This window comes from Anomaloglossus baeobatrachus, chromosome 1, assembly GCF_048569485.1.
Source record: "Anomaloglossus baeobatrachus isolate aAnoBae1 chromosome 1, aAnoBae1.hap1, whole genome shotgun sequence".
Classification (NCBI taxonomy): domain Eukaryota; kingdom Metazoa; phylum Chordata; class Amphibia; order Anura; family Aromobatidae; genus Anomaloglossus; species Anomaloglossus baeobatrachus.
In genome coordinates this window covers 946,352,320-946,496,498 of record NC_134353.1, presented here as the reverse complement: position 1 = coordinate 946,496,498, position 144,179 = coordinate 946,352,320, and the positions used below count along the sequence as shown (strand labels likewise).

At 48.3% G+C, this 144,179-nt stretch overlaps 1 protein-coding gene across 1 annotated transcript; it reads right to left on the bottom strand.

Moving 5' to 3' along the window:
- Positions 1–30,254: 30,254 nt before the first annotated feature.
- Positions 30,255–132,001, bottom strand: ANKRD55 (ankyrin repeat domain 55). The gene is made up of 11 exons (XM_075328856.1): positions 131,756–132,001; positions 79,153–79,275; positions 69,934–70,064; positions 69,558–69,667; positions 66,724–66,784; positions 65,848–65,976; positions 62,744–62,928; positions 60,629–60,796; positions 56,345–57,000; positions 35,485–35,586; positions 30,255–30,801 (listed from the first exon to the last, which is right to left on the bottom strand). Exons 1-11 carry the CDS (start codon positions 131,793–131,795, stop codon positions 30,539–30,541), a joined length of 1,968 nt encoding a protein of 655 aa, XP_075184971.1. The 5' UTR covers positions 131,796–132,001; the 3' UTR covers positions 30,255–30,538.
- Between the last annotated feature and the right edge of the window lie 12,178 nt (positions 132,002–144,179).

The window sequence follows — 144,179 nt, the reverse complement described above, 5'->3', positions numbered from 1 at the left end:
TGTAGGAAACATCTGTGGGAAGGATCCTAGAAACCTGGGTACAGCGCCCCCCTGTGGCCAGACGCAACAAGGTAACTGCTGGAACTGTGTATGCCTGTTTGTAACCCATGCTTTGATTGTAACTGTACTCTGACATATGTATATTCTGTAGATTCCCTATTGTATATATTGTAGTTTCTAGTGTGCTTTAGGCTGATTAAATTATATAATTAATCTTGGGCTGTTCTGTTATCTCGATCTTGAATCCCACGTCTGTGTGTTCGGCTAATAGTTACCGTAAATCGGTTGGTGGCAGCGAATTGTGCCAAGGATTATTGTGGGGAGGCCAGTGAGATTCAGGGAGGTTTTATATATTCCGCCCGCGGAGGTCGGGGGAATATATACCTTACTCTCACCGGGGACCCTTCAATAATCGGCATAAGTAGTATAGCGGCCTCCTTGCTTATGGTCGGGCAATTCCATAATTGGCCTGACTATAAGAGGGGCGCTAGAGAGCGCGTCACGTGCTCTGTCTGTCGGTCGGGAGGTATAAAGGAGGGGTGACCCCCACTGGTTACCCCCCGATTGTGACGTACTGGTAGCCAGCGCGGGGGATTTCTGAGTGACCCCCCCGGTGGTTTGTGACATATTGGTGGCATAGCGGTGGGATCGAGATAATAGTGTGTGTGAGTGTGAGACCCATACTCCCAGACACTAAAGACTGCCTGCAGCAGCTGTGGCTGCTGGGGTCTTCAGACTAGCTCAACACTAGAGTGTCAGAGTGCAGATACTGTAAGGTGTGTGGAGGCATCAGGTGTCAGTTCTGTGTCAGTGACCAAAAGTCTGCAAGAATGGCTGATGGCACCAGGAGCAGAGCTATGCAACTGGCCAATGCTAAGGCAGGAGCCGAAGAGAGGGAGGACGGTGCTGTGGACAGCAATGAGGAGGTTGCCCACGAGTCCTCCAGGAGCTCGACGCCAGAAAACCGTTCTGCCGAGGACATTGCGCAACCTGGCACTGCTGGACAAGATGAGGAGGAGCTCACCCAAGGTTCCTCAACGAGCCAGATGCCAGCCCTCCGCTCTGAAAGGGACAGTGAATCGCCTAGCTCTGCAGCGTGCCGCAGATCACCACGTGCCATTCCACCAAGCCTGGGAGGCTCGGATAGCCTTCTTCAAATGGCTATGGCCCTTCTCCAGGCTGGAGACCAGAAGGGCTACAAGGAACTCCTGGCAGAGCGCAGGGCAGAGCGGCAGGCAGCGCGTGACGCTGAGGCTGCGGAGCGGCACGCAGAGCGTGAGGCTGCGGAGCGAGAGCGGCAGGCAGCGCGTGAAGAGCGAGAGCGACAGGCAGACCGTGACTACCAGCTGCAGCTAGCTCAGCTCCGGCCCTCATCAGCCACATGTGACCTTCGAGACACCAAACTTCCAAAGGTCCGTGTTGAGGACTTCCCAGTGCTGGAGAAGGATGGAGACTTGGACTCTTTCTTGACTGCTTTTGAACGGACTTGCTTGCAGCACCATCTGGACAAGGACCAGTGGGCCAAATACCTGACCCCCCGTTTAAGGGGTAAGGCCCTGGATATCCTTGGGGACTTGCCTGCTGAGGCAGATCAGGGCTACGACACCATCAAGCGGGCCCTGATCCAACAGTACAACCTCACTCCAGAGTCCTACCTCAAGAAGTTCCGGAGCCTACAGAAGGGACCAAAGGACTCCTGGGCTGACCACCGGCGGGCACTTGCCCGAGCTGCCGACCACTGGACCCAAGGCCTGCAGCTTTCCACCGGACCGGAGATCCTGGACTTGTTCATCACGGAGCAACTCTTGTGGAACTGCCCTGAGGATCTCCGCCAGTTCATCCGAGACCAGAAGCCAAAGGGGTCCACGGCTACAGCTGCCCTTGCCGATGACTACACCAACAACCGGGCCCCTGAGGCCAGGAGAGCGGCCACCAGCAGCACCTGGAGAGGGGGTAAGATGAATTCTGCGACTGCCCCACCTGCCCCTAGACTGCAGGGGGTGTCCCCCTCAACTCCCCTCTCCAGGCCCGTGGCGGAACCAAGACGGTGCCACCAGTGCAACCTACCTGGACACTTCAAGGCCATGTGCCCTCAGCGTCCCAAGGCCCCGGCTCCGTCCCCGTCCCAAGGGCCGCCCAAGGTGTATTGTGTGGGTGGGGGTGGTGGTAGGTCCCTGGACAGCTTCCAACCTGTCACCGTCGGCCGGTCTGTGACCATAGGACTGCGAGACAGCGCCTCGGAGGTGACTCTGGTGCGGCCTGAGATGGTGTCCCCCCAAGACTTGATCCCTGGAAAAACCCTCGCTGTCTCCGGGATTGGAGGCACTGACCCGGCGCTGCCTGTTGCTGACATTTATGTGGACTGGGGCGCAGGGCGGGGGGTGAGGGAGGTGGGGGTAACTGATCGGATCCCTGCAAACGTGCTACTTGGGACAGATTTGGGGCAGATAACCTCCCAGTTTGGGCCCCCCCCAAGGGCTGAACCTTCAGCCCGTACTGACATGACTCCTAACAATGTTAATGTGTTATCTATGAATGATGTAAGGGAGGAGGGAGTGAACTCTGATATTTCTGCTTGCATAGACACCATAGACACACACTCAGCTGCAGCTGTGACAGGGGAGGGGGTCAGAGAAAGGTGTGACAATGCCTCTACAAGTAACCAGCCTGTGAGCTGGGATCTGTTGCCCTCTGCAGGGATAAGCAGAGAGCAGGGTGCTGCAGGGGGAGGACCAGTGTGTGGGGTGGGGGCTACCACAGCAAATGTGGGGTCCCCAGAGATTTCACAGCGGGGTTCTGTTGCTGCAGGAGGGGAACAGGCAGGTGAGATTGGGGCCGGTCCAGGAGCGGAAGTGCTCCCAGGTAAGATCTCGGTGCATGGTTCCCCCACAACCGGGGTGTCAGGAAGCCAGGTAGGTCTGCCTGAACCGGCGACTTGGTCAGGAACGGAGGAGGAGCAGGCACGACCCACGGTCGCAGCGGCTGTGGCCGCTGTCACCCGCAGTGGGAGTGCTGGAAGCCAAGGGGCCTCCCGGAGGTCCGATAGCTCTTCCCCTTCTGACCAAGTGGCAGCCGAGTCAGGTGGAGGCCAGGACACAGGTCCCGGGGTACTGACTGAAGATGTGACAGTCTCGTCGATTCTGGCCACATCTAGTCAGGGGTTTCAGGCAGCGTTAGAAGCTGACGACAGCCTGAAAGCTCTTAAGGAGCAGGCGGCACAGCCTCCCTCGGACTCGGACCCGGAGCGAGTGGTCTGGGACCAAGGACGGCTGTACCGGGCCACGGTCCAGCAGGGTTCACCGGAGGCGTGGCCCAGGGACCGACAGTTGGTGGTACCCTATCCGTTCCGGACGGAGTTGTTGCGGATCGCACATGAGATTCCGATGGCCGGACACCTAGGGATCGCTAAGACCAAGGCCAGGTTAAACCAGCATTTCTACTGGCCAAAAATGGGGGCCGATGTGGCTGCCTACTGCCGTTCGTGTGAAACCTGTCAGAGAGTGGGGAAGGCGGGGCCACGCCCCAAAGCCCCACTGGTATCTCTGCCAATCATCGATGAGCCTTTCAGGAGGGTGGCTGTGGATCTGGTCGGCCCGCTGGCCATCCCCAGCAGCTCCGGGAAACGCTTCATACTGACGGTAGTGGACTATGCCACCCGGTACCCAGAAGCAGTGGCCTTGTCGTCCATTCGGGCTGACAAGGTGGCCACCGCATTGCTGGAGATTTTCTCCCGAGTGGGTTTTCCCCAGGAAATGCTCACTGACCGGGGGACCCAATTCATGTCCCAGCTGATGGAGGCCCTCTGTAAGCAAGTCCAGGTGCGACATCTGGTGGCCAGCCCGTACCATCCACAGACTAATGGCCTGTGCGAGCGGTTCAATGGCACCTTAAAGCAGATGCTTAAGATGTTGGTCGACTCCCATGGGCGTGACTGGGAGCGGTATCTCCCACACCTGTTATTTGCTTACCGGGAGGTTCCACAGGCCTCAACGGGATTCTCACCGTTTGAGCTCCTGTACGGGCGACGTGTGCGGGGCCCCCTGGCTCTGGTGAAAGAGGCTTGGGAAGGGGATTTGGCCACCCCTGGAGTGTCGGTTATCGAGTATGTCATGCGCTTCCGGGACAAAATGCAGGCCTTGACGCAACTGGTACACGACAATATGGCTCAAGCCCAGGCCGATCAGAAGCGTTGGTACGACCAGAACGCTTGTGAGAGGACCTACCAAGTGGGTCAAAAGGTGTGGGTACTGGTCCCCGTACCACAGGACAAGCTTCAGGCAGCCTGGGAAGGCCCATACCTCGTGTACCAGCAGCTCAACCCTGTAACGTACCTGGTCACCCTGGACCCTGCCCGTGGAAGGCGGAAGCCCTTCCATGTGAACATGATGAAGGCACATCATGAGCGGGAGGCATGTGCGCTCCCCGTGTGCAACCTGCCCGAGGAGGGAGAAGCGGAAACCCTCTTGGATATGCTAGCCCAGGTTAGGGCAGGCGGATCCATTGAGGATGTGGAGGTTGGCCACCAGCTCTTGGAAGACCAACGGTCCCAGCTGTGGGCCACCCTCCTCCCCTTCCGGGGGTTGTTTACCAACCAGCCCGGAAGGACTGACTTGGCTGTCCATCACGTGGACACTGGGGATCATCCCCCGATCCGGCGTTCAGCATATCGGGTCTCCCTGGAGGTGCAGCAACACATGCGCCAGGAGATTGACGAGATGCTGAAGCTGGGGGTGATCCAGGCATCCAACAGCGCTTGGGCCTCGCCTGTAGTCTTCGTCCCTAAGAAGGACCGAACCACTCGGTTCTGCGTGGACTACAGGGGGCTCAATGCGGTCACGGTCGCCGATGCGTACCCAATGCCACGCATCGATGACCTGCTCGATCAGTTGGCCGGGGCTCAGTACCTGACCATCATGGATCTGAGCCGGGGATATTGGCAGATCCCCCTGACTCGCAAGGCCAGGGAACGCTCTGCCTTTATTACCCCATTTGGACTGTACGAGTCCACGGTGATGCCATTCGGGATGAGGAATGCCCCTGCCACTTTCCAGCGGATGGTCAACACCCTGCTCAAGGGACTTGAAGGGTACGCGGCCGCGTACCTGGATGACATTGCCGTCTTCAGTCCCACCTGGGAGGACCACCTAGAGCATCTAGCACAGGTGCTCAGGCGGATCCACCGGGCAGGTTTGACCATCAAGCCGGGAAAGTGTCAGCTGGCCATGAGCGAGGTCCAGTACCTCGGTCACCGGGTAGGTGGGAGAACACTGAAGCCCGAGCCTGAGAAAGTGGAAGCCATCGCATCCTGGCCCACCCCCAGGACCAAGAAGCAGGTGATGTCCTTCTTGGGGACCGCTGGGTACTATAGGAGGTTTGTTCCATGCTATAGTAGCCTGGCAAAGCCCTTGACGGACCTCACCAAGAAGAAGCTGCCCTCTGCAGTCGATTGGACAATGGACTGCGAGACAGCCTTCCGGGCCCTAAAGGACGCCCTGTCCAGCCCGCCCGTGCTACAGGCAGCCGACTTCACGCGGCCGTTTGTAGTACAGACCGACGCCAGTGACTTCGGCCTCGGTGCGGTGCTCAGCCAGGTGGACTCTGCGAGCCAAGAGCACCCAGTCTTGTACCTGAGCCGGAAGCTGTTACCGAGAGAAGTGGCCTATTCCACAATGGAGAAGGAGTGCCTGGCCATAGTGTGGGCCCTGCAGCGTCTGCAACCCTATCTATACGGGCGCCACTTCATCGTGGAGACGGACCACAATCCCCTCAGCTGGTTGCACACCGTCTCTGGGACGAATGGGCGATTGTTGCGATGGAGCCTTGCGCTCCAGCAATACAACTTCACCATTCGCCACAAAAGGGGCCGTGACCACGGTAACGCAGACGGGCTGTCCCGACAAGGAGAGGTCGCGGACGGGCGCACGGGGGAACACCGGAGTGTGCTGCCCCCTAGCGCCCTCAAAAGGGGGGAGGTGTGAGGTAAATCCGGAGATATGACGATAAATCATGATATTCAAGTATGTCAGGAAGCCCTCTCCTGGTGTCACCCCCCCTTTCCTTCACACAACTGGTTTAGCAACAAATCCCATGGCCATCTCCTGTGATATGGAGATGAGGTGGTGTGGGAACAATGGACACAGGATGACTCCCTGCCGTCACCCTGTAACAAGAGTTGTATCTCATTAGCAAGGCTATGGAACTAGCAGACAGAACGACTCCAGTAAAAAATGGTTCATATCTCGCAAGCCATATTTCCGATAAATATGGCAACCATAAAAATGGTGTCTCCGCATGCGGACGATGCCGGCACACCCTTTTTATGGGAGCAGGACATTGGGAAATGCCCCAGGCGTGATATCAGCCAATGGGGAACTGGCAGACAGGTCATGAGTCCCCTCGTTCTGTAGCTAAATTCATAACTGTCACAATGAGAGCATTGGCGTCCGCCTACGACCCTCCCAGGCAAAGTTATGGCCCATATTCCATGTTGTGGATTGTCCATAACTCAAGCCAGGGGTGGAGCAGGGCTCCCTGTGAGGTCACTAAGGTAGGAGGGGACCTGGATCTGCCCAGGTTGATAACCCTACTTCGGCCATTTTCCAGTGTTCTTTTCGCTGGGGGCACGTGTAGGAAACATCTGTGGGAAGGATCCTAGAAACCTGGGTACAGCGCCCCCCTGTGGCCAGACGCAACAAGGTAACTGCTGGAACTGTGTATGCCTGTTTGTAACCCATGCTTTGATTGTAACTGTACTCTGACATATGTATATTCTGTAGATTCCCTATTGTATATATTGTAGTTTCTAGTGTGCTTTAGGCTGATTAAATTATATAATTAATCTTGGGCTGTTCTGTTATCTCGATCTTGAATCCCACGTCTGTGTGTTCGGCTAATAGTTACCGTAAATCGGTTGGTGGCAGCGAATTGTGCCAAGGATTATTGTGGGGAGGCCGGTGAGATTCGGGGAGATTTTATATATTCCGCCCGCGGAGGTCGGGGGAATATATACCTTACTCTCACCGGGGACCCTTCAATAATCGGCATAAGTAGTATAGCGGCCTCCTTGCTTATGGTCGGGCAATTCCATAATTGGCCTGACTATAAGAGGGGCGCTAGAGAGCGCGTCACGTGCTCTGTCTGTCGGTCGGGAGGTATAAAGGAGGGGTGACCCCCACTGGTTACCCCCCGATTGTGACGTACTGGTAGCCAGCGCGGGGGATTTCTGAGTGACCCCCCCGGTGGTTTGTGACAGCCGCTACTATCTGAGCCATGGGGTCCCATACCCCACCCATTTTTATAACTATTCCTGTACCCCTTTCACTGTTTTCGCCTTCAGAGCTGCGCTCCCTTCTACACACTGTGCAGGAAACTGGGACCATTCCTGAGATGTGAGCCAAGAACTTTCCCAAGGATCCTAAATACTTGATGAATGTCATCCGAGGGGGGTTTCCAGTAATCGCCAGCCTCTGTAGAGATCTCGGGGGAACGCAGCCGGTGACGTCTCATTTATGGGGGACAATCACTTGTAGCAAAATTATCTGCAGCCATAAAACATAAGAATGTCAGAAAAGTTTATCAACTCCAGAATGTGCGATCAGAGACACGAAGCAGAGGAAGAGACGGGACACAGAGGAAATACCATGTTAGGCTGCTTTCACACATCAGTTTTTTGTCATCAGGCACAATCCGGCAAAAACATGAAAAAACGGATCCAGCATCCGTTGCTGCAGGATCCGTTTTTCCCCCATAGACTTTCATTAGTGCCGGATTGTGCCGGAGTGCCTTGCGTTTCATCCATTTTTTGCCGGATCCGGCAAAACTTACTTGTCCGGCGGCCGGATGAAATGGTGAGGCTGCTTTCACACATCCGGTGTTTGCAGAGCGGCCCACTCCGGCTGTAAAACCTATGCAACGGATGCGGCAATAAAACCGCATCCTTTGCATAAGTTTTACATGCGGCCCGTCCGGTTTTTGCCGGTTGCGGCTGGCTACTGAGCATGCGCAGTGCAAAAAAACAAATGCGGCGGCCGGATGCGTTTTTTGCCGCAGGACGCCGGATGCGGCGTCCATAGGCATGCATTGGAAATTGCGCCGCATCGGTCTGATGTGACGCAATGCATTTTTTTTCACCGCACAAAAAAACGTGCCAGGCAATGTTCCATCCGGCTGCCCTTTAGGGCTAAATATGCCGCATCCGGCAAAAAACGGACGGAACGCAAAGTCATGCGGCACAATGCAGCACTAATGTAAGTCTATGCGGAAAAAACGCAACCGGTGGCAAAAAAAAACGGTTGCATTTTTTCTGCAAAGCGCCGTATTGTGCCGCTCAGCAAAAAACAGATGTATGAAAGCAGCCAGAAGTGAACGTTTTTGTGTCCGGCAAAAGATGCGGATCGCGCCGGATCCGGCGCCATACAGCGTGTTTTATAATGGAAGCCTATGGACGCCAGATCCAGCGTAATGTGGCAAAAACCGGATCCGGTTTTTTTTTGCACTGAGCATGCTCAGAATCACACCGAATCTGTCAAAAAACTAAAGGAACTGATGGAAAAAACTGATGCAACTGATCCGTTTTTTCGCCAGATCCGTCGCATCAGTTTTTTCGCCGGATCGTACCTTATGCCAAAAAACTGATGTGTGAAAGCAGCCTAAAGGGTACTTTACACACTGCGACATCGCTAGCGATCTCGTTAGCGATGTGAAATTTTAGATCGCAAGTGTGATCTTTCGAGATCGCACATGAGTAAAATGACCTATGTGCGATCTCGAAAGATCGCACTTGCGATCTAGAATTTCACATCGCTAACGAGATCACTAGCGATGTCGCAGTGTGTAAAGTAGCCAGATGGAATCTGCACAGCCATTATTACATATATACAGGTCTCAGAGCCAAGCCCAATATTTACCAAAATTCAATCCTCATCTGCTGCAGAACCTCTTTGAATGGGAGGCCTGGCTGGATACAATGTGGCCACATCGCACCGACTGGATCTGAAGTTGTTTTTTTATACATTTTCCATATTTGTTACAAAAAAAACACGAAATATCCTGGAATCCCCCCTCCCCCCCATCTCCTTTCATCCCTATAGAATTTTTGAGAAATGGTCACATATCAATGCTATAAGGACAGTACTGATGGATAGTCCTTAAGAGGGATTTTCCAGAAATCGCCCCCCCTGCCCCCTCCTCTTGGTGTGAGTGCCTGGAATTGCAGACGTTGGGAAAGCAGATGGTGTAAAAACAACATCAAATTCAGAAAAAAGACCAATGTCAGGAATTCATCCCGGGCGTCCTGCAACATGTTGGCGCTGCATTAACCTCGGGGTCACACAGGATAACCGCAGACCCTAATGGGATGGATTTTCTGGGCATTGTCATCAGATGCGGCTGCTCCGCTCTGCGTTTCTACACATAGACTGAAGCATTATATGTATTGGCCCTGATCCATCTTTGATGTCTTTACACTTGTTATCTGGAGTAATAATGGTCCTAATATTGAATTTTTATTTGCGCCTTATTTGTGTGCAAAATCCCTTTAATTTGCCCCATTGGGCATGGTGTGTGGTAGTTCTCACCTCAGTATGGTGCAGTACCTCCATCCCAATCTTGCTGGGAGCTCTAGGAGAACACAGGAGGGTCTTCCTCTTCTGCCTGGGGATCGACTCGGGAGACCCCTGTCCATGCCATGTTCAGACTCACAAAAAATGAGATTAACACAGAATGACAGACATAACACCTTATGAGCAGGTGTAAGTTCCCATATCATGATGTGATATGTCCACCATGGATTTCAAGTGTCACAGTGGGAGGTGGGAAACATCACCACCTCCCTGCATGATTTTAAGAGAGTTGGTTAAGCAGAGAACACATACAGCTAACCTAACATAGTGTCTGCAAGGAAACATCGCCATCTGCTGTCTGAAGGTATTAAGAGCTAACAGGAACTAAAGAGCTCAGTGTGTGTTTCTTAGAGGGAAGAGTTTAGAAGACATGCTGAGTCAGGGACAGTTGTGTCACAGCTACTAAATATAAAAGGGCCTCACCCGACTTCCTGTTCCGGTCCTGGCTGAGGAGGCAGCATAGAGGAGAAGCTCCCGACACCCCTCTGAGAAACCGACGATAAACAGCATACCCGGGCAAGTGAGCGAGCAGAGAGCAGCACGTCTGGTAGCAGGAAGCACACAGCTATGGAGCGGTACTTACTGAGGAGTGCTGGTGGTGGTGAGGGGCCCTGCAGGAGTGGAGATCCTGACAGCCGGCGTGGAGAAGAGGAGACTGTCATGGCACCGACAAGCCTGATGGAGGAGGAGCCAGAGTCCCCAGTGCAAGATGTGGTAATGGAAGGCAGGAGAGGGAGAAGTGAAGGAGATGAGAGCGGGGGGGGGGGGGGGGGGGTCGGGGGAGGATGGAGCAGGAGAGAAATCGCTGCAGGGGATTGCAGAGGGAGAAACACAATGGATAGAGGAAGGGGACATGGAGGAACAAGAAAGAGAGGAGGAGGAGTGCAGCAAGCAAAGAGTGGCCAGAGACGCAGGAGACCGGACTGATCACTTAGACATGCAATATAAGGTGTCTAATCATGATAAATGCCAGCAGAAGCTGCATGTCAGAAACAGTAACATTCCTTCTAAAGCAAACAAGAAACTGCCGGCCACACCATTATCTAAATACTGTAAACAAATGGGGGAGGGTGGAAAATCCCCAGCTCAGAATAAGAGAACTAAGAAACCAGCACCACCTGCAGGCCAAGACAAGCATGCACAAGAGCTCAATGTTGATTATAAAAAATTGGCTGCCGAAGTGACATCATAGCTGTCAAAAGAGATTAAAGTGGCCATTGAAACAGCCATACAAACATCCCTAGCAGCTATGCAAAAGCAGATTAGTGGACATGCATCTAGACTGGCAGAAACAGAGCAGAGAATATCTGACTCAGAGGAGAAAATAATGGCTATGCAAGAGCAAATAGCAGCTCTAGTGAAATCTAACGATTATTTGAGAGATAAAGCGGAAGACTTAGAGAACCGATCGAGGCGAAATAATCTGCGCATTGTGGGGCTGCCAGAATCGGTATCTTTGGGACAGCTGGATAACATGTGTGAACACGAGTTACCTCAGGCCCTGGGCATTAAGGCTAAATTCAGAGTGGAAAGAGCGCACAGAGTGGGACCACTGAGACAACAAGAAGCGAATAGGGGAGAGGATCCAAACCCAAACAAGAAAGCCCCGCTGAGGGCTAGACAAGTGATAGTCAAATATCTTGATTATAAACATAAAGAGGAAATACTGAGGGCCTTTAGAGACAGACAGCGACCATTGCATTACCAAGGCAACAGACTGCTAATTTTCGGCGATTATTCAGCAGAAGTCTCCAGAAAGAGAAAAGAATTCAGCAAAGTATGTTCATTCCTGTATAACAAAAAAGTCAAGTGCCAACTGCTATACCCTGCCACACTGAAAGTCAGAAATCTTAATGGCTCGTTTGCATATTACAAAGACTTTAAAGAAGCAGAGCGTACTCTCATGGCAGAACAAGATAAGAATCAGGCTGATGGACAAAAAAGAGGAAACAATGGAGAAGGGACCAGCAGAGGAGGATCTCCAAGAGGCCCAGGGAAAGACTCGAGGAGCTTTGAGGAGCAATCGAGGGTGGAGAGTAGAGAGGAAAGGAGATTGAGCCCAAAACAACAAAATAATCCTCGCTCGGAACACAGAGACTAATTGTTGGAAATGGTTCATGATAACTGAACTGAACTAGATATTGCTGGTCCTGTTCTCGCACTCTCTCACTCTCTTGATTTCACTCTCTCATGTTCAGTTTTGCTTTCACGCTTGCTATCAGTTTCACTTTCAGTCTTACTCCTAACGTTCAGTCTCACACTCTCACACTCACTCTCACACTTTTTTTTTTTTTTTTTTTTCTCCCTCCCTCACATATTCAGTCTCATTTTCAGTTTCACGCTTACTTTCAGTTTCACACTCACTCTCATACTCAGTTTCATTTTCAGTCTCACGCTCACTTTCAGTACCTCACGCGCTCTGTCTCACTCTTTTTCTCTCGCATATTCAGTCTCACGCTTACTTTCAGTTCCACTTCCAGATTCACTTTCATTCTTACTTTCACTCGCCTTTGTCCAGGAACGACTTCCAGGCGTAAATGAAGTGGATCTGTCTGCTCTGAGTGCGGGGATGACCACCAGAAAATAGAGCTAAGTTGGACTTGAAGCCCTTATAGAGTTTTTGTCATACTGTACTATTTTTGCCATTATTTAAGGCTTGTTCATGTGACTCATGTGAATCCGGGGCTAGAACGTATACTCTAAGGGGGGTGACTAGGGAGCTCAACAGTTTGGCTAGGAAAAGGGGAAGTCATCAGCATGGCGAAAAGAGCCAAAAATTTCCCAGAAGGGAAAACGTGTTCTACAGTTACTTGTTTATTGTTATATTTGTTATACATACAAGGTGGGGAAAAGATATATCAAGCCTGGGGGGCAAATTCTATACCTGGTAATAATTGTCTCGTCTCTTGTGAGTTCAGGGCCCACAGGGGAGGAAGTAGTAAGAGCAAAATACAAAGGCAAATATGGTACAAATAACTACATGGAATGTGAAAGGCTTGAGATCTCCTAACAAACGAGCAATGATACTAAGACATCTGAAAAGACTAAAAACAGATATTGCATTATTACAGGAAACGCATTTGAGGAAGGAGGACTTTTTCCGCATGAAGAAATACTGGGTGGGTACTGTATATGGGGCAGAAGCACAAGGTAGGAAAGCGGGGACAATGATTCTAATACATAAACAGCTCAGCCATGAAGTAGTGACACACGAGGCAGACGATCAGGGACGGTGGCAGCATTTAACAATCATTAGTCCAGCGGGTAAATTAAGTATCTATAATGTTTACGGTCCAAACTCCCAACAGAGCATATTTCATGATGGCATAAAGGCCAACATACTAGCAGATGGGGAGACCAACATCATAGTAGGAGGTGATTTTAACACAGTTCCAGACTCAGCTGAAGACAGGAGGAGGGGGAAGGAGAGGACAGGGGATGTGGACAGAAGGCCGGACCATAGGGATGTGACATTAGAAGACGTGGGTTTGAAGGACATCTGGAGATTAGCTCACCCGCATGATAGAGAATATACACACTTCTCGCATCCTCATGATAGCTGGTCGCGTATTGATCAATTTTGGATTTCTCAAGGCCTAGTTAATCGGGCACAAGAATGTGTGATAGAAAACATGGTGATATCTGATCATAGTCCGTTGAGATTGGGTATCAAAGAGCAGTTCAAGAGAGGTACAGATATCATATGGAGATTTCCATCATTTCTTCTCAGACAAGATAATTTCCACAGGGTATTACGAGAGTGGTGGGGAGAATTCACAGAGGAAAACAAGGAACACAAAGGGAACCCAGTGCTATACTGGGAAACGGCAAAAGCGGTCTTGAGGGGTCGCCTGATTGGATATGCGGCCATGATCAAAAGGAAGACCAATGAGAATTATAATGCCCAGAGTGAAGCAGTGCGGGTAGCATACACAAAGTATTTGGCTAATAGATCTCCCACGACGAAAGACAGATGGTTGGAGGCAAAAAGGGGGTTCGACGAATGGGCAAAAAAAAAGGAACAATTATTTTGGTCGCACAGGGAAGCAGAGCTACATAGATTTGGCAACAAGGCGGGGAGGATGCTGGCAAATTTGGCAAGGGGTAGCAGGAAAATGACAGTGATTTCCAAACTAAAAAGAAAGGGGGGGGAGGTGACCACAGATCCTAAGGAAATTAATAAATTGCTGGGACATTTTTATAGAAAACTATATGGGCCAGGAAACAATGACATGACTGACGAGGCAGAGTGGTTAAGACGAGCGCACTTGCCTAGCGTAACAGAGGAAGATCTGAGTGATCTAAATGCAGATATCACAGTTGAGGAGGTGACTAGAACAATCGGGGAGCTTAACACCAACAAGGCACCAGGCCCCGACGGTTTTAACAGCGAGTTTTATAAGGCTATGAGGGATCTGATCTCGCCAGATTTAACTGCGGTATTTAATGCATTTTTGGAAGGAGAGGAAATTCCTAAAAATTCAAACGTAGCATATATCAAATTACTCCCTAAGGGAACTAAAGACCTGGATGATCCCTCTAGTTATAGACCCATATCACTTATAAACCAGGATTTAAAAATAATATCTAAGATTATGGCTAATAGATTGGCCATGATTCTTCCAAGGATCATTACAGAGCATCAGGTAGGGTTTATTAAAGGGAGAAATGCTGTCACTAATATCCGGAAGACAATACTAGTGGTGGATGCGGTGAGATTGGATCAGATAGAAAGGGGGGCAAGACCCGCTCTAGTTACACTCGACGCAGAAAAAGCGTTTGACAATGTAAATTGGAGCTGGCTGGACAAAGTACTAGAGGCCACAGGGATTGTAGGCAAAATGAGGCTTTACATTAGGAATCTTTACGCTAACTCGGGAGCTAGGGTACACACTCCAGGTTTTTTATCAGACGTGTTCCCTTTGATGAAGGGAACAAGACAAGGCTGCTCGCTATCTCCCCTCCTATTCGACTTGGCCATTGAACCATTGTCAAGAATATTGCAGGGCCCGAATAGTTTTAAAGGGATTAAGGTAAGGGGAACTGAAATAAAGACAGCACTTTTTGCCGATGATGTCATACTATATATGGGGGACCCTAGCGTGGATTTGCCACAGACTCTAGCCCTAATTGAAAAATTTGGATTAGTCTCAGGATTCAAATTGAATAAAAAAAAGTGTGAGATCCTGTTCCTAAAAGGGGGGAATGTAAGGAATGGTTGTATATGTGGCATTCCTATAGCACAGACATCACTTAAATATCTGGGAATTCATATAGGAAGAACGGTGGAATCAATTTACGAGATGAATTATGGCCCACTAATTAGGAAAATTATAGCACAACTAAAGGGATGGAAGGGTCTGCCTCTACCACTACTGGCAAGGTGCCACCTGATAAAAATGATGAGCTTTCCTAGACTGTTGTACCCATTCCAGACGATCCCGATATTGCTAAAACTGAGGGACGTAAATAGGCTCAACTCAGCTTATGCGGATTTTATATGGCGGGGAAGGAAACCTAGAATAAAGTTACGAACATTGATGAAGTCAACGGAGGAAGGAGGTCTTAGTTTCCCGGATGTTCGGGGTTATAACCTGGTGTGTATAATGAGACATGTGTTTGATTGGTTGAGAGGAACAAGCAGGCACTCAGACTATGGCATGGAAGCCAAGTATGCATCACCGTGGGATTTGGCGTCCATTTTACACTCCCCATTGTCCAGGGCGGATGGGCATATAAGGAACTCAATCTTATTCCGAGACACTATGCTAACATGGAAACTGGTAAGAAAGAAATTGGGACTGTCATGGAAAGTATCTAAGTACTTAAATCCCTGGGCATCTCCGAACTTTCCCATGGGACGGGAAAATAAGCTATTTACTAGATGGAAAGAGAAGGGCGTCGAGAGAATGAAGGATGTCATGAATGTGGAGGAGAGAAGGTGGCTGACAGGACGGGAAGTGCTTGACAAGTATGAACTTAATAGCTCACATATCATCCAGTATGAACAACTGAAGCATGGAGTATTTGTAGATTTGGGGGAGCTTGGAAAGGAATTGAATAAGAGTTTGATTGATGAGCTTATGGAAAGTGATGTAGCAAGTGTAAATGTTTCCAAAATTTACCGAACATTTCGGGGAATGCTTATATCTGGGGAGGATAGCCGTACTCTAACAGCGTGGGGGAAACAATTGAAAGGGCAGGAAGTTGTAGGGGATATATTGAAGGGATGGGCACAGATGCGGAAACATGTTACCAATGAGAGATGGAGAGACACCCAATTTAGAATTTTACACAGGGCTATTATGGGCTTCAACATTCCGGGAAGAGATATGCGGTGTCCTAAATGTCAAAGAGAAAAAACAGATATGCTACATGGACTATGGGAGTGTAAGGAAATTCACAGGTTCTGGAATCAAGTTAGATTATTTGTCCAGGCAACATGGGGAATTTCTGGAAATCTAGAGCTAATGGTGTGGATTTTCCATTCCTTTGAGGGAGGAGTAAGAGGGGGATCGGACATGCCGGGAAAGAAGAAATATACAATAGTACATGACATAGCCATGATAGCCAAACGGTCCATATTAAAGCATTGGATACAAAGGGAGGGACCATCCATAAAAGAGGTCATCGGGGAATTACATAATTTATTGAGGCTGGAGAAAGTGGAAGCGGAAACGGACAAAGACAGGTTGACACCCAAGTTCTTTGGGAAATGGAGAAATTTCATTGAAAGTCAATTTACTCAGGGAGAAATAAATAATCTGATGACACCTTTTATACAATCGGAATGGTACCTTCTGAATGATAGCCAGGACAAACTGGGTAAATTGAAAATCACGGAGGTGTGGGTTCCGGAGGAAAGGGAGACGAGACGCTAAGGTAGCCACAAGACGTGCCAGAAAATTTGGAAGCATTCGGGGTTGGCTCAGGGGCTTAATGACTCTAATTGACTTGTATCGCGTCTGTTATTTCTTAGTACTTTTGCCTTGGTTTAATAGAGACCATATCAATCAGATAATCAGTTTAAAATATCAAGTTGGGGCATCGCACCTATTATGTCACATATTGTCAGACAAATGTTTTTCCTTGCGTAACCTTGAATATCTTGTTATGTTTATAAAAAATTGGAAAATTAATAAAAAGTTTTGGAAAAAAAAAAGGGCCTCACCCAGCCAAAGAGGGAGAAGAAAAAAAGGGTCCTAGAGCGGTCCGATCCTACAGAAGGCCTGAGCTGTCAGGAAGATCCATGACCGGAACTAAGAGGAAGATCGGTGACTTGAGCTGAAAGGAAGATCCTTGGTCTAAGCTGAGAGAAAGATCTGTGACCTAAGCTGAGGGGAAGATCAGTAACCTAAGCTGAGAGGAAGATCGGTGAACTCAGCTTAGAGAAAGATGAGTGACCTGAGCTGAGAGGAAGAGAAGTGACCTGAGCTGAGAGGAAGATTGGTGCTGTAAGCTGAGTGGAAGATCAGTGACCTCAGCTGAGAGGAAGATCAGTGACCTAAGCTGAGTGGAAGATTGGTGACCTAATCTGAGAGGAAGGTCAGTGACCTGAGCTGAGAGGAAGATCAGTGACCCAAGCTGAAAGGAGAATCAGTGATCTGAGCTGAGAGGAAGATCGGTGACCTAACCTGGGAGGAAGATCTGGGACCTGACCTAAGGAAGATCTGGGACCTGAGCTAAGAGGAAGATCAGTGACCTAAGCTGAGAGGAAGATCAGTGATCTGAGCTGAGAGGAAGATCGGTGACCTAAACTGAGAGGAAGGTCAGTGACCTGAGCTGAGAATATCGGTGACCCGAGCTGAGAGGGAGATCAGTGACCCAAGCTCAGAGGAAGATCAGTGACCCGAGTTGAAAGGAGAATCAGTGATCTGAGCTGAGAGGAAGATCGGTGACCTAACCTGGGAGGAAGATCTGGGACCTGACCTAAGGAAGATCTGGGACCTGAGCTAAGAGGAAGATCAGTGACCTAAGCTGAGAGGAAGATCAGTGATCTGAGCTGAGAGGAAGATCGGTGACCTAAACTGAGAGGAAGGTCAGTGACCTGAGCTGAGAATATCGGTGACCCGAGCTGAGAGGGAGATCAGTGACCCAAGCTCAGAGGAAGATCAGTGACCCGAGTTCAGAGGAAGATCTGTGACCTAAGCTGAGAGGAAGATCGGTGACCCGAGCTGAGAGGAAGATCCGTGACCTAGGCTAAGAAAAAGATTGGTTACCTAAGCTGAGAGGAAGATCCGTGACCTGAGCTGAGAGAAAGATCAGTGACCCGAGCTGAGAGACAGATCAGTGACCTAAGCTGAGTAGAAGATCTTTGACCTGATCTGAAAAGAAGATCGTTGACCTGTGCTGAGAGCAAGATACGAGATCTGAACTGACAGGAAAATCGGTGACCTAAGCTGAGAGGAAGATCTATGACCTAAGCTAAGAGGAAGATCGGTGACCTAAGCTGAGAGGAAGATCCATGACCCGAGCTGAGAAAAAGATCAGTGACCTAAGCTGAGTGGAAGATCCATGACCCGATCAGAGAGGAAGATCGGTAACCTAAGCTAAGTAGAAGACCCTGACCTGTGAGAGTAGAAGCCTGTGATAAGTAGCAGTAGAATCCCAAGATCAGCACCAGTAGAATGCCAAGATCAGCGCCAGTAGAAGCCAACAGTGTAGGCCCATGACCTACGCCAATAGAAGTATATGAGGAAGACCAGACCACACCTGTCATGGTCCAGAACCCAGACTTTGTGGTCAAGCCACAGACTACGCCTGTCAAGATCCAGAGCTGGGCTGTTGCTTCAAGTATGTGAAGAACGTTTCGGGATGTACAGCAAATAATCTAGGCTTTATCATTAAGTATAACTCTGATATTGAAAGAGTTCTCATTGGATGAAGAAGAAAGGGATCAAGTTCATCTGTTTAGATTCTAAAGGGTGCTTTACACGCTGCGACATCGCTAATGATATATCGTCGGGGTCACGTCGTTAGTGACGCACATCCGGCGCCGTTAGCGGCATAGCAGCATGTGACACCAAGGAGCGACGATCAACGAGCGCAAAACCGTGAAAAATCTGTGTCATCGTTGACACGTCGCTCCTTTCCCATATATCGTTGCTGCTGCAGGTACGATGTTGTTTGTCGTTCCTGTGGCAGCACACATCGCTACGTGTGACACCGCAGGAGCGATGAACCGGTACCGATATCGCAGCGTGTAAAGTGCCCTTAATGTAGCGTCCCTTAAGTTGGACATAATTGAGAGTCTAACTTGTTCCTATTGGAAATAGTGGGAAGGGTATAGATGGTATTTTCCATGCAACTACTTGTTTGTTAACCACCTGGATCCCATTGGATGTATAAGATGAGAATATCAGAGCAAAGAGAGACAACAGGCCGAGGATGATCCAACAGGTTTACTAACAGGAATACAGGAACAGCACACGACAAGTCCAAATAAAACAGATTCGGGGGCACCTCCCGATAATCCAAAGTGCCAGATCACAACGTAATAGTCCTTTTCAGAGTCCCAGAAATCCCACACAATCCACTGGACGGCGAGGTCTGTCCACAGATTCAGATCTCGCTCCCTTCCTCTTCAAAAACTCAACTCCCAACTGCATTTAGAAACAGGAGTGTATTGTCTGAGCTCGTGGGCCCGCCCCTCAAGGGTAGGGGTCTATGCAATGGTTGGGCCCACTAGAAGATTCTAGAAGGTTGGCTCCGAGATGTCTACAGGTTTGTGTAGTTGGCGTTATCCACTGCTTACGAAACAATGAGAAGTTCCCCTGGCTGTGTGGACAAGAGATAATTGCATTATGGGCCCAGAGACACAGGAGATGGGGGGAAGGTATGGTTACTTACATCCCAAGACATTTCAAAGTGTTCAGTAAGTACAACCAAAGGAAAGTGACATCACATCCTGACATAGTATTACAGCAAATACAGTGAGAAGGTAAAATACATCATGACAATCCCTTTCCCTCCCAACTTGTGTACGTACTAGGGACCTCTACAGGTCGCTGGTTAAGTACACGCAGGCATGGCTGACAGGACTCAGGGCTCCTCTTGCCTGGACAGTCCATCTGCATTTTGGTGTTGGCTGCCCCTTCTATATTGTATGGTAAAGTTATAGGGCTGCAGAGCCAGGCTCCATCGCAGTAAGCGTCCATTGTCCCCAGAGACTCTGTTCAGCCAGGTGAGGGGATTGTGATCAGTAACCACAGTGAATTCCCGTCCATACAGATACGGCCGTAGTTTCTTAAGGGCCCACACTACAGCCAGACATTCCTTCTCAACAGTTGCATAGGCCACTTCTCGGTCCAGCAGTTTCCGGCTGAGATAGGCGATGGGGTGCTCGTCCCCAGCTGCATTCACCTGGCTGAGGACAGCTCCCAGTCCATAAGCAGAGGCGTCTGTTTGCACAATGAATCTCCTCTTGTAGTCTGGAGCAGCCAGGACAGGATCGCAGATCAAAGCATCCTTCAGCCGGTTAAAAGCCTCATCACAGGCTGGAGTCCAGATCACCAGCCGGGGCATTGTTTTCTTGGTCAGGTCGGTAAGAGGCTTGGCCACAGTACTGAAATGAGAAACAAATTTTCGGTAATAACTGGCAGTGCCCAGAAAAGCCATAACTTGTTTCTTAGTTTGGGGTACAGGCCAGTCTCTAATAGCCTGGATTTTGGCAGGCTCAGGTCGGAGCTTCCCTCCTCCCACTCTATGTCCTAGGTACTGGACTTCCCCCATCCCCAATTGGCATTTATCGGGTCGAATAGTTAGGCCGGCTGCAAGAATCAGGTCCAAAATAATGGCTACTTGATTCAGATGTTCCTCCCATGTGTGGCTGAAGACGGCGATATCATCCAAGTAGGCACAAGCAAAGTCATCACATCCCCGGAGGATCTGATCCACCATTCTCTGGAAGGTGGCCGGGGCATTTTTCATTACAAAAGGCATGCTTAGAAATTCATACAGACCAAAGGGGGTTATAAAAGCGGACCGTTCTCTCCCTTCATCCGTTAGAGGGATCTGCCAGTATCCCTTACTGAGATCCAAGGTAGTGACATATCGGGACCCAGCCAGTCGGTCTAGAAGTTCGTCAATACGAGGCATTGGGTAAGGATCGCTGACGGTATGGTCGTTTAGTCGCCGATAGTCCACACAAAATCGAGTACTCCCGTCCTTCTTGGGTACTAACACCACAGGGGAGGCCCAAGGGCTATGGGAGGCCTGGATTACCCCAAGCTGTAACATCTCCTCCAGTTCGTGCTGCATGGTGTTTCGAACTGATTCAGGTACCCGGTAAGGAGCCAGTTGTATGGGACGGATGCCCTGAGTGTCCACATGATGTTGGGTGACGGTGGTTCGACCTGGTTGGGATGAGAAAGCAGCCCGTCTCTGTTGAAGCACTTCCAGCATCTGGATTTTCTGTAAGGAGTCCAGGTAATCTCCCAGGGGAACCTGTTCCACAGTGGATGGGGCTCTCGCTGCTTCCACGAGATCAGGTAGAGAGTCCTCATCCTCTTGACCATCTTCTGAAGCCAACCGACAGCTTGCTATCATTGGAATGTTCCGATCATGGTACTCCTTAATCATATTCACATGGACAGTCTTTTGCCTTAGCCCCTGATCATCTAAAGCAAGAAGGTAATTGGTATCATTCAGTTTTCTGAGAACCCGGAAGGGACCCTCCCATGTGGTCTGCAGTTTATTCTGCCGATGGGGAACAATCATTAAGACTTGTTGTCCTTCTACAAACTCCCGATAGCGTGCTTTACGGTCATACCATGTCTTCTGTCTGGTTTGAGCCATACGCAAATGACTCTGCGCAAAACTAGCAAGTTGGGCCAAGGTTTCTCGCAGCTTTAGGACATAAGGGACAACAGGGGTTCCTGTATCTTCAACTTGCCCCTCCCAGTATTCCTTGAGCAGGGTTAAGGGTCCTCGGACCTTTCTTCCATAGAGTAGTTCAAAGGGGGAGAACCCAGTGGACTCCTGGGGAACTTCCCGATAGGCAAACAAGAGATGGGGTAGGTACTTCTCCCAGTCTGAATCTCGGTCCGTGAAGGCCCTCAGCATATTCTTCAGAGTGCCGTTGAATCGTTCACAAAGTCCATTTGTTTGGGGATGATACGGGGTCGTTCGGATCGCTCGTACTCCACAGGTGCGCCACAGACACTGGACCAACTCTGACATAAACTGGGAGCCTTGGTCCGACAAGATCTCACTGGGGAATCCTACTCTGGTAAAAATAATAACCAAGGCCTCGGCCACCTTGGCTGCAGAGATACTTGACAAGGCCACGGCTTCTGGCGTTACAGCATAATGTTCTAGAATAGTCTGTTTAATATCCGCATACTCACAGTTCCACCGAGGGTCCATAGCTCTATAGGCTGCAGCAGCTCCACCCTCTAAGAGCCCAACCAGATGCCGGACGCGCTCCCTTTCTGGGACTTCCATTAATCGACACTGATGCTCAAAGTCCTGGAAGAAGCCCTCAATGTCACCAGCAGCCTCATTAAACTGCTTGAAGTCTTTGCGGGACACTCTGGGAAGTTCCCTCATGATGGGTGCTGGGGTTACAGTCTGTCTGGAACCTCTCGCGGCTTCCACAGCGAGCTGCTTATCCAGCAATGCCATCTCCTCCATCCTGCGCTCCTTCTCTTCAGCTCCACGCATGGCCTCCCTCTTATCTTCTATGGTGGCCTCATCTCCAAGCAGTGCCATCTTTTCCTTGTACCACACAACCCATTGACTTTTTTGGGTATTCACCTCCGGCTCCCGTCTTTGCTCCCCTTGCTGTGGAAATTGTTCCTCGGTGCCATCTTGCAGGCAAGCGTGTTCCAATGCCTCAATTAGTTGCTCCTTAGAGAGTCCTTTGTAGCCGACACCTAATTCACGGGCCTTTGTTTGTGGACTCGCCACAGTCCAGTTCCTGTATCCTGAGGTTCTGGTTTCAGACGTCGATTGGCTGTTGTCCTCCATTTCTTCTGCTCTGATCCCGCTGCTGCCACCAGTTTGTGACGGGGTGTACATCAGAGCAAAGAGAGACAACAGGCCGAGGATGATCCAACAGGTTTACTAACAGGAATACAGGAACAGCACACGACAAGTCCAAATAAAACAGATTCGGGGGCACCTCCCGATAATCCAAAGTGCCAGATCACAACGTAATAGTCCTTTTCAGAGTCCCAGAAATCCCACACAATCCACTGGACGGCGAGGTCTGTCCGCAGATTCAGATCTCGCTCCCTTCCTCTTCAAAAACTCAACTCCCAACTGCATTTAGAAACAGGAGTGTATTGTCTGAGCTCGTGGGCCCGCCCCTCAAGGGTAGGGGTCTATGCAATGGTTGGGCCCACTAGAAGATTCTAGAAGGTTGGCTCCGAGATGTCTACAGGTTTGTGTAGTTGGCGTTATCCACTGCTTACGAAACAATGAGAAGTTCCCCTGGCTGTGTGGACAAGAGATAATTGCATTATGGGCCCAGAGACACAGGAGATGGGGGGAAGGTATGGTTACTTACATCCCAAGACATTTCAAAGTGTTCAGTAAGTACAACCAAAGGAAAGTGACATCACATCCTGACATAGTATTACAGCAAATACAGTGAGAAGGTAAAATACATCATGACAACCGGCTCCTCGCACACAGAATAGAGTTTATTCTCCACACCCTTGGGAAACTCTGGATTACACCACAAAGGAAGATGCTCTGATATTCCAAAGGAAAGGCTATATTTCTTCTGGACCGCCTTACAGGTTGCTATTGTATCTCTTAAAACTACCGAGTGCTTAATTGCAGGAGGTAGAGAGGTAAAACAAGACTGTAGAATTACCATAAAAGTTAGAGGGTAAATATGGCCTGATTCGAGAGTACAGTGTGAGTGCATACAGTTAGGTCCAGAAATATTTGGACAGTGACACAGTTTTCGCGAGTTGGGCTCTGCATGCCACCACATTGGATTTGAAATGAAACCTCTACGACAGAATTCAAGTGCAGATTGTAACGTTTAATTTGAAGGTTTGAACAGAAATATCTGATAGAAATTGTAGGAATTGTCACATTTCTTTACAAACACTCCACATTTTAGGAGGTCAAAAGTAATTGGACAAATAAACCAAACCCAAAAAAAAATTTTTATTTTCAATATTTTGTTGCGAATCCTTTGGAGGCAATCACTGCCTTAAGTCTGGAACCCATGGACATCACCAAACGCTGGGTTTCCTCCTTCTTAATGCTTTGCGAGGCCTTTACAGCCGCAGCCTTCAGGTCTTGCTTGTTTGTGGGTCTTTCCGTCTTAAGTCTGGATTTGAGCAAGTGAAATGCATGCTCAATTGGGTTAAGATCTGGTGATTGACTTGGCCATTGCAGAATGTTCCACTTTTTTGCACTCATGAACTCCTGGGTAGCTTTGGCTGTATGCTTGGGGTCATTGTCCATCTGTATTATGAAGCGCCGTCCGATCAACTTTGCGGCATTTGGCTGAATCTGGGCTGAAAGTATATCCCGGTACACTTCAGAATTCATCCGGCTACTCTTGTCCGCTGTTATGTCATCAATAAACACAAGTGACCCAGTGCCATTGAAAGCCATGCATGCCCATGCCATCACGTTGCCTCCACCATGTTTTACAGAGGATGTGGTGTGCCTTGGATCATGTGCCATTCCCTTTCTTCTCCAAACTTTTTTCTTCCCATCATTCTGGTACAGGTTGATCTTGGTCTCATCTGTCCATAGAATACTTTTCCAGAACTGAGCTGGCTTCATGAGGTGTTTTTCAGCAAATTTAACTCTGGCCTGTCTATTTTTGGAATTGATGAATGGTTTGCATCTAGATGTGAACCCTTTGTATTTACTTTCATGGAGTCTTCTCTTTACTGTTGACTTAGAGACAGATACACCTACTTCACTGAGAGTGTTCTGGACTTCAGTTGATGTTGTGAACGGGTTCTTCTTCACCAAAGAAAGTATGTGGCGATCATCCACCACTGTTGTCATCCGTGGACGCCCAGGCCTTTTTGAGTTCCCAAGCTCACCAGTCAATTCCTTTTTTCTCAGAATGTACCCGACTGTTGATTTTGCTACTCCAAGCATGTCTGCTATCTCTCTGATGGATTTTTTCTTTTTTTTCAGCCTCAGGATGTTCTGCTTCACCTCAATTGAGAGTTCCTTAGACCGCATGTTGTCTGGTCACAGCAACAGCTTCCAAATGCAAAACCACACACCTGTAATCAACCCCAGACCTTTTAACTACTTCATTGATTACAGGTTAATGAGGGAGACGCCTTCAGAGTTAACTGCAGCCCTTAGAGTCCCTTGTCCAATTACTTTTGGTCCCTTTAAAAAGAGGAGGCTATGCATTACAGAGCTATGATTCCTAAACCCTTTCTCCGATTTGGATGTGAAAACTCTCATATTGCAGCTGGGAGTGTGCACTTTCAGCCCATATTATATATATAATTGTATTTCTGAACATGTTTTTCTAAACAGCTAAAATAACAAAACTTGTGTCACTGTCCAAATATTTCTGGACCTAACTGTATGTCTAGTGTGCATCCAATCTATGATATAGCGAGTGAGATATGCCAAATTATAATTCCTAACACTGGGAAGATTAACACCCCCATCCTCCTTAGAGGATGTGAGTTTATTCAAACTATTCTGGGATGTTTCCCCCTCCAGAGGAAATGGCTAAAGGCATTAATATCGGAGTGTTTGAGTAGCATCGGGGGGGTCTGTAGTTGGGTCATCAGCTTGGCCAGACTTCAGCTCTACTCATAAATGACAACGGAAGATCCTGCCAGGATTTTAGTTGGGTAATAATTTTGCTCAATAGGGGAGGATAGTTGAGGGAATACGAGGGGTTGCTGATAAGTCTTTGGCTTTACCCAGAAAGAAACGGGATAGGATGATGAAAGTTTACATATATTCCACACACTCTCCACTGATGTCAACACACTTCTTACATCGGTATTCCAAGTTCTGTAAGCCTAGCAAAAAGAAGGATTTCGGTTGTGCCTCAAACCAGGCATCTGTAGCAGCCATTAAATGGTGTGAAATTTGGTACCCTTGAGGTGTTTCTTCAGGTTTGGAAACAGATGATAGTCGGAGGGAGCTAGATCTGGCGAATAAGGTGGGTGGTCAACCAGCTGGAAGCCCAGCTCTGCCAGTTTTGCCGTGGTCGCTTGTACAGTGTGAGCAGAGACGTTGTCTTGCAGATTCCTTTGGACAGCTTGCTGCGCCTTTTGGCCTTCAGAGCTGCCTTCACTTGGTCCAAAAGTTCAATGTATTACCTTGCATTAATTGTGGAACCCTTTTGAAGGTAGTCCACTAGCAGCACGCCCTCCTTATCGCAGAACGCAGACGCCATAACCTCAGTGACTGATTTTTGCACCTGAACGTCTTTGGACGAGGAGAACCACTGCGCCTCCACTATTTTGACTGCTCCTTGTTTTCAGGGACATACAAATAAATCCAGGTCTCATGAATAGTGAGCAGTTCATCCAGGAAGTTCTTATCAGTCTGGAAACGTTGACAAATGGAGCGGGAAGTTTTCCCTCGCTGCTTCTCTGATCTGTTGTCACACATTTGGGGACCCACTTTGCAGGTCGCTTCCTCATGTCCAAATGTTCCTGGATAATGACACAAACACGTTCACAGGAAATCCCCATGATGTCTGCTATTGCTTTAGCTGAAATTCGTGGATTCTCCAGTATGAGGTTGTGCGCAGCATCGACGATCTCCGGAAGAACAACCACTCTCTGGCGTCCAGGACATTCCTCATCATTGGTGCGGAAGTGTGATGTAACATTCATTACCAAAGAAACAAAAAAAGATCACAAAGCCAAAGACATATCAGCAGACCCTCGTATAGCGACGATAGTGTCCGTCCTATTTTAATCCCCAAGTATGTTATGAGCGACAATGCCACCTCTGTACCTCCTAGAGGGGTATTTTAGAGGATAGTCTTCTCTCTTCAAGTTTAGGGGAGTAATTTGCACTTGTCAATATTAATTTTAAACCCCGAATAAGAGTAAAATAGATTAGGAAGGTCGATAATCCCTGGTAATTGGGCTTGTGGGCTAGATAGAAACAAAATTATATCATCCGCATAAAAAGCGGTTTACTTATATTGATACCTGCAGAAGTGCTTGGGTTTGATAAGATATGACCAGTGGTTCTATGGATAAATTAAAAAGAAGGGTCGATAATGGGGCTGTTGCTTCCTGCGCAGAGATACAGTATTGGGTGGGGACTTTGGCCACGCTTCTGAGAGCGGAGACGGACAGACTGCCACAACATTTTTTTTCTCCTTTGAAGCCCGGCCACAGGCTGGTTTCAGAGCAGCGCTAATATTAAAAGCATGGAGGTCTTGAGCAGACACCCCTGCTCTCATATCAACCCGCAATCATGTCATGGGTGCAGCGATGGGAGATGAAAATGGCGCGCCCCTATGCCAGAGTGTGTGAGAAATAAAGCCGTCAGGGTTTATCAGTAGGATTTACAAGTTAACGATCGCGGACGGCGCTCTGCCCCATACATGGCAGGTGGATTCTGTAAAGGGGTTAATTAATGTGAAGCACCTGAAGTGTTAATAATCTTTTTGGATGTGGTTTTTCAGCAGTGCGAGGGGTGCAGTTTTAAGAATGGTGTCACTTTTGGGTATTTTCTGTCACCTCGGTCTATAAGAGTCCCTTCAAATGTGATTTGGTCCCTAAAAAAAAAGTACCATATTTTTCGGATTATAAGACGCACTTTTCCTCCCAAAAATTTGGGAGGAAAATGAGGGGTGCGTCTTAAAATCCGAATGTAGCTTACCGGGTGCTGCCGGCGCTTGTCAGTACGGCGCTGTTGTGAGCATCGGGCGGCGCCACTGTGCTTGGCTCTGCTCTGGGTGCGGCTGCTCTGTTCTGCTTGGCGCGCAACTGCTCTGTGCGGCGGGCGGTCATTCTGAAGATGATGGCGGTCAGGGATTCAAATAATGGCGCCTAGAGTCAGCGCCTGCGCAGATGGAGTGCTCAGCTCAAGCTCTCATCTGCACATGCCCCAACTATGACCACCATTATTTGAAGCCCTCACCGTAGACCGCTGACATCTTCAGAATGGCCAGTGACTCTCTGCCCCCTGCACAGAGCAGAGCGGCGTCACCGGCCCTTGAGCCATCCTACATCTAATCCCTCATCCCTGTATTACTGTACCCGTTGGCTCCACAGTTCTTCACCACTCTCATCTCCTCCCTCATCTCTATCATTGTACCCATCCTCTCCACAGTTCTTCACCACTCTTCATCTCCTCTCTCATCTCTGTCTATCACTGTACCCGTCCTCTCAACAGTTCTGCAGCACCCGTCATCTCCATAGTTCTGCATCGCCCTCCCACTCCCTTCTCCAAGACTTCTCGCAAGCTGCACTAATTCTCTGGTATGTACTACCCAGGACAATTCGCTTATTTCACAATACGCATAGAATCTGCTGATGAAACTCGTCGGAGCAGGGATCGTCTGGGAGATACTGTGGCTTGATAACCTCCATAAGGGTAATGTGTGGCTGTATCCCTGAAAGCCCCCCCTTTATGTTTGAGGATTCAGGATTGGAGGAACATTGGACACCAATTGGTGAGACTGTTCCATATTCCCTTTGCTGGATTGTCTACTTGTGCTTTTGTCTCTTCATCTTCCGGGTCCGGGGAGATCCTGGCCGTTTGACCCCCATGTTTTTACCTTTTACACCTAGGCTTGTATTATGTTTTGTGTTGTCGTGGACGCTGTGGTGTAGCTGTATTAGATGCAGAGGTAGAGGTCACTTCTAGAAGCCACAGAAGAAGTCGGGGAGGGCAGATTCTAGATTTTGCCTTTCGGATGAGAAGCTTCACGTTTCGCTTCTGTATATTGACAGATCTTACGAGAAAAGCATAAAAAAAAGAGATAAAAGCTCTAATGATCACAAAGGGGATTCTACTCATCTTGTGGCAGGACAAAAACAAAGTTTTTCTTCTTCTGTCCTTGGAAGAAAACAAAAGGAATCTGTTAGTAAGAAAAGGGGATATTGAGAGGATGGAGTCAGAGCAGAGATGAACGTCCCTTGTGCAAACAGCGGCCCCCGGGTCAAGACCTGCATTGTGTGCTGCTTCCTCTGGACTTTTCTTGTGCCACATTAATACCAGAGAGCTTCTTAATAAGTGATATAGACGGGTCGGGACCACCAGAACCTGCTGGAGTGACTCGTAACAATTGTGGCACCCACCCTCCCCCATCACATTCAGAACACCCCCCCCCCCATATATACGGGGTGAAAATATTTCTTTCTGATGACTATGTTGAAAAGAGACCAGGAAGCTATGGTTGTTGGCGTTTACATATATTATCAAGGCTGACAATGGAGGTCAGTGCTTCTGAGAAGCATCTTGCTGCAGCAGAAACCTCCCACCACCAAAGCTGCCTGCAACAGAGCTCAGACTGTGAGGATACAATATATTTTTCTATATGCTTTTCTATAACTAAGCTTTCTTTTGTATATGAGTAACAAGTTTGAGCCTGTTTTCGGATTATTGCTCTGTATCAGGGAGCAAGTATGTGTATACCAAGTCCTCCTGCTGATATCTAATACAAGGGAATAGAAATAAAATGATGATGATGATGATTGGCTGCATCTGCACAAGTTCAGATCCATGACTGGTGAGCTATGTGATAAGGACCTTGCGAGTTATGGCTGAAGAGGAAATCCGAATTATGGACATTAATATTATATGCTTTTTGCATATGCTTCTAAATAACCAATGGCACACTGCTAGGAATTTTGCTAAGAGATTAACCCACTATTGCTCTATAAAAAAGGCTTGTAACAATAAAGCACGTGTGGTGTGCACCTCCTTACTGAGTGAGTTTATACCAGCAACCTTTGTGTGGTCTGAATTCCTCCTGCTGGCGCTCAGTAACTTTCGATTTGACCTTCAACAGACTGTCACTGGAATGAGATTTCCCGATATTGTGAAATCTTCCTTCTCAAGACAAGCTAAAAGGGTACTTTACACGCTGCGATATTGGTACTGATATCGCTAGCGAGTGTACCCGCCCCTGTCGGTTGTGCGACACTGGCAAATCGCTGTACGTTGCGCACAACATCGCTTACACCCGTCACACAGACTTACCTTCCCTGCGACGTCGCTCTGGCCGGCGATCAACCTCCTTTCTAAGGGGAGCGGTTCGTGCGGCGTCACAGCGACGTCACACGGCAGCCGTCCTATAGCAGAGGAGGGGCGGAGATGAGCGGCCGGAACATGCCGTCCACCTCCTTCCTCATTGCCGGTGGACGCAGGTAAGGAGATGTTTGTCGTTCCTGTGGTGTCACATATAGCGATGTGTGCTGCCGCAGGAACGACAAACAACATCGCACCTGCAGCAGCAACGATATTAAGGAAATGAAGGACGTGTCAACGAGCAATGATTTTTCACGTTTTTGCGCTCGTTGATCGTCGCTCATTGGTGTCACACGCTGCGATGTCGCTAACGGCACCGGATGTGCGTCACTAACAACGTGTCTCCGACCATATATCGTTAGCGATGTCGCAGCGTGTAAAGCACCCTAAACACTGTCCCCAATACCCATGCAAAAATCAATCAGAGCAGAAAAAGACACGGAATTGAAGATCTTCTTTGCATATTTCATTTTTATTTAACACTTTTAAAGCAAATGTTGGATTAAAAAAACCGGCAACATACAGAATTGAGCGTTTTCTTGTAAATCCTTCCAACCATTTGTCGTGGAAGATCACAAAAAGAACAATCTATAAAATAATCTCTTAAAAAAATAGCAAAAAACCGAGGTCGTGTCCATATTCATCCAAGTTACAAATGACCCACAAAATGCATATCTCACAAATCCGACTATAGGGGAACAGACATGAAACGCACAGACGGAGGGGGGCCGGAGGGGCTAGTCGTTGGTATCAGACTTATTTGGGGAGGACATAAGGCCTTCTGATGTGCTCTGTCCTGTCCTCTGACTTGGGATGGCCGGGAGCACACGCGTCGTCCTCAGGGGCTCTCGTCTCAGGACGGGTAGGAAAGAATACAAAGAGTGACTCTGAGGTTTTGTAAAGATTAACGGGGATAAACTATTTCCAGTTCTTAATGAATTTGAAGGCAAAGACATTGACTTCTTCACGCCCTGACAGACTGGACCAGTTGGCAGCTGGACTGGAAGAAAAAGAAAACAAAAAAGTCACTAAAGTCACATTAGAGCAATGACTGGCGCATGCGCAATGAGTTTGCTAAGTTATTGCTAGAGGGACCGATTTGGTTTTGCACATGCGCCAGTCATGATGAAACTACCGGGACACCAGTTTTATCATCAGTCATTTCACTAACCCCGCAGCAATTTCACTAGGACGGGACATCTTTATATTGGGTCTGGCACAAAGGCTGCACTATTATACCAACAGGTGGGAGCATAGTTACATTGGGACCGGCGCATGCACAGAACAAAATTAATTCCTTTTCCCACCACAAGGTAAACATACATCACATGTTCGTAACTTCCAGGGTACAGATTGTACAGTCATTCTGCTGCCGCTATGGTTGCTCTATCAACAGGAGGGATAATATCCACAATTGGGACTCGCGCATGCGCAGAACACAATTGGTTACTTTTCCCTGAAGTGCACAATGTACCTGCATTAGTCCTGATCTAACTTCTTGGATGTTGGTGTTTACAGCCAGCCACAATTGGAGCAACTATACCAAGAAGAGGGCACTTCTTTGTGGCAGGAATGGCGCATGCGCAGAACAAAATTGGTTCCTTTGACCAAAATGAGGCAAACTTCATTGCACATGCATCAGTCTTGATGTCTTTTCTAAGACATTGGTTTCTACAGTCATTCTACTGCCAATAAAGCAACTATACTAACAGGAGAGATCATTTCCACATTGGGACTCGCACATGCACAGAACAAAATTGGTTCCTTTGACTAGAAAGGAGGAAACACACTGCACATATATCAATCCTGATGTATTTTGCAAAACAATGGCTTCTACAGTCATTCTGCTGCCAATACTGCCAGCTATAATAACAGAAAGATCATTTTCACATTGGGACTGGCACATGCGCAGAACAAGATTGGTTCCTTTGGCCTAAATAGGGCACGCTGTACATGTGTCATTCCTGATGTAACTTCTTGGATGTTGGTGTCTGCAACTATTCATCCAGCAATGGAGCAACTATACCAAGAAGAGGGTACTTCTTTATGCCATGAATGGCGCATGCGCAGAAAAAAATTGGTTCCTTTGACCAGAATGGAGCAAACACACTGCACATATCCCTCTGACAAGAATAGGGCAAACACACTGCACATGCATCAATTCTGCTGTATTTTCAAGGACAATGGTTTCTACAGTCAATCAGCTGATGATTTAGCAACTATCCAAACAGCATCAGTTTCGTATTGGGACTGGAGCATGCGCAGAACAAGATTGCTTCCTTTGCCCCTAAGGGCACACTGTATATGTGTCAGTCCTGATGTAACTTCTTGAATATTGATGTCTACAACCATTCATCCACCAATGGAGCAACTATACCAAGAAGAGGGCACTTCTTTGTGCCATGAATGGTGCATGTGCAGAAAAAAATTGGTTCCTTTGACCAGAATGGAGCGAACACACTGCACATGCATCAGTCCTGATGTATTTTCCAGGACCATAGTATCTACAGGAGGGAACATTTCCACATTGGTACTGGCGCATGCGTAGAACATTCTTGGTTCCTTTGCTCTGAACAGGACACACTTTACATGTGTCAGTCCTGACATAACTTCTTGGATGTTGGTATCTACTGCCAGACACAATTGGAGCAACTATACCAAGAAGAGGGCACTTCTTTGAGCCAGGAATGGCGCATGCGCAGAAAAGAATTGGTTTCTCTGCATAGAGGAGGGCAAATACACTGGCCATGCATTAGTCCTGATGTATTTTCCAGTACAATGGTTTCTACTACTGATGTAGCAATTTTACCAAGAAAAGTGGACCTCCTCCTATCAGGACGGGCGCATGCGCAGAACAAAATTAGTTCCTCTGTCCAAAACAAGGGAAATACACTCCACAAATATTTTTCCTGGTTTAGCTGGAAGAGTGATAGTTTCTATAGTCATTCAGCAGCAACTATACCAACGGGAGGGCCCCTCTTAAAATCAGGATTGGCGCATGCACAGATTAGAACTGGTTCCTTCGCGCAGAACGGGGCAAACACCAGTTGCTGAGTAAGAGGATGTCTTTAAGTTAAATGTCCACTGTTAAACACCATTTTGATTTTGTAGCTTTTAAGTGCACAATTCCGGAGCAATTATTGCCGGCCTCGCTTCCCAATATCCCCACTGGTTGCAACATGAAGCTTTGAAATCATAAAAATAGATGTTTTTGCTTTTGCATATTTTCTTCAGCTCCCGGAAAGTTACGGCATGCGGCAGGATTTCCTGAGCCCATCGTGAAATGCTCTTGTATTCTCTCCTCTGCTATTGCTGATGTTTTCTGTGACCTTGGTTGTGTTTGTTTTACTCTTGGAAAAAGAAAGTCCCGAAAAAGTAAAAATATTTGTTCTTTATTTCCGCCTGATAGAAATAAAACATAGCACAAGATTATTGCGCTATCTATGACTCATTAACCTCTTGGAGATGCGGCCACTTTTCATTTTTACTCCCGTGTTTTTTCCTCCCTTTCTTTCGGGAGCTGTAACTTTTTTGCCCTTTGACACTTCAATCCTATGAGGGAATTTAGAGCTTTGACGCTCAAAGATATATTAAAAAATTAATCGGCGCAGGATTCTAACGCTACTTTCACACTTGCGTTGGACGGCTTCCGTTGCCATCCGCAGCCTTGAAGAATTACGGTAACCGTTGCAGGAAACCGTTACATTCCTCATAGACTTCTATTAGCTATGGATAGCAACGGATGGTCTTGCATTGCATCCGTCCCGCGGCGCATCAGTTGTTTTGACGCTGACCGCGAGTGACCGTCGGGCGGATGGAACGCTGCATGTAGCGTTTTTCTGTGCTTGGCGGAGTGTCAAAAAAAACGCAACCTGCAGGAATCCGTTGGCGTCCATTGTTTTTATAATGGATGCCTATGGTGGCGGATTCTGTTAGAATCCGTCATTTGACGGATTCCGTTAACGCAACCGTCTTTACACAACTGCGCATGCTCAGATGTGTAAAGTCAAGGAAAAAAAACCTATAGCGGATTGCGTTATTTTGTACGATCTGTAGCATCCGTTGTGCCACTATATGCAACACATCCGTTGCATCCGTCACACAACGCAATGCTACGGATCCCGTCCAACGCAGGTGTGATAGTAGCCTAATCCTAATAAGATATGAAAATACTGTTCAGACAGGGTCAAGTACTTATGTAATGTGAATGAAGCCATGTGCACAGTTTTTTTGTGGCGTTTTGGAGCAGAAAGTCTCCAAATTCCTTCAAAACAACCCACAAAGTTGGAGTATCCTCTCGATTTTTGTTCTTAAGACTGCAAAAGACTCAGCACTGAGCTAAAGCTTTCCAAATGCTCCTCCAAATCTCAAAACTTGGGTTTCTGCCTCAAAAAGTACCAAAAAATATTTGGGGCTCGATTCATCATTTGCAATTTTTTCTTTGACTTGTGGTATTCACTGATATTTTTTGTTCTGTTTTTTTTCAAAATTTTGGTTCAAGAATTCGGCACAAATCAAAAATTCTCTTTATTTTTGCCTTCAACTGTTTTTTTTTTTTTTACAAAAAAAATCCAAGAAAAATCCACCAATCCCAAACGATAAAAAAATTCCAAAACTTTATTTCACATTTTAAAATTCCATGGTTAGGACTCCATTAAAAGGGAAACAGTTGACGCGTTTCAGAGTAAGGATCTGTTGGATCCGAAACGTGTTATCTGTTTCCCTTTTCATGGAGTCCTAATCATGGAATTTTAAAATGTGAAATAAAGTTTTGGAATTTTTTATTGTTTGGGATTGCTGGATTTTTCTTGGATTATTTTGGATTGCTTCTTCTGGTGACCAGCTGGACTCTGATCCGTGCATCCCCTTCTCTATAACAGGAATTCCAGATGGTGGCGGAGTGGTTGATAAGTATTTTTTTGTGTTTTTTTTACAACTTTTCAGCACTGAAAGTTGCAAATCCTTTGAAAAGTCGCAAAAATGCACCAAATTTAAGGGCTCGAAAAGAGACCACAACCCAAGGAAAACTGGAGTGAGATACGCCAAGAAATACAACATGTGGTAAAAGTAACAGTTTAAAAAATCTGTCTGAAACATCTGGATAAGTAAAGATTGTGAGAAAAAAAATAAAAAGAAAAAAAAAGACAAAGACGACTTAAAAAGTGGCTCAAAACTTATAAAGAAGAAGGCGCAAATACAAAAGCCACTAAAAAATGAGCAAATTAAGCCAGAAAACTAGAACGATGAATCGGGACACCAGTGTGCACAATGCCCTAAGGATATCCGCACATGGAGTTGTTTTTTTTTAGGTGTTTAAAAACTACAAAATTTAGAGAATTTTTTGGAAAGTTTTTTAGTTTCTTAAAACAGTTTAAAAAAAAAAAAATATTTGGAGAGTTTTTGCAGACTTTTAATTAGATAGTGCCTAGTTTGGAGCAGATTCCATCACAATTAGAGTCATATACTTTCTTTTTTTTCCCAACAGGAGTTTTTTTAAAATATAAAGTGGAAAAAAGACTAAAAAAAAAATCTGAATGTATGAACCGCAAAAGTGTTTTTACAAAGGGAATGAGTAAGAAGAGCCTTTCAAGTAATTTTTGAGCAATTTTTCAGAGATTTTTCGATTCTGCACACATATCTTTACTGTTACCATCTCAGATATATATAGTGTAGCCCATCTTACTTTTCTTAACACAGTGATCCGGTAAAGGGGCCAAGTTATTCCGGGTTAGTCGGGATTCTTTCAGCCTTGGCTTGTCCTGGGAGAGATGTGTTGTATCAAAACCTGAAAATGAGAACAAGCGTTTACCGAGGTGTCAAATATTAACCAGGAAAGCAAATACAAGAGAAGCGGAAAACAGACTGTGCAGGTCAAACCAGCGAATATACAGTGAATATACAGGCACGGAGAGAGGAATATGTTCACATATACAGCGGTGTGTCAAAAAGTTTGTGAACCTTTTTGCAAAAATTTGACCTAAATTTGGATCAGTCCTAAAAGTAGATAAATAAAAATAAATCAAACAAATAAGTTAAAAATATTAGACTTCATTTTTTTAAATGAGGGAAAGGACGTGATATTGAGTGGCAAAAGTATGTGAACCCCTTTGTTCTCAGTATCTGGTGCAGCAATAATTGCAAATGTTTTCAGTAATCGCTGATTATTCCTGCACATCGGATGGAGGAATTTTAGCTGATTACTCCCTATAAATCAGCTTCTCTGTTTTGTTGCTGTTTTTCTCCCATCAGCTGCTGACTTCTGGTCCTTCCACAGCGTTTATTTAGGATTAGGGTCAGGACTGTGACTCGGCCCTTCCAAAACTTTCCCTTTATTCTTTTTTCACTGTTCTTTTGCAGAAAGTCTGGTGGCTTTGGGTGGTTGTTTTGCTCAAGGATCCACGTTCTCTTGAGATTCAGCTCATGGACAGACGTCCAGAGGTTTTCAATTAGAATTTGCTAGTAAAATTTAGACTTCATTGTTCCATCAGTGATGGCCGCCGTCGTGGCAGCAGAACCGGCCCAATCCCTGATACTACGACCCAATAGCAGTGTGTCAACCACATTCTGCTGTTATGATCCGGAACCATGGAAGACAACCATAAATCATTGGTAAAAGGTGACAAGAGCATTGGCAACTAATCTGGCCGCCATCCCCTTACTAACCATCAACACTAGAAGTAGCCGAGGGGTGAACTAAGATCCTGTGCACCGCGAACCCAGCCGGAGAACTAACTATCCTAAAGGAAGGAAAGATGAATAACTCTCTGCCTGAAAATAGAAAGAATAGCAAGCCCCCCACATTCAAAGACTGCGGTGATAGCAGGAGCTGGGGAAATCACAGCAGGACTTCTCCAGGAGGAGGACAATGAGGGAGATCTGCCTAATCTACATGAGATAAGTAAATCTATCAAGGCTTTGCCTACAAAAAAAGATTTGGACAGATTTGCTAGCAGGCTTGAGAATACTTATAAGAAAGAGCTGCAGGCACTGAAATCTGAATTCACATACAGGGTAGAGGAGGTGGAGAAGTCCCAGGAAGCCATCACTGCTGAGTTGTCCCTACAAAGGAAAATATTACTTAGCCACTCAGCAAAGATTGATGAGCTCACTTCAGGGCAAGAGGACTTAGAGAACCGCAATCGGCGAAATAATGTCCGTATCCGTGGCATCCCTGAAAGTATTGGCACGCCTGAACTGGAGGCCATGGCACAGAAGCTCTTTGCTCAAATTCTGGGAGAACAAAGCTCTGGGCCGATTGAGTTAGACCGCATACATAGGGCCCTGGGTCCCAAATCCCCTCCAGATTCACGTCCAAGGGACATAATATGTAGAGTCCACTTTTATAAGGTAAAGGACTCCATCATGTCCGCGGTGCGGCAGGCAGGATCCATCAACTACCAGGGGTCCCAGGTCCAGATATTACCGGATCTGGCTAGACGCACTCTGCAGCTGCGAAGAGCATTAAAACCCCTGCTCCAACACCTCCAGGACAGAAACATTCCATATAGATGGGGTTTCCCCTTCCAGCTGACAGCGCATAAGGATGGGAAATCAGCAATCTTTCGCAAACTCGGAGATCTGGCTAAGTTCTTAGGGACTTTCGAGCTTCCTATGGTAGCACTGCCGGATTGGCCCTCAGGCCCCCAACTCCCTGTGGAACCCCCAGTATGGCAGCCAGTCCGTCGCCATGGGAGACAAAGAGGTCCTGACAAGAGCAATCCGACAGGGTAGCGGTCCTGTGTAGCACCCCTGTTTCCTACTGGGGATAACCTTCATGGGCCCTTCCGGCATGATAGCCAATTATCCCTGGAGCCGCAGGGGAGGGCCTTTCCATGAAACTACATCAAAGGCATCGTTGCAAGTTACTGTGATTTGTTGAAAGTCTTTCTCCTGTCACCTAATATTGCTTCTTTCCAGACTAGCATTGTGTTATTTCACAGGTGTTATCAGAGGTTCTGACATTGGGTCAAGTACCACTTAAACCTCATAGGAGGAAGCAGTAAACTGTTTGTGTTATAGATCCACTTGGACCCTCCACCTGGTGGACCTGGTTGGGAGTGTCCTCCCCTAGCCTTTACTGACTGGACCCTGTGGGGCTGGACCGTCTGGAGGTGAAGATCTGGGCCTTTTGAGAAATAAGCCCGGGAGACTCATGTGATTTTCTTGTTTTTTACAATTACTAGAATCTTGTCCCTGATCTGAACACTTTGCTTACCTACCGGGAATGCTGATTGGGGTCAATGCCTAGAATAATAGCCTGTTATGATGTTTACTTTTCTTTAGATGATAAAGTTTTAGCGGGAGCATATAGTTAGTGCGCTTTATAATGATATATCATATTGTATTAGAGGCGGGGGGTAAGGAACGGACTCGCTGCCGTTCTTGGCTTCCTCTAACCCCCCTTAGTGCAAATGGCAATCCATTGCCATGGAAATTTTGCACCACTTAATACTAGGGTTCCTTACCCACCTTTTAGGTCCTTTGACCTAAACCTTGCTCTTTCTTTTCTTTGTCTTTCTTTCTTCTCTATCCTTCCCTCTCACCTGACTGGACCAGCCCCCAGATACCACATCATGCTTCCAGCTGACCTGCATTATGGATAGTGTCAAGTTTTGCTCCTTCAACGTTAAAGGTTTGAATGTCCCTGAAAAAAGAAAACAGATAGCATATTCCTGTCATAAGCAACGGGTGGCCATCTTGATGCTTCAGGAAACTCACTTTAGGTCAGATGCAATTCCTAAGTGTTCCTCGGCTTACTACCCGATTTGGCACCATAGCTCGAATCCTGATGCTAAGTCTAAGGGGGTTTCCGTGGCATTACATAGGTCCTTCATACCAGAGGTGTTAGACTCCTGTATCGACCCCAAGGGAAGATATATTTTCTTAAAGCTTTCTTGGAAAACCAATATCTTTGTTATTGCTAACATGTACTTTCCTAACCAGGGGCAGGACAGATTCTGTGCAGACGGGAGGAAAATTCTGGAAGATTTTGCGGACTCCTCTCCGGTGATATTAGGAGGCGATTTTAATCTACCAATGAACCCGGCCCTCGATGTGTCCTCGGGTAAGTCGTCCTATCCGGCCTCAGTCATACAAAGGGTCAAAAAGCACATGCATGGTCTGAGATTGGTGGACATATGGAGGATTCTTCATCCGGACACCAAAGATTACAGCTTCTATTCCTCGGTCCATTCTGTCTATAGCAGAATTGACTCCTTCCACATTTCTCATGCCCTCCTAGACATGACAGTAGAAGCGACCATAGGTAATATAATATGGTCAGACCACGCTCCCATTTACTTATCGATTCAGTTAGGGCCTCGTGTCAAATCAAATTTCACCTGGCGACTGAATGAAAACCTATTACAGGATCAGTTATGCAAAGCGGACCTTACCCAGTCAATTCATAACTTTATTAGAGATCATGAATGTGATACCACTTCTGCAATCCAGTGGGAATCACTGAAATGTGTATTAAGGGGCATTTTGATCTCACATGGTACCCGCCTGAAAAAAGAAAGAGCCATTGAAATAACGCAGTTATCTAACCAGATTGCCTCACTAGAAAGCAAACACAAACGGGACTCATCTCCTACAACCTACGCACAACTCTCTACAACCAGACATAAATTACTAGAGGTATTAGACCAGAAATCCAGGGGCTTAAGAGAACATCTCAAAAGCCGCTTTTATCAACTGGGCAATAGAAGTGGGAAGCTTCTTGCAAGGGCCCTCCATCCCCGCTCCATGAATACTTACATCCCTTTCATAAAAGACCCAGGAAGTGATGGTCATTTGCATAGCAACCAGGACATTTTAGCAGGCTTCCGCACATACTACAAGGCGCTTTATGATATTAGGGGACAATCGGGACACATAGCGCCATATGGGACTCAAGATGATGTTAAAGCTTACCTGAAATACCATAATCTCCCTTCCATCTCTAATGATACCTTACTGGAGCTGGAAGAGGACTTCTCCCTGGAGGAGGTCAATGCGGTAGTCTCAGATTTGAAGTCAGGGAAAAGCCCAGGTCCAGACGGGTTCTCAGCGGGTTTCTATAAACAATTTTCAGAACTTCTAAATCCTCTGTTCCTATCGGTCTGTAGATATATATCTGCAGGGGGTGCGTTCCCTCCCCAGGCGTTGATGGCCCACATCACAGTTATACCAAAACCAGGGAAGGACGCATCTCTTTGCTGCAACTATAGACCGATCTCGCTCATAAATCTAGATATCAAGCTTTATTCTAAAATGATATCAAATAGGTTACGAGACCTTCTTCCCAGACTGGTAAATCCAGACCAGGTGGGTTTCGTGCCCAGAAGAGAAGCCAGGGACAACACCCTGAGGACCATCTCCCTGATTGACGGCGCAAGACGTCACGGGATCCCCATGTGCATCCTGTCGGTAGATGCAGAGAAGGCGTTTGACAGGGTGCACTGGGGTTTCATGTTTCAGGTCCTTAAAAACATAGGGTTGGGAGAGCACATGATGAACAGAGTTACAGCACTCTACTCTTCGCCCACAGCACAAATCAAAATAAATGGCTCCCTCTCAGATTCCTTTACAATATGTAATGGAACAAGACAAGGGTGCCCCCTTTCCCCATTATTATATATTCTGACCATGGAACATCTGGCGGTGGCATTGAGGAGCAATATATCAATTAAAGGGGTTACATTTCACAAACAGGACCATAAATTAGCTTTATTCGCAGATGATCTGCTCCTGTACGTTACCTCTCCACTCATTAGTCTACCCAACATAATGGCTGAATTGCGGAGGTTCGGATCTCTGAGTAATTTTAAAATAAATACTCATAAATCCGAAATACTGAATATATCTCTTCCTCCAATGCTGGTGACTCAGCTCAAAGCCTCTCTCCCCTTCAAATGGCAGGTGGATTCATTGACATACCTAGGAATTAAACTGACGGCAGATCCCCTTGACCTCTTTAAATCAAATCACCGCCACATTTCCAGGAAGTTAGAATTAGACCTCAATAACTGGAACAAACTCCAGCTTTCATGGTTTGGGAGGATAAATGCGATCAAAATGGACCTGTTACCGAAGCTGCTTTATTACTTCCAAACCATCCCCTTAGTATTGCCGGCCTCTTTTTTCTCACGTCTGAAATCTAGCATAACCAAATTTGTCTGGGCACATAAACGCCCACGTATTTCCCACAAAATATTGAGTAGATCAAGGGATATGGGAGGAACTGGACTCCCTAATCTCCTTTTGTATAGCTACGCCTCTTTAGGGACGTGCGTTCTGGATCTATTTAACTCAGGTGAAACGAAAAGATGGGTGGAAGCCGAAAGCGCGCAATCTGATGTTGATCTGAAGGTAGTTATTTGGACCAGAGCACCACCCAGCTCCAGCTCTATCACAGTACCCTTTATCACAAAGCAATTGCGGAATTTTATGTCCCGAGGTAATAAATATCTTGACTTGTCCTCCATTCCAGGCCCATTGACACCGGTCCATAGTAATTCAGATTTTCAGGCGGGTTTCCATAGATCAACATTCCTCCATAAAAGGAAGAGTGACCATCCTATTATTCGTGACTTTATCTCAGACACAGGTATTAAACCCCTAGATAATTACTCTTCAGATATCAACAAATCTCAAGATATGTGGTTCTTCTTCGAACAGCTGAAAAGTTTTATAGTGTCTATGGCTAGGAGGGTAGACATCTATAGGGCACTCACACCCTTTGAGGCCCTTTGCCTAGCGAAGGATCCTCCAGGCCATACCATTTCGACCTTGTATGACTTGTTTCTCAGATGCAGAGGTGCGAGGGACGGTTTGCCTGGGTACTTTGGGAAATGGGAGAGAGAGTGGGGGAGGTCATTCTCGGCTGAGGAGCGGACCAAAATCCTTCTCTTTATTGGTAAAACTTCGCTGAATGTGATATCACAGGAAAGGTGCTACAAGATCCTATCTAGGTGGTATAGGTGTCCTGTGAGTATCCATACTGCCTTTCCATCAGCCTCTGATGTGTGCTGGAGATGCCAAAAGGAGAGGGGAACCCTCACTCATATCTGGTGGTCATGTCCCCCGGTGAGATCATTCTGGGAGAGCATTTTCCAGTTACTCAATAAACTTTCCTTGAGGCAGATCCGGCCCACAAAAGAGTTAGCTCTCCTGTCCCTCGGGAATGTTTCTGCTTCAGGGTTTAGGAAAGGTTTATTAAGACATTTTTTAACAGCTGCCAGAAACCTAATTCCAAGATATTGGAAGCAAACTAGAATCCCATCACGGGATGAATTCATAGCAGAGTGCAACGAGATCTTCAGGATGGAGACCTTGATAGGTCAGACACTCGGCAACAAGGACAAAGTTGATGCTACGTGGGCCCCGTGGATCATGTTCAGGGACTCACCGGATATGGGTCTATGGATTCACGGGGGGGCAGGTATGTAGGTAATTTTCCATTCTCTTATTTCTGTACCTAGAAGGTTAGCCTTGAAAATGTGGTTTTGATAGGAGGGCGCGTCCACTCGGGTGGGAACTCTTTGTACCCTTCCCCTTTCATCTTACTTTCCCACGTTTCTGTTGTCTTTACTGTCTCTAAATTCTTCTTCCACCTCCTCTTCTTTATCTCTTTTTTTTCAACTTGTTCTTCCTATTTCAAACACATACGAATTGTACTTGTTCTTTTTGGTCGCCAGTGGCGCAGGTGTAGTCAAAGAACTGTTGTGTTTTTAGCAGCTAGCTTGGATATATACCCTCTGCCTGCGCGCTGTGCAATTGTTTGATTATCTTATTCTATTCTAATAAACTTTGATTTGAACAAAGACTGCGGTGATATAGGAAAACACAATACACAGGTAGATGACAGGATTAGCAAAACGTTAGGCCCCCGCTGACTAAATAGGACAGGATAGGAAAGGGACTGATGGTGGCCAGAGAAAAACCCTGCAAAAATCCAACAACCTGATAGTGCAAAAAAAACCTCAGATTGCTCGATCTGCACTCCGTCCTATACCAGGCGCTCTTGTCATACCAATGAACAGAAAGCAGGAACCATTACAAATTCAAGAAGCAACAAACACATGGACTTATAGGAGCAATACTCCAAACATAGCTGCAGGGAGCTTCCCAGCTAAGCAACTGAGAGGGAAGATTCCTGCATGCAAATAAACTGAAAACAACCACAGCAAATGACAAACTCAGATAAGAACAAAAAGAACCAAACAAAAATAAAGAGCCAAGCACTTATCTGGGCTAGATGTGATCTGGAGCAGGATGAAGCAGGCTGGTGAACAAAGAACAAGTGACATCCGGCATAGCCTGCTATCAGACCAGGGTTTAAATAAGCAGAGAGTTAGCAATGGAAACGCCCGTTGCTCAACACACCTGGTCTCTGACCAAACCATTTCTGGCCACAAGAGGGAGCCTCACAACAGCCAAAGCATAACTGACATTCACAACATTCTGCCACGGACACCATTGTTGCTCAGTGTCCTCCTGTTGGTGGACTCATGAATAGTGGTGAGCGGACCTGGTACCAGGACCCATATAAGTCAATAGGAACCCAAAATCTTGGGCTGTAAAATAGTCATGGTAAGGGCCTTGGGGGCTGCAAAAGGAAGCAAAATGGTGGTAAGAACAGAACAATTTCCCTTCAAACAAATGTGGATAGGGAAATGAGTCAATTATATGCCCCCACAGAGCCAACATTTTCAGAGTTCCCCTGTACACCCCTCCTAAATTTTTGATGCATTTTCAATCCATGCGTTTTGTTTTTTTTAAAGTACCCAAAGCAAAATAATAGAATAGATAGATAGAAAAAATAGAGATCCTGCAGCAATATAATGTCCCCCCCTACATATAATAAACTTACATCCTTTCATATGGCAGTAGTGGGTGATTAGTCTGCTTAAAGCTAAAAAATAAATACAGTAATTTAAAAAAAAAAAAAAAAAACAAAAAAAAAAAACGGCGTGGGGTCCCCCCTATTTTTGATAACCAGCTCAGGTAAAGCAAACACCTGGGGGCTGGTATAATCAGGCTGGGAAGGTCCATGGTTATTTGGCCCTTCCCTGCCTGAAAATATCAGCCCACGGCCACCCCAAAATTGCCACATCACATTAAATGCTCCAATTCTGGTGCTTTGCCCTTCTTTTCCCAATTGCCAATGTAATATTTTTGGGGGCTTGCTGTCAGCTGTGAATTGTCAGCTGACATCAAGCCAAGGGTTTATTAATGGAGAGGCATCTATCATACACCTACACTAGTAACCCATTACTAATCCATTGGCTTGATGCCAACCCTCAATTAACAGCTGACATCAACCCCCCAAATTTTATCCAGATTGTCCCCAGGGCAATCAAGAAGAGCTGGGAAAAGCACCAGAGTTGGCACATCTAATGTGATATGCCAATTTTGGTGCGACTATGGACTGCTATTTTTAGGCAGGGAAGGACCAAATAACCATGGCTCTAAGGCCCCTTTCACATGTCAGTGATTCTGGTACGTTTGTGCTTTTTTTTAAACGTACCAGAATCACTGACATACGCAGACCCATTCTAATGAATGGGTCTGCTCACACGTCAGTGATTTGTCACTGCACGTGTCTCCGTGCGGCGTACCCGCGTGTGCGTGATTGCTGCACGGAGACATGTCCATTTTTTTCTGGCATCACTGACGTTCCACGGACCACGCAGTGGTGTGGTCCGTGAAACACGTGCCAGAAAAAAACGTGCTTTTAAAATAATAAACATTTTAACTCACCCGGCGTCCAGCGATGTCCTCTGCAGCCCGTTCTTTCTGTTCCTTCTGTGCCGGCTGATTACTGTCGCGCATATTCATTATGCGCGACACAGCCGACCCGGAAGCAGCTCCTGCAGGGGTCACCGCCGGCTGGATGCTGCGTCGCTGGAGGATTCAGCACCACGGACAGTGGGAGCGGGCGCAGGTGAGGGAATCTCTAAGTGCAATCACGGGCCACGGAGAACGGAGCCCGGATTGCACTTAGACAACCCACGTGTGCCGTGATTTTCGGCACACGCAGGGACATGTGCGTGTTTTACACGCCAGTGAAAAACGTCTGTGTTTTTCACTGACGTGTGAAACGGACCTTAAGAGCCTGATAATATCAGACCCCCGCTGTCTGCTTTACCTGTGCTGGATATCAAAACAGGAGGGATGCCAAGTCATTTGTTTCTATAACCAACAGTATCCTGGAAACATCCCCATGCTCTGCAGCTTTTCAACAAACTTTATTCAGGATCTGAGCAGCATCCTAACTCCGAAATCAACCGCCGATCTCCATAACAAGTCCATATTATGGTTCATGCAGGTGTCCTCTACGAACCCCAAACTTTACAGTTCAGGTTCGCTCATCCCTACTCATGAACCCTAACATTAGGTAATGTAAGAGAGGCCTTTAGTTACTGAGAGGTTACCTTGGGTTCCTTTATGACATTGCCGTCTTTTATCCGACTTATTCTTGGAGTGATCTATGTTGGTCTTCAATATCCTTCATTTCTACACAATCTGTCTGACCGTGGACTTGTGGAGTCCATACACTTAAGAAATGTTTCTATTACCTTTTCCAGCCCGATGAGTAAAAGCCATTCCTTTTCTGAGGTCCTGAGAAATCTCCTTTGTTCATGCCATGATACTCATCCACAATCGTATGTTGTGGAGATAAGATTTTTATAGATCCCCATTATTTCAATAAAACAGGTCGCCCACTCACACCTGATTGTCATCCCATTTATTGAAAACACCAGACTTTAATTTTACCTTCAAATTATCTGCGAATCCTAAAGGTTCACATACTTTTACTACTCACAGACGTGTGATATTGGATATTTTTTTTCTCATTTAACAAATGTGTAATATTTTTCACTAATTTCTTTAATTTGTCTTTAATCGAAGCTCCCATTTATCACAGAGGGCTTCTAATGCGTCACATTATTGGGCATTTTTTGGAGGCACCTCGCTTTTCTTGCACTTTGATGGAAGAAAATACAATCTTGGGGGCCCCGTTTGAGCCGGGTCTATAACACGGTCCTCTAGGGGTTCAGTCTGATGTTATTTAACCAATTGGTAATTCTGGAGATGCTCCTTAAGCACAAGTACCTTCTGCACCCCTAGAATTCTGAATATGAAAAAGCTCCCCCAATTAACTTAGGGGAGAAGTAATAAAAAAAACATGACTGCCCCACGGCTGGTACCTTGGAGCACAGGGAAGTGCTCAGATCCCCAGCAGCACCCCCCAGGGGAAAGAAAGCATTGTACAGTGTCCATTCACATCAAGCAAGTGAATCAAGCAAGTTGACGACGCTCCCTGCAACTGTTCAACCAGCTGGTGAAGAAATGAGGGTCATATGGAGACTTTTATGTAGCTACAAGAGCCCCATAACAGTGTGAGCCAATCACAGATGCCTCATAACAGTGTGAGCCAATCACAGATGCCCCATAACTGTATGATCCAACCATAGATGCCCCATAACAGTGTGAGCCAAGCACAGATGCCCCATAACTGTATGATCCAACCATAGATGCCCCATAACAGTGTGAGCCAATCACAGATGCCTCATAACAGTATAATCCAACCACAAATGCCCCATAACAGTGTGAGCCAACCACAGATGCCCCATAACAGTGTGAGCCAACCACAGATGCCCCATAACAGTGTGAGCCAACCACAGATGCCCCATAACAGTGTGAGCCTGCCACAGATGCCCCATAACAGTGTGAGCCAACCACAGATGCCCCATAACAGTGTGAGCCAACCACAGATGCCCCATAACAGTGTGAGCCAGCCACAGATGCCCCATAACAGTGTGAGCCAACCACAGATGCCTAATAACAGTGTGATCCAACTACAGATGCCCCATAACAGTGTGAGCCAATCACAGATGCCCCATAACAGTGTGAGCCAATCACAGATGTCCCATAACAGTGTGAGCCAACCACAGATGTCCCATAACAGTGTGAGCCAACCACAGATGTCCCATAACAGTGTGAGCCAACCACAGATGCCTCATAACAGTGTGAGCCAATCACAGATGCCCCATAACAGTGTGATCCAACTACAGATGCCCCATAACAGTGTGAGCCAATCACAGATGCCCCATAACAGTGTCATCCAACCACAGATGCCCCATAACAGTGTGAGCCAACGACAGATGCTTCATAACAGTGTGAGCCAGCCACAGATGCCCCATAACAGTGTGAAGCAACCACAGATGCCCCATAACAGTATAATCCAACCACAGATGCCTCATAACAGTGTGAGCCAACCACAGATGCCTCATAACAGTGTGAGCCAACCATAGATGCCTCATAACAGTGTGAGCCAACCACAGATGTCCCATAACAGTGTGAGCCAACCATAGATGCCTCATAACAGTGTGAGCCAACCACAGATGCCTCATAACAGTGTGAGCCAACCACAGATGTCCCATAACAGTGTGAGCCAACCATAGATGCCTCATAACAGTGTGAGCCAACCACAGATGTCCCATAACAGTGTGAGCCAACCACAGATGCCTCATAACAGTGTGAGCCAACCACAGATGTCCCATAACAGTGTGAGCCAACCACAGATGCCTCATAACAGTGTGAGCCAACCACAGATGTCCCATAACAGTGTGAGCCAACCACAGATGCCTCATAACAGTGTGAGCCAACCACAGATGCCTCATAACAGTGTGAGCCAACCACAGATGTCCCATAACAGTGTGAGCCAACCACAGATGCCTCATAACAGTGTGAGCCAACCACAGATGTCCCATAACAGTGTGAGCCAACCACAGATGCCCCATAACAGTGTGAGCCAACCACAGATGCCTCATAACAGTGTGAGCCAACCACAGATGTCCCATAACAGTGTGAGCCAACCACAGATGCCTCATAACAGTGTGAGCCAACCACAGATGCCTCATAACAGTGTGAGCCAACCACAGATGTCCCATAACAGTGTGAGCCAACCACAGATGCCTCATAACAGTGTGAGCCAACCACAGATGCCTCATAACAGTGTGAGCCAACCACAGATGCCCCATAACAGTGTGAGCCAACCACAGATGCCTCATAACAGTGTGAGCCAACCACAGATGCTCCATAACAGTGTGAGCCAACCACAGATGCCCCATAACAGTGTGAGACAACCACAGATGCCTAATAACAGTGTGAACCAACCACAGATGCCCCATAACAGTATAATCCAACCACAGATGCCTCATAACAGTATAATCCAACCACAGATGCCCCATAACAGTATAATCCAACCACAGATGCCCCATAACAGTATAATCCAACCACAGATGCCCCATAACAGTATAATCCAACCACAGATGCCCCATAACAGTGTGAGCCAACCACAGATGCCCCATAACTGTATGATCCAACCACAGATGCCCCATAACAGTATAATCCAACCACAGATGCCTCATAACAGTATAATCCAACCACAGATGCCCCATAACAGTATAATCCAACCACAGATGCCCCATAACAGTATAATCCAACCACAGATGCCCCATAACAGTGTGAGCCAACCACAGATGCCCCATAACAGTATAATCCAACCACAGATGCCCCATAACAGTGTGAGCCAATCACAGATGCCCCATAACAGTGTGAGCCAACCACAGATGCCTAATAACAGTGTGATCCAACTACAGATGCCCCATAACAGTGTGAGCCAACCACAGATGCCTAATAACAGTGTGATCCAACTACAGATGCCCCATAACAGTGTGAGCCAATCACAGATGCCTCATAACAGTGTCATCCAACCACAGATGCCTCATAACAGTATAATCCAACCACAGATGCCCCATAACAGTATAATCCAACCACAGATGCCCCATAACAGTATAATCCAACCACAGATGCCCCATAACAGTGTGAGCCAACCACAGATGTCCCATAACTGTATGATCCAACCATAGATGCCTCATAACAGTATAATCCAACCACAGATGCCCCATAACAGTATAATCCAACCACAGATGCCCCATAACAGTGTGAGCCAACCACAGATGTCCCATAATAGTGTGAGCCAACCACAGATGTCCCATAATAGTGTGAGCCAACCACAGATGTCCCATAATAGTGTGAGCCAACCACAGATGCCTAATAACAGTGTGATCCAACTACAGATGCCCCATAACAGTGTGAGCCAATCACAGATGCCCCATAACAGTGTCATCCAACCACAGATGCCCCATAACAGTGTGAGCCAATCACAGATGCCTCATAACAGTGTCATCCAACCACAGATGCCTCATAACAGTATAATCCAACCACAGATGCCCCATAACAGTATAATCCAACCACAGATGCCCCATAACAGTGTGAGCCAACCACAGATGCCCCATAACTGTATGATCCAACCATAGATGCCTCATAACAGTATAATCCAACCACAGATGCCCCATAACAGTATAATCCAACCACAGATGCCCCATAACAGTATAATCCAACCACAGATGCCCCATAACAGTGTGAGCCAACCACAGATGTCCCATAATAGTGTGAGCCAACCACAGATGTCCCATAATAGTGTGAGCCAACCACAGATGACTCATAACAGTGTGATCCAACTACAGATGCCCCATAACAGTGTGAGCCAACCACAGATGCCTCATAACAGTGTGAGCCAACTACAGATGCCTCATAACAGTGTGAGCCAATCACAGATGCCCCATAACAGTGTGAACCAACCACAGATGCCTCATAACAGTGTGAGCCAATCACAGATGCCTCATAACAGTGTGAGCCAATCACAGATGCCCCATAACAGTGTGAACCAACCACAGATGCCTCATAACAGTGTGAGCCAACCACAGATGCCTCATAACAGTGTGAACCAACCACAGATGCCTAATAACAGTGTGATCCAACTACAGATGCCCCATAACAGTGTCATCCAACCACAGATGCCCCATAACAGTGTGAGCCAACCACAGATGTCCCATAACAGTGTGAGCCAACCACAGATGTCCCATAACAGTGTGAGCCAATCACAGATGCCCCATAACAGTGTCATCCAACCACAGATGCCCCATAACAGTGTGAGCCAACCACAGATGTCCCATAACAGTGTGAGCCAACCACAGATGTCCCATAACAGTGTGAGCCAATCACAGATGCCCCATAACAGTGTCATCCAACCACAGATGCCTCATAACAGTGTGAGCCAACCACAGATGCCCCATAACAGTGTGAGCCAACCACAGATGTCCCATAACAGTGTGAGCCAACCACAGATGTCCCATAACAGTGTGAGCCAACCACAGATGCCTCATAACAGTGTGATCCAACTACAGATGCCCCATAACAGTGTGAGCCAATCACAGATGCCCCATAACAGTGTCATCCAACCACAGATGCCCCATAACAGTGTGAGCCAACGACAGATGCCCCATAACTGTATGATCCAACCATAGATGCCTCATAACAGTATAATCCAACCACAGATGCCCCATAACAGTATAATCCAACCACAGATGCCCCATAACAGTGTGATCCAACCATAGATGCCTCATAACAGTATAATCCAACCACAGATGCCCCATAACAGTATAATCCAACCACAGATGCCCCATAACAGTGTGAGCCAACCACAGATGCCCCATAACTGTATGATCCAACCATAGATGCCTCATAACAGTATAATCCAACCACAGATGCCCCATAACAGTATAATCCAACCACAGATGCCCCATAACAGTGTGAGCCAACCACAGATGTCCCATAATAGTGTGAGCCAACCACAGATGTCCCATAATAGTGTGAGCCAACCACAGATGCCTCATAACAGTGTGATCCAACTACAGATGCCCCATAACAGTGTGAGCCAACCACAGATGTCCCATAACAGTGTGAGCCAACCACAGATGCCCCATAACAGTGTGAGCCAACCACAGATGCCTAATAACAGTGTGAGCCAATCACAGATGCCTCATAACAGTGTGATCCAACTACAGATGCCTAATAACAGTGTGAGCCAACCACAGATGCCTAATAACAGTGTGAGCCAATCACAGATGCCTCATAACAGTGTGAACCAACCACAGATGCCTAATAACAGTGTGATCCAACTACAGATGCCCCATAACAGTGTGAGCCAATCACAGATGCCTCATAACAGTGTCATCCAACCACAGATGCCTCATAACAGTATAATCCAACCACAGATGCCCCATAACAGTATAATCCAACCACAGATGCCCCATAACAGTATAATCCAACCACAGATGCCCCATAACAGTATAATCCAACCACAGATGCCCCATAACAGTGTGAGCCAACCACAGATGTCCCATAACTGTATGATCCAACCATAGATGCCTCATAACAGTATAATCCAACCACAGATGCCCCATAACAGTATAATCCAACCACAGATGCCTCATAACAGTATAATCCAACCACAGATGCCCCATAACAGTATAATCCAACCACAGATGCCCCATAACAGTATAATCCAACCACAGATGCCCCATAACAGTATAATCCAACCACAGATGCCCCATAACAGTATAATCCAACCACAGATGCCTCATAACAGTATAATCCAACCACAGATGCCCCATAACAGTATAATCCAACCACAGATGCCCCATAACAGTATAATCCAACCACAGATGCCCCATAACAGTATAATCCAACCACAGATGCCCCATAACAGTATAATCCAACCACAGATGCCTCATAACAGTATAATCCAACCACAGATGCCCCATAACAGTATAATCCAACCACAGATGCCCCATAACAGTATAATCCAACCACAGATGCCTCATAACAGTGTGAGCCAACCACAGATGTCCCATAACTGTATGATCCAACCATAGATGCCCCATAACAGTATAATCCAACCACAGATGCCCCATAACAGTATAATCCAACCACAGATGCCTCATAACAGTATAATCCAACCACAGATGCCCCATAACAGTATAATCCAACCACAGATGCCCCATAACAGTATAATCCAACCACAGATGCCCCATAACAGTATAATCCAACCACAGATGCCTCATAACAGTGTGAGCCAACTACAGATGCCCCATAACAGTGTGAGCCAATCACAGATGCCTCATAACAGTGTCATCCAACCACAGATGCCTCATAACAGTATAATCCAACCACAGATGCCCCATAACAGTGTGAGCCAACCACAGATGCCCCATAACTGTATGATCCAACCATAGATGCCTCATAACAGTATAATCCAACCACAGATGCCCCATAACAGTGTGAGCCAACCACAGATGTCCCATAATAGTGTGAGCCAACCACAGATGTCCCATAATAGTGTGAGCCAACCACAGATGTCCCATAATAGTGTGAGCCAATCACAGATGCCTCATAACAGTGTGATCCAACTACAGATGCCCCATAACAGTGTGAGCCAATCACAGATGCCTCATAACAGTGTGAGCCAACCACAGATGCCCCATAACAGTGTGATCCAACTACAGATGCCCCATAACAGTGTGAGCCAATCACAGATGCCCCATAACAGTGTGAACCAACCACAGATGCCTAATAACAGTGTGATCCAACTACAGATGCCCCATAACAGTGTGAGCCAATCACAGATGCCCCATAACAGTGTCATCCAACCACAGATGCCCCATAACAGTGTGAGCCAACCACAGATGTCCCATAACAGTGTGAGCCAACCACAGATGCCTCATAACAGTGTGAGCCAACCACAGATGCCTAATAACAGTGTGATCCAACTACAGATGCCCCATAACAGTGTGAGCCAATCACAGATGCCCCATAACAGTGTCATCCAACCACAGATGCCCCATAACAGTGTGAGCCAACCACAGATGTCCCATAACAGTGTGAGCCAACCACAGATGTCCCATAACAGTGTGAGCCAACCACAGATGCCTCATAACAGTGTGATCCAACTACAGATGCCCCATAACAGTGTGAGCCAATCACAGATGCCCCATAACAGTGTCATCCAACCACAGATGCCCCATAACAGTGTGAGCCAACGACAGATGCTTCATAACAGTGTGAGCCAACCACAGATGCCCCATAACAGTGTGAAGCAACCACAGATGCCCCATAACAGTATAATCCAACCACAGATGCCTCATAACAGTGTGAGCCAACCACAGATGCCTCATAACAGTGTGAGCCAACCACAGATGTCCCATAACAGTGTGAGCCAACCACAGATGCCTCATAACAGTGTGAGCCAACCACAGATGCCCCATAACAGTGTGAGCCAACCACAGATGCCTCATAACAGTGTGAGCCAATCACAGATGCCCCATAACAGTGTGAGCCAACCACAGATACCTCATAACAGTGTGAGACAACCACAGATGTCCCATAACAGTGTGAGCCAATCACAGATGCCCCATAACAGTGTCATCCAACCACAGATGCCCCATAACAGTGTGAGCCAACGACAGATGCTTCATAACAGTGTGAGCCAACCACAGATACCTCATAACAGTGTGATCCAACTACAGATGCCCCATAACAGTGTGAGCCAATCACAGATGCCCCATAACAGTGTCATCCAACCACAGATGCCCCATAACAGTGTGAGCCAACGACAGATGCTTCATAACAGTGTGAGCCAACCACAGATGCCCCATAACAGTGTGAGCCAACCACAGATGCCCCATAACAGTGTGAAGCAACCACAGATGCCCCATAACAGTATAATCCAACCACAGATGCCTCATAACAGTGTGAGCCAACCACAGATGCCTCATAACAGTGTGAGCCAACCACAGATGTCCCATAACAGTGTGAGCCAACCACAGATGCCTCATAACAGTGTGAGCCAACCACAGATGCCTCATAACAGTGTGAGCCAACCACAGATGTCCCATAACAGTGTGAGCCAACCACAGATGCCTCATAACAGTGTGAACCAACCACAGATGCCTAATAACAGTGTGAGCCAACCACAGATGCCCCATAACAGTGTGAGCCAACCACAGATGCCCCATAACAGTGTGAGCCAACCACAGATGCATCATAACAGTGTGAGCCAACCACAGATGTCCCATAACAGTGTGAACCAACCACAGATGCCTAATAACAGTGTGAGCCAACCACAGATGCCCCATAACAGTGTGAGCCAACCACAGATGCCCCATAACAGTGTGAGCCAACCACAGATGCATCATAACAGTGTGAACCAACCACAGATGCCTAATAACAGTGTGAGCCAACCACAGACGCCCCATAACAGTGTGATCCAACTACAGATGCCCCATAACAGTGTGAGCCAACCACAGATGCCCCATAACAGTGTGAGCCAACCACAGATGCCCCATAACAGTGTGAGCCAACGACAGATGCTTCATAACAGTGTGAGCCAACCACAGATGCCCCATAACAGTGTGAGCCAACCACAGATGCCCCATAACAGTGTGAGCCAATCACAGATGCCTCATAACAGTGTGAGCCAATCACAGATGCTCCATAACTGTATGATCCAACCACAGATGCTTCATAACAGTGTGAGCCAACCACAGATGCCCCATAACAGTGTGAGCCAACCACAGATGCTCCATAACTGTGTGAGCCAACTACAGATGCCCCATAACAGTGTGAGCCAACCATAGATGCTCCATAACAGTGTGAGCCAGCCACAGATGCACCATAACAGTGTGAGACAACCACAGATGTCCCATAACAGTGTGAGCCAGCCACAGATGCCCCATAACAGTGTGAGCCAACCACAGATGCCCCATAACAGTGTGAGCCAGCCACAGATGCCCCATAACAGTGTGAGCCAGCCACAGATGCACCATAACAGTGTGAGCCAGCCACAGATGCCCCATAACAGTGTGAGCCAATCACAGATGCCCCATAACAGTGTGAGCCAACCACAGATGCCCCATAACAGTGTGAGCCAGCCACAGATGCCCCATAACAGTGTGAGCCAACCACAGATGCACCATAACAGTGTGAGCCAGCCATATTGACACTCTTCTGAATCTTCAAATTTCTATAGCATTTTAAAGAGCTTTTTTTTTTGCCGACAGAATATAAAATGATAGCGTATGCATTGGACGCTGCAAAAACAATGCTGAGAAAAACATCCAAATATGGCGCCATATGGCAGGACACAGTTCCTACCGATGTACAATATGGAACCGCGTGGACTGTGCCCAGGTCTTGTTTGAGAACTAGTAATGAGTAATTGATAAAACTAGTCATCTGTGGATACGTCTTCCCCTCTGTGCTTGGCATCTCGGGACGCTTGCAGACGTCCATAACATCTTGTGTGATGCCCTGGACTAGCCAGGTAGTCACAGATAGCACCCCGCACAACACCAGTCCCACACCATGTAACACCAGCCAAACACATAAACCCTAGTCACCTCCCTCAGAGCTTAATGGACACACCAGGGGGCGAGGCCAGGCGGTTGGCACACCCTCCGAGGATTTCAGAGGGCCTGAGGCAGGAAAACAGTCAGATCAGTTTGTAGTTGTGAGGAGTTGGAGAGTTCAAGTGCAGCAGGCCTGTGGTGACAGGTCTGCAGCGGGAACTGACAGGTGCCAGGGTCGTAGCCCTGGTGCCTCGGCTAGGAGGCAAACGGTGGCCTTAGCCTGCAGGAGCCGGGAAGACGGCCAGGTGGAACCGTGGTGGACCGGGACAGGGTAGTGGCCCGCCGGTACCGACCCGGGGAACCGACTGGAAACCGGAGCACACAGGGGGGTCCTCAGACCCTGAAACGAAGTCCAGAAGCCACTGGACTGAGTTAATTCACTGATTGAGGTCTGGACTATAGGTCCTTTCCCACCCAAGTCCCGACTGAAGACAACAACCCACCGAGGGGGATAGAAAGCCACCGCACAGGAAGAGAGATCCTACGGGCCAGCGTCTGTGGGCAAATGGGCTTTCCCGACACACATACGGCCGGGGAGCGGACTCCCGTCGCTGAAGCGAAGGCAGTCTACATACACACTACACGGTGCAGGAGAAAGGCAAAGACCACCGAACCGGGTGGGGGACCAGCTGCGGGCACCGACCTCCATCAACTTTGTTTAGCAGAGACTTGTGTGTGTCAATAACAGTGAGTACAACAGTGCCATCCAGCCGCGCACCGCCCTGCACCGCCCAGCTCTCCCCAACGGGTCCCGGGGCCATCATCCCTGCCCACAGAGGGGTTAACATCTTGCTGAATAACCATCTCCCCCGGGTGCCCTGTAACTGCAGCGGTGGTGTCTACACCTTCACCATATCCCTAGGGTGGCGTCACAAACTCAAACATGGCTCCGGCCGTACACCTACCTACCACCCCCCTACGTAGCACCAGCATCCTTTCAGAGCGAAGTGACCCCGGGTCCGGAGGCGCTCGAACCACCCACCAACGAGCCCGGATCCGAGCGTCTCGGCTGGAGCCGAGCGCGGGGCGGTACACTTGCATGTCATGACATTTTGTGAGGCCTACTGACTAGACTTCATGTGCCGGAGATGCCCGCACAGAAGTGAAGACTGCCTTGGCCGGCTGCCACGTAGGACTGAACTGGACGCCGGTCTAATTTACACTCATCACTCGCTTTACCTGAATGTGCATTTTCCATATGAGGAAGGCGAGGAGGGCGCAGACCATCAATGTGATTGAAATTTTTGGGTACCGCACGATGCTTGAGCTTGTCTAGTTGAGGTGAAGTCCATGCTTTATGGGCCAGGATTTGGTTAGCAGCTATATTCCAGGGATTGTCTTGCAAGGAGTGACCACTAATTCTGTGGTCAAACAAGTCATGCTCGCTCTTACTCTTCTGAGATCTGTGTGCAAAATGGAACGAGTTCCCCTGCGGGACATCCGATGACGCCTGCAGAGTGGATAAAAAAGTGTTTCCGAGAGTGATGGGCGGGAGGCTCTGCGTTCTTATGGGTGGAAGACCTTTGCAGTTCTGCTTGATTTCCGGTAACAGATACTTCTGAGACTCTATCATCCTTTTTTTGCAGTTGACGGAGGCCACGCGTTCATCTTGGGGATCTTTGCAGTTCGTGTCCAGAATGCAGTCAAACGTGGTGATGATGTCATCGACCTCCGAGGTCTCCTCGCCATTATACCTGAGTTTGTCTTTCTGGTGAGCTTTCTGGTCCACCCTCTTCTTCTTACATGAAAATATTTGATTCAGCACAGTGAGACGTCCTTCTTTCCTCATGGCCTTTGTGCCGGGCGAAGTGAATGGCTGGAAGGGATCGGGTCTACTGCAAGAGTAAAGAAGACACGTCATGTTAAAAGGGGCCTCTTAAGAAGACAGTCATGCCCTATTAACATATGTGAGCTGGACCACAGCTTGTGATCCACTATATGGACCGGGCCGAGCATCATGCACAGTGGCGTTACGCTAAGCTCATGGCCACCAATGCAAACTCATTGTTGACACTATTGAGGAGCCCAACTCATTGTTGACACTATTGTCTTCTCCTTTGAGCTAGAGGGACCTTTTCGATACAATGGTCTTCAGGGTCCATGATCAAATGCAACCCCTACACCCGGTACACTAAAGACCCTAGTCTCCCATATCTGTGTTTACACGGTGATTGGCTGAGGTAATCATACACCATCAACATTGGCAGAGAAGGAAAGGAACCAACAGAGGACTGGAATAGAAGATGCAGTGGGGGGCAGTCGGAGGTATGTTATTTTTATATATTTAAGCAGTCAGGCTATATGTTTAAAAAGAAAGTGGTATAAAGGCCCATTTAAACCCCTTCCCCCTTCTTGTTTTGCACATTCGTTTTTAATAGTGATGGGCGAGCACCACCATGCTTGGGTGCTGGATACTCGTAGTTAGTAGTTGGATGCTTGGATGGACGCGACTCGAGTACCCAAGTATAATGGAAGTGAAGGGGTTCACGAAAGATGCTTGAATCCCCCATTGGCTTCCATTATATTTGGGTACTCGAGACGCGCCCCTCCGAGAGTCCAACTGCTTGTTATGAGTACCAAGCACCTGAGCATGATAGTGCTCCCTCATCACTAGTTACAAGTACCGAGCACCCGAGCATGGTAGTGCCCGCTCATCACTAGTTACGAGTACTGAGCACCCGAGCATGGTAGTGCCCGCTCATCTCTAGTTACGAGTACTGAGCACCCAAGCATGGTAGTGCCTGCTCATCACTAGTTACGAGTACGGAGCACCTAAGCATGGTAGTGCCCGCTCATCACTAGTTACGAGTACGGAGCACCTAAGCATGGTAGTGCCTGCTCATCACTAGTTACGAGTACGGAGCACCTAAGCATGGTAGTGCTCGCTCATCACTAGTTACGAGTACCGAGCACCCGAGCATGGTAGTGCCTGCTCATCACTAGTTACGAGTATTGAGCACCCGAGCATGGTAGTGCCCACTCATCACTAGTTACGAGTACCGAGCACCCGAGCATGGTAGTGCCCGCTCATCACTAGTTACCAGTACTGAGCACCCGAGCATGGTAGTGCCCGCTCATCACTAGTTACGAGTACCGAGCACCCGAGCATGGTAGTGCCTGCTCATCTCTAGTTACGAGTACTGAGCACCCAAGCATGGTAGTGCCCGCTCATCACTAGTTACGAGTACTGAGCACCTGAGCAGGGTAGTGCTTGCTCATCACTAGTTACCAGTACTGAGCACCCGAGCATGGTAGTGCCCGCTCATCACTAGTTACGAGTACCGAGCACCCGAGCATGGTAGTGCTCACTCATCACTAGTTACAAGTACCGAGCACCCGAGCATAGTAGTGCCCGCTCATCACTAGTTATGAGTACCGAGCACCCGAGCATGGTAGTGCCCGCTCATCTCTAGTTACGAGTACAGAGCACCCAAGCATGGTAGTGCCCGCTCATCACTAGTTACCAGTACTGAGCACCCGAGCATGGTAGTGCCCGCTCATCACTAGTTACAAGTACCGAGCACCCGAGCATGGTAGTGCCCACTCATCTCTAGTTACGAGTACTGAGCACCCAAGCATGGTAGTGCCCGCTCATCACTAGTTACGAGTACTGAGCACCTGAGCAGGGTAGTGCTCGCTCATCACTAGTTACGAGTACGGAGCACCTAAGCATGGTAGTGCTCGCTCATCACTAGTTACGAGTACGGAGCACCTAAGCATGGTAGTGCCTGCTCATCACTAGTTACGAGTACGGAGCACCTAAGCATGGTAGTACCCGCTCATCACTAGTTACGAGTACCGAGCACCCGAGCATGGTAGTGCCCGCTCATCACTAGTTACCAGTACAGAGCATCACCGGAGCATGGTAGTGCCCGCTCATCACTAGTTACCAGTACAGAGCATCACCGGAGCATGGTAGTGCCCGCTCATCACTAGTTGCCAGTACAGAGCACCACCGGAGCATGGTAGTGCCCGCTCATCACTAGTTACCAGTACAGAGCAGCACCGGAGCATGGTAGTGCCCGCTCATCACTAGTTTTTAACCCTTAACTTTATTGTTCTGTCGAGTTGTCATTTTAAATTACACCATTTTACTATATCATGTAAAAATTCAAGTGGGGTGAAAAAAAAGTCACACTTCCGCCATTGGTTTTTGTACAGTTTTGGAAAATATATGACATTTTTGGCACTTTTTATTGCATTTTTTGGAGGAGGTGCACTGACTAAAAAAATGACAATTTTCTATTTTTTTTTCTTTACATCATTTACCGTATGGGTTATTAAATGTCATATTTTAACATAATGGACTTTTGTTGTTTTGGGGGATAACAGGGGATTTAAGCTTTTACATAAAAATTATTTTTTAATTTCCTTTTTGAACCAGCCATCGTTTACGCCTCATATTTCAGTATGTAGTGAAAATAATGGCACAAAGGTGGGGGCTTCATATGAGCCCCAAGATAACAGCAATGTGGCCCTTCTGTAGGATCTAACATGGCTCCCCATTAGTGGCCAATCATTGCATTGCTAGAGGGCTGAGGGTGCCTGAATATGGCCGCAGTGCCGTCTCGTTACCTCCCTGCCATGACCATTCCTTCCTCCTCATATATATCAGCCATTTTCCTATCATTCACATGCTGTTTGTGCTTTAGGCTTAAGAGTAACCAGGTGTGTTGCTAGGAAACGCATTTCAGCCAATTGGTGAATAAGAAGGCAATGAGACAGCACTTGTGATTGGTCAGAAGTATGGAGAAATAATCTTAAACCTGTTTTGATTGGATGAGACGTAATCCATCTTTAAGAGGCTGAGGACAAGAAGATGATAGGTGTTATGTTCTTTTAGATCAGTGCACCGGGCACTCACCAGCTAAGCGTATGACTACGTCTGCCCAGTGATCACTGTTTGCTAGATCTGATATATCTGGAAGAGAAGTTAGCCTCACGCATAAAAATACAGTCTCGTATACACTATATATTATCTAGGCCTCCAGCAGGACAATAAGCCTGTTGTTAACCCTAGAACGCATACCTGGGGCCTCGCAGGCCTGCAGGGTTACTTGTTTTCTGTGGTTGATTTCTATGGTTGCGCATTCTAGGGTTAACTCCACTGTCAATGGTTATGATGTGGCTCTGCTCATTCTGTCACAGCCTACACACCAAAGCTCATAAGTCAGCTGTGGAAAATAGGATGTTTTAAGCCTATTTTGTTTAATAGCAAATTTACCAACAATATTATTAGTCCTGCACCTCCCCACCAGCATCACCCCCTAAAATGGCCATTTTCGAGTGTGGCGCTGCTTATCCACACCCATTTCAAGGACTGTTTCATAAGGCTGTCCTAGTAAAATAAGGACTGTTGCCGAGTATGAAAACTGCAATGCAATGACTGTGCATGATGAGTATCAGAAATGGACATGTCCTACTGATCGTGGATGATGGTCAACATTCGACAACGGGCATTACCTGTTCTCCTGAGAAAGCATCTTGATGCATGCGGTGTGCCCACAGTACATGGCATAGGTCAGGGGCGTATTCTCATTGATGTCCCTGGGATTCATGTCCACTCCTAACTTCAGCAGCGTCTGTACACAATCTGATTTTCCGGCCGCTGCCGCCCAGTGCAGGGGAGTTCTGCAGCAGAATATGAGAAATACATCGTAAGGATATTGTGGCGTCATCTGCCCTGCAGTTTCAGGGGTCCAAAAGCCCCTCTACATATATTGCACTGGGGCCTGTAAACTTTAAATAACGTATACTACTGCGTGGAACTAAAAGCTTCATATTTAGGTGCACTCTCTGCTATAGCGCAGCCCCCTTGGGCATCTGCAAATTGGTGTCTGGCTTTTCTATTGCGCAGTCAGCCAGCCCCCTTCACAAACTGCTCTGGTAATGTGCCGATTCTGGAAATGCTGCCCTGTGTCTGACTCAAACCAACATAAGACCCCATTGCAATTTGGGAAATGTAGTAGAGAGAAAGCCCCTAACAAGGCTCTAAAGCCAGAAATATTGCAATCATAGAATGCTAAAATTGGAAGGGACCTCCAGGGTCATCATGTCCAGCCTCCAACTCAATGCATGATTCACTAAACCATCTCAGACAGATGAATGTCCAGCCTCTGATTGAAGACTTCCATTGAAGCAGAACTCATTAAGACCTCTCGTGGTCGCCTGTTCCACTTATTGATCAGCTAATGTCTCCCCTCAGTCTTGTTTTTTGCTTAACATTCCCAGATCCTTTAACCGTTCCTCATAGCACATCGTTTGCAGTCTGTCAGTTCTTCTCTGAACTTGCTCAAGTATTTCAATGTCTTTTTTTAAAATGTGGAGCCCAGAACTGGGTACAGTATTTCAGATGAGGTCCGATCAAAGAGAAGGAGAGGGGGATAATTGCTTCACGTGATCTAGACTGTATGTTTGTCTTAATACATTCTAGAACTGTGTTTGCCTTTTTTGCTGCTGCATCACACTGGTGACTCCTCTGCAGTCTGTGATCTATTAGTATACCCAAGTTCTTTTTGCACATTCTATTCCTCCCATTCTGTAGATGTTTCGTTTTTCTTGCCCGGATTTAGAATTTTGCATTTCTCCCTGTTAAATACTATTCTATTTGATACCTATTGTTCCAGGTTATCTAGATCCTTCTGAATACTTTGTCTTTTCCTCTGCAAACTTGATTAGTTTACCTACAGTTCCCATATCTAGATCATTTATACAAACGTTGAACAACACTGGGGCCAAGACAGAGCCTTGTGGTATCTCACTTGAAACTCTCTTCCAATTAGATGTGCAGTCATTTATTACCACTTTTTGAGTACAATCACTGAGCCAGTTATGAATCCACCTAACTATAGCCGTGTCAATCCCATACCTGGTCCTTTTTAAAATAAGGATAGTATAAGATACTTTATCAAATACTTTGCTGAAGTTGAGACATACTATATCTACTCCATTTCCCTGATCCACCCAGTCAGTGATTCCATCATAGAAGGAAATTAGATTAGTCTGGCATGGCTTGTTTGCTACAAACCCATGCTGGCTCTGATTAATTACTGTATTCTTATCTAATTTCTTTACATACATGCTGATTAATAATTTGTTCAAAAAACTTTCCTGGTATAGAAGTCCGGCTCACTGGCCTGTAATTGCCTGGCTCCATCTTGTTTACTTTTTTGAAGATAGGGACAACATTTGCCCTTCTCCAATCTTTGGGGACTTCTTCTGCTCTCCAGTAATTTTCAACAATTCTGTCTAATGGTTCTGCAATTATCTCTGCTATCTCTCAGTATTGAAACACTGTAGCCCAGCATGGACCAGAATAGTTATCGACACCGAATTCCAACAAAAGTGTAGTCAGAATTGGAGCCAAGGATTTATCAACACTGGACATGGAAGAAGGATACTTTGCAAATATTTACAAACCAGTGAAATCACCATGTAACAAAAATATGTGCCCTCCTTTAGATCCATTCTTTAAGTCAGATGCCAATAAGTAGAGATGGCCCAGATACTGGGCAACTTTTCCCCACAGACGATACAACAGGTTCTCCCCATTTACGCACAGGGTTCACTCATTATTACCGGTCATCCACGTCCAGGGCCTGCAGATTGCATTCTGGGACTCTGGCCAGCTCGCAGATGATGTCACCGTACCCCGCGGCAGCGGCGATGTGCATGCAGGTTTTTCCGTTCTCATCGTCATAGTTGATGGTGGATTGACCCTGCTGATGATCCAGGATTATGGAGCACAGCACTCTGTTTCCACTCTGAAATCACAGACATCAGTGGGTATCAGTATCAGGTCTGAGCAGATATGGATGATACGTGATATATTGGGCTCTATCTATGGGAGGGAAACACAGGGCTTAACAGGTACAACTCCGGAATATAAAGCCGCCATGGCAAATGCAGGAACCGGTGTGTCGCAGAGTAAACTAGTGCACTATACAGTGTGTCCGCCCATATCCTGTCCACCGCCATTAACTTGAGAACGGCGGCAGCTATAGGCATAGAAGTGGTGTCTAGGTATAGTAAAGTAGCCATGCGCTACGCAATGAAACTACCTATAGCGCCACCTGGTGGAAAACAACGGAGTTAGCATTTTTATTTCGAAAATGGAATGAGATAGAGAAAAAAACTGAATTACAAAGTTGTAGGGCATCATCAATTCAATACGAATCGACACCTTGCTACAGAAATGCTATGATTAGAACGTGTAAAACTCACAAGGGTGCGGACTTGAAGCAATACCTCATGGAGACCCTCCTAGAAGTCATTGGGTATGATGGCTGTGTGGAGTGGCCTCCACGCTCACCTAACCTGACCCCATTGGACTTCTTTCTGTGAGGTCACATCAAACAGCAGGTGTATGCGACCCCTCCACCAACATTGCAGGACCTACGACGACGTATCACAGATGTTTGTGCAAACGTGTCACCTACCATATTGCACAACGTGCAGCGAGATACAGTATGCTGTGCAGAGGCCAGATATGCATTGCAGCTGACGGGGGCCACTTTCAGCATCAAAGTTAAATGAGCGCCATATGCGTGACCAGTATTCAATGTTTTGGGGGGGTCATGGGTTCCATATCATAGCATTTCTGTATGCAAGGTGTCGATTCACATTGAATTGATGATGCCCTACAACTTTGTAATTCACTTTTTTTCTCTATCCCGTTCCGTTTTCGAGATAAAAATGCTAACTCCGTTGTTTTCCACCAGGTGGCGCTATACAGTTAGGTCCAGAAATATTTGGACAGTGACACAATTTCCGCGAGTTGGGCTCTGCATGCCACCACATTGGATTTGAAATGAAACCTCTACAACAGAATTCAAGTGCAGATTGTAACGTTTAATTTGAAGGTTTGAACAAAAATATCTGATAGAAATTGTAGGAATTGTCACATTTCTTTACAAACACTCCACATTTTAGGAGGTCAAAAGTAATTGGACAAATAAACCAAACCCAAACAAAATATTTTTATTTTCAATATTTTGTTGCGAATCCTTTGGAGGCAATCACTGCCTTAAGTCTGGAACCCATGGACATCACCAAACGCTGGGTTTCCTCCTTCTTAATGCTTTGCCAGCCTTCAGGTCTTGCTTGTTTGTGGGTCTTTCCGTCTTAAGTCTGGATTTGAGCAAGTGAAATGCATGCTCAATTGGGTTAAGATCTGGTGATTGACTTGGCCATTGCAGAATGTTCCACTTTTTTGCACTCATGAACTCCTGGGTAGCTTTGGCTGTATGCTTGGGGTCATTGTCCATCTGTACTATGAAGCGCCGTCCGATCAACTTTGCGGCATTTGGCTGAATCTGGGCTGAAAGTATATCCCGGTACACTTCAGAATTCATCCGGCTACTCTTGTCTGCTGTTATGTCATCAATAAACACAAGTGACCCAGTGCCATTGAAAGCCATGCATGCCCATGCCATCACGTTGCCTCCACCATGTTTTACAGAGGATGTGGTGTGCCTTGGATCATGTGCCATTCCCTTTCTTCTCCAAACTTTTTTCTTCCCATCATTCTGGTACAGATTGATCTTGGTCTCAGCTGTCCATAGAATACTTTTCCAGAACTGAGCTGGCTTCATGAGGTGTTTTTCAGCAAATTTAACTCTGGCCTATCTATTTTTGGAATTGATGAATGGTTTGCATCTAGATGTGAACCCTTTGTATTTACTTTCATGGAGTCTTCTCTTTACTGTTGACTTAGAGACAGATACACCTACTTCACTGAGAGTGTTCTGGACTTCAGTTGATGTTGTGAACGGGTTCTTCTTCACCAAAGAAAGTATGCGGCGATCAGCCACCACTGTTGTCATCCGTGGACGCCCAGGCCTTTTTGAGTTCCCAAGCTCACCAGTCAATTCCTTTTTTCTCAGAATGTACCCGACTGTTGATTTTGCTACTCCAAGCATGTCTGCTATCTCTCTGATGGATTTTTTCTTTTTTTTTCAGCCTCAGTATGTTCTGCTTCACCTCAATTGAGAGTTCCTTAGACCGCATGTTGTCTGGTCACAGCAACAGCTTCTAAATGCAAAACCACACACCTGTAATCAACCCCAGACCTTTTAACTACTTCATTGATTACAAGTTAACGAGGGAGACGCCTTCAGAGTTAATTGCAGCCCTTAGAGTCCCTTGTCCAATTACTTTTGGTCCCTTTAAAAAGAGGAGGCTATGCATTACAGAGCTATGATTCCTAAACCCTTTCTCCGATTTGGATGTGAAAACTCTCATATTGCAGCTGGGAGTGTGCACTTTCAGCCCATATTATATATATAATTGTATTTCTGAACATGTTTTTGTAAACAGCTAAAATAACAAAACTTGTGTCACTGTCCAAATATTTCTGGACCTAACTGTAGGTGGTTTCATTGCGTAGTACATGGCTGCTTTACTATACCTAGACACCACTTCTATTCCTATAGCTGCCGCCGTTCTTAAGTTAATGGTGGTGGACAGGATATTTGTAGACACACTGTATATGGACATGATGGATGACCTGCCACTATAAGGCGGCACAATTTTGGTCTTTGGTATAGTGCCCCGTCAACATCATGCAGGGGGTCACTTGGATAAGTGCTTGTTCTGGTAGACATGAGTTTACAGGTGGTGGTTCTCCATCAGTCAGTATTGCACCTTCTTCAGGTGGATTGGCCGCCCCTCGCCCTTTATACCTGGACCGCCCAGTGAAGAGCTGTTTTGAAGTCCTTGTCCACCAGAGTGGGGTCGGCTCCTTTCTGCAGCAAGTTTTGCACGTGTTGTGGCCGGTTGTGAAATGCCGCCCAGTGTAGCGACGTCATCCCCTGTACACGGAAACCAAGAATATTCCCATTACTATTGGGAGATTAGTCCACTATCACAGTCACTTCTGCACATCATACGTATATATATATATCAAATAGTCAGGGACTCCTCGTCCTCCCACCGAAAAACTGCTCTGATAGCGGCCAGAATATATCAGTCTCGGACCACCGCTTTCATATCTTGTGTCGTTTAGCATAGTAGACTAGGCACAGCGCCACACATTTGCTAGTGGATGTGGCAGGTACTGCCGCTCACTACCTGGTCACTTGAAACTAGTAGTGTAGCATGGGCTGCATATAGTTTAATAGCCCCAAGCTCCAAATGGAGGGGATTTTCAGAAATCACTGCCCCAACAAAGCCAGAAGATATCTCTACCCATCTGCCATGATAAGTGATCAGCGCTGCACAGGCAATGATGGGGTGACACAGAAACTCTCCTACGTCCAACCGTTTAGATGCAGCAGAAGTCACTGACTGTGGCATCTAAGGGGTGACGTATCATTACTGACTGTTGCACTGGCCGCCCCGTCTTCCCACTCTACATTGGTGGCACAATGCAGAAATATACATGGCACAATGTGGCTTAGAGGCCACAATCACATGTGGTAGATTGCTTCCTGGTCATGAGAATGATGGAGGCAAAAATTCAGGCAGTTCTAAAGTATACAGAGATTGTTCCACAATGTGACTGCATCACATCCACAATCTACAGGTCACGTGTAACTGTCCCCGGAGCCATCACTCGCCTCGTTGTCCTGGTGGTTGATCTCACTCAGAGTCGACTGCTGCAGAAGAACAGATAAAAGTCTGCAGAAAAGAGAGAAAAGCAGCCGGTGACTGTCTGCCCCCCACAACAGACCGCCGCCATCATCTGGGGTCTGTATATAGGGAGTCTGGTCTGAGGCCTGTATATAGGGAGTCTAGTCTGAGGCCTGTATATAGGGAGTCTAGTCTGAGGCCTGTATACAGGGAGTCTAGTCTGAGGCCTGTATATAGGGAGTCTAGTCTGAGGCCTGTATATAGGGAATCTGCTCTGAGGTCTGATATAGGGAGTCTAGTCTGAGGCCTGTATATAGGGAATCTGCTCTGAGGTCTGATATAGGGAGTCTAGTCTGAGGCCTGTATATAGGGAGTTTGGTCTGAGGTCTGATATAGGGAGTCTGGTCTGAGGTCTGTATATAGGGAATCTGGTCTGAGGTCTGTATATAGGGAGTCTAGTCTGAGGCCTGTATATAGGGAGTCTGGTCTGAGGTCTGATATAGGGAATCTGGTCTGAGGTCTGTATATAGGGAATCTGCTCTGAGGTCTGATATAGGGAATCTGGTCTGAGGCCTGTATATAGGGAGTCTGGTCTGAGGTCTGATATAGGGAATCTGGTCTGAGGTCTGTATATAGGGAGTCTGGTCTGAGGTCTGATATAGGGAATCTGGTCTGAGGTCTGTATATAGGGAATCTGCTCTGAGGTCTGATATAGGGAATCTGGTCTGAGGTCTGATATAGGGAGTCTAGTCTGAGGCCTGTATATAGGGAGTCTAGTCTGAGGCCTGTATATAGGGAGTCTAGTCTGAAGCCTGTATATAGGGAATCTGCTCTGAGGTCTGATATAGGGAATCTGCTCTGAGGTCTGATATAGGGAATCTGGTCTGGGGTCTGTATATAGGGAGTCTAGTCTGAGGCCTGTATATAGGGAATCTGCTCTGAGGTCTGATATAGGGAATCTGGTCTGGGGTCTGTATATAGGGAGTCTAGTCTGAAGTCTGCATATATGAAGTTTGTTCTGAGATAGGTAAACAGACAATATGGTCATGGGTCTGTATATAGGGGGTCTGGTCTGGGGTCTGTATATAAGGAATTTGGTCTGAGATCTCTAGTTTGGGGTCTGTATATGGATAATATGGGCTGGGGACTTTATATATTGAGTCTGGTCTGAGGTCTGTATACAGTCAATAAGGTCTGCAGTAGATGATCTGGTCTGGGGTCTGTATTTTGGAAGTCTGGTCTGCGGTCTGTATGCAGACAATATGGTCTCGGGTGTTTATGTACCGCCCCGCGGGCTCGGCTGCGACCGCCAAGGCGCTCGGATCCGTGCTTGTACTGCGGGTGGTGGCTCGAGCCTCTCACGGACCCGGGGGTCACGTCGCTCTGCAAGGGAGTTGGCGCTACATGCGGGGATTTTGGTGTTTGATTCGGGATGATAGTTCGTGACGCCACCCACGGATTGTGGTGATTGTGGACACCGCTGCGGTGAAGGTACGGGGCTCCCGGGAGCGATGTAATGGCGCAACTAGGTGTTGACCCCTCCGTGGGTAGGGGGTATTGGTGCCGGGGCCCGGTAGGTGCGGGCCAGGGTGCAGGGTGCAGTGTTGCGGTGCAGTGCGGTGCGGTGCCCGATGGCACTGGTGTACTCACTCTGACACAAGACACTGGAGTCACTGGTAAACCAAACGGAGTGATGAACGGGGCCCGCAGCCGGCTACAGCTTCTTCCAGACTAGGTTGGTGGTTCCCACCTTTCTCCTGCACCTCTGTGTGTAAATGTTTTGACTCCTGTGCCTAGACACCGGTAGTCCGCTGCCCGACTGGTATATGCCGGAGGAGCCCGTTTGCCTGCAGACGCTGGCCCTTTGGGTCTCTATGCCTTGGTGGTGGCGTTACCCTGTATGGTTGGGCTGTTGTCTTCTAAATGAACTTGTGTGGGGTAGGTCCTTGAGTCCAGCCCACAATCAGTGGATTCAACTCGGCCCTGTCAGTTCAGGGCTTTGCACTGGGTCTGAGTACCCTGCCTGGTGCTCCGGTATCCAGTTGGCTCCCCGGTTCGGTTCCGGCGGGCCACTACCCTGTCCCGGTCCCTTACGGTTCCACTGGTCGTTTTACCGGTCTTCTGCAGGCGGCCACCACCGTCTGCCTCCTTGCCAATGGCGACTATGCTCCGACCCAGCCACCTGGTAGTCTGTTGGCAGCCCTGAACACAGGACTGCCCGTGCACTTGACTGCTCTAGACTTGCACTTGAACTCGTGTGTGTCAGACTCACTGTTTTCCCACCTCCAGGCCTGTGAACTCCTCGGTGGGCGGAGCCAACCGCCTGGCTCTGCCCCCCCTGATGTGGACATCAAACCTGAAGGGTGGTAACAAGGGTTTTAGGTTGGCTGGTGTTACCTAACTGGAAGGGGGGTGTGGTGTTGTGTGTGACTACCTGGGACAACCCGAATAGTCCGGGGTGTCACATTTATATAGACAAACTGGTCTGGGGTCTGTATATATTGAGTCTGGCCTGAGGTTTGTTGACAAACAATCTGTTCTGGGGTCTGTGTACTGTTCTTGTATAGGTCTCCCCTGGGGTGGGGGTCTCTTCTCATCTCCTTATTATACATGCTGGGATATGTTGGCCAAGGTGGGGAATATAAACATGGCAGGATGTGCAGACCCCCAGATCCCTAGATGTTGGTGGTCCCTCCATGTGCTCCTGGGTATGACGCTCGCGGTCGCAGTGCTGTACGTTGCGTTGTAGCTCAGAGCTGGGATGTATGGGGGGGCCATTATGGAGCCGGTAACATCTCCATGTTTATCACCAGCGGCTTACCTGACATCCGCCTCCGCGGTGGCAGCGTGTAGAGGAAGTCGGCCATTTTTATCTGGGATGTTCTGCTTGGCTCCATTCCTGAGCAAACTCATGCAGCCCTCGAGCCATCCCTGCAAGAAGAAGCCATAATCTCAGCCGGACGGGCGACGGTGTCAGTGCACTCACATCCAGGCTTAAAGGGGATGTCCAGACGAGAAAACGCCATCAATGGAAAATGTCAATTATGATTCTTTATGGGCCACCAACCATTCACCCATAGCGCTCCTTGTTCTCTGCTTTGGACAACCCCTTTTTATATCAAACAATGCCCCATTTGTTGTTCCTCAGACCCATCACATATTAAACAGTATCACTCTATAGTTCCATGTTTTCCTACCAGATACGTTGCTAAGGACAGGCTCGTTCTTCCGCAGGCATCTTGTGTATTGATATTGGCTCCCATTTTCAGCAGTAGTTTCACGGTATCAACTTGGCGCCCGGACACAGCGTGCATCAAAGGTGTGCAACCTGCGGAGACATCAGCACAGAGTGTTTAAGGAAGCAGTGCAATACAATTAACTCTTACAAAGCTTAGCTATGTGTTTTGTGCTGTGTACAGGGAGCTCCCCCTAGTGGTGGATGCAGACAGGATCTTATCATGTATCTCTGTATACAGGGAACTCCCCCTAGTGGTGGCTGCAGACAGAATCTTATCATGTATCTCTATACAGGGAGCTCCCCCTAGTGGTGGCTGCAGACAGGATCTTATCATGTATATCTGTATACAGGGAGCTCCCCCTAGTGGTGGCTGCAGACAGGATCTTATCATGTATCTCTGTATACAGGGAGCTCCCCCTAGTGGTGACTGCAGACAGAATCTTATCATGTATCTCTGTATACAGGGAGCTCCCCCTAGTGGTGGCTATAGACAGGATCTTATCATGTATCTCTGTATACAGGGAGCTCCCCCTAGTGGTGGCTGCAGACAGGATCTTATCATGTATATCTGTATACAGGGAGCTCCCCCTAGTGGTGGCTGCAGACAGGATCTTATCATGTATATCTGTATACAGGAAGCTCCCCCTAGTGGTGGATGCAGACAGGATCTTATCATGTATCTCTGTATACAGGGAGCTCCCCCTAGTGGTGGCTGCAGACAGGATCTTATCATGTATCTCTGTATACAGGGAGCTCCCCCTAGTGGTGGCTGCAGACAGGATCTAATCATGTATCTCTGTATACAGGGAGCTCCCCCTAGTGGTGGCTATAGACAGGATCTTATCATGTATCTCTGTATACAGGGAGCTCCCCCTAGTGGTGGCTGCAGACAGGATCTTATCATGTATATCTGTATACAGGGAGCTCCCCCTAGTGGTGGCTGCAGACAGGATCTTATCATGTATATCTGTATACAGGAAGCTCCCCCTAGTGGTGGATGCAGACAGGATCTTATCATGTATCTCTGTATACAGGGAGCTCCCCCTAGTGGTGGCTGCAGACAGAGTGTTATCATGTATCTCTGTATACAGGGAGCTCCCCCTAGTGGTGGCTGCAGACAGAATGTTATCATGTATCTCTGTATACAGGGAGCTCCCCCTAGTGGTGGCTGCAGACAGGATCTTATCATGTGTCTCTGTATACAGGGAGCTCCCCCTAGTGGTGACTGCAGACAGAATCTTATCATGTGTCTCTGTATACAGGGAGCTCCCCCTAGTGGTGGCTGCAGACAGGATCTTATCATGTATCTCTGTATACAGGGAGCTCCCCCTAGTGGTGGCTGCAGACCGGTTCTTATCATATATCTCTGTATATAGGGAGCTCCCCCTAGTGGTGACTGGAGACAGGATCTTATCATGTATCTCTGTATACAGGGAGCTCCCCTTAGTGGTGGCTGCAGACAGGATCTTATCATGTATCTCTGTATACAGGGAGCTCCCCCTAGTGGTGGCTGCAGACAGAATCTTATCATGTATCTCTGTATACAGGGAGCTCCCCCTAGTGGTGGCTGCAGACAGGATCTTATCATGTATCTCTGTATACAGGGAGCTCCCCCTAGTGGTGGCTGCAGACAGAGTGTTATCATGTATCTCTGTATACAGGGAGCTCCCCCTAGTGGTGGCTGCAGACAGGATCTTATCATGTGTCTCTGTATACAGGGAGCTCCCCCTAGTGGTGACTGCAGACAGAATCTTATCATGTGTCTCTGTATACAGGGAGCTCCCCCTAGTGGTGGCTGCAGACAGAGTGTTATCATGTATCTCTGTATACAGGGAGCTCCCCCTAGTGGTGGCTGCAGACAGGATCTTATCATGTGTCTCTGTATACAGGAAGCTCCCCCTAGTGGTGACTGCAGACAGAATCTTATCATGTGTCTCTGTATACAGGGAGCTCCCCCTAGTGGTGGCTGCAGACAGGATCTTATCATGTATCTCTGTATACAGGGAGCTCCCCCTAGTGGTGGCTGCAGACCGGTTCTTATCATATATCTCTGTATATAGGGAGCTCCCCCTAGTGGTGACTGGAGACAGGATCTTATCATGTATCTCTGTATACAGGGAGCTCCCCCTAGTGGTGGCTGCAGACAGAGTGTTATCATGTATCTCTGTATACAGGGAGCTCCCCCTAGTGGTGGCTGCAGACAGAATGTTATCATGTATCTCTGTATACAGGGAGCTCCCCCTAGTGGTGGCTGCAGACAGGATCTTATCATGTGTCTCTGTATACAGGGAGCTCCCCCTAGTGGTGACTGCAGACAGAATCTTATCATGTGTCTCTGTATACAGGGAGCTCCCCCTAGTGGTGGCTGCAGACAGGATCTTATCATGTATCTCTGTATACAGGGAGCTCCCCCTAGTGGTGGCTGCAGACCGGTTCTTATCATATATCTCTGTATATAGGGAGCTCCCCCTAGTGGTGACTGGAGACAGGATCTTATCATGTATCTCTGTATACAGGGAGCTCCCCTTAGTGGTGGCTGCAGACAGGATCTTATCATGTATCTCTGTATACAGGGAGCTCCCCCTAGTGGTGGCTGCAGACAGAATCTTATCATGTATCTCTGTATACAGGGAGCTCCCCCTAGTGGTGGCTGCAGACAGGATCTTATCATGTATCTCTGTATACAGGGAGCTCCCCCTAGTGGTGGCTGCAGACAGAGTGTTATCATGTATCTCTGTATACAGGGAGCTCCCCCTAGTGGTGGCTGCAGACAGGATCTTATCATGTGTCTCTGTATACAGGGAGCTCCCCCTAGTGGTGACTGCAGACAGAATCTTATCATGTGTCTCTGTATACAGGGAGCTCCCCCTAGTGGTGGCTGCAGACAGAGTGTTATCATGTATCTCTGTATACAGGGAGCTCCCCCTAGTGGTGGCTGCAGACAGGATCTTATCATGTGTCTCTGTATACAGGAAGCTCCCCCTAGTGGTGACTGCAGACAGAATCTTATCATGTGTCTCTGTATACAGGGAGCTCCCCCTAGTGGTGGCTGCAGACAGGATCTTATCATGTATCTCTGTATACAGGGAGCTCCCCCTAGTGGTGGCTGCAGACCGGTTCTTATCATATATCTCTGTATATAGGGAGCTCCCCCTAGTGGTGACTGGAGACAGGATCTTATCATGTATCTCTGTATACAGGGAGCTCCCCTTAGTGGTGGCTGCAGACAGGATCTTATCATGTATCTCTGTATACAGGGAGCTCCCCCTAGTGGTGGCTGCAGACAGAATCTTATCATGTATCTCTGTATACAGGGAGCTCCCCCTAGTGGTGGCTGCAGACAGGATCTTATCATGTATCTCTGTATACAGGGAGCTCCCCCTAGTGGTGGCTGCAGACAGGATCTTATCATGTATCTCTGTATACAGGGAGCTCTCTCTAGTGGTGACTGCAGACAGGATCTTATCATGTATCTCTGTATACAGGGAGCTCCCCCTAGTGGTGGCTGCAGACAGAATCTTATCATGTATCTCTGTATACAGGGAGCTCTCCCTAGTGGTGGCTGCAGACAGGATCTTATCATGTATCTCTGTATACAGGGAGCTCCCCCTAGTGGTGGCTGCAGACAGGATCTTATCATGTATCTCTGTATACAGGGAGCTCCCCCTAGGGGTGGCTGCAGACAGGATCTTATCATGTATCTCTGTATACAGGGAGCTCCCTCTAGTGGTGGCTGCAGACAGACTCTTATCATGTATCTCTGCATATAGGAGGTCCCTCTAGTGGTGGCTGCAGACAGGATCTTATCATGTATCTCTGTATACAGGGAGCTCCCTCTAGTGGTGGCTGCAGACAGGATCTTATCATGTATCTCTGTGTACAGGGAGCTCCCCCTAGTGGTGGCTGCAGACAGGATCTTATCATGTATCTCTGTATACAGGGAGCTCCCTCTAGTGGTGGCTGCAGACAGACTCTTATCATGTATCTCTGCATATAGGAGGTCCCTCTAGTGGTGGCTGCAGACAGGATCTTATCATGTATCTCTGTGTACAGGGAGCTCCCTCTAGTGGTGGCTGCAGACAGAATCTTATCATGTATCTCTGCATATAGGGAGCTCCCTCTAGTGGTGGCTGCAGACAGGATCTTATCATGTATCTCTGTGTACAGGGAGCTCCCCCTAGGGGTGGCTGCAGACAGGATCTTATCATGTATCTCTGTATACAGGGAGCTCCCTCTAGTGGTGGCTGCAGACAGAATCTTATCATGTATCTCTGCATATAGGGAGCTCCCTCTAGTGGTGGCTGCAGACAGGATCTTATCATGTATCTCTGTATACAGGGAGCTCCCCCTAGTGGTGGCTGCAGACAGAATCTTATAATGTATCTCTGTATACAGGAAGCTCCCCCTAGTGGTGGCTGCAGACAGAATGTTATCATGTATCTCTGTATACAGGGAGCTCCCCCTAGTGGTGGCTGCAGACAGGATCTTATCATGTGTCTCTGTATACAGGGAGCTCCCCCTAGTGGTGACTGCAGACAGAATCTTATCATGTGTCTCTGTATACAGGGAGCTCCCCCTAGTGGTGGCTGCAGACAGGATCTTATCATGTATCTCTGTATACAGGGAGCTCCCCCTAGTGGTGGCTGCAGACCGGTTCTTATCATATATCTCTGTATATAGGGAGCTCCCCCTAGTGGTGACTGGAGACAGGATCTTATCATGTATCTCTGTATACAGGGAGCTCCCCTTAGTGGTGGCTGCAGACAGGATCTTATCATGTATCTCTGTATACAGGGAGCTCCCCCTAGTGGTGGCTGCAGACAGAATCTTATCATGTATCTCTGTATACAGGGAGCTCCCCCTAGTGGTGGCTGCAGACAGGATCTTATCATGTATCTCTGTATACAGGGAGCTCCCCCTAGTGGTGGCTGCAGACAGAGTGTTATCATGTATCTCTGTATACAGGGAGCTCCCCCTAGTGGTGGCTGCAGACAGGATCTTATCATGTGTCTCTGTATACAGGGAGCTCCCCCTAGTGGTGACTGCAGACAGAATCTTATCATGTGTCTCTGTATACAGGGAGCTCCCCCTAGTGGTGGCTGCAGACAGAGTGTTATCATGTATCTCTGTATACAGGGAGCTCCCCCTAGTGGTGGCTGCAGACAGGATCTTATCATGTGTCTCTGTATACAGGAAGCTCCCCCTAGTGGTGACTGCAGACAGAATCTTATCATGTGTCTCTGTATACAGGGAGCTCCCCCTAGTGGTGGCTGCAGACAGGATCTTATCATGTATCTCTGTATACAGGGAGCTCCCCCTAGTGGTGGCTGCAGACCGGTTCTTATCATATATCTCTGTATATAGGGAGCTCCCCCTAGTGGTGACTGGAGACAGGATCTTATCATGTATCTCTGTATACAGGGAGCTCCCCTTAGTGGTGGCTGCAGACAGGATCTTATCATGTATCTCTGTATACAGGGAGCTCCCCCTAGTGGTGGCTGCAGACAGAATCTTATCATGTATCTCTGTATACAGGGAGCTCCCCCTAGTGGTGGCTGCAGACAGGATCTTATCATGTATCTCTGTATACAGGGAGCTCCCCCTAGTGGTGGCTGCAGACAGGATCTTATCATGTATCTCTGTATACAGGGAGCTCTCTCTAGTGGTGACTGCAGACAGGATCTTATCATGTATCTCTGTATACAGGGAGCTCCCCCTAGTGGTGGCTGCAGACAGAATCTTATCATGTATCTCTGTATACAGGGAGCTCTCCCTAGTGGTGGCTGCAGACAGGATCTTATCATGTATCTCTGTATACAGGGAGCTCCCCCTAGTGGTGGCTGCAGACAGGATCTTATCATGTATCTCTGTATACAGGGAGCTCCCCCTAGGGGTGGCTGCAGACAGGATCTTATCATGTATCTCTGTATACAGGGAGCTCCCTCTAGTGGTGGCTGCAGACAGACTCTTATCATGTATCTCTGCATATAGGAGGTCCCTCTAGTGGTGGCTGCAGACAGGATCTTATCATGTATCTCTGTATACAGGGAGCTCCCTCTAGTGGTGGCTGCAGACAGGATCTTATCATGTATCTCTGTGTACAGGGAGCTCCCCCTAGTGGTGGCTGCAGACAGGATCTTATCATGTATCTCTGTATACAGGGAGCTCCCTCTAGTGGTGGCTGCAGACAGACTCTTATCATGTATCTCTGCATATAGGAGGTCCCTCTAGTGGTGGCTGCAGACAGGATCTTATCATGTATCTCTGTGTACAGGGAGCTCCCTCTAGTGGTGGCTGCAGACAGAATCTTATCATGTATCTCTGCATATAGGGAGCTCCCTCTAGTGGTGGCTGCAGACAGGATCTTATCATGTATCTCTGTGTACAGGGAGCTCCCCCTAGGGGTGGCTGCAGACAGGATCTTATCATGTATCTCTGTATACAGGGAGCTCCCTCTAGTGGTGGCTGCAGACAGAATCTTATCATGTATCTCTGCATATAGGGAGCTCCCTCTAGTGGTGGCTGCAGACAGGATCTTATCATGTATCTCTGTATACAGGGAGCTCCCCCTAGTGGTGGCTGCAGACAGAATCTTATAATGTATCTCTGTATACAGGAAGCTCCCCCTAGTGGTGGCTGCAGACAGGATCTTATCATGTATCTCTGTATATAGGGAGCTCCCCCTAGTGGTGGCTGCAGACAGAATCTTATCATGTATCTCTGCATATAGGGAGCTCCCCCTAGGGGTGGCTGCAGACAGAATCTTATCATGTATCTCTGCATATAGGGAGCTCCCCCTAGTGGTGGCTGCAGACAGAATCTTATCATATATCTCTGTATACAGGGAGCTCCCCCTAGTGGTGGCTGCAGACAGGATCCTATCATGTATCTCTGTATATAGGGAGCTCCCCCTAGTGGTGGCTACAGACAGGATCTTATCATGTATCTCTGTATACAGGGAGCTCCCCCTAGTGGTGGCTGCAGACAGGATCCTATCATGTATCTCTGTATATAGGGAGCTCCCCCTAGTGGTGGCTGCAGACAGAGTGTTATCATGTATCTCTGTATACAGGGAGCTCCCCCTAGTGGTGGCTGCAGACAGGATCTTATCATGTGTCTCTGTATACAGGGAGCTCCCCCTAGTGGTGACTGCAGACAGAATCTTATCATGTGTCTCTGTATACAGGGAGCTCCCCCTAGTGGTGGCTGCAGACAGGATCTTATCATGTATCTCTGTATACAGGGAGCTCCCCCTAGTGGTGGCTGCAGACCGGTTCTTATCATATATCTCTGGATATAGGGAGCTCCCCCTAGTGGTGACTGGAGACAGGATCTTATCATGTATCTCTGTATACAGGGAGCTCCCCTTAATGGTGGCTGCAGACAGGATCTTATCATGTATCTCTGTATACAGGGAGCTCCCCCTAGTGGTGGCTGCAGACAGAATCTTATCATGTATCTCTGTATACAGGGAGCTCCCCCTAGTGGTGGCTGCAGACAGGATCTTATCATGTATCTCTGTATACAGGGAGCTCCCCCTAGTGGTGGCTGCAGACAGGATCTTATCATGTATCTCTGTATACAGGGAGCTCTCTCTAGTGGTGACTGCAGACAGGATCTTATCATGTATCTCTGTATACAGGGAGCTCCCCCTAGTGGTGGCTGCAGACAGAATCTTATCATGTATCTCTGTATACAGGGAGCTCTCCCTAGTGGTGGCTGCAGACAGGATCTTATCATGTATCTCTGTATACAGGGAGCTCCCCCTAGTGGTGGCTGCAGACAGGATCTTATCATGTATCTCTGTATACAGGGAGCTCCCCCTAGGGGTGGCTGCAGACAGGATCTTATCATGTATCTCTGTATACAGGGAGCTCCCTCTAGTGGTGGCTGCAGACAGACTCTTATCATGTATCTCTGCATATAGGAGGTCCCTCTAGTGGTGGCTGCAGACAGGATCTTATCATGTATCTCTGTATACAGGGAGCTCCCTCTAGTGGTGGCTGCAGACAGGATCTTATCATGTATCTCTGTGTACAGGGAGCTCCCCCTAGTGGTGGCTGCAGACAGGATCTTATCATGTATCTCTGTATACAGGGAGCTCCCTCTAGTGGTGGCTGCAGACAGACTCTTATCATGTATCTCTGCATATAGGAGGTCCCTCTAGTGGTGGCTGCAGACAGGATCTTATCATGTATCTCTGTGTACAGGGAGCTCCCTCTAGTGGTGGCTGCAGACAGAATCTTATCATGTATCTCTGCATATAGGGAGCTCCCTCTAGTGGTGGCTGCAGACAGGATCTTATCATGTATCTCTGTGTACAGGGAGCTCCCCCTAGGGGTGGCTGCAGACAGGATCTTATCATGTATCTCTGTATACAGGGAGCTCCCTCTAGTGGTGGCTGCAGACAGAATCTTATCATGTATCTCTGCATATAGGGAGCTCCCTCTAGTGGTGGCTGCAGACAGGATCTTATCATGTATCTCTGTATACAGGGAGCTCCCCCTAGTGGTGGCTGCAGACAGAATCTTATAATGTATCTCTGTATACAGGAAGCTCCCCCTAGTGGTGGCTGCAGACAGGATCTTATCATGTATCTCTGTATATAGGGAGCTCCCCCTAGTGGTGGCTGCAGACAGAATCTTATCATGTATCTCTGCATATAGGGAGCTCCCCCTAGGGGTGGCTGCGGCTACAGACAGGATCTTATCATGTATCTCTGTATACAGGGAGCTCCCCCTAGTGGTGGCTGCAGACAGAATCTTATCATGTATCTCTGTATACAGGGAGCTCCCCCTAGTGGTGGCTACAGACAGGATCTTATCATGTATCTCTGTATACAGGGAGCTCCCCCTAGTGGTGACTGCAGACAGCATCTTATCATGTATCTCTGTATACAGGGAGCTCCCCCTAGTGGTGGCTGCAGACAGAATCTTATCATGTATCTCTGTATACAGGGAGCTCCCCCTAGTGGTGGCTGCAGACAGGATCTTATCATGTATCTCTGTATACAGGGAGCTCCCCCTAGTGGTGGCTGCAGACAGAATCTTATCATGTATCTCTGTATACAGGGAGCTCCCCCTAGTGGTGGCTGCAGACAGGATCTTATCATGTATCTCTGTATACAGATAGCTACCTTTATCCACCACATCCCCATCATTAGTCCCATCTCACATACCTTCATTGTCACAGTATTCAAGGATTGAAGGGTCTTCGCGAATGATTGCAGTGAGTGTGTTCACATCGCCATTAGCAGATGCTTGATATACGACAGACAAGTCAATCTCTTCTGAGGAGTCACCTGCAAAACAGAGGACGAGACCCCGACACTGAGAACATCCTTTTCAGTCACAACAGCACGTCTATTATTAAGGTAAGGAGCTGTGTATAAAATTAGAGGCCCTTTATCAGACTTGTGTTTTTCTGTTTCTATATCTTGTAGATTTTTTTCCCCGGTAGCGGTCATATTGGAGTCACCCGATATAGTTTTATCTGTGTGTATACCCAGTGTTATCTAGACCTCCAGCGCTACAATAGAGCTGTCATGTTTTCCCCTATGCTTTTTTGATAATGAGATGGCTCTGTGCTTTCTGTCTCAGTCTATACAGCAAAGCTGACAAAAAAACTACAGAAAATAGGAATCATTTCTATCGGTTGCATGAACCTAAAATGGCTTCAATTAAAAGTATAGCTTATACCGGCAAAAAAAATAATATCAACTGGAAAATAATTAACGTTATCACAGAGAGAAAATTGAAAGTAAAGAGCACAAGAACCTGGATCGGCCTCGTACGTCACCATAACAATGTTTTCACTTTAGTGAATGTAGTTTCGTCAAAAAATATTTTGTGCAATTGGGTTTAATTAAAATTTTTTGCACCAATTGCACCATATGATTTTATAGATCTTGTTTCCTTGCACAAAACTGCTGAACGAGGTAACTGAGAATCCATCAGTGAGCTTGTGAGTATTTTATCTCTCTTTTTCTAAATAATGATATATGACAAGACACCACATCAAAGTTGTGCATAACTCAGAAAAGACAGATAATGGAGGTTCCATCTTTCAGTAGGGAATTTCTTACTGATGGATTCATTCTGCAGGAAAACAAAATAAACCTGTACAAAAAATGTTGTCAAAATTGTCATCAAACACAATTGCAAAAATTACACAGGTGTGCGAGTGTAAAATTGTGTGAAAAGTCAGAGGTAATTTCTATATACTTTAACTGACTCCATAAGCTTTTTCTTGCTCCATACTTTGACCCCTTGGTGTGTCCTTTGGTGGATGTGTGGCACCCCTGAGGCTCCAGTCGCCACAGAGTATTGCAGCTGATTTAAGCTGCGGTATTCGCCTCGGGTAAGGAGGGGGTTAATCACCGGTGTTCCACATTTAAACTTTACATATAGCTTAGGAGCCTTCTCTCTGGGGAGCTGGACTAGGGTGGGCAGGGGGGTGGCCAGCACGAAGCCTGGGACTTTCCCGGTCACTAGGACAACCTCCTGGGGGGAAGATTCCACTTGGGGTAGAAATAGGAGCAACCTTACAGAATCTCGAGACAGTCTACCCGGGATGTCAGTTCTGGGACATGACACCAGCATCACTTTCCTCTCTTCACAGGGCCTGCGGCTTGGAGCGAGTGCTCAGCCCAGGTGCCTCCCGGCAGGAAGGGCAACTCTGAAAAAGGACTTTCTTCTGTCAAACACCAATGACTTCTCTTGACTTATCCAGGGTCAATGGCCTCAGCGCCAAAGGCCCGGGCCATCACTACTCCCCTCATCATCCTCCCCGGGGCCCGCTCCACCTGTGGGGAGCGACACCATCTCAACTGCTACTACCATCCGCCCTGAAAGACAACGATAGCAGCGGCGGCTAATCTCTGGCGGCATACCACAGGTGGCGTCATGACATTTATCCTACTACTACCCCCATCATCCTCAATCATTATTGGTGTACACCTCGGGCCACGAACCCGGGTAGGCCACCGCAACATCCCAGATCATCACACCAGCCTGGTGATGAGTAACGCAGGTACGAGACCCCGTGACTGATGACCCCTGCCCCCTCGGTGCTACATTTTGGTGTCATGAACAGGATATCGTGCCCAGGCCAAAAACCTGGGTACTGTGCGCCTTACTGGACTGTGTTTAACATTTTGCTTAAAAAGGACATTAGTCATTTTGCGCGGGAAAAAGAAGGGACGGGTGGTGAGCGGTACCCGCAAAGAGCGCGAAAGTGTGAGTGAAGCCAAAAAGAGCTCCAAAAGGAACCTCACTGCTGGAAACCTTGACTGACCTTGGAGACAGACTGTTCTGCTTGCTTCATGTGTACCCTTTGGCCGAAAGCCAGAAAAAACAGCATCTTAACCAGCCAGTGAACAGACTCTGGATAAAGACTCCATCGATGAACTGTGGCTCCAGGTCCTGGAACTGACCAGATGTATGGCTGCTCTGATCACAGCAGTGCAATCCAAACAAATGACTAAAGGTCCAGTCACACTAAGCAACTTACCAGCGATCCCAACAACGATAGGGATCGCTGGTAAGTTGCTAGGAGGTTGCTGGTGAGATGTCACACTGCGACGCTCCAGCGATCCCACCAGCAACCTGACCTGGCAGGGATCGCTGGAGCGTGGCTACACGAGTTGCTGGTGAGCTCACCAGCAACCAGTGACCAGCCCCCAGTCTCCTAGTTACAGCACACATCAGGTTAATTAACCCGATGTGTGCTGCAGCTAAATGTGCACAGAGCAGGGAGCAGCGCACACTGAGCGCTGGCTCCTTGCTCTCCTAGTTACAGCACACATCGGGTTAATTTCCTGATGTGTGCTGCAGCTATCTGTGCACAGAGCAGGAGCCGGCAGCACAGGCAGTGAGAGCGGAGGAGGCTGGTATCAAAGGTAAATATCGGGTAACCAAGGACAGGGCTTCTTGGTTACCCGTTGTTTACATTAGTTACCAGCCTCAGCAGAAGCCGGCTCCTGCTGCCTGCACATTAGTTGTTGCTGTCTCGCTGTCACACACAGCGATCTGTGCTTCACAGCAGGACAGCAACAACTAAAAAATGGCCCAGGACATTCAGCAACAACCAACGACCTCACAGCAGGGGCCGGGTTGTTGCTGGATGTCACACACAGCAACATCGCTAGCAACGTCACAAAAGTTGTTCGTTACCAGCGATGTTGCTAGCGATGTTGCTTAGTGTGACGGGGCCTTAAGCCACCTGTAACCATTGAACTGGCTTCCAGTGCTGATGACCTTCCCTGGTGGCGATGCAGGACAGCCCCGCTACCACAAGTTCCTGATCGTTATGATGCTGATGGGCAGCCGATCTGCCGATGCTGCAATGAAGTTGGACACTTTGACCGTGGGTGTGCATTGAGTGCCCAGAACCAAGGGGGCTGGGACCAGCCCTCTGGCACTACGAGTGAGAGTAACTGTTTTTCTTTTCCATATGCAAATGTTGATATTAATTGCATGATGATACAGTTGACCGGTAACTGTTGAAAATGTTTGAAACTGTTTACTAATGGTGCCTCCCATAAAGGGAAGCATGTTATATTATTTCCTATTGCATACAAAAATATTGCGGTGTACTAATTTTGTTTAGTTGCAGCCTGGAAGTGCTGCCATTTGCTGTGGGGGAATGAGGCTCCAGTCGTCACAGAGTATTGCAGCTCATTTAAGCTGCAGTATTTGCTTCAGGTAAGGAGGGGGTTAATCACCAGTGATCCACAGGGGTCCCCACATAGCTTTCTCATGAGCCAGATCAGACACCCCCATACTTTGCACTGACGAGGGGCAAGCACCCCGAAACACCGTGTCTGCAAATTGGGATTCTGATCTGGCTTATATATCCTGAGTCATATTGCAAAGGATTGTTGAAGATCCACTTGTGACTTTTAGGATCGCTACTTCCAATAGGTGGCGCTGTGCTAGAGTTTGTCTCCTTTACTGGAGAGACAGTGATCCACATTCACACTTTACATACAGCTCAGGAGCCTTCTCTTTGGGGAGCTGGATTAGGGTAGGCAGGGGGTTGGCCAACACGAAGCTTGGGAATGTCCCGGTCACTAGGACAACCACCTGGGGGGAGGATTCCACTTGGGGTAGAAATAGGAGCAAAGACACACAATCAATAGACAGTCTACCCTGGACATCAGTTGTGGGACACGACACCAGCACCACTTTCTTCTCTTCACAGGACCTGCGGCTTGGAGCGGAACGCTCGGCCCAGGTTCCTCCCGGCAGGAAGGGCAACTCTGAGAAAGGACTTTCTTCTTCTTTCAAACACTGGTGACTTCTCCTGCCTTATCCAGGGCCCATCACAGCAGGTGACCAGTATTACCTGGGCGAGCGACACGAACTGTGAGTAAAAACAGTTGGAACCGCAGCAACTGACTCAGATTCTTATTGCCGGTGTCGTTACCCTGCGCCTCAATGCCAAAAGCCCTCCGATCACTACTCTCCTCATCATCCTCCCCGGGCCCCGCTCCACCTTCGGGGAGCGACACCATCTCGGCTGCTACTACCATCCGCCCCGGAGGACAGCAACAGCAGCGGCAGCTAATCTCTGGCCACGTACCACAGGTGGTGTCACGACATTTATCCTACTACTACCCCCATAATCTTCCCTCCTTATTGGTGTACACCTCGGGGCACGAAGTCGGGCAGGCCACTGCGACATCCCAGATCATCACACCAGCCCGATGACAAGTAACTCAGATACGAGACCACCCGTGCCTGACGACCCTGCTCCCTGGGTGCTACTGATAACTTGGACCTTCCTAAAATTATGCAGAAATTTTAGGCTTTAGAGTAAAGGAAAAGAAAATGCTCGCTCCTGGAACCTGTTTTTCATGGTACAGAAGCAGAGAAAAAGAATTTCTTCCGTACTTTTCTCAAGACAGTGTTCTAGTGTATGGATGGAAAAAAAAAAGTAACATTTAGTACAATGTGAGCAAGTGGAGACTCATCCAAAAATGTCTGAAAGCCGCTACTGCACAAAGGCAGCGAGTATGCTCCAGAGCCTGTAGAGCCTGTGCACTCGAGGGAAAGGGATGAGAATTTAGACTTTATTCTCAAGAAACTTAACTACGAGGATCATGGATGGTCAATATGTGGGGATCTGAAAGGTCTGTCTTTGTTCCTTAGACAGCGAGGAGGATACACGAAGTCCCCATACTTTTTGTGTGATGGGGACAGCTGGAATAGGACTCATCACTGTAGCCAACGTGAAGATCTTTGCTTTTTGAACTCAAGAACATAGTTGCAGAAAGTTTAGTTGATCCCAGTAAAGTTCTCTGGCCACCGCACCATGTTAGCTTGGACTGATGAAGTAGGTTGTGAAAGCTCCACCAAAAGAAGAAGAGACTTAAGTACCCAAGTTTCAGGGACTGTCTGAGGAAAAACTGAAGGAAGGCATTTTTGTGGGTCTGGATACTCGAAAACTCACGAAGGACAAAGTGTTCACAACAAAAATGACAGTTGTGGAGAAAAGGGCTTAGGATTCTTGTCACAAACCACCGGGGGGGGTCACTCAGAAATCCCCCGCGCTGGCTACCAGTACGTCACAATCGGGGGGTAACAAGTGGGGGTCACCCCTACTTTATACCTCCCGACCGACAGACAGAGCACGTGACGCGCTCTCTAGCGCCCCTCTTATAGTCAGGCCAATTATGGAATTGCCCGACGATAAGCAAGGAGGCCGCTATACTACTTATGCCGATTATTGAAGGGTCCCCGGTGAGAGTAGGGTATATATTCCCCCGACCTCCGCGGGCGGAATATATAATATCTTCCCGAATCTCACTGGCCTCCCCACAATAATCCTTGGCACAACTCGCTGCCACCAACCGCTTCACGGTAACTATTAGCCGAACACACAGACGTGGGATTCAAGATCGAGATAACAGAACAGCCCAGGATTAATTAGATAATTTAATCGCCTAAAGCACACTAGAAACTACAATATATACAATAGGGAATCTACAGAATATACAGTTATGTCAGAGTACAGTTACAGATAAAGCATGGTTTACAAACAGGTATGGAATTCAATCAGTTACCTTGTGCGTCTGGCCACAGGGGGGCGCTGTAGACCAGGTTTCCAGGAACTCTCTCACAGGTCTGTCCCAACCAGGCCCCCGAGCAGAAGAACGCTGGAAAATGGCCGAAGTAGGGTTATCAACCTGGGCAGATCCAGGTCCCCTCCTACCTTAGTGACCTCACAGGGAAGCACTGCCACTCCCCCTGCATGGATCAGAATTATCCAGCAAAGGGGATTTTGGCTATAACTTTGCCTGGGAGCGTCGTAGGCGGACGCCAATGCTCTCATTGTGACAGTTATGAATTTAGCTACAGAACGAGGGGACTCATGACCTGTCTGCCAGTTCCCCATTGGCTGATATCACGCCTGGGGCATTTCCCAATGTCCTGTTCCCATAAAAAGGGGGTGCCGGCATCGTCCACATGCGGAGACACCATTTTTATGGTTGCCATATTTATCGGAAATATGGCTTGCGAGATATGAACCATTTTTTACTGGAGTCGTTCTGTCTGGCTATTTCCATAGCCTTGCTAACTAGCTAGCAGCTCCTACTACAGGGTGACGGCAGGGAGTCATCCTGTGTCCATTGTCCCTAAGCCACCTAATTTCCATATCACAGGACATGGCCATGGATTTGTTGCTAAACCAGTTGTGTGAAGGGAAGGGGGTAGTGACACCAGGAGAGGGCTTCCTGACATGACTTGAATGTCATGATTTATCGTCATATCTCCGGATTTACCTCACACCTCCCCCCTTTTGAGGGCGCTAGGGGGCAGCACACTCCGGTGTTCCCCCGTGCGCCCGTCCGCGACCTCTCCTTGTCGGGACAGCCCGTCTGCGTTACCGTGGTCACGGCCCCTTTTGTGGCGAATGGTGAAGTTGTATTGCTGGAGCGCAAGGCTCCATCGCAACAATCGCCCATTCGTCCCAGAGACGGTGTGCAACCAGCTGAGGGGATTGTGGTCCGTCTCCACGATGAAGTGGCGCCCGTATAGATAGGGTTGCAGACGCTGCAGGGCCCACACTATGGCCAGGCACTCCTTCTCCATTGTAGAATAGGCCACTTCCCTTGGTAACAGCTTCCTGCTCAGGTACAAGACTGGGTGCTCTTGGCTCGCAGAGTCCACCTGGCTGAGCACCGCACCGAGGCCGAAGTCACTGGCGTCGGTCTGTACTACAAACGGCCGCGTGAAGTCGGCTGCCTGTAGCACGGGCGGGCTGGACAGGGCGTCCTTTAGGGCCCGGAAGGCTGTCTCGCAGTCCATTGTCCAATCGACTGCAGAGGGCAGCTTCTTCTTGGTGAGGTCCGTCAAGGGCTTTGCCAGGCTACTATAGCATGGAACAAACCTCCTATAGTACCCAGCGGTCCCCAAGAAGGACATCACCTGCTTCTTGGTCCTGGGGGTGGGCCAGGATGCGATGGCTTCCACCTTCTCAGGCTCGGGCTTCAGGGTTCTCCCACCTACCCGGTGACCGAGGTACTGGACCTCGCTCATGGCCAGCTGACACTTTCCCGGCTTGATGGTCAAACCTGCCCGGTGGATCCGCCTGAGCACCTGTGCTAGATGCTCTAGGTGGTCCTCCCAGGTGGGACTGAAGACGGCAATGTCATCCAGGTACGCGGCCGCGTACCCTTCAAGTCCCTTGAGCAGGGTGTTGACCATCCGCTGGAAAGTGGCAGGGGCATTCCTCATCCCGAATGGCATCACCGTGGACTCGTACAGTCCAAATGGGGTAATAAAGGCAGAGCGTTCCCTGGCCTTGCGAGTCAGGGGGATCTGCCAATATCCCCGGCTCAGATCCATGATGGTCAGGTACTGAGCCCCGGCCAACTGATCGAGCAGGTCATCGATGCGTGGCATTGGGTACGCATCGGCGACCGTGACAGCATTGAGCCCCCTGTAGTCCATGCAGAACCGAGTGGTTCGGTCCTTCTTAGGGACGAGGACTACAGGCGAGGCCCAAGCGCTGTTGGATGCCTGGATCACCCCCAGCTCCAGCATCTCGTCAATCTCCTGGCGCATGTGTTGCTGCACCTCCAGGGAGACCCGATATGCTGAACGCCGGATCGGGGGATGATCCCCAGTGTCCACGTGATGGACAGCCAAGTCAGTCCTTCCGGGCTGGTTGGTAAACAACCCCCGGAAGGGGTGTAGGGTGGCCCACAGCTGGGACCGTTGGTCCTCCAAGAGCTGGTGGCCAACCTCCACATCCTCAATGGATCCGCCTGCCCTAACCTGGGCTAGCATATCCAAGAGGGTTTCCGCTTCTCCCTCCTCGGGCAGGTTGCACACGGGGAGCGCACATGCCTCCCGCTCATGATGTGCCTTCATCATGTTCACATGGAAGGGCTTCCGCCTTCCACGGGCAGGGTCCAGGGTGACCAGGTACGTCACAGGGTTGAGCTGCTGGTACACGAGGTATGGGCCTTCCCAGGCTGCCTGAAGCTTGTCCTGTGGTACGGGGACCAGTACCCACACCTCTTGACCCACTTGGTAGGTCCTCTCACAAGCGTTCTGGTCGTACCAACGCTTCTGATCAGCCTGGGCTTGAGCCATATTGTCGTGTACCAGTTGCGTCAAGGCCTGCATTTTGTCCCGGAAGCGCATGACATACTCGATAACCGACACTCCAGGGGTGGCCAAATCCCCTTCCCAAGCCTCTTTCACCAGAGCCAGGGGGCCCCGCACACGTCGCCCGTACAGGAGCTCAAACGGTGAGAATCCTGTTGAGGCCTGTGGAACCTCCCGGTAAGCAAATAACAGGTGTGGGAGATACCGCTCCCAGTCACGCCCATGGGAGTCGACCAACATCTTAAGCATCTGCTTTAAGGTGCCATTGAACCGCTCGCACAGGCCATTAGTCTGTGGATGGTACGGGCTGGCCACCAGATGTCGCACCTGGACTTGCTTACAGAGGGTCTCCATCAGCTGGGACATGAATTGGGTCCCCCGGTCGGTGAGCATTTCCTGGGGAAAACCCACTCGGGAGAAAATCTCCAGCAATGCGGTGGCCACCTTGTCAGCCCGAATGGACGACAAGGCCACTGCTTCTGGGTACCGGGTGGCATAGTCAACTACCGTCAGTATGAAGCGTTTCCCGGAGCTGCTGGGGATGGCCAGCGGGCCGACCAGATCCACAGCCACCCTCCTGAAAGGCTCATCGATGATTGGCAGAGATACTAGTGGGGCTTTGGGGTGTGGCCCCGCCTTCCCCACTCTCTGACAGGTTTCACACGAACGGCAGTAGGCAGCCACATCGGCCCCCATTTTTGGCCAGTAGAAATGCTGGTTTAACCTGGCCTTGGTCTTAGCGATCCCTAGGTGTCCGGCCATCGGAATCTCATGTGCGATCCGCAACAACTCCGTCCGGAACGGATAGGGTACCACCAACTGTCGGTCCCTGGGCCACGCCTCCGGTGAACCCTGCTGGACCGTGGCCCGGTACAGCCGTCCTTGGTCCCAGACCACTCGCTCCGGGTCCGAGTCCGAGGGAGGCTGTGCCGCCTGCTCCTTTAGAGCTTTCAGGCTGTCGTCAGCTTCTAACGCTGCCTGAAACCCCTGACCAGATGTGGCCAGAATCGACGAGACTGTCACATCTTCGGTCAGTACCCCGGGACCTGTGTCCTGGCCTCCACCTGACTCGGCTGCCACTTGGTCAGAAGGGGAAGAGCTATCGGACCTCCGGGAGGCCCCTTGGCTTCCAGCACTCCCACTGCGGGTGACAGCGGCCACAGCCGCTGCGACCGTGGGTCGTGCCTGCTCCTCCTCCGTTCCTGACCAAGTCGCCGGTTCAGGCAGACCTACCTGGCTTCCTGACACCCCGGTTGTGGGGGAACCCTGCACCGAGATCTTACCTGGGAGCACTTCCGCTCCTGGACCGGCCCCAATCTCACCTGCCTGTTCCCCCCCTGCAGCAACAGAACCCCGCTGTGAAATCTCTGGGGACCCCACATTTGCTGTGGTAGCCCCCACCCCACACACTGGTCCTCCCCCTGCAGCACCCTGCTCTCTGCTTATCCCTGCAGAGGGCAGCAGATCCCAGCTCACAGGCTGGTTACTTGTAGAGGCATTGTCACACCTTTCTCTGACCCCCTCCCCTGTCACAGCTGCAGCTGTGTGTGTGTCTATGGTGTCTGTGCAAGCAGAAATATCAGAGTTCACTCCCTCCTCCCTTACATCATTCATAGATAACACATTAACATTGTCAGGAGTCATGTCAGCACTGGCTGAAGGTTCAGCCCTTGGTTGGGGCCCAAACTGGGAGGTTATTTGCCCCAAATCTGTCCCAAGTAGCACGTTTGCAGGGATCCGATCAGTTACCCCCACCTCCCTCACCCCTCGCCCTGCGCCCCAGTCCACATAAATGTCAGCAACAGGCAGCGCCGGGTCAATGCCTCCAATCCCGGAGACAGCGAGGGTTTTTCCAGGGATCAAGTCTTGGGGGGACACCATCTCAGGCCGCACCAGAGTCACCTCCGAGGCGCTGTCTCGCAGTCCTATGGTCACAGACCGGCCGACGGTGACAGGTTGGAAGCTGTCCAGGGACCTACCACCACCCCCACCCACACCCACACAATACACCTTGGGCGGCCCTTGGGACGGGGACGGAGCCGGGGCCTTGGGACGCTGAGGGCACATGGCCTTGAAGTGTCCAGGTAGGTTGCACTGGTGGCACCGTCTTGGCTCTGCCACGGGCCTGGAGAGGGGAGTTGAGGGGGACACCCCCTGCAGTCTAGGGGCAGGTGGGGCAGTCGCAGAGTTCATCTTACCCCCTCTCCAGGTGCTGCTGGTGGCTGCTCTCCTGGCTTCAGGAGCCCGATTGTTGGTGTAGTCATCTGCCAGGGCAGCTGTAGCCGTGGATCCCTTTGGCTTCTGGTCTCGGATGAACTGGCGGAGATCCTCAGGGCAGTTCCACAAGAGTTGCTCCGTGATGAACAAGTCCAGGATCTCCGGTCCGGTGGAAAGCTGCAGGCCTTGGGTCCAGTGGTCGGCAGCTCGGGCAAGTGCCCGCCGGTGGTCAGCCCAGGAGTCCTTTGGTCCCTTCTGCAGCGTCCGGAACTTCTTGCGGTAGGACTCCGGGGTGAGGTTGTACTGTTGGATCAGGGCCCGCTTGATGGTGTCGTAGCCCTGATCTGCCTCAGCAGGCAAGTCCCCAAGGACATCCAGGGCCTTACCCCTTAAACGGGGGGTCAGGTATTTGGCCCACTGGTCCTTGTTCAGATGATGCTGCAAGCAAGTCCGTTCAAAAGCAGTCAAGAAAGAGTCCAAGTCTCCATCCTTCTCCAGCACTGGGAAGTCCTCAACACGGACCTTTGGAAGTTTGGTGTCTGGAAGGTCACGGGTGGCTGATGAGGGCCGGAGCTGAGCTAGCTGCAGCTGGTAGTTACGCTCTGCCTGGCGCTCTTCACGCGCTGCTTGCCGCTCACGCTCGGCCATGAGTTCCTTGTAGCCCTCCCGGTCTCCAGCCTGGCGTAGGGCCATAGCCATTTGAAGAAGGCTATCCGAGCCTCCCAGGCTCGGTGGAATGGCACGTGGTGATCTGCGGCCCGCTGCGGAGCCTGGTGCTTCACTGTCCATTGCAGAGCGGAGGGCTGGCGTCTGGCTCGTTGAGGACCCTTGGGCGAGCTGCTCCTCATCTTGTCCAGCAGTGCCCGGTTGTGCAATGTCCTCTGCAGAGCTGTTTTCTGGCGTCGAGCTCCTGGAGGACTCGTGGACAACCTCCTCATCGTCTCTGGCCTGAGCATCGGCCATTCCTTTGGCTTTGCTCCTGGTGCTCTCAGCCATTCTTGCAGACTTTTGGTCACTGACACAGAACTGACACCTGATGCCTCCACACACCTTACAGTATCTGCACTCTGACACTCTAGTGTTGAGCTAGTCTGAAGACCCCAGCAGCCACAGCTGCTGCAGGCAGTCTTTAGTGTCTGGGAGTATGGGTCTCACACTCACACACACTATTATCTCGATCCCACCGCTTGCCACCAATATGTCACAAACCACCGGGGGGGGTCACTCAGAAATCCCCCGCGCTGGCTACCAGTACGTCACAATCGGGGGGTAACAAGTGGGGGTCACCCCTACTTTATACCTCCCGACCGACAGACAGAGCACGTGACGCGCTCTCTAGCGCCCCTCTTATAGTCAGGCCAATTATGGAATTGCCCGACGATAAGCAAGGAGGCCGCTATACTACTTATGCCGATTATTGAAGGGTCCCCGGTGAGAGTAGGGTATATATTCCCCCGACCTCCGCGGGCGGAATATATAATATCTTCCCGAATCTCACTGGCCTCCCCACAATAATCCTTGGCACAACTCGCTGCCACCAACCGCTTCACGGTAACTATTAGCCGAACACACAGACGTGGGATTCAAGATCGAGATAACAGAACAGCCCAGGATTAATTAGATAATTTAATCGCCTAAAGCACACTAGAAACTACAATATATACAATAGGGAATCTACAGAATATACAGTTATGTCAGAGTACAGTTACAGATAAAGCATGGTTTACAAACAGGTATGGAATTCAATCAGTTACCTTGTGCGTCTGGCCACAGGGGGGCGCTGTAGACCAGGTTTCCAGGAACTCTCTCACAGGTCTGTCCCAACCAGGCCCCCGAGCAGAAGAACGCTGGAAAATGGCCGAAGTAGGGTTATCAACCTGGGCAGATCCAGGTCCCCTCCTACCTTAGTGACCTCACAGGGAAGCACTGCCACTCCCCCTGCATGGATCAGAATTATCCAGCAAAGGGGATTTTGGCTATAACTTTGCCTGGGAGCGTCGTAGGCGGACGCCAATGCTCTCATTGTGACAGTTATGAATTTAGCTACAGAACGAGGGGACTCATGACCTGTCTGCCAGTTCCCCATTGGCTGATATCACGCCTGGGGCATTTCCCAATGTCCTGTTCCCATAAAAAGGGGGTGCCGGCATCGTCCACATGCGGAGACACCATTTTTATGGTTGCCATATTTATCGGAAATATGGCTTGCGAGATATGAACCATTTTTTACTGGAGTCGTTCTGTCTGGCTATTTCCATAGCCTTGCTAACTAGCTAGCAGCTCCTACTACAGGGTGACGGCAGGGAGTCATCCTGTGTCCATTGTCCCTAAGCCACCTAATTTCCATATCACAGGACATGGCCATGGATTTGTTGCTAAACCAGTTGTGTGAAGGGAAGGGGGTAGTGACACCAGGAGAGGGCTTCCTGACATGACTTGAATGTCATGATTTATCGTCATATCTCCGGATTTACCTCACAATTCTCTAAACAAAATTGTGAAGAATGATCCAAAATGTATGTCCATCGTGGAGAAGATGCTGAAATGTTTCACAGCCTTGGGTTGTCTGATGAATGTGAAGTGATATTTTTTACATTCCTATTTGGATGACTTTCCTGAAAACCTTGGTGTTGATAGCGAAGAGCAAGGAGAAAGATTTCACCAGGATACCAAGGAGATGGAACGACGATCCCAAGGAAGATGGAAGGTGAAGATGATGGAAACGATACCAAGGTAGATGGAAGGTGAAGATGATGGGGGACAATTCCAAGGTAAATGGAAGGTTAAGATGATGGGGGACGATACGAAGGTGGATGGAAGGTGAAGATGATGGGGGACGATACCAAGGTAGACGGAAGATGAAGAAAATGGGGAACGATACCAAGGAAGATGGAAGGTGAAGATGATGGGGGACGATACCAAGGTAGATGGAAAGTGAAGATGATTGGGGACAATACCAAGGTAGATGGAAGGTGAAAATGAGGGCAGATGATACCAAGGAAGATGGAAGGTGAAGATGATGGAGGATGATACCAAGGTAGATGGAAGGTGAAGTTGATGGTGAACAATGCCAAGGTAGATGGAAGGTGAAGATGATGGATGATGATACCAAGGTAGATGGAAGGTGAAGATGATGGGGGACAATACCAAGGTAGATTGAAGGTGAAGATGATGGATGAAGATACCAAGGTAGATGGAAAGTGAAGATGATGGATGATGATACCAAGGTAGATGGAAGGTGAAAATGATGGGGGACAATACCAAGGTAGATTGAAGGTGAAGATGATGGATGAAGATACCAAGGTAGATGGAAAGTGAAGATGATGGATGACGATGCCAAGGTAGATGGAAGTTGAAGATGATGGGAGACGATACCTAGGTAGATGGAAGTTGAAGATGATGGGGACAATACCAAGAAAATTGGAAGGTGAAGATGATGGCAGATGATACCAAGGTAGATAGAAGTTGAAGATGATGCGAGACGATACCAAGGTAGATGGATGATGAAGATGTGTCACGCTCCCCGGCTCCCCTGCCATGCTCCCCGGCTCCCCTGCCATGCTCCCCGGCTCCCCTGCCTTGCTCACCGGCTCCCCTGCCACGCTTCCTCGCTCTCAGGTCACGCTCCGCCGCTCCCGTGCCAGGCTTCCCAGTCCCCCGCTCCACAGCCTTCATGCCCCATCACCTGCGGTCCCCAGGCAGCCCGGTCCCCGCTCCCGGCGCCCATCGGCAACGCTGAGCCAGCCCGGCACTCCTGCCTCCTGTGCACCGCTCCCTGCTCTGGCTTCTGGCACCCGGGCCTCGCGCATGCGCATTAGGGCTCGCGCGCGGTCATTGACCCTCTCTTAAAGGGCCAGTGTCCTCCAACAGGATATTGAAGAATCAGGTACAGGGTATATAGGGGGATCCTTTCCAAGTGGGCGGGGCCTGTTCTTCGTGTTTGCTAAGCTAGGAGTCAGGTCTCCCTGTGTCTTGTGCCATACTTACCTATCTCTCTTGTAGAGTCGCTCCTGTCACGCCAACCGGTCCTGACGATTCCTGAACCCCCGAACGGTGACTGTCTGCCATCCCGTCAGTCCCTACCATCTCCGATCCCCGGATCCGTGTGGTGACCCACCTCCTCGCTCCGCTGGTTCTGGACTCTGCCTAACATCATCTCGGGCTCCGAACCTGAGCTCCGTCACCCGGACTACCTTCAGAGACTCAGTGGTCCCAGGGACTTCTTCGCTCCACTCCTCTGAACGGACTGTCCTGCTACCCGTAGTGCTCCGGCTACCGGGCACCTTGACCTCGGTGAGGTGTTCAGCCCAGTGGATCCACCTCCTGGGCCTACCCGTCCACCTGGTCCTAACAGTAAGAACAGGCCATGGATCCCGCCGAAGCATAGAGGCACAGTGGCTGGAGGATAGAGGAACAATGGCTGGAGGATAGAGGAACAGTGGCTGGAGGATAGAGGGACAGTGGCTGGAGGATAGAGTTGCAATGGATAGGCATAAATGGGTAATGGATGGTGCACATAGGGACGATGGATGTAAGATAAAGGGACAATGGATGGAGGAAGGATAGAGGAACAATGGATAGAGGAAAGAGCGATGATAGATGCAGAATAGATGGTCAATGGATGGAAGAAAGAGAACGATGGCCGGGGATAGATGGATAGAGGGATGCTGGATGTAGGATAGAGTGGCGATGGATGGATGTTTAAGGGATAATGGATAGAGGATAGAGGAATGATGGATGCAAGATAGAGAGATGATGGATGGAAAATAGAGGGATGATGGATGGAGGATAGTGGGACGATGGGAAGAGGAAATAGCGATTATAGATGCAGAATAGAAGGGCAATGGATGGAAGATAGAAGGATGATGGATGGGGCATAGAGAGATGATGGAAGGAAGATATAGGGACGATGGATGGAGAATAGAGGTACGATGGATGGGCATAAATGGATAATGGATGGTGGATAGAGGGACGGTGGATGTAAGATAGAGGGACGATGGATGGAGGATAGAGGAACTACAGGTAGATAGATGCAGAATAGATGGTCAATGGATGGAAGAAAGAGGACGATGGCTTGGGATAGATGGATAGAGGATAGAGGGATTATGGATGTAGGATAGAGTGGCGATGGATGGAGGATAGAGGGATAATGGATGGAAGATAGAGGGTTGATGGATGGAGGATAGAAGAAAGATTGATAAAGGATATAAGAACGATGGAAACAGGATAGCGGGATAAAGGAAGGATGATAGACAGGCGATAGATGGAAGATAGAGGGACGATGGATGGCGCATAGAAGAATAATGGATTGAGGATAGTGGAACGATGGATGATGGATAGAGGGATGGTGGATGGAGCTTAGAGGGACGATACATGGGGGATAGAGAGACAATAGATAAAGGATAAAGTAACGACAGACGCGTGATAGAGGGACAATGGATGGAGGATAGGGGGATGATGGATGAAGGATACAGGGATGGTGGATGAAGATAGAGGAACGATGGATGGAAAATAAGGGGATGATGGATGGAGGATTGAGGTGCGATGGAGGCAAGATATAGGGATAATAATGCAGGATAGAGGGATGATGGATGGAGGATAGAAGGATGATGGATGGAGGATAGAGGAACAATAAATGCAAGATAAAGTGACAATGGAGAGAGGGATGATTGATGGACAATAGAGGGACCATAGATTAAGAGATAGAGTGATGATGGATGCATATTGGAGGAATAATGGATGGAGGATAGAGGGAAAAGGGATGAGGGATAAAGGGATGATGAATGAAGGATAGAGAGATCATGGATTGGAGAATAGTGAAACAATGGATGGAGGATGGAAGGACCATGGGTGGGGGATAGAGGGATGATGGATACAGGATAGAGGTAAGATGAATGGATATAGAGCATGTAATGGTCAGCACGGTGGCTCAGTGGTTAGCACTTCAGTCTTGCAGCGCTGGGGTCCTGGCTTCAACCCCACCAAGGACAACATCTGCCGGGAGTTTGTATGTTCTCCCCGTGTTTCCTCCAACACTCCAAAGACTGATAGGGAATGTAGATTGTGAGCCCCAATGGGGACAGTGATAATAATAATTTTTGGTTACAGTATATAGCATGTTACAATTCAAGTGATGATCACGTCAGTAAAATGCTGGGGAGTAAATAAAATAGAGGGAAGATGGAGGCAAAATAAAGAGACGATGGAGGAAAGAAGGATGGGTTTTTGTAAGCAGAACTGTATCTTCTGTACAGGGGAAGTATTGTGGGTAATCCATCCCTCCGGGGTCCACATGCAGCCCCCTCTCCAGCGTTCATCCCTCCTGTGAGCGCATACAAGTCTTGTTACAGGGACGACCAGAGACTTCTAAGAATTTCTCACCGTCTTCCCCAGATGTAAGTGTCAGAAACACAAAGATAATTGGCTAAAACTGTCAAAACCAAGTGAAACTGACAAACCTGCGAACTGAGCACAGAAAGTATAAAGGATATATAGATGATGTGCCTGGAGGTATATATAGCTGCAGATACACATATCTGCCTCAGATAGAATCTGCCTATACGCTCTGTGTATGTCTGCCATCGTATACTGCACAAACTATGCTTATTTGTGTACGTTGCTGCCGACTACACTGATCTGTACTATTAAAATACAGGATGATGTACGGATACACATGTACATGTATCGAATGATACAGCAGCGATCGCAGATTTACCTTCAGTTGATGCTGCAAGGGTTAAGACTCTTTCCTTTCTGGTTGTGACTATTCATTGCCTTTTCACAGCTGCAACATCTTGTCATCACACCCTTCCACTATATTTACTCACTCCTGGCTTTACTCCATGCTGGTGATAGAATCCCTATACTGTCCACTTTGAAGGAGCTTGTCTCTGGAGTAGCTGATGTGTTGTTTCAGTTGCAGCTATGACGTTTCCTGCTGAAACCTAGGAATGTTATTTTTGTTTTCTTTCCACACCCCATTTGTCTTACTTTTCTTGTATTGTTGTATTGATGTAGTGGGACTAGTGTCTTCCTGACCTTCTCCCTTGTAAAGAATTGTTCTGATGATAGGATCAGAAGAGGATGTGAAAATCATATTGACAAAAGGAGCCAGAGGAGTAGTATATCAAGAATCATTCTGATAAAAGGATCAGCGGACGATATGAAGAATCATTCTTACAAAAGGATCGGAGTGAGATGTGAAGAATCATTTTGATGAAAGAATAAGAGACTTGTATCATTGAGCTTTGGAAAAATATCTCCTGGTCAAATAGATCCAGATTTCTGCTGCACCATGCTGTTGGGAGGTAAAGTAGCATGTATGGATGACTCCCTCCTGTCAGGCAGATGGAGGTGCAGTCACGGTGGGGAAGGCTTTCTTGGCGCACCTGTCACGAGTGTGTTGCATCTGCAAGTTTCATCTTGTATTGGAGCGGATTTACTTCCAGTTGATGCTGAAAAGGTTATGGACTCTTTCCTGTTATGATTAAGTGACCGAGGAGGATCAGAAAAATGACAAAAACTCGGAATCCCAAAAAAGAGAAATATTAGAAAAGCTAATCTACCTCGGAGCAGTCCCCAAAGATATAGATAGCCCCCCACATGTAAAGACTACGGTGATATAGGAAAACACAATATGTAGCTAGAGAATAGATTCAGCAAAGATGAGGCGCAGACTATCTGCATAGGAAAGGATCGGAAATAGCGCTGACTGCAGCCGTAAAAACCCTAGTAAATACCAACACGGCTGATATGGAAAAATACTGAGCCTACACAGGCTCTCCCCCACTATATCAGTACACTGGTGTTACTGGGATACAAGAAAGACACTGATATAGAGGAGGAACTGAATTTAGTACCAAGCATGACAAAACACAATAAATAGCAGAACATAGAGCAAGGTACACAGATACTCCCAGCAGGGAATGATCCAACTCCACCAAGAACTCCCCACAGGCAAAATAACAAGAAAGTGAAAACCATAAGCAAAGGTACAAAGACCAACTTATCTGAGAGGAGTTCTGGTAGACACAGAGAAAAGGGCTTGTTTCAGAATGTCCTTAGCACATAGGAGATACATTAAGCACAGCACCGGCAAGGAACAGGAGGAAACTACTCAGTTATATAGGCCCAATCCGAATGGCCTGATTGCCAATCCTCCTCAGCTGACTGGTTCCCATTCAGCAAGTCAAGTGTACTACCAGCACTGACCACAAGAGGGAGCCCCAAACTGGAAACTAATTCAAATGCATTCACAACACTTTCCCTTCTGGCTGTGATTACTCATAGCCTTATCACAGCTGCAACAACTTGCCATTACACTCTTCAACTATATTTACCTGTCTTTACTCCATGTCGGTGATAGAATCTCTATACCATCCACAGGTATGAAAAAAAATCTGGAATTTATTGATCAGCGTTCAACATTAAGAATTAAGTGTGTCTGTGTCTCCCTGTCTGTCTCTGTGTGTCTGTCTGTCTCTACCGATATCATATAACCTCACACACATACGAATCTGTATGCTGTCCACTTTAAAGCAGTCTAGCTCTGTAGAAGCTGAGGTGTCGTTTCAGTTGCAGCAGTAAGGTTTCCTGCTGGAGAAACGCAGGAGTGATTTTGTTATGTTTTTCCCCAAAACGTTTGTCTTACCATCTTTTTTGTAGTAGTGGGACTAGTGTCTCGCACTGCCACTCACTAGTCAGGGTAAGTTTAGGGTCAGCAAAGGTGATTGTGCATGGGGGATGTATCTGTCTAGGGACATTAAGGGCTACTAGCCGCCACCATTCACTCTATTTATCCTGAGATTTTTTGTGTGAAGAAGAATAACATTAAAGGGTTTTTTTTTATAAAGCCAAAGCCAAGAGGGAATTAATAAATAAAAGAAGGTAGGAGCCTCAGACTGTTCTTTCCAGGTGTCTCTGATCCAATCATGGTTTTGTCTTGTCTGTGGAAACCCAGCGCAGCATAAATCAATCTCCCAGGGAGCAGATGTCAGGATCTACAGGGCAGGAGGCGCGCCGCTCTCCAGCAACGCACAATTAATTATCTTACCTTTTCCAGGAAAATCTCATCCGTTGTCACTGGTGACTTCCCCCGGCAGCTGATGTTTTCACAGGCAATTAGGGTTTCGTTGTATCCCCTGACAATAGGTGCGCTCTCTCTGTATCTCCCCCCATTATACAGCCTGTCTGATCTATAGATCCGCACAAATCCATACAATGTAACCACATATTTATCAACACTAACTAATAGGCAAAGAAACAAGACGCCCAAACCCCCTGCTTCCAGCTTTTATCTACATCAATTGTCAAAAATTTAAAGTTTCGAATTTTTTTTCCCATTGTGATGTTAAACACTTAACCCCTTGGCTACCATGGCTATTTTTCTTCATTTTTCCACTGCTATAAGTTTTTTCTTTCTCTTAGTAGGGCTGGGTCACATTATGCAGGTCTGGGAAAATACCATAGTAATAATAGTAATAAGGGATGAACCCCCGCTAATAAATATGTTAATGCCCCAAACTATGAGCCAAGAGGGAGGCCGCGGCATGTAAAGGGTTAATCCCACACCTTCCTTGGATTTCTGGATCTTCACAGTCTCCTTTCTTCCGTACATGCTCCCCTATGTTGTGCTCAGCTCTCATATGTTACGTATAATGGGGGGTGTGAGGCAAATCCCGGGATATGAAGATGAATTATGACTTCCAGTCATAATCGCTCATCACTCCATGGCAGTGCCCCCTCCCTTCTTGTTCTCAATGTCCAGCATCTGTGAAGGTGTTACACCTCCATGGCCATCTCCTGTGATATGGAGATGAGATGATGTGGGAACAATGGACACAGGAGGACTCCCTGCCGTGACCCTGTGGTAGGAGCTGCTATCTAATTAGCAAGCTTGGAAGTATCCAGACAGAACGACTCCAGTAAAAAATGGTTCATATCTCGCAAGCCATATTTCCGATAAATATGGCAACCATAAAAATGGTGTCTCCGCATGCGGACGATGCTGGCACACCCTTTTTATGGGAGCGGGAGCTTGGGAAATACCCCAGGCGTGATATCAGCCAATGGGGAACTAGTAGACAAGTCATGAGTCCTCTCATTCTGTAGCTAAATTCATAACTGTCACAATGAGAGCATTGGCGTCCGCCTACGACGCTCCCAGGCCAAGTTATGGCCATATTCCATGTTGTGGATTTTGTCCATAACTCCAGCCAGGGGTGGAGCAGTGCTCCCTCTGAGGTCACTAAGGTAGGAGGGGACCTGGATTTGCCCAGGTTGATAACCCTACTTCGGCCATTTTCCAGTGTTCTTTCGCTGGGGGTCACGTGCAGGAAACATCTGTGGGAGTTCCTAGAAACCTGGTCTACAGCGCCCCCCTGTGGCCAGACGCACAAGGTAACTGATTGAATTGCATACCTGTTTGTAACCCATGCTTTATCTGTAACTGTACTCTGACCTATGTATATTCTGTAGATTCCCTATTGTATATATTGTAGTTTCTAGTGTGCTTTAGGCTGATTAAATTATATAATTAATCTTGGGCTGTTCTGTTATCTCGATCTTGAATCCCACGTCTGTGTGTTCGGCTAATAGTTACCGTGAAGCGGTTGGTGGCAGCGAGTTGTGCCAAGGATTATTGTGGGGAGGCCAGTGAGATTCGGGGAGGTTTTATATATTCCGCCCGCGGAGGTCGGGGGAATATATACCCTACTCTCACCGGGGACCCTTCAATAATCGGCATAAGTAGTATAGCGGCCTCCTTGCTTATTGTCGGGCAATTCCATAATTGGCCTGACTATAAGAGGGGCGCTAGAGAGCGCGTCACGTGCTCTGTCTGTCGGTCGGGAGGTATAAAGGAGGGGTGACACCCACTTGTTACCCCCCGATTGTGACGTACTGGTAGCCAGCGCGGGGGATTTCTGAGTGACCCCCCCGGTGGTTCGTGACATATTGGTGGCATAGCGGTGGGATCGAGATAATAGTGTGTGTGAGTGTGAGACCCATACTCCCAGACACTAAAGACTGCCTGCAGCAGCTGTGGCTGCTGGGGTCTTCAGACTAGCTCAACACTAGAGTGTCAGAGTGCAGATACTGTAAGGTGTGTGGAGGCATCAGGTGTCAGTTCTGTGTCAGTGACCAAAAGTCTGCAAGAATGGCTGATGGCACCAGGAGCAGAGCTAGGCAACTGGCCAATGCTAAAGCAGGAGCCGAAGAGAGGGAGGACGGTGCTGTGGACAGTAATGAGGAGGTTGCCCACGAGTCCTCCAGGAGCTCGACGCCAGAAAACCGTTCTCCAGAGAACAGCTCTGCAGAGGACATTGCACAACCTGGCACTGCTGGACAAGATGAGGAGGAGCTCACCCAAGGGTCCTCAACGAGCCAGATGCCAGCCCTCCGCTCTGCAATGGACAGTGAATCACCAGGCTCCGCAGCGGGCCGCAGATCACCACGTGCCATTCCACCGAGCCTGGGAGGCTCGGATAGCCTTCTTCAAATGGCTATGGCCCTTCTCCAGGCTGGAGACCGGGAGGGCTACAAGGAACTCCTGGCAGAGCGCAGGGCAGAGCGGCAGGCGGCGCGTGACGCTGAGGCTGCGGAGCGGCAAGCAGCGCGTGAGGCTGCGGAGCGGCAAGCAGCACGTGAAGAGCGACGGCAACAGGCAGACCGTGACCACCAGCTGCAGCTAGCTCAGCTCCGGCCCTCATCAGCCACACGTGACCTTCAAGACACCAAACTTCCAAAGGTCCGTGTTGAGGACTTCCCAGTGCTGGAGAAGGATGGAGACTTGGACTCTTTCCTGACTGCTTTTGAACGGACTTGCTTGCAGCACCATCTGGACAAGGATCAGTGGGCCAAATACCTGACCCCCCGTCTAAGGGGTAAGGCCCTGGATATCCTTGGGGACTTGCCTGCTGAGGCAGATCAGGGCTACGACGCCATCAAGCGGGCCCTGATCCAACAGTACAACCTCACTCCAGAGTCCTACCGCAAGGAGTTCCGGACCCTGCAAAAGGGACCAAAGGACTCCTGGGCTGACCACCGGCGGGCACTTGCCCGAGCTGCCGACCACTGGACCCAAGGCCTGCAGCTTTCCACCGGACCGGAGATCCTGGACTTGTTCATCACGGAGCAACTCTTGTGGAACTGCCCTGAGGATCTCCGCCAGTTCATCCGAGACCAGAAGCCAAAGGGGTCCACGGCTACAGCTGCCCTGGCCGATGACTACACCAACAATCGGGCTCCTGAGGCCAGGAGAGCAGCCACCAGCAGCACCTGGAGAGGGGGTAAGATGAATTCTGCGACTGCCCCACCTGCCCCTAGACTGCAGGGGGTGTCCCCCTCAACTCCCCTCTCCAGGCCCGTGGCAGAGCCAAGACGGTGCCACCAGTGCAACCTACCTGGACACTTCAAGGCCATGTGCCCTCAGCGTCCCAAGGCCCCGGCTCCGTCCCCGTCCCAAGGGCCGCCCAAGGTGTATTGTGTGGGTGGGGGTGGTGGTAGGTCCCTGGACAGCTTCCAACCTGTCACCGTCGGCCGGTCTGTGACCATAGGACTGCGAGACAGCGCCTCGGAGGTGACTCTGGTGCGGCCTGAGATGGTGTCCCCCCAAGACTTGATCCCTGGAAAAACCCTCGCTGTCTCCGGGATTGGAGGCATTGACCCGGCGCTGCCTGTTGCTGACATTATGTGGACTGGGGCGCAGGGCGAGGGGTGAGGGAGGTGGGGGTAACTGATCGGATCCCCGCAAACGTGCTACTTGGGACAGATTTGGGGCAGATAACCTCCCAGTTTGGGCCCCAACCAAGGGCTGAACCTTCAGCCAGTACTGACATGCCTCCGGACAATGTTAATGTGTTATCTATGAATGATGTAAGGGAGGAGGGAGTGAACTCTGATATTTCTGCTTGCATAGACACCATAGACACACACACAGCTGCAGCTGTGACAGGGGAGGGGGTCAGAGAAAGGTGTGACAATGCCTCTACAAGTAATCAGCCTGTGAGCTGGGATCTGTTGCCCTCTGCAGGGATAAGCAGAGAGCAGGGTGCTGCAGGGGGAGGACCAGTGTGTGGGGTGGGGGCTACCACAGCAAATGTGGGGTCCCCAGAGATTTCACAGCGGGGTTCTGTTGCTGCAGGAGGGGAACAGGCAGGTGAGATTGGGGCCGGTCCAGGAGCGGAAGTGCTCCCAGGTAAGATCTCGGTGCATGGTTCCCCCACAACCGGGGTGTCAGGAAGCCAGGTAGGTCTGCCTGAACCGGCGACTTGGTCAGGAACGGAGGAGGAGCAGGCACGACCCACGGTCGCAGCGGCTGTGGCCGCTGTCACCCGCAGTGGGAGTGCTGGAAGCCAAGGGGCCTCCCCGAGGTCCGATAGCTCTTCCCCTTCTGACCAAGTGGCAGCCGAGTCAGGTGGAGGCCAGGACACAGGTCCCGGGGTACTGACTGAAGATGTGACAGTCTCGTCGATTCTGGCCACATCTAGTCAGGGGTTTCAGGCAGCGTTAGAAGCTGACGACAGCCTGAAAGCTCTTAAGGAGCAGGCGGCACAGCCTCCCTCGGACTCGGACCCGGAGCGAGTGGTCTGGGACCAAGGACGGCTGTACCGGGCCACGGTCCAGCAGGGTTCACCGGAGGCGTGGCCCAGGGACCGACAGTTGGTGGTACCCTATCCGTTCCGGACGGAGTTGTTGCGGATCGCACATGAGATTCCGATGGCCGGACACCTAGGGATCGCTAAGACCAAGGCCAGGTTAAACCAGCATTTCTACTGGCCAAAAATGGGGGCCGATGTGGCTGCCTACTGCCGTTCGTGTGAAACCTGTCAGAGAGTGGGGAAGGCGGGGCCACACCCCAAAGCCCCACTGGTATCTCTGCCAATCATCGATGAGCCTTTCAGGAGGGTGGCTGTGGATCTGGTCGGCCCGCTGGCCATCCCCAGCAGCTCCGGGAAACGCTTCATACTGACGGTAGTGGACTATGCCACCCGGTACCCGGAAGCAGTGGCCTTGTCGTCCATTCGGGCTGACAAGGTGGCCACCGCATTGCTGGAGATTTTCTCCCGAGTGGGTTTTCCCCAGGAAATGCTCACTGACCGGGGGACCCAATTCATGTCCCAGCTGATGGAGGCCCTCTGTAAGCAAGTCCAGGTGCGACATCTGGTGGCCAGCCCGTACCATCCACAGACTAATGGCCTGTGCGAGCGGTTTAATGGCACCTTAAAGCAGATGCTTAAGATGTTGGTCGACTCCCATGGGCGTGACTGGGAGCGGTATCTCCCACACCTGTTATTTGCTTACCGGGAGGTTCCACAGGCCTCAACAGGATTCTCACCGTTTGAGCTCCTGTACGGGCGACGTGTGCGGGGCCCCCTGGCTCTGGTGAAAGAGGCTTGGGAAGGGGATTTGGCCACCCCTGGAGTGTCGGTTATCGAGTATGTCATGCGCTTCCGGGACAAAATGCAGGCCTTGACGCAACTGGTACACGACAATATGGCTCAAGCCCAGGCCGATCAGAAGCGTTGGTACGACCAGAACGCTTGTGAGAGGACCTACCAAGTGGGTCAAAAGGTGTGGGTACTGGTCCCCGTACCACAGGACAAGCTTCAGGCAGCCTGGGAAGGCCCATACCTCGTGTACCAGCAGCTCAACCCTGTGACGTACCTGGTCACCCTGGACCTGCCCGTGGAAGGCGGAAGCCCTTCCATGTGAACATGATGAAGGCACATCATGAGCGGGAGGCGTGTGCGCTCCCCGTGTGCAACCTGCCCGAGGAGGGAGAAGCGGAAACCCTCTTGGATATGCTAGCCCAGGTTAGGGCCGGCGGATCCATTGAGGATGTGGAGGTTGGCCACCAGCTCTTGGAGGACCAACGGTCCCAGCTGTGGGCCACCCTCCTCCCCTTCCGGGGGTTGTTTACCAACCAGCCCGGAAGGACTGACTTGGCTGTCCATCACGTGGACACTGGGGATCATCCCCCGATCCGGCGTTCAGCATATCGGGTCTCCCTGGAGGTGCAGCAACACATGCGCCAGGAGATTGACGAGATGCTGAAGCTGGGGGTGATCCAGGCATCCAACAGCGCTTGGGCCTCGCCTGTAGTCCTCGTCCCTAAGAAGGACCGAACCACTCGGTTCTGCGTGGACTACAGGGGGCTCAATGCTGTCACGGTCGCCGATGCGTACCCAATGCCACGCATCGATGACCTGCTCGATCAGTTGGCCGGGGCTCAGTACCTGACCATCATGGATCTGAGCCGGGGATATTGGCAGATCCCCCTGACTCGCAAGGCCAGGGAACGCTCTGCCTTTATTACCCCATTTGGACTATACGAGTCCACGGTGATGCCATTCGGGATGAGGAATGCCCCTGCCACTTTCCAGCGGATGGTCAACACCCTGCTCAAGGGACTTGAAGGGTACGCGGCCGCGTACCTGGATGACATTGCCGTCTTCAGTCCCACCTGGGAGGACCACCTAGAGCATCTAGCACAGGTGCTCAGGCGGATCCACCGGGCAGGTTTGACCATCAAGCCGGGAAAGTGTCAGCTGGCCATGAGCGAGGTCCAGTACCTCGGTCACCGGGTAGGCGGGAGAACACTGAAGCCCGAGCCTGAGAAAGTGGAGGCCATCGCATCCTGGCCCATCCCCAGGACCAAGAAGCAGGTGATGTCCTTCTTAGGGACCGCCGGGTACTATAGGAGGTTTGTTCCACGCTATAGTAGCCTGGCAAAGCCCTTGACGGACCTCACCAAGAAGAAGCTGCCCTCTGCAGTCGATTGGACAATGGACTGCGAGACAGCCTTCCAGGCCCTAAAGGACGCCCTGTCCAGCCCGCCCGTGCTACAGGCAGCCGACTTCACGCGGCCGTTTGTAGTACAGACCGACGCCAGTGACTTCGGCCTCGGTGCGGTGCTCAGCCAGGTGGACTCTGCGAGCCAAGAGCACCCAGTCTTGTACCTGAGCAGGAAGCTGTTACCAAGGGAAGTGGCCTATTCCACGATGGAGAAGGAGTGCCTGGCCATAGTGTGGGCCCTGCAGCGTCTGCAACCCTATCTATACGGGCGCCACTTCATCGTGGAGACGGACCACAATCCCCTCAGCTGGTTGCACACCGTCTCTGGGACGAATGGGCGATTGTTGCGATGGAGCCTTGCGCTCCAGCAATACAACTTCACCATTCGCCACAAAAGGGGCCGTGACCACGGTAACGCAGACGGGCTGTCCCGACAAGGAGAGGTCGCGGACGGGCGCACGGGGGAACACCGGAGTGTGCTGCCCCCTAGCGCCCTCAAAAGGGGGGAGGTGTGAGGCAAATCCCGGGATATGAAGATGAATTATGACTTCCAGTCATAATCGCTCATCACTCCATGGCAGTGCCCCCTCCCTTCTTGTTCTCAATGTCCAGCATCTGTGAAGGTGTTACACCTCCATGGCCATCTCCTGTGATATGGAGATGAGATGATGTGGGAACAATGGACACAGGAGGACTCCCTGCCGTGACCCTGTGGTAGGAGCTGCTATCTAATTAGCAAGCTTGGAAGTATCCAGACAGAACGACTCCAGTAAAAAATGGTTCATATCTCGCAAGCCATATTTCCGATAAATATGGCAACCATAAAAATGGTGTCTCCGCATGCGGACGATGCTGGCACACCCTTTTTATGGGAGCGGGAGCTTGGGAAATACCCCAGGCGTGATATCAGCCAATGGGGAACTAGTAGACAAGTCATGAGTCCTCTCATTCTGTAGCTAAATTCATAACTATCACAATGAGAGCATTGGCGTCCGCCTACGACGCTCCCAGGCCAAGTTATGGCCATATTCCATGTTGTGGATTTTGTCCATAACTCCAGCCAGGGGTGGAGCAGTGCTCCCTCTGAGGTCACTAAGGTAGGAGGGGACCTGGATTTGCCCAGGTTGATAACCCTACTTCGGCCATTTTCCAGTGTTCTTTCGCTGGGGGTCACGTGCAGGAAACATCTGTGGGAGTTCCTAGAAACCTGGTCTACAGCGCCCCCCTGTGGCCAGACGCACAAGGTAACTGATTGAATTGCATACCTGTTGTAAACCATGCTTTATCTGTAACTGTACTCTGACCTATGTATATTCTGTAGATTCCCTATTGTATATATTGTAGTTTCTAGTGTGCTTTAGGCTGATTAAATTATATAATTAATCTTGGGCTGTTCTGTTATCTCGATCTTGAATCCCACGTCTGTGTGTTCGGCTAATAGTTACTGTGAAGCGGTTGGTGGCAGCGAGTTGTGCCAAGGATTATTGTGGGGAGGCCAGTGAGATTCGGGGAGGTTTTATATATTCCGCCCGCGGAGGTCGGGGGAATATATACCCTACTCTCACCGGGGACCCTTCAATAATCGGCATAAGTAGTATAGCGGCCTCCTTGCTTATTGTCGGGCAATTCCATAATTGGCCTGACTATAAGAGGGGCGCTAGAGAGCGCGTCACGTGCTCTGTCTGTCGGTCGGGAGGTATAAAGGAGGGGTGACACCCACTTGTTACCCCCCGATTGTGACGTACTGGTAGCCAGCGCGGGGGATTTCTGAGTGACCCCCCCGGTGGTTCGTGACAGGGGGCCGGGAATAGGGGCAGGCTTTAATATAATAGGGAAAGGCTGTAATATAATAGGGACAGGCTGTAATATAATAGGGACAGGCTGTAATATAATAGGGACAGGCTGTAATATAATAGGGACAGGCTGTAATATAATAGGGAAAGGCTGTAATATAATAGGGACAGGCTGTAATATAATAGGGACAGGCTGTAATATAATAGGGACAGGCTGTAATATAATAGGGAAAGGCTGTAATATAATAGGGACAGGCTGTAATATAATAGGGACAGGCTGTAATATAATAGGGACAGGCTGTAATATAATAGGGACAGGCTGTAATATAATAGGGAAAGGCTGTAATATAATAGGGACAGGCTGTAAAATAATAGGGAAAGGCTGTAATAGGGGCAGGCTGTAATATAATAGGGGCAGGCTGTAGTGTAATAAGGGGCAGGTTGTAGTGTAATAAGGGGCAGGCTGTAGTGTAATAGGGGTAGGCTGTAGTGTAATAGGGGCAGGCTGTAGTGTAATAAGGGCAGGCAGTAGTGTAATAAGGGCAGGCTATAGTGTAATAAGGGCAGGCTATAGTGTAATAGGGGTAGGCTATAGTGTAATAGGGGCAGGCTGTAGTGTAATAGGGGTAGGCTGTAGTGTAATAGGGGCAGGCTGTAGTGTAATAAGGGCAGGCAGTAGTGTAATAAGGGCAGGCTATAGTGTAATAAGGGCAGGCTATAGTGTAATAGGGGTAGGCTATAGTGTAATAGGGGCAGGCTGTAGTGTAATAGGGGTAGGCTGTAGTGTAATAGGGGCAGGCTGTAGTGTAATAAGGGCAGGCAGTAGTGTAATAAGGGCAGGCTATAGTGTAATAAGGGCAGGCTATAGTGTAATAGGGGTAGGCTATAGTGTAATAGGGGCAGGCTGTAGTGTAATAAGGGCAGGCAGTAGTGTAATAAGGGCAGGCTATAGTGTAATAGGGGTAGGCTATAGTGTAATAGGGGTAGGCTATAGTGTAATAGGGGCAGGCTGCAGTGTAATAGGTACAGGCTGTAGTGTAATAGGGACAGGCTGTAGTGTAATAGGGGCAGGCTGTACAGTCATGGCCAAAAGTTTTGAGAATGCTACAAATATTAATTTTTACAAAGTCTACTGCTTAAGTTTTTCTAATGGCAATTTGCATATACTCCAGAATGTCATAAAGAGTGATCAGCTTAACAGCAATTACTTGCAAAGTCAATATTGGCTAAGAAAATGAACTTTAACCCCCAAAACACATTTCAACATCATTGCATTCCTGCCTTAAAAGGAGCTTTAGTGATTGTTCCAGTAACACAGGTGTGGGTGTTGATGAGGACAGGGCTGGCGATCAATCAGTCATGATTAGGTAAGAATGACACCACTGGACACTTTAAAAGGAGGCTGGTGCTTGGTATCATTGTTTCTCTTCAGTTAACCATGGTTATCTCTAAAGAAACACGTGCAGCCATCACTGCTCTGCACAAAAATGACCTAACAGGAAAGAGTATCGCAGCTACAAAGATTGCACCTCAGTCAACAATCTATCGCATCATCAAGAACTTCAAGGAGAGAGCTTCCATTGTTGCCAAAAAGGCTCCAGGGCGCCCAAGAAGGACCAGCAAACGCCAGGACCGTATCTTAAAACTGTTTCAGCTGCGGGATGGGACTACCAGCAGTGCCGAGCTAGCTCAGCAATGGCAGCAGGCTGGTGTGAGTGCTTCTGCACGCACTGTGAGGCGGAGACTGCTGGAGCAAGGCCTGGTTTCAAGGAGGGCAGCAAAGAAGCCACTTCTCTCCATAAAAAACATCAGGGACCGACTGATATTCTGCAATAGGTACAGGGAGTGGACTGCTGAGGACTGGGGTAAAGTCATTTTCTCAGATGAATCCCCTTTTCGATTGTTTGGGACATCTGGAAAACAGCTTATTAGGAGAAGAGGTGACGCTACCACCAGTCTTGTCTCATGCCAACTGTTAAGCATCCTGAAACCATTCATGTGTGGGGTTGCTTCTCAGCCAAGGGAATCGCACCACTCACAGTCTTGCCTAAAAACACAGCTATGAATAAAGAATGGCACCAGAATGTCCTCCAAGAGCAACTTCTCCCAACTGTCCAAGAGCAGTTTGGCCCCAATAATGCCTTTTCCAGCATGATGGAGCACCTTGCCATAAAGCAAAGGTGATCACTAAATGGCTCATGGAACAAAACATAGAGATTTTGGGTCCATGGCCTGGAAACTCCCCAGACCTTAATCCCATTGAGAACTTGTGGGCAATCATCAAGAGACGGGTGGACAAACAAAAACCAACACATTCTAGCAAAATGCAAGCATTGCTTATGCAAGAATGGACAGCTATCAGTCAGGATTTGCTCCAGAAGGTGATTGACAGCATGCCCGGGAGAATTGCAGAGGTCCTGAAGAAGAAGGGGCAACACTGCAAATATTCACTTGCTGCATTAACTCATTCTAACTGTCAATAGAACCTTTTGGTCTCATAATATGATTGCAATTATATTTCTGTATGTGATGTAAACATCAGACAAACACAATTAAAAACCAGAGGGCAACAGATCATGTGAAAATAGCATTTTGGTGTCATTCTCAAAACCTTTGGCCATGACTGTAGTGTAATAGGGGCAGGCTGTAGTGTAATAAGGGCAGGCTGTAGTGTAATAGGGGCAGGCTGTAGTGTAATAGGGGCAGGCTGTAGTGTAATAGGGGCAGGCTGTAGTGTAATAAGGGCAGGCTATAGTGTAATAAGGACAGGCTGTAGTGTAATAGGGGCAGGCTGTAGTGTAATAAGGGCAGGCTGTAGTGTAATAGGGGCAGGCTGTAGTGTAATAAGGGCAGGCTGTAGTGTAATAAGGACAGGCTGTAGTGTAATAGGGGCAGGCTGTAGTGTAATAAGGGCAGGCTGTAGTGTAATAAGGGCAGGCTGTAGCGTAATAGGGGCAGGCTGTAGTGTAATAAGGACAGGCTGTAGTGTAATAGGGGCAGGCTGTAGTGTAATAATGGCAGGCTGTAGTGTAATAGGGGCAGGCTGTAGTGTAATAGGGGCAGGCTGTAGTGTAATAAGGGCAGGCTGTAGTGTAATAGGGGCAGGCTGTAGTGTAATAAGGACAGGCTGTAGTGTAATAAGGGCAGGCTGTAGTGTAATAGGTACAGGCTGTAGTGTAATAGGGGCAGGCTGTAGTGTAATAGGTACAGGCTGTAGTGTAATAGGGGCAGGCTGTAGTGTAATAAGGGCAGGCTGTAGTGTAATAGGGGCAGGATGTAGTGTAATAAGGGCAGGCTGTAGTGTAATAAGGACAGGCTGTAGTGTAATAAGGGCAGGCTGTAGTGTAATAAGGACAGGCTGTAGTGTAATAGGGGCAGGCTGTAGTGTAATAGGGGCAGGCTGTAGTGTAATAGGGGCAGGCTGTAGTGTAATAGGGGCAGGCTGTAGTGTAATAAGGGCAGGCTGTAGTGTAATAGGGGCAGGCTGTAGTGTAATAGGGGCAGGCTGTAGTGTAATAACGGCAGGCTGTAGTGTAATAGGGGCAGGCTGTAGTGTAATAAGGACAGGCTGTAGTGTAATAGGGGCAGGCTGTAGTGTAATAAGGGCAGGCTGTAGTGTAATAAGGACAGGCTGTAGTGTAATAAGGGCAGGCTGTAGTGTAATAAGGACAGGCTGTAGTGTAATAGGGGCAGGCTGTAGTGTAATAAGGACAGGCTGTAGTGTAATAGGGGCAGGCTGTAGTGTAATAGGGGCAGGCTGTAGTGTAATAGGGGCAGGCTGTAGTGTAATAGGGGCAGGCTGTAGTGTAATAAGGGCAGGCTGTAGTGTAATAGGGGCAGGATGTAGTGTAATAAGGGCAGGCTGTAGTGTAATAGGTACAGGCTGTAGTGTAATAGGGGCAGGCTGTAGTGTAATAGGTACAGGCTGTAGTGTAATAGGGGCAGGCTGTAGTGTAATAAGGGCAGGCTGTAGTGTAATAGGGGCAGGATGTAGTGTAATAAGGGCAGGCTGTAGTGTAATAAGGACAGGCTGTAGTGTAATAAGGGCAGGCTGTAGTGTAATAAGGACAGGCTGTAGTGTAATAGGGGCAGGCTGTAGTGTAATAGGGGCAGGCTGTAGTGTAATAGGGGCAGGCTGTAGTGTAATAAGGGCAGGCTGTAGTGTAATAGGGGCAGGCTGTAGTGTAATAGGGGCAGGCTGTAGTGTAATAACGGCAGGCTGTAGTGTAATAGGGGCAGGCTGTAGTGTAATAAGGACAGGCTGTAGTGTAATAGGGGCAGGCTGTAGTGTAATAAGGGCAGGCTGTAGTGTAATAAGGACAGGCTGTAGTGTAATAAGGGCAGGCTGTAGTGTAATAAGGACAGGCTGTAGTGTAATAGGGGCAGGCTGTAGTGTAATAAGGACAGGCTGTAGTGTAATAGGGGCAGGCTGTAGTGTAATAGGGGCAGGCTGTAGTGTAATAGGGGCAGGCTGTAGTGTAATAGGGGCAGGCTGTAGTGTAATAAGGGCAGGCTGTAGTGTAATAGGGGCAGGCTGTAGTGTAATAGGGGCAGGCTGTAGTGTAATAACGGCAGGCTGTAGTGTAATAGGGGCAGGCTGTAGTTTAATAAGGACAGGCTGTAGTGTAATAGGGGCAGGCTGTAGTGTAATAAGGGCAGGCTGTAGTGTAATAAGGACAGGCTGTAGTGTAATAAGGGCAGGCTGTAGTGTAATAAGGACAGGCTGTAGTGTAATAGGGGCAGGCTGTAGTGTAATAAGGACAGGCTGTAGTGTAATAGGGGCAGGCTGTAGTGTAATAAGGGCAGGCTGTAGTGTAATAAGGGCAGGCTGTAGTGTAATAGGGGCAGGCTGTAGTGTAATAAGGGCAGGCTGTAGTGTAATAAGGGCAGGCTGTAGTGTAATAAGGGCAGGCTGTAGTGTAATAGGGGCAGGCTGTAGTGTAATAAGGGCAGGCTGTAGTGTAATAGGGGCAGGCTGTAGTGTAATAAGGGCAGGCTGTAGTGTAATAAGGGCAGGCTGTAGTGTAATAGGGGCAGGCTGTAGTGTAATAGGGGCAGGCTGTAGTGTAATAAGGGCAGGCTGTAGTGTAATAAGGGCAGGCTGTAGTGTAATAGGGGCAGGCTGTAATGTAATAAGGGCAGGCTGTAGTGTAATAGGGGCAGGCTGTAGTGTAATAAGGGCAGGCTGTAGTGTAATAAGGGCAGGCTGTAGTGTAATAGGGGCAGGCTGTAGTGTAATAAGGGCAGGCTGTAGTGTAATAGGGGCAGGCTGTAGTGTAATAAGGGCAGGCTGTAGTGTAATAAGGGCAGGCTGTAGTGTGATAAGGGCAGGCTGTAGTGTAATAGGGGCAGGCTGTAGTGTAATAGGGGCAGGCTGTAGTGTAATAGGGGCAGGCTGTAGTGTAATAAGGGCAGGCTGTAGTGTAATAGGGGCAGGCTGTAGTGTAATAAGGACAGGCTGTAGTGTAATAAGGACAGGCTGTAGTGTAATATGGGCAGGCTGTAGTGTAATATGGGCAGGCTGTAAGGCTATGTGCGCACGTTGCGTACAGTTCACTGCAGAAATTTCTGCAGCGATCTGAAGAGCACATGTGCGCTTTAAATCGCTGCAGAAATGTCCGTAGTGAAGCCGATTCCATGCGCTCTGCCTGCAGCTCCTGCCATAGACAGAGCAGGAGCTGCCGGCAAAGCGCACGGAAGAAGTAACATGTCACTTCTTTTTACGCAGCACTTCGGCAGTAGCCGAAGCGCTGCGCTCTAAAACGCCACGTGCGCACGTCCCCTGCACAATCTCCATAGACTGTGCAGGGGACGCAGGACGCATGCAGTTACGCTGCGCTACAAAGCGCAGCGTAACTGCATGTATTTACGCAACGTGCGCACATAGCCTAAGGCTGTAGAATAGTAGGGGCAGGCTGTAATATAATAAAGCAGCAGGAGTCTGCCAGATAGGAAGGCTTCTTCTATGGGTCTGTGCACACGTTAAGTATTTGGTGCAGAAATTTCTGCACCACTTCTGCATCTTTTGGTAGGAAAATGCAGCAACAAAACCTTTTCTGCCTCGTTTTGCAGTGTTTTCGGTGTGTTTTTTTTATTGCTTTTTGGTGCAGCTTTTTTCCAATTATTATGAGTGAAATCTGAAGCAAATCTGCAAAAGAGAATATAAGCATCGTGTGCAGGAGACTCGGGATTCTCATTCACTTTGCTGCAGACAAATCTGCATGGTGTGCACAGGCCGCTTACTGCGGGTCCATGGCGGTATCAGCCGTATACGGAAATCTACGTCTGTATTGAGCTGTGCGCCCTCTGCTGGTGGAGATGTAGATTCCTGCTAACTACAAAGTGTCAGTGTCTGAGCCCGGGGCAGCCATTGTTGCCATCCTTGCTGCACTTGAGTATTTTTTGTTTTTCTCTTGCGAATGCCAGAAAAGCGCAGGAAACGTCCATTGTTATGGGAGCGGTACAATGGAGGATGGAGACAATGGAGCCGCATCCCTGTGCATTGTGCCCCATGTTACATCATTACCACAGGTCACTAGAGCTTTTGTGGCTTTGGCGGAGATCGATGTGAGGTTGGGAGATTGTGTCCGGAGACATCGATAATAATTGACTCCATGGCCTCGTTAGCGATGACGATGATGATTGCATTTACTTCTCAATGATTGGAATTCTGTCAGTGACGTTTCCTCCTGAGATCGGAGAATTCCCCCACGCGTTTCAGTCCTTGAGCCGTCCTCGCCTGTCCGCTCTGGTCTTCTGCTGGACCCCCATATAATGGAGCGTAATTAGTACAGACAGGACCCTCTGACGGGTAATCAGCTCTTGTGACAGCAGCAATAACACCGCAGACTGCACAAATCTCATCAACAAAAGGCGACAGATACATCTGCAGAGTGCGGAGATTCTTGAAGGTTTCCTACCTGACAACATGATTCCACCAGATAGTGCCTGACAACCATCGTAATGTTACTTTATAAAAACCACTAGACATGAGATGACAGCCACTATAACGACAAAAGTGGTATCCAGTGCAGACAACGCTCTGTGAGCTAAACGCCCCGCACTCCAGACTGATACATTGTATCCAGTGCAGACAACGCTCTGTGAGCTAAACACCCCGGACTCCAGACTGATACATTGTATCCAGTGCAGACAACGCTCTGTGAGCTAAACACCCCAGACTCCAGACTGATACATTGTATCCAGTGCAGACAATGCTCTGTGAGCTAAACACCCCAGACTCCAGACTGATATATTGTATCCAGTGCAGACAATGCTCTGTGAGCTAAACACCCCAGACTCCAGACTGATACATTGTATCCAGTGCAGACAATGCTCTGTGAGCTAAAGATCCCCAACTCCAGACTGATACATTGTATCCAGTGCAGACAACGCTCTGTGAGCTAAACATCCCTGACTCCACACTGATACATTGTATCCAGTGCAGACAACGCTCTGTGAGCTAAACACCCTGGACTCCAGACTGATACATTGTATCCAGTGCAGACAATGCTCTGTGAGCTAAACATCCCGGACTCCAGACTGATACATTGTATCCCGTGCAGACAACGCTCTGTGAGCTAAACATCCCGGACTCCAGACTGATACATTGTATCCAGTGCAGACAATGCTCTGTGAGCTAAACACCCCTGACTCCAGACTGATACATTGTATCCAGTGCAGACAACGCTCTGTGAGCTAAACACCCCGGACTCAAGACTGATACATTGTATCCAGTGCAGACAATGCTCTGTGAGCTAAACACCCCGGACTCCAGACTGATACAGTGTATCCAGTGCAGACAACGCTCTGTGAGCTAAACATCCCGGACTCCAGACTGATACATTGTATCCAGTGCAGACAATGCTCTGTGAGCTAAACACCCCAGACTCCAGACTGATACATTGTATCCAGTGCAGACAACGCTTTGTGAGCTAAACACCCCGGACTCCAGACTGATACATTGTATCCAGTGCAGACAACGCTCTGTGAGCTAAACACCCCGGACTCCAGACTGATACATTGTATCCAGTGCAGACAACGCTCTGTGAGCTAAACACCCCAGACTCCAGACTGATACATTGTATCCAGTGCAGACAATGCTCTGTGAGCTAAACACCCCAGACTCCAGACTGATACATTGTATCCAGTGCAGACAATGCTCTGTGAGCTAAACACCCCAGACTCCAGACTGATACATTGTATCCAGTGCAGACAACACTCTGTGAGCTAAACACCCCAGACTCCAGACTGATACATTGTATCCAGTGCAGACAATGCTCTGTGAGCTAAACACCCCAGACTCCAGACTGATATATTGTATCCAGTGCAGACAATGCTCTGTGAGCTAAAGATCCCCAACTCCAGACTGATACATTGTATCCAGTGCAGACAACGCTCTGTGAGCTAAACACCCCAGACTCCAGACTGATACATTGTATCCAGTGCAGACAACGCTCTGTGAGCTAAACATCCCTGACTCCACACTGATACATTGTATCCAGTGCAGACAACGCTCTGTGAGCTAAACACCCTGGACTCCAGACTGATACATTGTATCCAGTGCAGACAATGCTCTGTGAGCTAAACATCCCGGACTCCAGACTGATACATTGTATCCCGTGCAGACAACGCTCTGTGAGCTAAACATCCCGGACTCCAGACTGATACATTGTATCCAGTGCAGACAATGCTCTGTGAGCTAAACACCCCTGACTCCAGACTGATACATTGTATCCAGTGCAGACAACGCTCTGTGAGCTAAACACCCCGGACTCAAGACTGATACATTGTATCCAGTGCAGACAACGCTCTGTGAGCTAAACACCCCGGACTCAAGACTGATACATTGTATCCAGTGCAGACAACGCTCTGTGAGCTAAACACCCCTGACTCCAGACTGATACAGTGTATCCAGTGCAGACAACGCTCTGTGAGCTAAACATCCCGGACTCCAGACTGATACATTGTATCCAGTGCAGACAATGCTCTGTGAGCTAAACACCCCTGACTCCAGACTGATACATTGTATCCAGTGCAGACAACGCTCTGTGAGCTAAACACCCCGGACTCAAGACTGATACATTGTATCCAGTGCAGACAACGCTCTGTGAGCTAAACACCCCGGACTCAAGACTGATACATTGTATCCAGTGCAGACAACGCTCTGTGAGCTAAACACCCCTGACTCCAGACTGATACATTGTATCCAGTGCAGACAACGCTCTGTGAGCTAAACACTCCGGACTCAAGACTGATACATTGTATCCAGTGCAGACAACGCTCTGTGAGCTAAACACCCCGGACTCAAGACTGATACATTGTATCCAGTGCAGACAATGCTCTGTGATCTAAACACCCCGGACTCCAGACTGATACATTGTATCTTAGTGATATGATGTATCCGGTGTAGACAATGCTCTGTTAGCTAAACACAGTTGATCCTGCTCTCATCTGATATGATGTATCCAGTACAGACAATGCTCTGTGAGTTAAACACCCTGGACTCCAGACTGATACTTTATATCCAGTGCAGACAATGCTCTGTGAGCTAAACACCCCAGACTCCACACTGATACATTGTATCCAGTGCAGACAACGCTCTGTGAGCTAAACATCCCTGACTCCACACTGATACATTGTATCCAGTGCAGACAACGCTCTGTGAGCTAAACACCCTGGACTCCAGACTGATACATTGTATCCAGTGCAGACAATGCTCTGTGAGCTAAACATCCCGGACTCCAGACTGATACATTGTATCCAGTGCAGACAACGCTCTGTGAGCTAAACATCCCGGACTCCAGACTGATACATTGTATCCAGTGCAGACAATGCTCTGTGAGCTAAACACCCCTGACTCCAGACTGATACATTGTATCCAGTGCAGACAACGCTCTGTGAGCTAAACACCCCGGACTCAAGACTGATACATTGTATCCAGTGCAGACAACGCTCTGTGAGCTAAACACCCCGGACTCAAGACTGATACATTGTATCCAGTGCAGACAAAGCTCTGTGAGCTAAACACCCCTGACTCCAGACTGATACATTGTATCCAGTGCAGACAACGCTCTGTGAGCTAAACATCCCGGACTCCAGACTGATACATTGTATCCAGTGCAGACAATGCTCTGTGAGCTAAACACCCCTGACTCCAGACTGATACATTGTATCCAGTGCAGACAACGCTCTGTGAGCTAAACACCCCGGACTCAAGACTGATACATTGTATCCAGTGCAGACAACGCTCTGTGAGCTAAACACCCCGGACTCAAGACTGATACATTGTATCCAGTGCAGACAACGCTCTGTGAGCTAAACACCCCTGACTCCAGACTGATACTTTATATCCAGTGCAGACAATGCTCTGTGAGCTAAACACAGCTGATCCTGCTCCCAGCTGATACAATGTATCCAGTGCAGACAACGCTCTGTGAGCTAAATGTATCAGCATCAGCTGCACAGATCTCTGCTGCTTTGTTACAGTGTATAAGTCTGGAGTTCGAGATATTTAGCTCACAGAGCGTTGTCTGCACTGGATACATTGTATCGACTGAGAGCAGGATAAGATATGTTCAGGATTACTGCCTCTGAATGGAAACAACAGTGCTCTCATTCACAGACAGCAAGCAGATTACAGCTCAAGTTATTAGAACATTTGGCATTTATAAAGAAAACCCTTTTTAAATCATGGATTCCCAGAGACCAATAGATGAAGGAGGATCCTACCATTTGGATCCCTTGTGATCAGCTTCTATAGCCAAGAACGTGCAATAACAAATTCTCATTAAGCCTCAAACGCCTGCCAGCGATTTTAGTTAAAGGGTTTTAGTTACTATTTTATTTCTGATACTTAAAGGGAATCTATCACCAGGTTTTTGCCACCTAATCTGAGAGCAGCATAACGTAGGGGCAGAGATCCTGATTCCAGCGAGGTGTCACTTACTGGGCTGCGTACTGTAGTTTTTATAAAATGTTTAACCAGCAGGAGATTATCATTACAGGACTACTTGGCATGCTGCAGGTAGTCCAGCATATATATGAGCTCTGTATAACTACTAGATCTGCAGCAAAGAAACCATTGATTTTATCATTGACAGTAAACTGCTCAGTAAGTGACACATCGCTGGAATCATGTGTTTATGGCTACAAATAATTTTTTACAATTTGGTGCAATTAAAGTGGTCGGTGGTCATAAATCCACAGATAAGAGAAAGGTAAGATAAGAGATGGATCATCAAAGCAAGCTCACTGATGGACCTTAGTTAACTCTTCTGCGGCCAGCAATAAACAATGCAACACAAAAGTGATTGAGGACAAAAGGTGCAAAGTAATTAATGAAACCCAATTACTTAAATGCTTGTATGCCTGGCTTAAAATAATGTTTGGAAGAAAAAAAAATCCCCAAAAGTAAGGCAATCCCTTTAAAGAGGACCTGTCAATTGCTCACAAAAAACAAACGAGTAAACTTGTAAGAATCCCTGAGCCGCCCTGACTCTGACGCTGTTTTCCATTTTGAGATACTTCGCTCCATTGTGGAGCAATTCACATTTGTTTCCTGAGGAGCGCAGTATGTGAAATCTCTTCTTGGAGTCCAACTGGGGGCGATTCTTCAGTCTTCTCTGGGGGTGTGCACTTTCACCCCTCCCTCCCAGATCCTGCCAATCAGAACTCAGCAGAGTGAGACTGCTCGGCCAACTGCCAAGCTGTGATTGGTGGTGTCTGGGAGGGAGGATGAAAGTGCTCCCCACCAGAGAAGACTCTGAAGAAACGCCCCCAGCTGGACTCCAAGCAGAGATTTCACATACGGCGCTCACAAACAAACATATGTAAATATCCTTGCAATGGAGTGACGCAGAGAAAAACGGAACAGAGCGTCAGAATCCGGGGAGCTCAGGGATTTTTACAATGTTCCTAATGCTATTTTTTGAGCGAGTGTCAGGTCCTCTGTAACATCAGACAACCAGACACATCTGCGTTACCGCATGAATATTCTAAGACGGCACCTAAAATAAACAAATCCGCCCTATAAAACTGCAAAATACAGCACAGATGAAGCCGACTACATCACTGCAGTGTTCAGAGCCGTAGTGCAGATGTGACATCTATAACAGAGATAATACTTTGTCCCCCTAGTGGTGGCTGCAGACAGGATCTTATCATGTATCTCTGTATACAGGGAGCTCCCCCTAGTGGTGGCTGCAGACAGAATATTATTATGTATCTCTGTATACAGGGAGCTCCCCCTAGTGGTGGCTGCAGACAGGATCTTATCATGTATCTCTGTATACAGGGAGCTCCCCCTAGTGGTGGCTGCAGACAGGATCTTATCATGTATCTCTGTATACAGGGAGCTCCCCCTAGTGGTGACTGCAGACAGGATCTTATCATGTGTCTCTGTATACAGGGAGCTCCCCCTAGTGGTGGCTGCAGACAGGATCTTATCATGTGTCTCTGTATACAGGGCACTCCCCCTAGTGGTGGCTGCAGACAGGATCTTATCATGTATCTCTGTATACAGGGAGCTCCCCCTAGTGGTGGCTGCAGACAGGATCTTATCATGTGTCTCTGTATACAGGGCACTCCCCCTAGTGGTGGCTGCAGACAGGATCTTATCATGTATCTCTGTATACAGGGAGCTCCCCCTAGTGGTGGCTGCAGACAGGATCTTATCATGTGTCTCTGTATACAGGGAGCTCCCCCTAGTGGTGGCTGCAGACAGGATCTTATCATGTGTCTCTGTATACAGGGCACTCCCCCTAGTGGTGGCTGCAGACAGGATCTTATCATGTATCTCTGTATACAGGGAGCTCCCCCTAGTGGTGGCTGCAGACAGGATCTTATCATGTGTCTCTGTATACAGGGCACTCCCCCTAGTGGTGGCTGCAGACAGGATCTTATCATGTATCTCTGTATACAGGGAGCTCCCCCTAGTGGTGGCTGCAGACAGGATCTTATCATGTATCTCTGTATACAGGAAGCTCCCCCTAGTGGTGGCTACAGACAGGATCTTATCATGTATCTATGTATACAGGGAGCTCCCCCTAGTGGTGACTGCAGACAGGATCTTATCATGTATCTCTGTATACAGGGAGCTCCCCCTAGTGGTGGCTCCAGACAGAATCTTATCATGTATCTCTGTATACAGGGAGCTCCTCCTAGTGGTGGCTCCAGACAGGATCTTATCATGTATCTCTGTATACAGGGAGCTCCCCCTAGTGGTGGCTGCAGACAGGATCTTATCATGTATCTCTGTATACAGGGAGCTCCCCCTAGTGGTGTCTGCAGACGGGATCTTATCATATATCTCTGTATACAGGGAGCTCCCCCTAGTGGTGGCTGCAGACAGAATCTTATCATGTATCTCTGTATACAGGGAGCTCCCCCTAGTGGTGGCTGCAGACAGTATCTTATCATGTATCTCTGTATACAGGGAGCTCCTCCTAGTGGTGGCTCCAGACAGAATCTAATCATGTATCTCTGTATACAGGTAGCTCCCCCTAGTGGTGACTGCAGACAGGATCTTATCATGTATCTCTGTATACAGGGAGCTCCCCCTAGTGGTGACTGCAGACAGGATCTTATCATGTATCTCTGTATACAGGGAGCTCCCCCTAGTGGTGGCTGTAGACAGAATCTTATCATGTATCTCTGTATAGAGGGAGCTCCTCCTAGTGGTGACTGCAGACAGGATCTTATCATGTATCTCTGTATACAGGGAGCTCCCCCTAGTGGTGTCTGCATACAGGATCTTATCATGTATCTCTGTATACAGGGAGCTCCCCCTAGTGGTGGCTGCAGACAGGATCTTATCATGTATCTCTGTATACAGGGAGCTCCCCCTAGTGGTGTCTGCAGACGGGATCTTATCATATATCTCTGTATACAGGGAGCTCCCCCTAGTGGAGACTGCAGACAGGATCTTATCATGTATCTCTGTATACAGGGAGCTCCCCCTAGTGGTGGCTCCAGACAGAATCTAATCATGTATCTCTGTATAGAGGGAGCTCCTCCTAGTGGTGACTGCAGACAGGATCTTATCATGTATCTCTGTATACAGGGAGCTCCCCCTAGTGGTGTCTGCAGACGGGATCTTATCATATATCTCTGTATACACGGAGCTCCCCCTAGTGATGGCTGCAGACAGGATCTTATCATGTATCTCTGTATACAGGGAGCTCCCCCTAGTGGTGGCTGCAGACAGTATCTTATCATGTATCTCTGTATACAGGGAGCTCCCCCTAGTGGTGGCTGCAGACAGGATCTTATCATGTATCTCTGTATACAGGGAGCTCCCCCTAGTGGAGACTGCAGACAGGATCTTATCATGTATCTCTATATACAGGGAGCTCCCCCTAGTGGTGGCTCCAGACAGAATCTTATCATGTATCTCTGTATAGAGGGAGCTCCTCCTAGTGGTGGCTGCAGACAGGATCTTATCATGTATCTCTGTATACAGGGAGCTGCCCCTAGTGGTGGCTGCAGACAGTATCTTATCATGTATCTCTGTATACAGGGAGCTCCCCCTAGTGGTGGCTGCAGACAGAATCTTATCATGTATCTCTGTATACAGGGAGCTCCCCCTAGTGGTGGCTACAGACAGGATCTTATCATGTATCTCTGTATACAGGGAGTTCCCCTAGTGGTGGCTGCAGACAGGATCTTATCATATATCTCTGTATACAGAGAGCTCCCCCTAGTGGTGGCTGCAGACAGAATGTTATCATGTATCTCTGTATACAAAGAGCTCCCCCTAGTGGTGGCTGCAGACAGGATCTTATCATGTATATCTGTATACAGGGAGCTCCCCCTAGTGGTGACTGCAGACAGTATCTTATCATGTATCTCTGTATACAGGGAGCTCCCCCTAGTGGTGGCTGCAGACAGACTCTTATCATGTATCTCTGTATACAGGGAGCTCCCCCTAGTGGTGGCTGCAGACAGATTCCTATCATGTTTCTCTGTATACAGGGAGCTCCCCCTAGTGGTGACTGCAGACAGGATCTTATCATGTATCTCTGTATACAGGGAGCTCCCCCTAGTGGTGGCTGCAGACAGGATCTTATCATGTATCTTGTATACAGGGAGCTCCCCCTAGTGGTGGCTGCAGACAGGATCTTATCATGTATCTCTGTATACAGGGAGCTCCCCCTAGTGGTGACTGCAGACAGTATCTTATCATGTATCTCTGTATACAGGGAGCTCCCCCTAGTGGTGACTGCAGACAGAATCTTATCATGTATCTCTGTATACAGGGAGCTCCCCCTAGTGGTGGCTGCAGACAGAATCTTATCATGTATCTCTGTGTACAGGGAGCTCCCCCTAGTGGTGGCTGCAGACAGAATCTTATCCTGTATCTCTGTATACAGGGAGCTCCCCCTAGTGGTGGCTGCAGACAGAATCTTATCATGTATCTCTGTGTACAGGGAGCTCCCCCTAGTGGTGGCTGCAGACAGAATCTTATCATGTATCTCTGTATACAGGGAGCTCCCCCTAGTGGTGGCTGCAGACAGGATCTTATCATGCATCTCTGTATACAGGGAGCTCCCCCTAGTGGTAGCTGCAGACAGGATCTTATCATGTATCTCTGTATACAGGGAGCTCCCCCTAGTGGTGGCTGCAGACAGAATCTTATCATGTATCTCTGTATACAGGGAGCTCTCCCTAGTGGTGGCTGCAGACAGAATATTATCATGTATCTCTGTATACAGGGAGCTCCCCCTAGTGGAGGCTGCAGATAATCTGCATTGTAACAATTGATGCAGCTTTTGTGGTCAGTGATCAGACACTTGCTGTGTAGATTGTCAGCTCTTGGGGTCAGGGATCAGACACATATCTGTGTAGATTGTCAGCTTTTGTGGTCAGGGATCAGACATCTGTCTGTGTAGATTATCAGCTTTTGTGGTCAGGGATCAGACTCTTGTCTGTGTAGATTGTCAGCTCTTGTGGTCAGAGATCAGACACTTGTCTGTGTAGATTGTCAGCTCTTGTGATCAGGCATCAGACACTTGCTGTGTAGATTCTCAGCTCTTGTGGTCAGGGATCAGATTCGTGTCTGTGTAGATTGTCAGCTCTTGTGGTCAGAGATCAGACACTTGTCTGTGTAGATTGTCAGCTCTTGTGCTCAGTGATCAGACACTTGTGTGTGTAGATTGTCAGCTCTTGGGGTCAGGGATCAGACACTTGTCTGTGTAGATTGTCAGCTCTTGTGGTCAGGGATCAGACACTTGCTGTGTAGATTGTCATCTCTTGTGGTCAGGGTGCAGACACTTGTCTGTGTAGATTGTCAGCTCTTGTGGTCAGGGATCAGATACTTGTGTGTGTAGATTGTCAGCTCTTGTGGTCAGGGATCAGACTCGTGTCTGTGTAGATTGTCAGCTCTTTTGGTCAGGGATCAGACACTTGTGTGTGTAGATTGTCAGCTCTTGGGGTCAGGGATCAGACTCTTGTCTGTGTAGATTGTCAGCTCTTGTGGTCAGGGATCAGACTCTTGTCTGTGTAGATTGTCAGCTCTTGTGGTCAGGGATCAGACACTTGCTGTGCAGATTGTCAGCTCTTGGGGTCAGGGATCAGACACTTGCTGTGTAGATTGTCAGCTCTTGTGGTCAGGGATCAGACACTTGTCTGTGTAGATTGTCAGCTCTTGTGGTCAGGGATCAGACACTTGTCTGTGTAGATTGTCAGCTCTTGTGGTCAGGAATCAGACACTTGTCTGTGTAGATTGTCAGCTCTTGTGGTCAGGGATCAGACACTTGCTGTGTAGATTGTCAGCTCTTGTGGTCAGGGATCAGACACTTGTCTGTGTAGATTGTCAGCTCTTGTGGTCAGGGATCAGACACTTGCTGTGTAGATTGTCAGCTCTTGTGGTCAGGGATCAGACACTTGTCTGTGTAGATTGTCAGCTCTTGTGGTCAGGGATCAGACTCTTGTCTGTGTAGATTGTCAGCTCTTGGGGTCAGGGATCAGACACTTGCTGTGTAGATTGTCAGCTCTTGTAGTCAGGGTGCAGACAGTTGTCTGTGTAGATTGTCAGCTCTTGTGGTCAGGGATCAGACTCTTGTCTGTGTAGATTGTTAGCTCTTGGGGGTCAGGGATCAGACACTTGTCTGTGTAGATTGTCAGCTCTTGTGGTCAGGGATCAGACTCTTGTCTGTGTAGATTGTCAGCTCTTGTGGTCAGGGATCAGACTCTTGTCTGTGTAGATTGTTAGCTCTTGGGGGTCAGGGATCAGACACTTGTCTGTGTAGATTGTCAGCTCTTGTGGTCAGGGATCAGACTCGTGTCTGTGTAGATTGTCAGCTCTTGGGGTCAGGGATCAGACTCTTGTTTGTGTAGATTGTCAGCTCTTGTGGTCAGGGATCAGACACTTGCTGTGTAGATTGTCAGCTCTTGTGGTCAGGGATCAGATTCGTGTCTGTGTAGATTGTCAGCTCTTGTGGTCAGAGATCAGACACTTGTCTGTGTAGATTGTCAGCTCTTGTGGTCAGGGATCAGACTCGTGTCTGTGTAGATTGTCAGCTCTTGTGCTCAGTGATCAGACACTTGTGTGTGTAGATTGTCAGCTCTTGGGGTCAGGGATCAGACACTTGTCTGTGTAGATTGTCAGCTCTTGTGGTCAGGGATCAGACACTTGCTGTGTAGATTGTCATCTCTTGTGGTCAGGGATCAGATACTTGTGTGTGTAGATTGTCAGCTCTTGTGGTCAGGGATCAGACTCGTGTCTGTGTAGATTGTCAGCTCTTTTGGTCAGGGATCAGACACTTGTGTGTGTAGATTGTCAGCTCTTGGGGTCAGGGATCAGACTCTTGTCTGTGTAGATTGTCAGCTCTTGTGGTCAGGGATCAGACTCTTGTCTGTGTAGATTGTCAGCTCTTGTGGTCAGGGATCAGACACTTGCTGTGCAGATTGTCAGCTCTTGGGGTCAGGGATCAGACACTTGCTGTGTAGATTGTCAGCTCTTGTGGTCAGGGATCAGACACTTGTCTGTGTAGATTGTCAGCTCTTGTGGTCAGGGATCAGACACTTGCTGTGCAGATTGTCAGCTCTTGGGGTCAGGGATCAGACACTTGTCTGTGTAGATTGTCAGCTCTTGTGGTCAGGGATCAGACACTTGTCTGTGTAGATTGTCAGCTCTTGTGGTCAGAGATCAGACACTTGTCTGTGTAGATTGTCAGCTCTTGTGGTCAGGGATCAGATACTTGTCTGTGTAGATTGTCAGCTTTTGGATTCAGGGATCAGACACTTGTCTAAGTAGATTGTCAGCTCTTGTGGTCAGGGATCAGACACTTGTCTGTGTAGATTGTTAGCTCTTGGGGTCAGGGATCAGACACTTGTCTGTGTAGATTGTCAGCTCTTGTGGTCAGGGATCAGACACTTGCTGTGTAGATTGTCAGCTCTTGTGGTCAGGGATCAGACACTTGTCTGTGTAGATTGTCAGCTCTTGTGGTCAGGGATCAGACTCTTGTCTGTGTAGATTGTCAGCTCTTGGGGTCAGGGATCAGACACTTGCTGTGTAGATTGTCAGCTCTTGTGGTCAGGGATCAGACACTTGCTGTGTAGATTGTCAGCTCTTGGGGTCAGGGATCAGACACTTGCTGTGTAGACTGTCAGCTCTTGTGGTCAGGGATTAGACACTTGCTGTGTAGATTGTCAGCTCTTGGGGTCAGGGATCAGACACTTGCTGTGTAGATTGTCAGCTCTTGTGGTCAGGGATCAGACTCTTGTCTGTGTAGATTGTTAGCTCTTGGGGGTCAGGGATCAGACACTTGTCTGTGTAGATTGTCAGCTCTTGTGGTCAGGGATCAGACTCGTGTCTGTGTAGATTGTCAGCTTTTGGGGTCAGGGATCAGACTCTTGTTTGTGTAGATTGTCAGCTCTTGTGGTCAGGGATCAGACTCTTGTGTGTGTAGATTGTCAGCTCTTGTGGTCAGGGATCAGACACTTGCTGTGTAGATTGTCAGCTCTTGTGGTCAGGGATCAGACTCTTGCTGTGTAGATTGTCAGCTCTTGGGGTCAGGGATCAGACACTTGCTGTGTAGATTGTCAGCTCTTGTGGTCAGGGATCAGACTCTTGCTGTGTAGATTGTCAGCTCTTGGGGTCAGGGATCAGACACTTGCTGTGTAGATTGTCAGCTCTTGTGGTCAGGGATCAGACTCGTGTCTGTGTAGATTGTCAGCTCTTGTGGTCAGGGATCAGACACTTGCTGTGTAGATTGTCAGCTCTTGGGTTCAGGGATCAGACACTTGCTGTGTAGATTGTCAGCTCTTGTGGTCAGGGATCAGACACTTGTCTGTGTAGATTGTCAGCTCTTGTGGTCAGGGATCAGACTCGTGTCTGTGTAGATTGTCAGCTCTTGTGGTCAGGGATCAGATTCGTGTCTGTGTAGATTGTCAGCTCTTGTGATCAGGAATCAGATACTTGTGTGTGTAGATTGTCAGCTCTTGGGGTCAGGGATCAGACATTTGTCTGTGTAGATTGTCAGCTCTTGTGGTCAGAGATCAGACACTTGTCTGTGTAGATTGTCAGCTCTTGTGGTCAGGGATCAGACTCGTGTCTGTGTAGATTGTCTGCTCTTGTGGTCAGGGATCAGACACTTGCTGTGTAGATTGTCAGCTCTTGTGGTCAGAGTGCAGACACTTGCTGTGTAGATTGTCAGCTCTTTTGGTCAGGGATCAGACACTTGTCTGTGTAGATTGTCAGCTCTTGTGGTCAGGGATCAGACACTTGCTGTGTAGATTGTCAGCTCTTGGGGTCAGGGATCAGACACTTGCTGTGTAGATTGTCAGCTCTTGTGGTCAGGGATCAGACACTTGTCTGTGTAGATTGTCAGCTCTTGGGGTCAGGGATCAGACTGTTGCTGTGTAGATTGTCAGCTCTTGGGGTCAGGGATCAGACACTTGTCTGTATAGATTGTCAGCTCTTGTGGTCAGGGATCAGACTCTTGTCTGTGTAGATTGTCAGCTCTTGTGGTCAGGGATCAGACTCTTGTCCGTGTAGATTGTCAGCTCTTGTGGTCAGGGATCAGACACTTGCTGTGTAGATTGTCAGCTCTTGTGGTCAGGGTGCAGACACTTGTCTGTGTAGATTGTCAGCTCTTGGGGTCAGGGATCAGACTCTTGCTGTGTAGATTGTCAGCTCTTGGGGTCAGGGATCAGACACTTGTTTGTATAGATTGTCAGCTTTTGGGGTCAGAGATCAGACACTTGTCTGTGTAGATTGTCAGCTCTTGGGGTCAGGGATCAGACACTTGTTTGTATAGATTGTCAGCTTTTGGGGTCAGGGATCAGACACTTGTCTGTGTAGATTGTCAGCTCTTGGGGTCAGGGTGCAGACACTTGTCTGTGTAGATTGTCAGCTCTTGTGGTCAGGAATCAGACACTTGTCTGTGTAGATTGTCAGCTCTTGTGGTCAGGGATCAGACTCTTGCTGTGTAGATTGTCAGCTCTTGGGGTCAGGGATCAGACACTTGCTGTGTAGATTGTCAGCTCTTGTGGTCAGGGATCAGACTCGTGTCTGTGTAGATTGTCAGCTCTTGTGGTCAGGGATCAGACTCGTGTCTGTGTAGATTGTCAGCTCTTGTGGTCAGGGATCAGACTCTTGTCTGTGTAGATTGTCAGCTCTTGGGGTCAGGGATCAGACACTTGACTGTGTAGATTGTCAGCTCTTGTGGTCAGGGATCAGACACTTGCTGTGTAGATTGTCAGCTCTTGTGGTCAGGGATCAGACTCTTGCTGTGTAGATTGTCAGCTCTTGGGGTCAGGGATCAGACACTTGCTGTGTAGATTGTCAGCTCTTGTGGTCAGGGATCAGACTCGTGTCTGTGTAGATTGTCAGCTCTTGGGGTCAGGGATCAGACTCTTGTCTGTGTAGATTGTCAGCTCTTGTGGTCAGGGATCAGACACTTGCTGTGTAGTTGTCAGCTCTTGGGGTCAGGGATCAGACATTTGTCTGTGTAGATTGTCAGCTCTTGGGGTCAGGGATCAGACATTTGTCTGTGTAGATTGTCAGCTCTTGTGGTCAGGGATCAGACACTTGTCTGTGTAGATTGTCAGCTCTTGTGGTCAGGGATCAGACACTTGTCTGTGTAGATTGTCAGCTCTTGTGGTCAGGGATCAGACACTTGTCTGTGTAGATTGTCAGCTCTTGTGGTCAGAGATCAGACACTTGTCTGTGTAGATTGTCAGCTCTTGTGGTCAGGGATCAGACACTTGTCTGTGTAGATTGTCAGCTCTTGTGGTCAGGGATCAGACTCGTGTCTGTGTAGATTGTCAGCTCTTGTGGTCAGAGATCAGACACTTGTCTGTGTAGATTGTCAGCTCTTGGGGTCAGGGATCAGACACTTGTCTGTGTAGATTGTCAGCTCTTGTGGTCAGGGATCAGACATTTGTGTGTGTAGATTGTCAGCTCTTGTGGTCAGAGATCAGACACTTGTCTGTGTAGATTGTCAGCTCTTGGGGTCAGGGATCAGACTCTTGCTGTGTAGATTGTCAGCTCTTGGGGTCAGGGATCAGACTCTTGCTGTGTAGATTGTCAGCTCTTGGGGTCAGGGATCAGACTCTTGTCTGTGTAGATTGTCAGCTCTTGGGGTCAGGGATCAGACACTTGTTTGTATAGATTGTCAGCTTTTGGGGTCAGAGATCAGACACTTGTCTGTGTAGATTGTCAGCTCTTGGGGTCAGGGTGCAGACACTTGTCTGTGTAGATTGTCAGCTCTTGTGGTCAGGAATCAGACACTTGTCTGTGTAGATTGTCAGCTCTTGTGGTCAGGGATCAGACTCTTGCTGTGTAGATTGTCAGCTCTTGGGGTCAGGGATCAGACACTTGCTGTGTAGATTGTCAGCTCTTGTGGTCAGGGATCAGACTCGTGTCTGTGTAGATTGTCAGCTCTTGTAGTCAGGGATCAGACTCTTGCTGTGTAGATTGTCAGCTCTTGGGGTCAGGGATCAGACTCTTGCTGTGTAGATTGTCAGCTCTTGGGGTCAGGGATCAGACTCTTGCTGTGTAGATTGTCAGCTCTTGGGGTCAGGGATCAGACACTTGCTGTGTAGATTGTCAGCTCTTGTGGTCAGGGATCAGACTCGTGTCTGTGTAGATTGTCAGCTCTTGTGGTCAGGGATCAGACTCGTGTCTGTGTAGATTGTCAGCTCTTGGGGTCAGGGATGAGACATTTGTCTGTGTAGATTTTCAGCTCTTGGGGTCAGGGATCAGACACTTGACTGTGTAGATTGTCAGCTCTTGGGGTCAGGGATCAGACTCTTGTCTGTGTAGATTGTCAGCTCTTGGGGTCAGGGATCAGACACTTGTGTGTGTAGATTGTCAGCTCTTGGGGTCAGGGATCAGACACTTGACTGTGTAGATTGTCAGCTCTTGTGGTCAGGGATCAGACACTTGCTGTGTAGATTGTCAGCTCTTGTGGTCAGGGATCAGACTCTTGCTGTGTAGATTGTCAGCTCTTGGGGTCAGGGATCAGACACTTGCTGTGTAGATTGTCAGCTCTTGTGGTCAGGGATCAGACTCGTGTCTGTGTAGATTGTCAGCTCTTGGGGTCAGGGATCAGACTCTTGTCTGTGTAGATTGTCAGCTCTTGTGGTCAGGGATCAGACACTTGCTGTGTAGATTGTCAGCTCTTGGGGTCAGGGATCAGACATTTGTCTGTGTAGATTGTCAGCTCTTGTGGTCAGGGATCAGACTCGTGTCTGTGTAGATTGTCAGCTCTTGTGGTCAGAGATCAGACACTTGTCTGTGTAGATTGTCAGCTCTTGTGGTGAGGGATCAGACACTTGTGTGTGTAGATTGTCAGCTCTTGTGGTCAGGGATCAGACACTTGTCTGTGTAGATTGTCAGCTCTTGGGGTCAGGGATCAGACACTTGTCTGTGTAGATTGTCAGCTCTTGGGGTCAGGGATCAGACACTTGTCTGTGTAGATTGTCAGCTCTTGTAGTCAGGGATCAGACATTTGTGTGTGTAGATTGTCAGCTCTTGTGGTCAGAGATCAGACACTTGTCTGTGTAGATTGTCAGCTCTTGTGGTCAGGGATCAGACACTTGTCTGTGTAGATTGTCAGCTCTTGTGGTCAGGGATCAGACCCTTGTCTGTGTAGATTGTCAGCTCTTGTGGTCAGGGATCAGACACTTGTCTGTGTAGATTGTCAGCTCTTGTGGTCAGGGATCAGACACTTGCTGTGTAGATTGTCAGCTCTTGTGGTCAAGGATCAGACACTTGTCTGTGTAGATTGTCAGCTCTTGTGGTCAGGGATCAGACACTTGTCTGTGTAGATTGTCAGCTCTTGGGGTCAGGGATCAGACACTTGCTGTGTAGATTGTCAGCTCTTGTGGTCAGGGATCAGACACTTGTGTGTGTAGATTGTCAGGTTTTGTGGTCAGGGATCAGACATTTGTCTGTGTAGATTGTCAGCTCTTGTGGTCAGAGATCAGACACTTGTCTGTTTAGATTGTCAGCTCTTGTGGTCAGAGATCAGACACTTGTCTGTTTAGATTGTCAGCTCTTGTGGTCAGAGATCAGACACTTGTCTGTGTAGATTGTCAGCTCTTGTGGTCAGAGATCAGACACTTGTCTGTGTAGATTGTCAGCTCTTGTGGTCAGGGATCAGACACTTGCTGTGTAGATTGTCAGCTCTTGTGGTCAGGGATCAGATATTTGCTGTGTAGATTGTCAGCTCTTGTGGTCAGGGATTAGACACTTGTCGGTGTAGATTGTCAGCTCTTGTGGTCAGGGATCAGACACTTGTGTGTGTAGATTGTTAGCTCTTGGGGTCAGGGATCAGACACTTGCTGTGTAGATTGTCAGCTCTTGGGGTCAGGGTGAGCGTTGGAGGCAGGTGACGCAGCGCTCGGCTCCAGGCTGCTGCAGTCGCTCTCGGCTGTATCCTCGCTCTGCAGAAGGCTGCTCCGCTCTTTCCGGATTTCCATAGCAACTCGTACATGTCAGATCGTTTCCACCAGTGTTTATTCTGCCAGAAGCCACACTGAGCCTCCATTGCGCTGAGGCCGCGGTGATACATTGTATCTGCAGAGCCGAGCGGAAGGAAACAATGTATCAATACAGTCACGACCGACCGTCACTCATTCCTGGGGCGGGGGTCACCCGGGGACTGCGGGGTACGGTGGTCGCTGCGTACAGTGGTTATCGCAAAGCCCTGGGTTCAATCCAACCAAGAACAACATCTGCACGGAGTTGGTGCGCGGAAACCGATCACAAGACGCTCCAGATGGTATATGCAGGCGACATGTAAGCAAGTCTCCCCCGAGCCTGACCCAGTACCCGCTGCCTGCATAATGCCGGGAATTAATGACTTAACAGCGGACGCGAAGCAGCAATGAACGGTGCACTCACCTTTATATTGATCAAACACAGAGGAATTGCTGAAATCCATGATCCCGTCCGGAGGAAGATGAAGCCTACGTCTGCCGGGATGTGAGGACTCACCGCATCGCCTCCCTACCGGCCAGCGCAGGGCGGGACCGGCTGCGGATCACACCGGGCATTGTACCGAGGGGACCACGAGCCAAGCACAGGCAGGATGAATGAGAGCCAGAGACCTCCGGAGCCGCGGACTGAGCATGTGCGGCCACTGCCGGGATCAGCTGCGCACTATAGACACACACGGAGGAGGACGAGGATGGGGAGGACATGTCACCGCGAAGGGGGAGAGGATGCGAGGAAGGCACGGCAGGAGTGTGCACCAAGACTGAGCTAAAAGAGCCCAAATAATAATAATAATAATAATAATAATAATAATAATAATAATAAACAAAAAAGGAAAAATAATCATCATACTAAAAAGAGTAATAGTAATAATAGCAAAAAATAAAGCAACAATAAAAAAACTAATAATACCAAAATAATAATAAAATTAATAATAATAATAGACAAATAAGGAAAAATATTCATCACACTAAAAAGAGTAATAGTAATAATACCAAAATAATAATAATAATAATAATAATAATAAAAATAATAGACAAAAAAGGAAAAATAATTATCATACTAAAAAGAGTAATAGTAATATTAGCAAAAATAAAGTAACAATAAGCAACCTAATAATACCAAAATAATAATATTACTAATACTAATAATAATAATAATAGACAAAAAAGGAAAAATAATCATCATGCTATAAAGAATAATAGTAATAATACCAAAAAATAAAATAACAATAAGCAACCTAATAATACCAAAATAAATAAATTATTAATAATAATAACAACAACAGAGAAAATAGTTAAAAAAAAAATCATCATCCTAAAGATAGAAATACTAATAATAGAAACAAAAAATGTAACAATAATATTCCTAATATTAGACAAAAATATTTAAAAATATAATAATGCTAATATTATCAAGTATAAAAATCCTAATACAAAAACCCTTGAAATAATAATAATAATAATAATAATAACTACAAAGAAAAGTGGAAAAATCATAGTCATCCTAAAGATAGTAATAATAGCACAATTATATAAAAATATACTAATGAAAAAATCATCATCAATAATAATAATAATAATAATAATAAAGATAGTAATAGTAAAAATAGCCAACAATAAAGAAGCAATATTCCTCCTAATAAAAGAAAAAATAAAATAATGATAACATTATCAAAAATAAAAATAATCATCCTAATAAAAACCATAAAATAATATTAATAATAGAAAAACGAAATAAGATAGTAATACTGATATCAACAAAGAGAATATAACTCATGATAATCATAAGTGAAGAAACAAAAACATTCAGAAAGTGCACTGGAAGCATCCGCAAATTAGTGGGGGACTCGCTATAAAGGCAATCACTGATATAGGGCTCAATATTAATGATTGTAGGGGTCCAGTTCAAAGGGAATTGTATAAATTCCTGTACACTGGGATCCGCCTAGCGTTGACTGCAGGCAGAATCTTCTCATGTATCTCTGTATACAGGGAGCTCCCCCTAGTGGTGGCTGCAGACAGGATCTTATTATGTATATCTGTATACAGGGCGCTCCCCCTAGTGGTGGCTGCAGACAGAATCTTATCATGTATCTCTGTATATAGGTTGCTCCCCCTAGTGGTGACTGCAGACAGAATCTTATCATGCATCTCTGTATACAGGGAGCTCCCCCTAGTGGTGGCTGCAGACAGGATCTTATCATGTATCTCTGTATACAGGGAGCTCCCAATAGTGGTCACTGCAGACAGGATCTTATCATGTATCTCTGTATACAGGGAGCTCCCCCTAGTGGTGGCTGCAGACAGGATCTTATCATGTATCTCTGTATACAGGGAGCTCCCCCTAGTGGTGGCTGCAGACAGGATCTTATCATGTATCTCTGTATACAGGGAGCTCCCCCTAGTGGTGGCTGCAGACAGGATCTTATCATGTATCTCTGTATACAGGGAGCTCCCCCTAGTGATGTCTGCAGACAGAATCTTATCATGTATCTCTGTATACAGGGAGCTCCCCCTAGTGGTGGCTGCAGACAGGATATTATCATGTATCTCTGTATACAGGGAGCTCCCCCTAGTGGTGGCTGCAGACAGGATCATTTCATGTATCTCTGTATACAGGGAGCTCCCCCTAGTGGTGGCTGCAGACAGGATCTTATCATGTATCTCTGTATACAGGGAGCTCCCCCTAGTGGTGGCTGCAGACAGGATCTTATCATGTATCTCTGTATACAGGGAGCTCCCCCTAGTGGTGGCTGCAGGCAGAATCTTCAAATGTATCTCTGTATACAGGGAACTCCCCCTAGTGGTGGCTGCAGACAGGATCTTATCATGTATCTCTGTATACAGGGAGCTCCCCCTAGTGGTGGCTGCAGACAGAATCTATCATGTATCTCTGTATACAGGGAGCTCCCCCTAGTGGCGGCTGCAGACAGGATATTATCATGTATCTCTGTATACAGTGAGCTCCCCCTAGTGGTGGCTGCAGACAGGATCTTATTATGTATCTCTGTATACAGGGAGCTCCCCCTAGTGGTGGCTGCAGACAGGATATTATCATGTATCTCTGTATACAGTGAGCTCCCCCTAGTGGTGGCTACAGACAGTATCTTATTATGTATCTCTGTATACAGGGAGCTCCCCTTAGTGGCGGCTGCAGACAGGATATTATCATGTATCTCTGTATACAGTGAGCTCCCCCTAGTGGTGGCTGCAGACAGGATCTTATCATGTATCTCTGTATACAGGGAGCTCCCCCTAGTGGTGACTGCAGACAGGATCTTATCATGTATCTCTGTATACAGGGAGCTCCCCCTAGTGGTGACTGCAGACAGAATCTTATCATGCATCTCTGTATACAGGGAGCTCCCCCTAGTGGTGGCTACAGACAGTATCTTATTATGTATATCTGTATACAGGGAGCTTCCCCTAGTGGTGGCTGCAGACAGGATCTTATCATGTATATCTGTATACAGGGAGCTCCCCCTAGTGGTGGCTGCAGACAGGATCTTATCATGTATCTCTGTATACAGGGAGCTCCCCCTAGTGGTGGCTGCAGACAGGATCTTATCATGTATCTCTGTATACAGGGAGCTCCCCCTAGTGGTGACTGCAGACAGAATCTTATCATGCATCTCTGTATACAGGGAGCTCCCCCTAGTGGTGGCTACAGACAGGATCTTATCATGTATCTCTGTATACAGGGAGCTCCCCCTAGTGGTGGCTGCAGACAGGATCTTATCATGTATATCTGTATACAGGGAGCTCCCCCTAGTGGTGGCTGCAGACAGGATCTTATCATGTATCTCTGTATACAGGGAGCTCCCCCTAGTGGTGGCTGCAGACAGAATCTTATCATGTATCTCTGTATATAAGTTGCTCCCCCTAGTGGTGACTGCAGACAGAATCTTATCATGCATCTCTGTATACAGGGAGCTCCCCCTAGTGGTGGCTGCAGACAGGATCTTATCATGTATCTCTGTATACAGGGAGCTCCCCCTAGTGGTGGCTGCAGACAGGATCTTATCATGTATCTCTGTATACAGGGAGCTCCCCCTAGTGGTGGCTGCAGACAGGATCTTATCATGTATCTCTGTATACAGGGAGCTCCCCCTAGTGGTGGCTGCAGACAGGATCTTATCATGTATCTCTGTATACAGGGAGCTCCCCCTAGTGGTGGCTGCAGACAGGATCTTATCATGTATCTCTGTATACAGGGAGCTCCCCCTAGTGGTGGCTGCAGACAGGATCTTATCATGTATATCTGTATACAGGGAGCTCCCCCTAGTGGTGGCTGCAGACAGGATCTTATCATGTATCTCTGTATACAGGGAGCTCCCCCTAGTGGTGACTGCAGACAGGATCTTATCATGTATCTCTGTATACAGGGAGCTCCCCCTAGTGGTGGCTGCAGACAGGATCTTATCATGTATCTCTGTATACAGGGAGCTCCCCCTAGTGGTGACTGCAGACAGGATCTTATCATGTATCTCTGTATACAGGGAGCTCCCCCTAGTGGTGGCTGCAGGCAGGATCTTATCATGTATCTCTGTATACAGGGAGCTCCCCCTAGTGGTGGCTGCAGACAGAATCTTATCATGTATCTCTGTATACAGGGAGCTCCCCCTAGTGGTGGCTGCAGACAGGATCTTATCATGTATCTCTGTATACAGGGAGCTCCCCCTAGTGGTGGCTGCAGACAGAATCTTATTATGTATCTCTGTATACAGGGAGCTTCCCCTAGTGGTGGCTGCAGACAGAATCTTATCATGTATGTCTGTATACAGGGAGCTCTCCCTAGTGGTGGCTGCAGACAGGATCTTATCATGTATCTCTGTATACAGGGAGCTCCCCCTAGTGGTGGCTGCAGACAGAATCTTATCATGTATCTCTGTATACAGTGAGCTCCCCCTAGTGGTGGCTGCAGACAGGATCTTATCATGTATCTCTGTATACAGGGAGCTCCCCCTAGTGGTGGCTGCAGACAGAATCTTATTATGTATCTCTGTATACAGGGAGCTCCCCCTAGTGGTGGCTGCAGACAGAATCTTATCATGTATCTCTGTATACAGGGAGCTCTCCCTAGTGGTGGCTGCAGACAGGATCTTATCATGTATCTCTGTATACAGGGAGCTCCCCCTAGTGGTGACTGCAGACAGGATCTTATCATGTATATCTGTGTACAGGGAGCTCCCCCTAGTGGTGGCTGCAGACAGGATCTTATCATGTATATCTGTATACAGGGAGCTCCCCCTAGTGGTGGCTGCAGACAGGATCTTATCATGTATCTCTGTATACAGGGAGCTCCCCCTAGTGGTGGCTGCAGACAGGATCTTATCATGTATCTCTGTATACAGGGAGCTCCCCCTAGTGGTGGCTGCAGACAGGATCTTATCATGTATCTCTGTATACAGGGAGCTCCCCCTAGTGGTGGCTGCAGACAGGATCTTATCATGTATCTCTGTATACAGGGAGCTCCCCCTAGTGGTGGCTGCAGACAGAATCTTATTATGTATCTCTGTATACAGGGAGCTCTCCCTAGTGGTGGCTGCAGACAGGATCTTATCATGTATCTCTGTATACAGGGAGCTTCCCCTAGTGGTGACTGCAGACAGGATCTTATCATGTATCTCTGTATACAGGGAGCTCCCCCTAGTGGTGACTGCAGACAGGATCTTATCATGTATATCTGTATACAGGGAGCTCCCCCTAGTGGTGGCTGCAGACAGGATCTTATCATGTATATCTGTATACAGGGAGCTCCCCCTAGTGGTGGCTGCAGACAGGATCTTATCATGTATCTCTGTATACAGGGAGCTCCCCCTAGTGGTGGCTGCAGACAGGATCTTATCATGTATCTCTGTATACAGGGAGCTCCCCCTAGTGGTGACTGCAGACAGGATCTTATCATGTATCTCTGTATACAGGGAGCTCCCCCTAGTGGTGACTGCAGACAGGATCTTATCATGTATCTCTGTATACAGGGAGCTCCCCCTAGTGGTGGCTGCAGACAGGATCTTATCATGTATCTCTGTATACAGGGAGCTCCCCCTAGTGGTGACTGCAGACAGGATCTTATCATGTATCTCTGTATACAGGGAGCTCCCCCTAGTAGTGACTGCAGACAGGATCTTATCATGTATCTCTGTATACAGGGAGCTCCCCCTAGTGGTGGCTACAGACAGAATCTTATCATGCATCTCTGTATACAGGGAGCTCCCCCTAGTGGTGGCTACAGACAGTATCTTATTATGTATATCTGTATACAGGGAGCTTCCCCTAGTGGTGGCTGCAGACAGGATCTTATCATGTATATCTGTATACAGGGAGCTCCCCCTAGTGGTGGCTGCAGACAGGATCTTATCATGTATCTCTGTATACAGGGAGCTCCCCCTAGTGGTGGCTGCAGACAGAATCTTATCATGTATCTCTGTATATAGGTAGCTCCCCCTAGTGGTGACTGCAGACAGAATCTTATCATGCATCTCTGTATACAGGGAGCTCCCCCTAGTGGTGGCTACAGACAGGATCTTATCATGTATCTCTGTATACAGGGAGCTCCCCCTAGTGGTGGCTGCAGACAGGATCTTATCATGTATATCTGTATACAGGGAGCTCCCCCTAGTGGTGGCTGCAGACAGGATCTTATCATGTATCTCTGTATACAGGGAGCTCCCCCTAGTGGTGGCTGCAGACAGAATCTTATCATGTATCTCTGTATATAGGTTGCTCCCCCTAGTGGTGACTGCAGACAGAATCTTATCATGCATCTCTGTATACAGGGAGCTTCCCCTAGTGGTGGCTGCAGACAGGATCTTATCATGTATCTCTGTATACAGGGAGCTCCCCCTAGTGGTGACTGCAGACAGGATCTTATCATGTATATCTGTGTACAGGGAGCTCCCCCTAGTGGTGGCTGCAGACAGGATCTTATCATGTATATCTGTATACAGGGAGCTCCCCCTAGTGGTGGCTGCAGACAGGATCTTATCATGTATCTCTGTATACAGGGAGCTCCCCCTAGTGGTGGCTGCAGACAGGATCTTATCATGTATCTCTGTATACAGGGAGCTCCCCCTAGTGGTGGCTGCAGACAGGATCTTATCATGTATCTCTGTATACAGGGAGCTCCCCCTAGTGGTGGCTGCAGACAGGATCTTATCATGTATCTCTGTATACAGGGAGCTCCCCCTAGTGGTGGCTGCAGACAGAATCTTATTATGTATCTCTGTATACAGGGAGCTCTCCCTAGTGGTGGCTGCAGACAGGATCTTATCATGTATCTCTGTATACAGGGAGCTTCCCCTAGTGGTGACTGCAGACAGGATCTTATCATGTATCTCTGTATACAGGGAGCTCCCCCTAGTGGTGACTGCAGACAGGATCTTATCATGTATATCTGTATACAGGGAGCTCCCCCTAGTGGTGGCTGCAGACAGGATCTTATCATGTATATCTGTATACAGGGAGCTCCCCCTAGTGGTGGCTGCAGACAGGATCTTATCATGTATCTCTGTATACAGGGAGCTCCCCCTAGTGGTGGCTGCAGACAGGATCTTATCATGTATCTCTGTATACAGGGAGCTCCCCCTAGTGGTGACTGCAGACAGGATCTTATCATGTATCTCTGTATACAGGGAGCTCCCCCTAGTGGTGACTGCAGACAGGATCTTATCATGTATCTCTGTATACAGGGAGCTCCCCCTAGTGGTGGCTGCAGACAGGATCTTATCATGTATCTCTGTATACAGGGAGCTCCCCCTAGTGGTGACTGCAGACAGGATCTTATCATGTATCTCTGTATACAGGGAGCTCCCCCTAGTGGTGACTGCAGACAGGATCTTATCATGTATCTCTGTATACAGGGAGCTCCCCCTAGTGGTGGCTACAGACAGAATCTTATCATGCATCTCTGTATACAGGGAGCTCCCCCTAGTGGTGGCTACAGACAGTATCTTATTATGTATATCTGTATACAGGGAGCTTCCCCTAGTGGTGGCTGCAGACAGGATCTTATCATGTATATCTGTATACAGGGAGCTCCCCCTAGTGGTGGCTGCAGACAGGATCTTATCATGTATCTCTGTATACAGGGAGCTCCCCCTAGTGGTGGCTGCAGACAGAATCTTATCATGTATCTCTGTATATAGGTAGCTCCCCCTAGTGGTGACTGCAGACAGAATCTTATCATGCATCTCTGTATACAGGGAACTCCCCCTAGTGGTGGCTACAGACAGGATCTTATCATGTATCTCTGTATACAGGGAGCTCCCCCTAGTGGTGGCTGCAGACAGGATCTTATCATGTATATCTGTATACAGGGAGCTCCCCCTAGTGGTGGCTGCAGACAGGATCTTATCATGTATCTCTGTATACAGGGAGCTCCCCCTAGTGGTGGCTGCAGACAGAATCTTATCATGTATCTCTGTATATAGGTTGCTCCCCCTAGTGGTGACTGCAGACAGAATCTTATCATGCATCTCTGTATACAGGGAGCTCCCCCTAGTGGTGGCTGCAGACAGGATCTTATCATGTATCTCTGTATACAGGGAGCTCCCAATAGTGGTGACTGCAGACAGGATCTTATCATGTATCTCTGTATACAGGGAGCTCCCCCTAGTGGTGGCTGCAGACAGGATCTTATCATGTATCTCTGTATACAGGGAGCTCCCCCTAATGGTGGCTGCAGACAGGATCTTATCATGTATCTCTGTATACAGGGAGCTCCCCATAGTGGTGGCTGCAGACAGGATCTTATCATGTATATCTGTATACAGGGAGCTCCCCCTAGTGGTGGCTGCAGACAGGATCTTATCATGTATCTCTGTATACAGGGAGCTCCCCCTAGTGGTGACTGCAGACAGGATCTTATCATGTATCTCTGTATACAGGGAGCTCCCCCTAGTGGTGGCTGCAGACAGGATCTTATCATGTATCTCTGTATACAGGGAGCTCCCCCTAGTGGTGACTGCAGACAGGATCTTATCATGTATCTCTGTATACAGGGAGCTCCCCCTAGTGGTGGCTGCAGACAGAATCTTATCATGTATCTCTGTATACAGGGAGCTCCCCCTAGTGGTGGCTGCAGACAGGATCTTATCATGTATCTCTGTATACAGGGAGCTCCCCCTAGTGGTGGCTGCAGACAGAGTCTTATTATGTATCTCTGTATACAGGGAGCTTCCCCTAGTGGTGGCTGCAGACAGAATCTTATCATGTATCTCTGTATACAGGGAGCTCTCCCTAGTGGTGGCTGCAGACAGGATCTTATCATGTATCTCTGTATACAGGGAGCTCCCCCTAGTGGTGGCTGCAGACAGAATCTTATCATGTATCTCTGTATACAGGGAGCTCCCCCTAGTGGTGGCTGCAGACAGGATCTTATCATGTATCTCTGTATACAGGGAGCTCCCCCTAGTGGTGGCTGCAGACAGAATCTTATTATGTATCTCTGTATACAGGGCGCTCCCCCTAGTGGTGGCTGCAGACAGAATCTTATCATGTATCTCTGTATACAGGGAGCTCTCCCTAGTGGTGGCTGCAGACAGGATCTTATCATGTATCTCTGTATACAGGGAGCTCCCCCTAGTGGTGACTGCAGACAGGATCTTATCATGTATATCTGTATACAGGGAGCTCCCCCTAGTGGTGGCTGCAGACAGGATCTTATCATGTATCTCTGTATACAGGGAGCTCCCCCTAGTGGTGGCTGCAGACAGGATCTTATCATGTATCTCTGTATACAGGGAGCTCCCCCTAGTGGTGGCTGCAGACAGAATCTTATCATGTATCTCTGTATACAGGGAGCTCCCCCTAGTGGTGGCTGCAGACAGGATCTTATCATGTATCTCTGTATACAGGGAGCTCCCCCTAGTGGTGGCTGCAGACAGAATATTATTATGTATCTCTGTATACAGGGAGCTCCCCCTAGTGGTGGCTGCAGACAGAATCTTATCATGTATCTCTGTATACAGGGAGCTCTCCCTAGTGGTGGCTGCAGACAGGATCTTATCATGTATCTCTGTATACAGGGAGCTCCCCCTAGTGGTGACTGCAGACAGGATCTTATCATGTATATCTGTATACAGGGAGCTCCCCCTAGTGGTGGCTGCAGACAGGATCTTATCATGTATCTCTGTATACAGGGAGCTCCCCCTAGTGGTGGCTGCAGACAGGATCTTATCATGTATCTCTGTATACAGGGAGCTCCCCCTAGTGGTGGCTGCAGACAGGATCTTATCATGTATCTCTGTATACAGGGAGCTCCCCCTAGACAGAATCTTATGTATCTTGTTGGTACACAGAATATTATCATGCATTATCTGAGATTGTACAGCCACATTTTTAAATGTAAATGCAATTAGAATAGACCATCAGGCAGCTACATATACAATATTGAGTAATTTTGGGCAGTGAACATTGATGTTCACATTTGGTAGATTTGTAGCAAAATGTGAACACTTTTTTTCATACAGAGGCAGTAACTTTAAGTTCTGGTCTCAGCTGAAAAGTGGATAAAATTGCATCAATTGTAGACAATGCACTGTGAGATCAAAACCCTGGACTCCAGGCTGTTATAATGTATCCAGTGCAGACAATGCTCTGTGAGCTAAACACCCAGGACTCCAGACTGATACATTGTATCCAGTGCAGACAACGTTCTGTGAGCTAAACACCCAGGACTCCAGACTGATACATTGTATCCAGTGCAGACAACGCTCTGTGAGCTAAACATCCCAGACTCCAGACTGAAACATTGTATCCAGTGCAGACAATGTTCTGTGAGTTAAACACCCCGGACTCCAGAATGAAACATTGTATCCAGTGCAAACAACACTCTGTGAGCTATAACCCCGGACTCCAGACTGTTACATTGTATCCAGTGCAGACAACGCTCTGTGAGCTAAACACCTCGGACTCCAGAATGAAGCATTGTATCCAATGTAGAGAATGCTCTGTGAGCCAAACACCCCGGACTCCAGAATGAAACATTGTATCCAGTGCAAACAACACTCTGTGAGCTAAACACCATGGACTCCAGACTGATACATTGTATCCAGTGTAGACAGCGCTCTGTGAGCTAAACACCCCAGACTCCAGAATGAAACATTGTATCCAGTGCGGACAACACTCTGTGAGCTAAACACCCCGGACTCCAGACTGATACATTGTATTTAGTGCAGACAACGCTCTGTGAGCTAAATACCCCAGACTCCAGACTGATACATTGTATCCAGTGCAGACAACACTCTGTGAGCTAAACACCCTGGACTTCAGACTGATACATTGTATCCAGTGTAGACAATGCTCTGTGAGCTAAATACCTTGGACTCCAGACTGATAAATTGTACCCAGTGCACACAATGTTCTGTGAGCTAAACACCCCGATCTCCAGACTGATACATTCTATTTAGTGCAGACAACGCTCTGTGAGCTAAATACCTTGGACTCCAGACTGATACATTGTATCCAGTGTAGACAATGCTCTGTGAGTTAAACATCCCAAACTCTGGACTGATACAGTGTATCAAGTGTAGATAATGCTCTGTGAGCTAAACATCCCACACTCCAGACTGATAAATTGTATCCAGTGTAGACAATGCTCTGTGAGCTAAATATCCCAGACACCAGAGTGATACATTGTATCCAGTGCAGACAAAGCTGTGTGAGCTAAATATCCCAGGCTCCAGAGTGATACATTGTATCCAGTGTAGGTAATGCTCTGTGAGCTAAACATTCCACACTCCAGACTGATATATTGTATCAGTTTGGGATGTTTAGCTCACAGAGCATTATCTAGACTGGATACAATGTATCAGTCTGGAGTATGGAATATTTAGTTTACAGAGCATTGTCTACACTGGATACAATGTAATCACTATAGCGTCTGGGATATTTAGCTCACAGAACATTGTCTACACTGGATACAATGTATCAGTCTTGAGTTCGGGGAGTTTAGCTCACAGAGCATTGTCTGCTCTAGATATAATGTATCAATCTGGGATGTTTAGCGCACAAAGCATTATCTACACTGGATACATTGTATCTAGTGCAGACAATGCTCTGTGAGCTAAACACCCCGGACTCCAGACTGATACATTGTATTCAGTGTAGACAACGCTCTGTGAGCTAAACACATCAGCAGCTGCACAGATCTCTCTGCTGGTTTGTTACAATGTATCAGTCTGGATGTTTACAAACAAGTCAGTGCACACACAGCTGCCATTGTCCATCCTGCCGATGCTGCTGCAGCCAGTTATCTTCTGCTGCCTGTTAGGTTTCCTATTCAGTAGAATCCTCCCTTCCCCCATACTGGGAGACCAGCGTTTCCTGTAATAACACACAAATTGCTTCCAATATTTCGCTCTGCTCCCTGCTGGGAAAGATATTTGCATACATTTGCATTTATTACAGTAATAGATAAAATTCTGAACATTTATAGCAGATGAATCGTCTCAAGAACGTCTGGAAGAGGATTAATCTGAACTTTGACCCCTTTTTATGACTTGTAGTCGCTTAGCTTATGATGACCTGAAAAAAATATTTTAGACGCAAATACATTTGTACAGTGTAGCGTTGGGACTGGGGCACCAACATAAAGCAGTATGATGAGGTCAACACCTTGCTGACCTCATCACACTGCTGCAGGCGCCACAGAGACACATCGGGCACCGGAGGAGATGAACACGAAATGTTTAATCAATGTGGATGAGTTGTGAAGAGGGTTAGGGCACTTAATGGGGAAATATTTATGAAAGGGACACAAATTTGCAAGAGGCAGTGGGGGGAAGTACTTTATTCAAAGAGGTAGTGTGTTTGAGTGTGTTTGGGAA

Excerpts from the sequence above, each read along its gene's own strand:
- ANKRD55 (XM_075328856.1), bottom strand. The coding sequence starts at position 131,795 with ATGGATTTCAGCAATTCCTCTGTGTTTGATCAATATAAAG. Across the intron at positions 65,977-66,723 it reads TCAACCACCAGGACAACGAG|GGGATGACGTCGCTACACTG; the intron begins GCGAGTGATGGC and ends TTCCGTGTACAG. Across the intron at positions 60,797-62,743 it reads GCCCTGGACGTGGATGACCG|AACTCCCCTGCACTGGGCGG; the intron begins GTAATAATGAGT and ends ATTCTGCTGCAG.